Here is a 144179-nt window from a genome sequence, read left to right as displayed (position 1 = left end):
CAAGCCATGTAATGTTGATTACAATTTCATTAACCACCTCAGGTGCTAACACTCTGCTGTGCATAGGAATGGTTATTTCTTACCATTCTTTTACATGTGAACATATATGGAACTATACCGTTTTCCAGGTCAACAAGTTGAAGTCCAAACAACTTTTTTTCTCTCTGAATCCCATTTCTTGCATGTTAGACATAGTCTTGTATCTTTTACTGCAGTCCTCCACTTCTCCAGTGCACACTCCATCAGTTTACACCTTAGCTGCACTTTGAAGCATATTTCCTGGAAGAATTAGGTGTAATCTCAAGCACTGTTTATGTCTGAAATTCTCGATAGCCTCATATATTACTCACTATGTTAAGTAGCATGCAGATTAGAGACAGAAACTGGCACTTACTGGCAAATGAGCTGATGGTCCAAGTAGTGCCTAGGTGAACAGGATGCCCAGGGAGGTGGTTGAGTCACCTCCTCTGTAGGATTTTTAAAGGACTGGTGGATGAGGTGCTGAGGGGCATGGTTTAGTGTTTGATAGGAATGATTGGACTTGATGATCTTTTGGGTCTTTTCCAACCTAGTGATTCTGTGATTCTGTTATTCACAGGAAACAGGTCCGCATCTTTCTGGTCCTCTAGTTGCTGTCCAGGTCTGTAGTGGGCGTCAGCTTCTTGAAGTTAATATTTAAGTAATGCCTAGAGGCACAGTCTGGAATTAAGAGTCTCTTTAGTAAAGAAATCTACAGTCAATAGGAAAAGCCTATCCCTGTAACAAGTGCTTGTAATCTAAATCATCAAGATAGCCAAAGGGAAACAAAACAAAGTGAAATCACTTGCCCAAGACCATAAAGCTGGTTAATGGAAGAGTTCAGAATAATACTTGGTTCTCTTGAGAGTTGAACATGTCCTTCATTGTTCATTGTGCCATGTTAGAGCATCTCCTTGTGGTTCTTGATGGGATGCATGTGCCAGAAAAAAAACAGTCCTTGAGCTTTCTTGAGTGCATAGAGACTTCATAAACCTCACCTTTCCCAAGAAAGAAGAAAATAAACTGGGGATCTTCTTTCAGCATCCTTTCTTTATGTTTTCTCACTGTTTTTAGAAACCAATAAAGGGCCTAGGCATTTAAATACATGTACTAATCAAACTACCTCTTTGTTGCTTCCCTGAATTTCAGTAGTAGTCTTCAGCAGACTGAGTTTTCTGAATTTGCTTTAGAAATACTTTATGCAGACACTTGGCTTTTCTGCAATTTAGAGAGAGAGCTTTCAACATCCCTTTGAAATGCTTGCAGCCTTACATGAGAGATTGGTGCTCTGTGGTCTAGTTTATGCTTCATTTTATTGTGTTTATGCCTGGGTTTATTTACATTTAATTGTGTTGTGAAGTTGACAGTCACAGTGAATCTTTTGCTCTGACATGGAAAGGACAAAAATATTCCTGATATTTTTTTTCTTCTCTATGCTATCCTAAAACTTGGGCCTTGTCTCTTAACATTGGTTAGGACAGTTCAAAAAAGCCCTTGGAAAAGAAATAGATGCACAGGTATATGCCTTAACAGGCATTCAGGCACATGGTCAAAATAAGTCTCTTGCCATCTTGTTTTGCTCCTGGTCATTCAATAATCTCAAAATCAGCATTTTGCCAGGAGAAGCTGTCTTCACTGTATCAATGTCTTCACATACATATGTGAGTATGCTGATTAAACAATGTAGCTTTACTATCAAACCTTTTCCCATCTGAAAAGGTCCTCACTTCTGCTCTTGTACTTGATCTATCAATGACATTGAGATTGCAGAGTAGCAATAGCAGTGAGAAGAGTCACATTTTAGGCAATATGTTTACCTCCAATAAGCCTTATACTGATTTGCTGCTCTTTAAAAAGAAATGGTGAATGGTAAAGCACATTTTTCTTTAGCTTTTATTTTTCAAGGTGATTTCTGATTCTAGGAATTAGCATCTCTCAACTACACTAACATTCATATGAAAATTCTGATTTGTTAATTGAATATTTTCATATGAATAAGTAGGTTTTGAAAAAAATGTAAACCCCAGGTTTTTTTTAAAAGTCTTTTCAGTTTTCTGTGTTGATATTTTGTGGCTTAAAAATACACATGAAATATACTGTTGAAATCTTAGTGTGAATTTTAAAATTTAAAAAGGTTTAACCTTGTTAAAAGGAGTTATAACTGGAACTAACACATATTCAGGATTTCCGGTTAGCTTCATTCTCTTCCTCCAAGTGCATGTGAGTTTTCTTAACTGCACTTTAAGAAGATTTTCAAAACCTTGAAATATGTTCAAACCTTGAGTTTGAAAAACTTTGGTATTCAGTTCTATCCCACTTTTTGCTGCTTTTCAGAAAAACAGAATATTTGAGAGAGAATCTGATGATCCCACATTCTTACACCTTTCCCTATATCCTAATTAAAGTGTGTCCAGTGCTCTGGAGGTTCATCTTCAGCAAACTGCATGCTTATTTTGAAACTGCTGTAGAAACTTGGAGGAAAATCCTGTGCATCTCCCTTAAAAGACATGGTGGGCAATGCAAGAAATCAACTATAATGAATTTATAATTGCAATATTATTTTTGATGATAATGACAGCAATGCACACAATAATAATACTTACAACACACATTCCTAAATCTAAATTAAAAACATGCATGTAGAAAGATTATCTTCTACTTTCATTGAAGGTCTGAGTCTCTTATTTTTTTCTGCAGCAGGAATTTTGGTCTAAACTCTAGCTCAGACTATAAGGGAAAAAGAAGGCAAGTTATTCTGGCAATTTGTTCCTTGAAAGAAATTCTTCAGGGGAAGCATCCCTGGCACTGAACTCATTAATATCTCTGACAGTTACCAGAGAGCAATTGGAAAAATCCACAGGCAATGTGTTACTTACTCTTGCTAATAGCTGTACTGGTGACCATTTTTATTCAGTATTAGACTGAAGGAGGAGTCTGGGGACCCCAGACTCAGCATATTTGCAATTTCAAATTAGTCAGTGTGGCACAGCAAGGTAAATCCAAGAAACAGAAATGATAACTTCTCTTGAGTTGCAGGCACACTTCCTCATAGATTCTTTACTTCTTCTTTTTTTTTTTAGTATTTTTTAATTTAGTGCTTTGTTTCCCTGGGATATATTACTTCTGTTTCAGATGAAGCCTGCTCATCAGCTTGCTTAACTTTGGATCAGGGACTTTTTGTTGCTATAAAGAGAACAGATACCACATTTTTCCTTCCTCTTGCTTGCAGAAAATGGAATTAAAGTCTCAATCCAAGGCACACATCAGTTAGGAAAACTGTAGGGAGCAGAATGGAGAAAAGGTTGAAATGATGCAGCTAAGTCTTAGGAAGCCGTGGATCATCTAAATGCATCCTCTGGACCATTGGTGTTCACCATTACTACTGAGAACTGCAGGAAAACTCATACTGCTCCCAACACACTGAGTGCTAAATAACTCCTAGATTCCATGTGAGAATGCAATCAAAAATCCAGGCCAAAGGCTTTCCTAAGCAAAGTAGCAAATAGGGATAATGTGCAGAGAATTCACAGCTGACTCCAGCAAAGATGAATTGCACAGTGACATGGCTATACTTGGATCAGCCACTTTCTCTTCCTTAAACTGGGGTACTGATGAGGATTGTGCAAGCGCACAGACACAGGTGGGAACACTTACTACAAGGTATTAAAATTTAGGCCTCCTGTTCTGTACCAAATGTAATAATACCCTGCTACCTTGCCACGGTGATAGATTTTTAGAAGCAGCTTATTTTCTGTAGCAAATTTTTTTCTCAGCCTTGTCTAACACATGGTATATTGTACCACTTTACCAGTACTTGTTCTGAGGCTTTCCAGCATTTTTCATTCTGCTTCTTTCCCTTCTTGTAAAGTGTAATTTCAGTATTGGTAAGTGTCTCACTGACTGCTTACAACTTCAGATTTTTCCTTTGGTAGTGATTATACAAATATTTAAACAAAAGAAAGGGTTCTATCACCATAATCTCTTTAAAACAAATTAAATTTTCTTAATTTCCCTTGGAGATGATTACCTACACTAGAGTCATGCAGTAGTAGAGTATGTGTATATGTATTTTACAGAATTTGTATTCTAACTCAATTTTAAACCTTTTATCTGGAATTAAGCCTTTTCCAGGTACAGAATGCACCATTAGAACTGCCTGGAAAGTTAAACTTGGTCTCTGCAAGACCTGGACTTTTGAGTGGAGAAGGGATTGGTCTTAACCATGTGTTAGCAGGTGTGTATGGAGTATTTTCATTATAGGATTGGGAATGATAACACGTGGTTTCAAAATATCCAATTTGGAAGGGCAGTGGGGGCATCTATATGGAATAAGATTGGTGGAAGTGAAACTGTAGCATACATGGTGGTTAGCAACTAATCTGGTCAGTGCAAATCAGTAGTGGTGCAGAAGAGAAAGTCTGGCGTACTTTTGGCATGAGGCTTTAAAAGGAATGCTGAGTATTATGGGCAAGAAAAGTAATTTATCAAGTAATATGTGCTAATATGGGACTGGATGACTTCTTATGAAGGAAGTATTCCCTGAATTACAAGAATATGTTGGTTAAGTTCACATCTCACCTCCAAAAGATTGATTGAAGAAAAGGAGGGTGAGTTCTTCATTCACTGAAAAATTGTGGCAATCAGAAGTCCCCAGTGGCTGGAGGATGGGTAACATTGTGCCCATTTTTAAAAAGGTCAGAAAAGATGACCTTGAGAACTACCAACCTGTCAGCCTCACCTCTGTGCCTGGGAAGATCATGGAACAGATCCTCCTAGAAGCCATGCCAAAGCACACGGAGGACATGGAGGTGATTAGTGGCAGCCAGCACGGCTTCACCAGGGGGATTTCTTGTGTGATGAACTTAGTGGCTTTCTGTAATGGGGTAACCGCGGCAGTTGACACGGGTAAACTGACAGATGTGATTGATCTAGAGTTCTGTAAAACCTTTGACCTAGTCCCCACAACATCCTCCTCCCTAAATTGGAGAGATATGGATTTGATGAGTGAACAGTATGGTGGATAAGAAACTGGTTGGATGGTCGTATTTAAAGAGTAGTGGTCAACGGCTTGAATCCCAGATAGAGATCTGTGAAAAGTGGTGTCCTTCAAGGGTCCGCATTGGGACCAGTGCTGTTTGACATCTTTATCAATTATATTGACAGTGAGACTGAGTGCACCCTCAGCAAGGTTGCAGATGACACCAAGCTGAGTGGTGCAATTGCCACACCGGAAGGATGGGATGTCATCCAGAGAGACCTGGACAGACCAGAGAAGCGGGGCTTTGTGAACCTCATGAGGTTCAACAAGGCCAGGTGCAAGATCCTGCACCTGGGTTGGGGCAATCCCTGTTTTCAGTATACAGTGAGGCATGATGTGACTGGGACCTGCCCTGAAATGAAGGACTTGGGGATACTGGTCGATGAGAAGTTTGACATGAGCTGGCAATGTGCACTCACAGCCCAGAAGGCCAAACCGTATCCTGGGCTGCATCAAAAGAAGCATGGGCAGCAGATCAAGAGAAGTGATTCTGCCTGTCTGTTCCTCTCTTGTGAGACCTTATCTGGAGTAATGTGTCCAGTTCTGGAATCATCAACATAAGAAGGATATGGAACTGTTGGAGTGGGTCCAGGAGAGGACTACAAAGATGATCAGAGGGCTGGAGCACCTTCCATGTGAGGATAGGCTGAGAGAGTTGAGGTTGTTCAGCCAGGAGAAAAGAAGGCTCCGAGGAGATCTTATAGCGACCTTCCAGTACCTGAAAGGGGCCTGCAAGAAAGCTGGAAAGGGACTATTCATAAAGGCTTGTGGTGATAGGACAAGAGGGAATGGGTATAAACTGGAGAGGGGCAGATTTAGACTAGACATTGTGAAGAATTTCTTCACCATGAGAGTGGTGAGACACTGGAACAGGTTGCTCAGGGAAGTTGTGGACACCCCATCCCTGGAAGTGTTCAAGGCCAGGTTGGATGGGGCCTTGGCAGTGGGATATCCCTGCCCATGGCAGGGGTGTTGGAACTAGATGATCTTTAAGGTCCCTTCCAACCCAAACTATTCTATGATTCTATGATTCCATGATTCGGTTGTATGTTAAAATTTTGCCTGTGTATTTCTTTGAATTGTTGTCTTAGACTGTTTCTGACTAGGTATTTTCTAACAGTGACCTTGAACCCAGGAGACTGAGGTTTTGTAGTTGCAATCCTTATACTCTGCACAATTAAAACCCAGCTAATATTACTCATTTTTTTGAACTTAAATATTGTGGAAGCAATGACTTTAGAGAAAAATAACATAAACTGGAACTCTGGGTATAGTGGATTTGGATCCTTCTAACTCCACACAGTATATATGGAGCAGTTAGGGAGCCAATTCCTAATTTCACAGATGAAGAGATTTAGATACCAGCAAGCACTTTTAATTTAGACCAGTGGGAGTTTCATGTATGCCTAAGGGCTTTATTTGCATGGTTGCAGTAAGCCTACCAATAACTTTGAAGAGCCAGGTGCTGATTTGTTTCTTGTTTGGAATGATCTTACCATGGTAAGAGTAAAAACCATCAGTGACACTAACTAATAATTTATTTTGCCTACAAATTGATGAATTCTACACTGAATTTTTGACAAAAGGCATAAAACTATTACCTATTAAAAGAGCATCCCAATACATGAGTATATGTTCCATAGCACGATGTTCTGAGTTAATTTTCATTCCCTAGCTCAGAGCTGTTTCAATATAGTGCCTGAATACCCACACAGTTTTCCTCCTTCATATTTATCCTCTGCTTACCCTAGAGGATAGGACTGAATTGGTGACAGAATTACAGCACTTCTATGTGTCCTCTGGGGACTGAACTATGAACAACTCACTGCTTTGAGAAATCTTTACAGCTGTGAGTCAGAGATGACCTTTTCCAAGACAGGCTGAAGGCTCCAGCAAGGGCGTGAAGCTAACCTTGAATTGTGAACTAAACTTCTTCACTTCGATCTCTTGTGACACTTCTCACCAGCATGTAGACCTACTTGTGATATGCTGTGACAATCAAGTTTCATGCAACTTTGAAGCAAATATGATACATAGTCACCTGATAAGCTTTGTTTTTTTCCTGTAATAAACCTCCTATGACAAACATGTACAGAGAGTTAAAAGATTCATGCCCCTACTGAGCCAAACTCCAGGGAGAGTAGGAGTTCCCCAGGCAAACCTCATGTGTTTGAGCAAAAATATGGTAACAAAGAACACACAAGCAGAGCACATCCTTATAAGTTGTTGTGTTTGGTCTTCCTTGTTCTGTACATGAAGAGATGCACTTGGAACAGAGTGGAGGTGGCTGCTATGAAGAATTTTCAGGGCTGACTCCATCTCATGATCCCTATGGAGGGTTCATCATAAGACTGTAAAATCTGTCACTAATGCAGGCTGCACAGTGAACTGATGCAATAGTAGAACTGCTTCACAGTCTTTCACCACTAGCAGAGAGAAAGAACTTCACCACGTGCATATGATGTGAAAAAGGAGAGGTCTGCTTTTTATTGCTTGTCATGATATACAGTCTTAGTTATATGAGAAGGGCCTTGGGCAGGTGATGCTCTTCAATCACACACTGTGACTGTATTAAATGTTAGAATTTCTTAAGCAGAGGAATATTTCAAATAGGATTATTGTAATTTTTCTGTTAGGAACAAAAAAGATATGTCACTTCTATCTTTGAACTATTTCCTCAAGGAAAGAATATCAATATTTATCCTCAGAGTATTTCTTTCAGAAGCTGCAGAAGCAGAAGTTAAATATGCTAGGGTCTGTACTGAAGAAGCCATTTTGCATTCTGCAGCATGCAGCCGTTTCTGTGAAGTTCAGGAACTAAACTGTGTATCCCTGTGGAGCCATTAAGTAATGCCTCTCTATTAATTATTGTTATTATTGAGTAGAATGTCCATGATTATTTTTTTTAAATGTCCCATTTTTGAATAACTCTTCTAATTAGATAGGTACATGATTCTATACATATAAACCCTAAACTGTGGTTTATGTGTGTACGACACAATGGTCTTTCACAATGGATACCAACATAAAAATCTACTCACCTGGACAACTGTGTCCTGTTTGGTCATCTCACTTCAACAAAAGGTTGAATTAGTTGGAAATAGTCCAGATGAGAGAAGTAAGAGTGGCCCTAAGCTGGTGGTTGTTGTTGATAAAAACAAACGCACACACCCCACATCACACACACACACATACACACACAAACCAAAAAAACCCAAACACACCACAAAATAAAACTTGCTTTAAGAGGACAGGTTGAACAAATCTGTGATATTTTTAATTAATCTATAGAACAGAAAAAGACATCTGTTTTAAAATATATGAAGAAGAAGAAAAGAAGGATCTATTTATGTCTTCCTGATGAGTATGACAAGAAGCCATAGGCTTACATTCCAGCATGAAGAATTCAGATTAGGGAGCAGAAGAGTTTCCAGTCAGGAAAAAACGTTACTACATGGGAAGGGCGTGACTTTGCCATCACTTGAAAGAGAGAGACATCTGTCAGGAACAGAGTAAATCATTTAACATGGGGGCAGACTGATAATCTCAGTGACCCTTTGTGACATCTTTCAGTCTGATTATGTGACATAGAATTGTAAATCTATGACAACATAAGCCTGATGTACCCAGCATATGTTAACCGCACAAGCATAATTTTATGTGCTTGTGTTTGAACCTACATCGTACAGAAATATCTGAGCTTCATCCCACTTCACACTGAACATCTTTCATAACTGAAACCTACAATGATTAGATCCACCCTCTACACCCAAACCAAGCCACAAGACACCACTCTTTTCATAATTCAAAAGTACTCGAGTTTGCCATTCTATGTGTATTGATTAGATCATAGACCTTAACCTGTAATACAGTTTCTTATCTGTGGAAGCTGTATTTTAAGTCTAATTCTTAAGAATAATTTCTTTTCTTTGTGTCTTACTATTGCTTTAAGTCTTTTATTGCATGACTTGGGAGCCAATGAATCATTAAGCAAAGATAATATTTTGCAGGAATTTAATGGAGTTGAAAAAACTAAAGGTTTATTCCCTTAACTGGTCTATCCCACTCGCTCTCTTCAATACAACATCTTGAACACAATGCCAAAAATAAACTTCTCAAAGTACTAAATGAAGAAACCAAAAATTGAATTGTACATTTATACCCACAACACTAAATGCTAATATAGTGTCCTGGTTATCAAAAGCACTTGCAAGAATTTGGCAAGCTAATATTAGGCATTGCAATATGAAAGCATTTTTGTAAAGATTTCTTTAATGTTAGCAGAAGCAGTTTAAGATTATATATTTATTCAAGCACTACAGAAGATATTTCTAATGTTGCTTGTCCAGAATACTATCTTATTAACTTTCTGTGTAGAGATGGAAAAGAATACAGACATTGAAAAGAATGAATTTCAGATATGCAGCAGTCTTTAAGAAAGAAAATGCAGGTTCTGGCTGTGGGGCTTCTTAAGAAAGGGTCATAATATTCACCCTGTTTCTATATCTGCTCTTTTCCATCCTGAAGCTGTCATTAATGATGATCAGGAGGTGGAGGAGACCAATAGTAAATCCTCTTTACCGATGGTAAAGTTTTATCCTTGTAGGAAATAAGTTCTTTCTAGAACTGATGCAGCGGAGTCTGAAAATTGTTTTTGTAAAGATACTTCTATACTATAACAGCTACTTTTAACATTGGGATTTACATAGGATAACATAAAAAAAATCCAAGTTTTATTTGATTTTCAAAGTTTACTGAAAAAGCAGACAGGCAAAAAACAGGGAAGCAAAATGTAAATTATCAGCAGCTTTTTAATTAACCATAAGACAAAGCTGAAGAAAAATATCTCTTTTAGTACTTCCAAATGTGGAATTACATTAAAATAATTTTTATACCAAATTTAACTCATATTTATAATGTTGATTAGGACAGTATAATCTTTATTTTGTTAATTTATTAAAAACTTTGGTTTATTGAAGCGTTCACTTAAAATCTTTATTTGCTAATGAGAAAGAAATTCTAGGCAAAAGAATGAGAATCTAAGTGATAAGCCAAAGAGGCATGAAATCTACTCATTGGAAGTTTGCTATTTCTGCTTGGTGGACAATTCCTTCTTTCTCCAGAGAAACTGGTTAACCAAACTGACATAGCAATTTTCTGACTGGCTAACTGAGGACACCTTACATTTTTGAGGACAGCATGACATTTTGATGCTCATTAGTTTTAAATGTCATCTGGAAAGAAATTGCCTAACATTTGGCACTTACAAACATTTGAGAGTTATTGCCAGTGAACACTTCTTGATTATTTTTCATGTCTTTTTCACTCTTGTTTAATTAATTTATAATTACGACATTATGAAGAGGTTCTCTGTATAAGTATGCAACAAGTAATAAATGAGGACCACCTTATTTCTTCCACGTGTTGTCTAAGAGAAGGTTTGAATCTGTATAAAACATTACAGCTTACTTATGAGTTGTCCTCATAGTCCTTGGGACTTGTCAGAACGCTGCTCCGGTATCTGCTAGAAGGAGAGTAAACTTCACCTCCTCCTATATCAGAGATTAGGACCTGGACCAGTGCAGTGCTTGCTTAGTTTTAGATCCTGAATAGATGATTTACTTGACTACTATATGATCAAAATGAGGGTCAGTTTGGGTTTTTTTTTACCTTATTGCATGTTTTATGGGCCATGTTCAATAGCAAAAGACATAAATGCGCTCATGCGTTTTGACTTCGACTAGGATGAGTGATGTGTTCAGGACGATAGCTGTTTCCTAAGGAGTGGACAGACAATGATACTTAACCCTATGCTTTGGTAGGTAATCCCCTGAAGTACTGTTCAGTGGAGCTGGATGGAGGCTTGCCACAGAGTAAGTTCAGATTCCAAACCTTCTGAAAATTAGGTGGCTGCTTTAATAAAAGTCACACCAAGTGTGTGCATAGTGTGCTGGAGAGGCCCTCAAGGAGAACATAGTCAGTGACAGCACAATCTGTCCTTTCAAAACACCCTCTCTAGCTCATGTCTTGCTACAATAGATATTTTTTTGTATGTTCTCTATTGTTCCTTTCTTCCAATGATTTCTCTCTTCATTGTTATATCAGGTTAATGAGCCTTCTACCTTTGAGCTGTTTACACTGCAGTGGGTCTGAAGTACCTGGTATTGACATCCTTTGTAATGGTCTACAAATAGAAAATAAAATCCATATGTTACAAATGCAGATTGTTCTTGCAGCTTCTCTGAAACTGAACATTCCTGTTCTTTGCTACATTTATTATAAAAAGCTATAGGCTTTCCTGGGATGATATGAGGCAGCACAGAGAGAATATAAAGGGCAAATAAAGAGTGGTAGAGGAGGCAAGAAACTGAAATTCTCTTCCCCAAACTGGCCATTGACTTGTTCTGTGTCATGGGTCTTACAGTCTTGCTACCTATGAGTTGTATGCTTTGTGTTCTTAGATTGTACTATTGCATGTATAAAATACTTGACAGAAGAGAGTCTTCCAAGAAGCACTGTAACCCAGAGAATCCTCAAAATATGCAGTATTAAAAGATTTTGTAGATTTATTGTATGATATTGCTGTTTCAAGCTAGGTGAAAGCTAGCCATTTGGATTCTTTGGAGGGATTTTGTTTATGCTTGTATACTTCTGCAAATAAACCACATAGCCACACATCTCTATATGCACAAATACTGAAAGGTCAGTTTAATTCAGCTAGGATGGATATACACTTTTTATTTCTCTGTGGGTTTTTTTGGTTTTATTTTATATGAGTATACTTCTAAGTTATTTACTCCTTATAGCACTTGGAGTGGTGAAAACATTTCTGTGAACTGTCTCACTACATGTTATCAATGCTCAGAATCAGAGAAAGAGGGTAGCTGGCTGATTCCCTCATTAATTTAGATTCAGGGTTTGTTTAGTCAGCTGACAAAAAAAACTTACTGTTCATGTCGGCTTAGCTCTATGTAGGAAAGTATCAAGACTCTGAATGAAGAAAATGCTTGAATTTATTTAAGAAACGTTAATGGTCTTGCATTAGTTTTTAAGTCATGCTTTCTGACTTTTCCCCCCTACAACATGGTGTATGGTGTGTTATCACAGTAGTTCACTATACCCCTCAAGCCAGAATATGATTTGTTTTCTCTGAAATTTTACAGCTGACCGTGTTCAGTTTATTACTACAATATTCCTTTAAGAAATCCATAATAAAACCATAAGCCTGAAATAATTTTGCAATTACAGTTTAAAGCTTAAGGGCTAACATATATGTTAAGCTCAGAGTAAAAAATAGCCTTCAAAGATGTGTGTTGCTATCATGGCTCTGGTTGGGGAGGCTGCTTTTACATCTTTGGAGGACCTTCAGCTTATTTCAAATCATAAAGCTAGGAAAATATCAGTGTGAGGAAATTCAGTTCTTAGAAATGATCCATATTCTGCCATTACCTCAAGCTTTTTAAAAAAATCTTTGTCTCTATCAGATTTTCAGGGGAAAAGGTAAATATTTAAATGAAACACACTATAATATGGAATATTTATATTACTATAATAGATCTTAAATAATAGCTCAACTGCAAGACAATACCTGAATTAATGTTATCCACATAAACCTAATTGGTTCCTGTTTTTTTTCTAGATATTCCTTAGTACATAGCTATAATGATATCGGCTGCAAAATGTTTTCCAGAAGACTTTCAAAAAATATATGGTGTTCACTGAAAGAACAACCATTCTGTTTTGTATCCTCATAAAATGCATATCTCTTGCCTCTTTTTACTGTATAGTGCATAAATCCTGCATCCTCACAGGTGTTCCAACAACTCATATCACTAACATCAGGGATAGCAGCAAATGTGTCTTCCCTATGATACCAAGTTCTTCTTAACAGAAGATTTCAGTCACGCAAATGTCAGAAGAGATCAGTCCTTTTGGGTATCACTTTGAAAATACTACTTTCCCAAATACATTCCTGACTTCTAGTCCTAAATTTCTCTAGAGAACATTCTCATTATCCTTTAACTTAAGCTGCAAATTTTCAGTGCTTCTGCAGATCAGACATCCCAAGTTATTTGAAGCTGGAAAACCAGCTGCAAGTAATACGAAATCTATTGACAGGTGTCAGTGGGCTAGTTTAAATTATCTGGCAAGGATTTTGTAAGCAGAAAAGGATTTAGCAGTGTGCAGCTGCCCAGGTCATATGACTGTGCAATTTCTGCAATAAACTAAACAAAAATATTGCAAACATCAAACTTCATGCTTCTCACCTCCCATTAATGTGTAAGGCACTGTTTACACCTTTTACTGAAATGGCCCTTGAGTGGAAGTGTTTGGAGCTGGAATAAACAATTACATGTGACCTTGCCCATTCTCACATATATTCCTTTTCTTCAGGGACACAACATTCAAAATGCTCTATGATACCAAAGAGTCAAATACCACTTCTTGTAGGTTCTTAGTTTTACATCCTTTTATTTGTACATTTTTATTGTATGTAAGCAAATCAATTGAGAATAAGAATGATAGTAGTGAATAGGCCTCATTCCAAATCTAACATTTATGGCAACATTTCTTTAATACTTCAGTAAAATGTATGCTGTGAAAAGCATGCACTATGAATTTCTTTACTAGTAGGTTTATTGCACCTGTATATGGCTTCCTGCTTATAAAAAAATCTCCTGAGACATGCTACCTATGTTAAACCATTTTCAGATTAATCCAAAAAAAGTCAAAATATTGTTAGGGTAAATATTATCAGCAGTGATGGACTACTGCAGTGAAGTGATTCATTATTTCACTTCCAGTACTTAGGAACTTTGCTGATAGAAGGACATTCTGAATGGCCTTGCTAACACCTGACTTCTAAGCTGGTGAAAGTTGTGTTTTCAAGTATGCAAAAACCACAGTTCCCTGTAGAAATAAAGATGCCACTGAATGGATAAAATTTTGGAAATAATGCCTTCATATGGGACAAAAGAGTTTTAAAGTTTGCTCAAAAATCAGCAGGGTTTTGTAATTAAATAGTTAGCATAGTTTTCATAATGAAGTGATTCTGAATCTTAAACATTAACTTCTTGGGATTTGTAAACTCTTAGAGGGCAAAATGTAAGGACAGAATTTGCAAAGGGGAATTACACATTCAATTTCTATTAACTAATCCTTTAGGCAGAATTGAAAATCTCAGCTTTACATTGTAAAAGCCACTGAGGAATCATCTAGTTAACGGATTCTGAGACAAAGGGGACGGGTGCCACTCAGTTTCATTTTACAAAGAATATATTGGAAAAGAGAAACAAGACTGGGTGCTTCTACACACAAAATGCACTATGTTAACTGGGGATGTTATCTTCCTGTTTTCTTTCCTTTATGTCTTAAGGTTTTATTTTTCACATCACGGTCTGCAGCAGTAGGAAGAGAAGAACACTCTCTTTTCTCTGCTCTCACAACAGTTAGCTGACTATCTTGAGTTGTCCCTCTGTCCTGGAAGCTGTGGAGGAGAAGAATTGTCTTCATTTTCTAGCTGCTTTTGTGTACCCCTGTGGAAGAGAAGAAATGCTAGTCACAGAGGTAATGCGTCTTTGCAATTCAGATATAAAGAGCTAAAGGTAAGGATACTGACAGTTGTTAGGAGTAAATGAAGTTCATGCTTTTAAACTCTATCTTGTACAAGTCTGAATTATTTCACCCCTACCTTACAGATAGAAGTATTTGATCTTAAAATCAAATCAAATAAAAAATGTAGGCACCTGGGAAACTTTGTGCTGTTAGGAAACCAAGCATGATCTAAACTTTGGACTTTGGTAGTGATGAAGTAAGTCAATGTTGTGTGAATCTTTTTAAGGCTTTATCTCTGAGTTTTTGTAAGAACATTACCATGTAAGTGACATAACCCTTGAAGGTACCTTAAGGCTGTCCTGGAATCCGTGTAGTAAATAGGTACAACAAATCTTTACAGTAACGTGTGCCAGAAATAGAATATCTGAGTGAGTAGGAGAATGGATGCTTTCATCTTAGCATATTTGAAGTTATGCCACATATGGAAATTTCTTGCAGTCTTTAGTGGAAAACTCATGCTTAGTTCAAAGGAAATATTTTAAAAATAAATATTTAAATATACTCAGATATTCATGTTTAAATTCAGTAGGCCTCAGATTGACCTGAGATTACAAGTTGATCTGCTCAGGATGTAGTTTAAAAAAGAATAAAGAAAAACAAAAGCAAGCATATTTTGATTATCTTTTCTGTCATACTTTTCACATTTATTTACTAAAGCTGAATTGCAGGAAAGAGATTGGAGAGATATGCACTGAGAAAGTCTTAAAGAAGATGAAAGAGGAGTTGTCATGCACGAATAGAAGAGGCAGAGCAAGAAATACTGACATTCAGTGTTGATTGGTAGTGAGAGACAAAGGCAAAAATGTGCAGAATTAACAACAGAGAAGCATAATGATGATATGAGATGAGAATATTTAACATTATCATTTTAATCTTATCTGGAAACCTTCTCATAGACAAATGCAATTGCACAAACATATGTGCATCAAATGATGTGCATCCAGGTCAAAAATGTGCATCCAGGTCAACAAGGCAGCAGAGCCATCAGGAATTTAACCATGTGAGAGTCCCAAGATCCACTCTCACACTGCCAATGTGGCAACCTAAAGGCCTTGACAAGTAGCCTGATACTGCTGGAAGATGAGGACCTTCCACGGTTGGCACTTAACTCTTGAGAGGGCAGTAATAATATTCAGACATTGTTTCAATGACTGAATTACATCTTGCTTCAATAGTTGAATTTAAATTGTCCTATGCTCCTACAGCTGTTTGAGGAGTTAATTTTGTTTTGACATGTGTTGTGTAGTACATTCTGATCTAATAAGAACATCGCTTTTTCTCTGAGAAAACTGATACTGACATAACTGCATCCCAGCTCCATCACACAATATTTTAATTAAGACTGAATTAATTTTGGAAGGAAAAAGGGCAAAGGCTTGATTTTTAATATAATTATAATAACAAGTGTTCATTAATCATAGACATAACATCTGATAAAGCATTATGAGTTATGAGACAGTAGAAAACATATTATAACTTCCCAAGTACAGGTTCTCAATGTAGTGTCAGCATTCCCCTTTTGCCTATTTGGAAATACTATTTTTGTACTAAGTATAATAATCTATTCTTACATAACCTATGTGATAATTTACTTCAGGGAACTAGTGTATTAGATGCCTTTTCATCAGACTCCTTCCAATCCATAAAAAAAGAACCCAGAATTTAATGCATGAAACTTATTGAAAAATATCACTCAAAGACTTCAGACTTTTCCTAAGTGTTTGTAGAGAAGCAATGTGGACTCAAGGCGCACTGTGAGAACTTCCAACTACTACAGTAAAATAAGAAATAGCAAAACTAAGCATGATAAATCAAGTGATAGTCTGTTTCTAGCTTACCTGATAAATGATACTCAAGTGGAGTTTAGAGTGAGGAACAGGCCAGGAATAAGAGAGACAATGAAATATTTGTTCTTTCTTGTGAGACTCATTCTAGTCATAAAACTATTGATGTTTGATAGTTTAACTCTGCTGTCCTTGCCCAATATAAATCTACAAAGACTACGAGGCATGATAGAGATAAGTATACTTTACAGAGCTGTAAAAATACCTTCTGTGTGTGTAAAAAGGAGTACATTTCTCTCAAGAATATTAACTGAATTAAAGGTTTCCTCCTAGATTTTCAATCCTCTCTGTATCTCTAGCTTCCTATCTGCAGGTACCTCACTTCCTGCCTCACATTCTTGCTACATTAGTCATATATAGAAGTACTAACTGGAGAATTTGCTGGCATCTATACTGGAATGTTATAAGAGGTATAAATGGCCAGAGATTATGAGATAGTCTTTCAAGATAATCCCTATTGTCTAAGAGTTGTTGATATGTAGAAGATGCTAGCAGTGATGCTCAGATCTCTTTCCTCTGATCTTTATGGGAAGACATACATATCACGGAATTAAAGGGAGACTGAACCGAGAAGAAATAAAAGCTTGCACTAAGTCTTAACTTTCAACATTTTCTTTTATGATATATCCAAAACAGGATTGCTACCTTCCTCCACGGTATGTCCTCTGGAGAGTCTGAAATTGCACTCAGATGCAAAACCTAAATTAATAGAAATGTTGTGAAGAGAGCATGCTTTAGTATAAACATAAGGTGAATTTTGTACTGGATATGTCATGTAGTTTTCTAAAGACAAGGGGAAAACATAATTTTAATTAGGCGGAAGACTTTTTGTCCAGCTATAACAATCTATATCATGCAAAACCCAGATTATGCAAAGCCCTCTTCTATGGTAATTCTTATCAGAAGAATTTCTGACATAGTCATTAGAGGAAATTTTTTTGAGTCTTACCAATAATAATAACAATAAAAAATAGATTAAGAAATCAAATAATGTTATGGAGAACTGGTTTACCACTCTCCAGGATGCTGACCTTGTAATATTCAGGCAATAATTCTTCAAACTCACTCACACCCCGAAGTGACAGTATTTGCAGATGGCAATAGCTATGAAGGACATTTCACAAATGTGCACCTTTAACCTAGGCAGCTTTCTGCATGTCCCAGAGTCACCACCTGTAAAAATGAATAGGGTTTCCTATGTTTCATTTTCAAAATGTGGGTGTGTTAGCTACAGGTAAGTCTATGCAAACCAAACTCCAGATTCTGCCGTTATAAATAATTTTTGGTGGTTTGTTGGGTTTTGGGGTGTTTATTTGGTTTGGTTTTTTGGGTCTTTTTTGCACTACTCCAGTTTGTGAGGATACACATATGAGAGATTCCCACCATAGAAACTACTTCAGTTTTTAAACAAGGTAGGGTTATGTGGGAAAATAGTTTATTTATTTTATTCCAACAGAGAAAGAGGTAGAGACTTCTGTTTTTTTTCTTCAGCTGTGCTTTTTGCTGTATTAAAACCGGGAAGCAGCTAAGTGTTCACAGTCCGTATTACCAGTTTATTGAGCATGGAGCTCCCGTAGCATCTGTATTGTACAGAACTTATGATCTGGCTGAGGTGCTTAATAGCACACAGGAACCTTAATATTACAAAATGGTTTGGAGAACTCTTGGCTCTTTGTGCAGGTCTGTTTTTGTTTTTTCCCAGGAAGAACATGAATATGATAGGTGAAATGATGAAAAAGGGAAGATGGAAATCCTCAACATAAGAAGGATATAAGACTGTTGGAATGCGTCCAGAGGAGGACCACAAAGATGATCAAAGGACTGGAGCACCTCTGCTATGAGGACAAGCTGAGTTGGTGTTGTTCATCCTGGAGAAGAGAAGGCTCCAGGGAAACCATATAGCAGGCTTCCAGTACTTGAAGGGGGCTACAGGAAAACTGGGAAATAGCTCTTTACAAGGACGTGTAGTGATAGGACTAGGGGGAATGGCTTTAAATTGGAAGGGGGAAGATTTAGATCAGACATTAAGTAGAAATTATTCATGATGAGGGTGGTGAGGCACTGGAAAAGGTTGCCCAGGAAAGTTGTGGATGCCCCATCCCTGGAGGTGTTACAAGCCAGGCTGGATGAGGCTCTGAGCAGCCTGGTCTAGTTGGAGGTGTCCCTGCCCCTGTCAGGGGAGTTGGGATTAGATGATCTTTAAGGTCCCTTCCAACCAAAACCATTCTATGATTCTACGATAATATTCAAACCATTCAGTGTTCGCTCCACAGAACATGATATTGCATTTTCTATCTACTGAGATATATATTTCTTTCCACTAGAGTCAAGTGAAGTTTTGCATTCAACTATAGCAATTCCCAGTTTCAACTCAGGAGTGCAGCTGTCATTTTGCATACAGAAAAAAACCCAGCCTGATTGGTTTGTTTTGTTGGGTTTTGTTTGTTTGTTTGGTTGGTTTCTTTTAAGGTTTCTTGTCTTCTTTCAAAGAGTTACTTTCCTTTCTTTAACTTACTTTCTCATGAATAAGAAGTCCAAACTATTCAATCAAATACTGTTGTAATGAATGCTTGAGTTTTACAGTGCCAGCTTTTGTACTAAATTATTCAGATAAAAATAAACATGGGCAGTTAAGAAACGAATGTGATGAACTAGACTGAAAAAAGAATTCATGAAAACCTCTGCAAATATTTGTAGGTAAATCTAACTATAAGGATTAAGTGAAAGAAGAAGAGATAGTTTTATTTAAAGAAAAGGGCAAATTAAAGTAAATATTCTTCCTCATGTTTGCTTCGCAGATACATCTATAGTAGCTGTTCACGTAGGGAGTTTGATAAGGATTTCTTTATTCCATATTCCTGATGTCTTCATGGTCATTCCATAGGTGGCCAAAATTACTCAGAGGCCTTTACCTGAAGGCCGTTTTTAATATGGGTTATTTTATTAAATAACTGCACCCTAAGAAAATTCAAAGAAGTTACCACAGGGAAGGGAAATTCCTGTGTCATCTCATTAACACATGGATGCTCTGTCCTGTTGCCCATGTATAAATGTGCAGTGCTGTTTTAGATGACCTCATTTTTAATGGTGATTTAGTCCAGCTACTCTCTGAATGTTGCCTGGGCACCAAGTGGGTCTCTAGGTCACAAGTGGGTGTTTGGCCTGTGCGAGAGACACCAACAAATAAGATATTCAGGCTCTGGACTCTGTGTTGCCATTGACATTCTTGCTTCCTGTCCAGTCAAGTGTTACAAGAATACTACATAAAGTCAGCATCCCCCAAGAGGCATCTACAGCTGGCAATTTTCACGTCCACAGATGCTGTCATGCAGCTATGCTGCTGTTAGATACCCAAACGCAGGGGATATCACAGCTCCCCAGGGAATGCAAACAGTCCCTATGACACCTGGGCTTTAGATGCAAAGTCTGCTCCTGTGCCTGCAGAGCAAATGGTCACAATAGGCATTTTTGATGAAGGAACTCAGATGTAAATAGAGGGCTCTACATGGAGAAAAGAAAGGCATCTTCCTGTGGATATCCATGTTTGATTAACTGGATGGAAACTGATAGTTCTTATGCAAGTAGCTGTGTTAGATTCTCTGTTTTTCAAGTTCTGGAAGGTAGAACGTGGTTCAGTGAGCTGAGCAAGAACTAAGTAACTCATGAAGAACAGCTAGTTGTTTTGAATTAGGCTGAGAAAACTGCAAGAGCAGCACCAGTTGCAAGTAAAAGGATTCTTCTTAGTGAAGTATTCAGGAAAAATCAGTACAGTGCTAACCATTTCAGACAGGGCAAGCCAAAATATTAGGTCTTTTTTTCCTGACATACAGCTTCTTTCCAATTTTGTTCCTGTAAAAATATTGCAGGATGCTGAAGAGAGTATGATTTGTGACTTCTTGTCACATCATATAGATGCTTCTAAGCCAGAAATGTAGGTACCCTGTAGTTTTTCATTTAACTGCTAGTGTGATTTGTAAGCATGTAGTGGCTCACAGTGGTCATGAACTGGAGTTCTGCGATGCTGTACAAATACAGGACAAATAGATCCAGCTCCAAGGAGCTTCCTAAACTTTGCAGTATTTCCAGATAGAGTGCTTCCTGCAAAGCCAAAAATCTCACTGCCGTTGTTACTGTTCTTTTAGACCAGCACTGTGTACAAAATATGTTTCATTGCTTATCAATATCAAAGAAAAGCAAGATATGTATATAATTTATATATAACTCAGTCACATAAATAATTTCAAGGCACACCCAGTATTTCATTGTGTCTGATGTTTTTGATTTAAAAAAGGGACATTTCTATTCTCTTTTATCTGAACTCAGAGAAGCACAGTAGAGAAATATGTGCAGGAATTAGCTTTTATTTATTTAATTTCGTTTGTGACAGATTCATTGTTTGCTTTTGCAAGGCTTCGAACCACCCACTGAACAACATGAATATTCAGGTGTTGTCAGCAGCTGCAGTTAGTTTTATTTTTCTCAAGAACTCTAGGACATGCAATGAAAATTAATTCATTTTTGTATGCAGTGGATGTACATGAGGTGTTCCCTGATGATATTATTTTGGGAACTCTTTGGAAAAGAGTGAAAAAGTCATGGTTACCCAAAAACCTCATCAGCCCAGAAAAAAAAAAAGGAACTATAAAAACCCCATAAACTAAAGATCTTTATGTTCAGACATAAAAGTATGTACTTCTGTAGAAAGACATTTAGGAATGTGTACACTTGAATAACTTTATTCATACAGGCAAGCACAGTTAACTCAGCAGGATGCAGGAGTTAAGTTACTTGGGTATGATTTCAGAACAGGACTCCAGTCTTCAGTGACTAAGTATTTAGGTATGGAAGGGTTGGTTTGTGGTTACCCAGAGAAAGAAGTTAGGGCATAAGCAAAGGATTCTGGATTAATTTGTGAATGTTTCAGACTTTTCATGGAATTTGTGCCATTTATTCTCTTGACTGTGGTTCCAGAGACCTAAGGTATGCCTATGCACAATGATCATTTTATAGTCAGGATGACAATGGTGATTGTATTTAAAAATTTGGGTCTGTGGGTTCTGTGCTAAAAGAAAGTCATAGCAGCAACATGGACATTTGAGGATGACTTGGAGTAAATCTCCAATTAGGTGTAGTTTGATTAATGGGAAGACACTGCTCGATGTGCTTGAGAATGCTGTAGTGCTCTGAGACATCCCGGAGTTACTGGCACAGGAAGAGAACAGGCTGCTATCCAGACTTAAGAAAACAGTCAATTCAGATTCCTAAATAACTTACTATTTGCTGTAACAGCAGATTTGATTTGTACAAGTGTTGATCAAAGTTTTTTTTTAAAAGGCTACTGTTTAATACGTGCATGGATAAGAACCTGCCTTGACTGTAAGTTTGGTCAATGTGAATATTCCCTTATATGTCCATGTCTCATCCTCCGAAGAGCACCACTGTCCTCTAACTTGTCAGGGTTGAAGAAGATTCTTGCTCTTTGGTATAAAATAGTTAAGACCAGAAAGCAGAAGTTTTTATGTATTTAAGATTTCAGAACACAGTCTGTTATGCAAGATATTCTGATTTTGGTTACTTCTAACTTCCTGAAACACAAATGTTTTGGGCCTGACATTTTCCATCCTTGGCATGAGTTTATTGAAAATTTGATTACAATACAGGGAATCTTTTAAGGAGTTTTAAATTAGAGAGCAGTGTCTATTTTTAGTAATAGTCTAATCATATCCTCATGGTAAACAAGAATCAGTGCAAGCAGACACTGCTAGTAACCAGCAAGACTTTTCCAATGTTAGAATATAACACAGATGCTGATTGTAGGGGGCACCTTTTCTCCTTGTTTGTGATCTAAAGCAATGAGACACTAATAAACACTTAAAGTCTGTCTTCGTTCTTCCCTTACAGGAAGATGTAGTTGCCAAAACATTCTTATTTAAGTTACTTGTATTTAGTTTGTTTTCAATTAACAATAATAATAGAAAGTCATAACAAAATGCAAGATATAGAGGTACAGCCCCCTGTTTTCCTGAGGAGTCTTCCCTAAAATCTGCATTAGGTAGGCATTTCCCAAGCAGCACCACATTACCCAGAATATTATCAGCCGTTCAGTTATAAACGATTCATTTTATATGTGGTTATAACAAAGAAAAGATATTTTGCCTTTTGAGCCTCTGCAGAGTAAAACTGATACTCCTGGGCTCCGAGAACCAGAAAAACTTTCCTCTCCAAAAGGAGTCAAGTAAATTTTTCCTGAGCTGGACTAGTCAGTGTTCAGCACAATCATTGAGGAAAACTTGTCTATTTTTTTTTATATTGGGCAGAAATGCTCCAAATGTGCCTCAAACAAGAGCAAAGCACAAAAACAAAAAGTAAATAAACCATGACCCTAATATCAAAACCACTTCTACAATGAAATGCTCGCTGCTGTAAATTAGTAATATACTGCTGCTCATAGGAAGAGAAAGAACATGATCTTAATGTTTCTACAGGTTCCTCACTTTGCAAAGTTTTCCAAAGGCAGATATAAGTATTTTGGCTGGTTTTTTACCTCTCTGATGAATAATATAATATTGTTTGTCTGTCCGTCCATCCGTCTGTCCGTCCGTCCATCCATCCGTCTGTCTGTCTGTCTGTCTGTCTGTCTGTCTGTCTATCTATCTATCTATCTATCTATCTACTTTAGCAAGGAAAGAGGGATTACATGAGAAATCCAATTTCATTAACTTGCATGAAATAAGTAGCCCAAGTAAAATATTGGGGTAAAACAAGAGGACAACCTTCTTACTGATGCAACCTCAGCCAGCTTTGTCTTTCTGCTCTTTCTGACTTTCGTACTTATTCATTGTTCTTCAGGGTTTGGGCCTCTCACAACCTTTTCTGGCTGTCTTTTAAGCTGTGAAATATGAGGATAAAGGTAATCTGACAGTGAAAAACCTCCCATTTTTTGTTTTACAAAACTCTAGAAACACCTATGCTAGTTTTGCCGCTGTAGAATAATTGCATTTCTGCAATGTTTAGTTTTCACTCACTCTTTTCATACTAGAGCTTTCATGGCTTTCATAAATTTATGAGAAGTTACATTATAGTAAAAATTCATTTCAAATTCCAGTGAGCTCTTAACTCTTATGGAGGTAAAAGGGGAAGTAAAAAGGAAGAAATTTGGAGCAATAAAACTATATGATGTTTGCAAACAAGGAAGAAAAATGTCTTAAGCGATGCATGTTACTGAGGAAAGTTAATGACCCAGGAACAACTGAATGTCATCCAGATCTTCGTCCCAGACTACTTCTGTCTCTGTTCTTTCCTCTTCATCCAAATTGTTTCTGGGGAAATGTTAATGTTATGCTGTTTCTTCTCTCATATCAATCAAACATGTAAATCTTTTTCACCTGTTTATTGGTCTGCATAGAGAACGGATCTAGTTTCAGCCTGGACCACAACAGCATTTAATAATGTAAAAAAAAATATTTAATTTTTATTTGAACAAACTTTTTTTTGAATGGGGAAGTTAAACACTTTTTCATCTTGAAGTGTGTTTCACTTGCATAGACAAGTTGTCTTGTTTTTCCAAGAGAAACCTGGAATACTCCTTTCGGAGCCAGATAGTTTTTACTGAATAACCTGTGGAACTCCTCTTGGTCTTGAAACCTGGTGAGGTTTGCCATGGGTCTATGACCAGGGTCAAGCCTGTTCCAATGTTTGTGGTTCTAGGGCAGTCCAGCAGGAATCTAGAAACAACTCATCTGGCACCTGAATTGCATTTGTGGGGACTGCTATGAATCTCAGATCTTCTGAAGGACCTTCAGAGCTGTTTTACTTGAAAAGTTCAAGGCATCTGTGGGTGTACTTCCTTCTCTTGTAGAACTCCTTTCCTCAAGAATTAATTTCAATAATGATGATGCTGGGAGAGAGGCAAATAAGGTTTCATTTAAAATAAAGATTTGGTCCTTCTGTTGCCAACTCTTTGTTTAATCTCTACTTAGAATATGAGATATTTATGCCAAAGGGTCTTTTTTATACTTCTACACAGACATTTTGGGTGTGCCCAGAAATTCTTGTTATATGATTATTCTAACGCTTGCCTTACCTACTTCTACAGACCAGAGTTTTTTTAATAGTTGATTCTGTAATGTCCTGAAAGCACTTCCTGTTTCTTGTTGTTCCAAGTACTTTGCAGCTCAACCTCATATGAATTGCACATAGAGCAATTCTTATCAGAGTTTATTTCTTAATTACATTATCTTCATGGGAAATGGGCTAGTACTCCCACAGCTGAAAATAAACTTTGCTATTATTGTTCATTTATAGATGGATATTGACATGTCTCCATAGTATATTGGCATAAATATATCATTTCCTTTACTATGACATTTTATGTATTTCTTTCATAGGCATCTGAACACAGTACATTTTTTCAATATTTTCATTACTCTCTATTTTATTGTGTTGTGGGGAATAAAGAGAAAAGTTGGTTTTGTAAACATTAAATAAGCTGAATCTTGATCTGTGGACCACCTTGAGACAGAATGAGTCTCTCTTATTTGTCTAACGCAGCTTTGTGTTGTCTCACTCCTTAAAACTAAACATTTATCACATAAATTATTCCTATTTGTGGTACAGCATATGTGACAACTCCAAAATTACTTTTCCTGTTGCCTTTAAAAGTCATTCAGGAGACTTATTTGCAATCTGTCATCTAACATTAATATCATGCCCAAGTTTGTACGGTCTTTGATAAGTCAATATTATGTTTTCAGTCTGGATTGTGCTTTAACTTACATAACCTGCATGTATTAGCATGAGTACAAAAGAATCTTGATTATTAGATAGATATTAAACACTGTCTCCTTCTATTTCCCTATATTTTTCCCACCTCTTTAAATGTGTTCCTTTTCTATTGATGGAAGAAAGTAAGAGGAAAATAATATAGCAGCCTCTGAAAGTCTGTATGCTCTTTATTGGAAATGATGCATCTTTTCCTTAAAAGAGAAAGGAATGAAGTTCTCAGTGTCCCCTCTTTTAAGATTGTTTAGCACACTCATGTTAGCTAGATCGCATCTCTTGAACTTTAGGGAAGAATATGTTTCATTTAGTTTGAAAACATGTGTTTTTCTTTTCTCAGTTAGAGGGCTTCATTTAAACACACTGATCACGTCTTGCTCTTTCCCCAGGCTTCTTATGAGGCTATAAGTAAGGCAGATGTCTTGTACTAACAGGTGAAGATGCTCTTCTGGACTGGTTCCATAATCTGATTCAGTGTTTTTCTTCTTTAAAACACCTGAAGTTGAGGTGTAGAAATCATAAGATTCAGCCACTTACAGAAGGCTCGGAAGGAACATTTTCTTACATGTACAGTGAAATGTATTCAACACCATCTCTGAAAAATGCCGCCCACTGTTTTGCAATGTTTCTTACTCTATTGAGAACAGAGTGACTTTTCCATTTTATGCCACTTTACATGTTCTTAGATAGCAAAGTCTATAATTTTTTTGGTTTTTAAGGTTCAGTAGCAAATTCCTAGACCCTGCCAGGTGCTTGGTCTCTGTCCTTCCTTTTTAATTCTTTCTTCTAAAGGCCTAAATAAGGGGTGGTATGAGAGGTATTGCCAGAAGTTAAACCCTTTCCAACACAGCTTTGAAAATCATAAGACATGCAAAGTTTCCCACTGTGTGAATGCCCAATAAATCCATAGATAATAAAAATATGTTGGTAGTTATGAATAAATAACTGGCAGAATCAATGATCATAGATTCATAGAATGGTTTGGATTGGGAGGGACCTTAAAAATCAGCCACTCCCAATGCCCCTGAGAGGGGCAGGGAAACCTCCCACTAAACCAGACTGCTCAATGTCCCATCCAATCTGGCCTTGAACACTTCCAGAGAGGGGGCATCCACAACTTCCCTGGGCAACCTGTTCCAGTGCCTCACCACCCTCATCGTGAATAATTTCTTCTTAATGTCTAATCTAAATCTTCCCTCTTCCAATTTAAAGCCATTAACCCTCATCCCATTACTACATGCCCTAGTAAAAAGTCCCTCCCCAGCTTTCTTGTAGGCTCCCTTCAGGTACTGGAAGGTCTCTATAAGGTCTCCCCAGAGTCTTCTCTTCTCCAGGCTGAACAACCCAAACTCTCTCAGCTTATCCTCATAGCGGAGGTGCTCCAGCCCTCTCATCATCTTTGTAGCTCTTCTCTGGACTTGTTTGAATAGTTCCATATTGTTCTTATGTTGGAGATTCCCAAACTGGACACGATACTCCAGGTGGGGTCTCACAAGAGCAGAGGAGAGAATCATAGAATCATAGAATAACCAGGTTGGAAGAGACCCACCGGATCATCGAGTCCAACCATTCCTATCAATCATTAAACCATACCCCTCAGCGCCTCGTCCACCCGTGCCTTAAACACCTCCAGGGAAGGTGACTTAACCACCTCCCTGGGCAGCCTGTTCCAGTGCCCAACGACCCTTTCTGTGAAATTTTTTTTCCTAATGTTCAGCCTAAACCTCCCCTGGCAAAGTTTGAGGCCATTCCCTCTCGTCCTGTCCCCTGTCACTTGGGAGAAGAAGAATCACTTCCCTTGATCTCCTAACCATACTTCATTTGATTCAGCCCAGGATATGGCTGGGAAATAAAAAAGAAACAAGAGATCTAGAGTTTCCTAGACATCACCTTTTTAGCACATGAAAATAATAATATCCTATAAAGAACACTGGATACTCTTACTACTTTCTATAAAAGCTTGACACAAAATAAGCTTGTAAAGCTAAAGCCAGAAAATACATACAAATTATCCTTCTGATATGAATGTATGGATTATATTCCTGAAATTACAGCATTTGAAAGTATAACACTTATGATTCTAATTTAACAATTACACTTTTATACTAAAAAAAACATGTGTGTTAAAAGGAATATAGATATTAGACAAAATGATGTATCTAAGGAATCTGTAGAAACTTTGGACATTCTATATTCTCCTATAAGTTAAAGTTATTCTGTAGATGAAAATTCATGGTAATTGTACCTCGGCTGTTCATTAGGGAGTGCAAGGGATAAAAGTTTAGCTCCTGCTGCATGCCATATAGGAGTAAAATCTATAGACATTTGCTTCTAGTCCACGTTTATTTTGCTCTTTTCCCACTTCTGGAAATATAAAAAATAACTGGCAACATTTAGTGAATTTTTGCACTAAACAATTTTTCCTTTAGGGTGACAGAAATTTATTTTCCTTATCTTCACATATTAACACTGTGAGTGCATTCTTTTTTCCTTTTGATGGGAGATATTTAGTGAAACCAGCATTGTGGGACAAGAAGGTACTGCCTTCAGGGAGTGTGAAGGAGAAAATTTTTGTTCAGACAGTTTTCCTTTATTTTTGAAGGAAAGAACCTGAATCAATTATCAATAATGAAAAAGGGACAGGAATTGTACTGTTCAGATGGAAAACAATATAGAAACACATCAACTGAAATTGGGTAAAATGTCTATAAACAAGAGAAAAAAAGCTCATCTAAATATGAAGTTTACTTATTTTGCTGAGTTGGATTATGATGATGGTATGTATATCTATTTCTTATGAGTACACTGAGACTTCCATTGGTGAATGCAAAATTTTTCCTGTTGGACAAATCCTTGATAAAGCACCTGCAACACTCCCACCTTACTATTCTGAATAGTTAAATGGGACTGTAATGGAATGTGGACCTTTTCTAAACCTTCTTGCACAGGCTGGCTTTTACTCATCATATCTGCCAACTCAGATGCCAAATATAGCACAGCACAGTGTACGATTCACAAGGGACAGATACATCAGGAAATACCATTATTTTCTGCCTTACTGCAGTTAGTGCCTAGACACAATTAACAGTTAGATGAAGGTATTTGGACTTTAGATGATTTCTCACATTTAGTCAATAATAAAATCCTCATAAATTTGATAGCGGCAAGAATTTCACTCACTGTTTTTTGGTAACTGTTTTTCATTATTTCATTTTGGGTTTTTTTTCTGTTTTGTTTTATTTTTGTTGTTTTTATTATACGCAAGAGAGAGGGTTAATTTGAAGATAACTTTTCTTGATGACTTTTCAATATCATGCCAGGAAATCAGACAGGTTGAAAGTTTCTGCCAAATGGTCATGACAAAATGGCCCAGGAAAGCAGGACTACACAGGATAAAATGGCAGAGAAGACTCATGATGTACAGGTGATGCATGTAAGTGTTGAGTTTATAGCAAACAACAGTGCAGCTAAATGCTTAAGATAGAATTAAATTACATTCAATGGATAAAAATACGATCATCATCAGTGCAGAAGAGACTCAAGCGGATGTTGAGAGAAGTGAGAATCATACTTTGTAACAAATAGCTGCAAAGAATATGACTCATATACTTGATAATGGAAATAACAATTATAGTATAGCATACAACAATAAGGGAATGAGTCATAAACCACTTGAATCAGAGTAAAGAAACATAATTCACAGTTTCATGATGGAGAGAAATTCAATGACTGAGACTTCTGAAAAAGAAACCAAAAAATCCCCTGAGTTGTGAAAATTGTGAAGCAACAAAAATTCTGGCACTTATTTTATAGCTCTGAGTTCTGTCTCTGCCACCCTAAGTTAGTGGTCATGGTGTGCCAAATTTCTCTGAATTTGCATTTTTTCTTACTGAGAAAAGAAGGGAGGATTTATGCATGCTGTGTAAGTCATGAGCAAGAGCACTGAAATGTCGTTGCAATGGTTAAACTGGTATTTCAAAGAATAGACAAGATGCATCTGACTGAATTTTGCTCAGCTCAATGGAGCATAGAAAACAGAATTGCTGTGTGAGCCCCAAGTCCTCTCCAAAGTTCTCTAGCTCCTTCACTCCAGATGCAAAGCTGGTAATCGTGTAGTGAGTGACACTTCGCAGAAAGTAACCAAAGATCCTGTGCCCTGTTTCAGAGAAGTGGGTGGTGCTGACAGGTATTCAGACCCCCATATACAATACAACTCTCCTTTTCTCTTGACTTTCAGATTTCTGTACATTAGGAAAAAACACTAAAATCCACATATTTTGTGTGTGTGTGTGTGGAGAAGAAAAGTAATGCAACTTTTGTTACATGGAGCCCAAGGAATGGCTAAATAGTTCCTATCATACTGTACAGTTCTGGAATGTCTATATTCCTTTCAGCAGAAATTTCCTTTGTGTGAACATCCATAGTATCTGAAGATGATTTTACTTGCTTTTTACCTGTTTCTTTATTATAAAATATTATCATCACCCCAGGACTATTGGAGAGAAGAGAGGAGGTGCTCCACAACTAAAATGGTAATTGATAAATTGTTATTTCTTCTCTGTTGATATTTTCTTGCTTTCGGGTTGATTCTCACTGTGTTGATAGCATTTTATGGAATCAAACCAGATGAAGTTAATGCAAATCAGTTTTCTTATTGCTATAGGAATGAAAAACAGTGTGGAACCTGGGAAAATGAAGCACATCATTTTTAATTTCACAAAGCATCATTTGCAGTTCAGAGAAAGCTAGGGGAAACATTTTCAAACAAAGCCAGTGTAAAAGAACATCATGCAATTTTCTTCAAGTTACTTTTGACAAAATAGTAGATAAGCAATGTTAAACACGATGGTGGTTTTTTTTTTTCCAAATAAAGTATAAGATTCTTTATTAGGTTTTAGAAAAGAATACAGGAATGAAAATGACTTTAAGGAGGAGAAGAAAATTTACTATAAAAATAAAGTTCTTCTTTAAGTATAGGTCTCACACATATTTTGAAATCCTGTGTACTTTCCTTTAATATTGCCATTATAGATTCTGCTCTGTTGATTGTACTGAACTGCCTGCAAAACACAGGATGTAAATTCTATTGGAAATAAATGTGGTAGGTTGAAGCCTCAAGAATGATATAGGATATCAAATTATGTGTTCATTTTGTTCAGAATCAGATAGTAAATGATTGTAGTATAAGCTGGAAAAAAAATGCCAATCAAACAGAAAACACTAATGAAGTTTGCTCTTACAAGGGAGAGAAAGTGATATTGAAAATTCCTATTGCTGACATGGGCTTCAGTGCTCACACACACACTACAGAAAATATAAAGAAACAGTGTGGATTTCTCAGCATCTGCAGCTCTACTCAAAAGATTTTACTAAGGAAAAATCAACAAAACTTCTTTAGTTGGTCCTTTGGAACAGTCCATAATCTCAGCAAAGTATCTGATGGTGAAAATGGGAACTGCAAATCTGTTTATTTCACCCCATACAAAAATTCCCCCTCAACATGTACACACCAGTAGAGCCGGCTGAGATCATCAGACTATACTGTCAATACTGTAATGAACTTCTTTTGTCACCCTTCAAATATAAAAAGGAATCTCAAGAATAAAAGCAAGTTTGAAGAACATGTTATGCAAGTCTTAACATCTAGGGAAGAGCCTAGTAACTAGGCCACCTGGCTTAGCTGACTAGAAACTATCATAGAATAATTTCCTATGAAAGAATTCTTTCCATGAAAGAATTTCTAACAGAAAACAGATTTTTCCATACCTGTCATTTAGTCAGTGTGCTGTGAATGACACCAAATTACATGGAACTGCAAAGAGGATGGAGTTAATGGAGGAAGTACAGCTGAATTAATAAGGAATGCAAGTATGAGTGGGAGGTAGTTTCTAGGCACAGCTGGAAGCCTAAGACACATCTTGTTTTTACTAATTGGATGAAAAATAGATCATTCATGCATGCCCCATGCTGGTTTTCAAAACACTTGTACTGAAGGCCAATTTACCTTTGTGGACTAATCAGGAAAAGAGTTTGCAGAAAATTCCCTTCAGAACGCAGCTCAGAGAAAGAGAGAGAGAAGCAGATCCTCAGTGCATGTAAAAAGCAAAGTACTTGTAGTCAGTGAAACTCTGCTAGGGAATCTGGTTGCTAAAATTAACTCTCATTTCTGCCTATCCTGATTACCAGCTTTCCACTGTAAGCCGGACTGCTTTCCTATAAGAACTGAGGACACTCTTGGGAGGCTGAGCATTATTGGTCGTAACATTTAGGGTGGGCTCAACAAGAGTTTGCATGAGGTGCTTGAATGTCTTAGTAGATATTTTAGGCTTTATCTTTACAGGCACTGTAGGAAATATAATACCAACTAGCTGAAAGTTTTATTTGAAATTGCTTGCAGGTGTGGTAAGGTCCCTTATGTTTGCTTTGGTGCCTCTCCTGTTCACATAGAAGGACTAACAACAATTCATTACCATCTTAACTGATCCAAACTGAGAATGTCACCCTATGCCACCAGACTAGTCACCTCTGTGGAGCTCTTTCTACCAGAACATAGAGATAATGACTGTGTTAGGTCAGGGCAAACAATACTGTTTAGGCTAAATGTCTGGCTCAAAAAAGAGCCATCAGGCTTCCTTGAGGAGAAAGAAGAGAGGAAAGCTGTGTCTTATGACAGGTAGCACGGAAACAGTGATAGTGGTTCTGCAGCTGCCTTTTGTTGAGGAAAGGCAGGCTTTGTCCTACAGAAGGAGGCTTTTGAGCGGTTGGAAGGAAGCAGCTCCTTAACAAAGTTTGTACAATAGCCCTTGTTCTTCAAGACAGTTTCCAGGGAGCTCATGATGAAAGCCAAGTGGACTTTGACCCACAATCATGTGGGCTCTGACCTTTTCTCTTTTGGTCCTCATTTTCAAGAGAAATACCCTGTAGAGTTTGATTCTGTATCTGGACTTGAGCAGCAGTCTGATTTACCAGGAAAGGATCCATCATGTCCCCAAACACCACCATCATGGCACTGCCTTCCAGGTAAGAGGATGCATCCCTTAAATAGAGTTCTTCAGATGTATTGTCTTTGCTCAAATTCCCTTCATTGCCTGGCAGACAATAGGTACCATTGTCAATATGGAGAGAGAAAGAAGCTATGAAGACAACTGTTTCATACTTTTCCAGAAAATGCCAGTATTCTGACAGCTAGTAAATTAGGAAGTACCTCAAAGTCCTTCTCTAGTTTTTACAACTTTACAGTTAAAACTTAAATTAGACATTTGTTGATGTACAAGTAGTATAAGAGGGATAAACAAGAGAAATAGAAAGCGTTTGGTTTTTTCCACTGGTTTTCTTTTTTTTCCATTTTATAATGATATATATCAGTGATCACTCTGCAGAACCCAAATGTTTCCCTATGTATTGGCAAGACTAATTCAAACAGATGTTGTGAGTTTCCCCTAGCTGGTTTCCACCTAGCTGATGAATCCTGATCCATACCAACATCCATGCTCCCATACAAGTTCTCTCCTAGATGACAGAGCACCTAGATGAAATGGACAATGCGCAGGTACGGTGGCAACAACTCAAGAGGTTAGATTGAGAAATATCTTCTAAAGACTTTCACTTATTTGATTGGATGAGTTTTCATTAATGCCTCTTCAAACTGTTCCTTTGATAATACCATCGCAGGTTTTTGAGTGGGAATCACCATTCACAAAAAAAGAAAAAGAATTATTAGTGTTGTGAGTTTCATCTTGACTCATGAAAGGTTTCAATACCAATGTTTATGTCAAAAACACTGGACAAGCAATGCACTGTGCTTCCTTACAGTGGAACCTTAAGGAGGGATAAGTCAGTGAGAAATTCTACTGAGTATAATGGAGATAATAATCTATAGCTAACACTTTCAAAGCAATTTTGTCTGTTGTACATCTTCAAATCTACATAAAGTATGAAAGAAAACACCCAAAGATTACTCTAGTTTCTGTCTCATGACAAAGAGCAGAACTTGATGATAAATCCTCTATCAAAATGAATTCTCAGCACAAGATAAGTTCTCTGTATAACTCGCAATACTTTGATTTTATCAACATTTTATTGTCTTATCCATTTTTTTTCATCAAAAATATTTTCCTCACATAAAAAAAGACTGCAAATCCTCGGTGAAAGCCTAAAAAGAGATGAGGAAGTATTTATTTTTAATTAATGTTGTAAAACATAACCAATGTGGCTGGAAAATGCACATTAGAAGCAATTAGACAGTGTTATCCAAAAATTCATTTCTCAGCACTCTTGGTGACACAGCTAGAAGAATCCAGAAGAAATGCTTGGTTAGTCATGCTTGAACATGAAAATCAGAGCTCATGGATAAATATCTATGAATTCAACCTTTACAGATAACTGTATTTAGAACTATATCCCAAAATTATTTTTATTCCTGTGTTTCTTTATTATGTAATAATTCATAAATGCATTTTAGAAAGAGTGAGTGGGGGTTTTGTTTGTTTACTTACAATATTTAGAAACAAAAAGGTTGCAAAACTTACTATTAAAAGAAATTATACATAAAGGGGTTTATGTGCATAATACCCATCTAGCTCTAAAAAATGCTACTGTTACTGGTAGGAACGTTTGTGTGCATGTTTGTGTATGTGCACGAAGCAATCAGTGTGCTTCTAAAATCAATACTAGTAAAGAAGGACCCAAAAATAACAGACTATATCAAAGATAGTTTTCAAAATGCTGTCTGTTGTCACTAAATTCAGTTAAGTTTTCAAGAAGAAGCTGTGGTCTTTGTTAGAATGGCTAGCCATCACGAATGTAACCTTGCTGTGGAAAACTGAATTCCCTATGAGACAAACCTGTTCGCTTTACTTCCATGGATTTTTTAATTAACTTTCATTGACGGTTTCTGCGGTGAGCAACTCGTTACATAGATACATAAGCAACCTCCGCAGCCTCTACTGGGATGGAGGCATGATGCACACCTAGCATTGGAAAGTAGGTGCAGCATCTTCTAATGTGTTTTCTGGCCTGGGACTATCAACGGATCATGCTGCTTTTTGTGAGATGTATTCAAAGAGAATTCACCAGTGAGGTAGCAAGGGCCAACAGCATATTGATTTAATTCATTACGCTAAACAAATCTGTATTGTGGCACCCACAATGAAAGTATGGTCACCTTACATCTTAATTTCTCATAATTTTATGTTGTAAAAAATGATCTTTCAGGAGCTATTTTCATGAGTGGAGTGATGCACTTCACTTGTAAAAAACAGTTATATGTTTATTGATATAAAACTGTGATTTAACAAAGTTTGACACAGGTTTAACAAGATTTGATGACAAGGTACATTTGATTATTCAATGCATAGAGGACAAGGTCAGACAAAACAATCAGGGAGAATGTCCCTGTGAATCATGAGGTTCAGAAAGGACCCACTTGCTTTCTCATCTCCTCAAAGAGGAATCTAGTTCAGTTGGATCCAATCCAAGTCCCAGACTTGTGCAACTGTTTATGTCTAAAGGATTATATGTGCAGAATAAGTCTAAGATATAATCTTAGTGAATCTTCAAAGCTTAGCCAGATATTAGTCACTTACTGAGTATCTGTTGCAGCAAGGAATCTCTTGACTTTAAGGATTAACCTTGAGAGGCATCCCTACTCAAGAGAAAACCCTGACACACAGCCTGCTGCCACACAGGAGAGCTCACAGGCTCTGAGCTGCTTACTATTTAAGGAGTAATGTGATTGACTCAGTCATATTTGCATATCAACGGTAGATGCTAATTTCTTTCAAATTTGGCTTGAGTTGGCACCTTGGCCAGGTGGGCACATTTTCATAGATTAGCCCTTAGCTATTGTGTATTGTCTGTCTCCCCTGAATCCACCTGGAGCTGGATGCAGCCATCATGACCACCACTGATGGTCATTGCTTCAGAAGGGTTGCAGGAAAAGGTCAAGTTAGGGCAGCAGGAGAAGCACACTATCACAGCTATGCAGACAATTTTCTCCCTTGACATAGATAAAGAATTTCTTATTCACTGTCTTTTCTGGCCATATCCCTCCTGCCTGGAGTGGGACTCCTCTCACATGGAAAATAAAAATCTTAAGAATTTGATTCCAAGAAGTCATTGTTCCTTAGAGCAAATGAAAGATAATGATATACCGCAAAACTACTTCTTGTGTGTTTTTATATTCTCTGGTCAGGTTCCCCACTGAATTCTTCTACCCTTTCTGATATTTTTAGAAAAGGAAATAAAATGACACATAATCAAGAAGCATCTTTCAATAGAAAGTATATTTCATTAATTAACGGATTAATCCAAGAGGTAAGAGGAATTTATTCTTGTGGATAATTCTGTTCAAACATCTTCTTTTTTATTCTCCAAAAGCAATATATGCCTTTCTTCCATTGTTACATATAAGATGCGACAACTTTTTTGGCATCTAATATATTTCTTCTGTTGCTTTACCTTTAAATTGCCCAATATTACATTAAAATTTGTTGATCCTTCTCTGAGTCTATCTAGACTGTCATTTATGTATTAAATGAGCTAAAATAAGCCAAACCTATTAAGATTTTATAGAGATGTCATTTTTTGTCAAATTCCTTTTTCTACTGAAATAACAGACTCAGTGTTGCCAAGTTTCTTGGCAAAGGGAATTAAATTCATCAAAGCCCATACTAAGTCTTTTAATTGTCGGACCTCTGTTCTATATAGACAAGTTAACAGTTTAGAAATACTTTTATCTTTTTGAGTAAGATGTTTTCAAACATGAACAGCATGGCTATTTCTTCTGGCAGAGGATCAACAAACTTCTTCAAAAGCATCAAATCAAAACACTCTGTTGAAGCTTTTGAATTTCTGTTCTGACACAGTTCAGACAAATAGGAACATTCAACATTCAAAACCATTTTAGAATTCAATATGACACTTGTTGCTCATGTGTACAACATTTCTATAATAGATATCCTCTCAAATACAAGCTCTTTCAAAGTTTTTGGACTTGTTTGATTTCAGAGAAGACTTAATAATTCAGTGTGGGGAATTTCTTCCATCTTCCATTTCTTTTTTATCTCCTGTACAAAAGGATGTGAGATAAGACATACAAGACAGTATTGTGAAAAAGATTTTTTCTCCTCAAATGTTTTTATAAATATAACGCTATTGAATTTTACCAAGCAAACCAAGTATGAACCATAAATATTCTATTAACATCTCTTCCCCAGGTGTATGGGCTAAGAAAAAAAAAAGTATTATATTTCAGAGTAGAACAGGTGCAAGTAATGACAGACTGCAAAATGCAGCATAATCTTCTAAACATCCATTCTTTTAATATTTTGTCCATAAATGGGGATAGAAGGTGTTCAGAAATGCTGAGAAAAACATTCCTCTCTAGCTACATTGAGGTTTGGATGCCTGGCAGTTCTCCAGAATCCTAGGCTAATGCAGTCCCTTCACTTTACCGCATGCCTTATTCTCACAGTTGCCTATACTTTATACACACATAATATTTTGCATTTGATATTTCCCACTACTTTAAGATTTAGTATGTGCTTCAAGGACAAGGCCTCTTTCTCTCCCTACTTCAATCAATTTTTAATTTTTGTTTTTGAGACCCGTGCATGGTTTTGAGATGCCTGCCCTCAGAGGGTCGTTTGGAGCACTGGATTTCCATGGATGTGGATGGTAGGAATTCTCTCAGTCCCAATCCAGCCACACGTGAGAAAGACTCCTGTCACATGGCTAGTTTGAATCTCCCCTGAGATGTCCTCACCTCTTTCTCTTGTCCATGGAAAGAATTTGGGTACTTCTTTTACAAAAGCTGTTCTCTCCTCCCACTTGGATATAAACCAAAAGGTGGTTGAATTGACAGAAAAAATGTCTGCATCAACATCAAGTATATCCCAAAGTGCTTAATTACTACCTGAAATTAGTCAGATAAATTTGTTAACTCCTTCTTATTATCTATGTGCATATTTTAAAACCCTTAAAAGCCTAGGCAAAGATTTCAAATCCTTACTTGAGATAGTAGTGATGAGTCATCATGGTGAGTATTGATAAAACAATGAAAGCTTTTCTACAAATATAATCTCTTAACATTCATAGACTTTTGAAAACTGTAGCTTAAAATCTACCTGGATCCCTGTTCTCCACTAATAGATTAGAAATTAGATCAGGGTGAGATTGGAATGTGACATTAAAGAAAGTAGAGACTATGGAGATGAGATTACTCTATCACACTTCTGATTGAAGAAAAGAAGGTTAAGAAATACAGGCTGAAATGTTGGTCCATTCCATGAATGGAAGGGAGCAACCTTTGGTAGCAGCTTTACCTCTGGATCCATTAGGCTTCCTCCCCTGTCCTCAGCAAGGTGCTTTCACCATCAACCCTGCCATGTCTACCACCTTTGCAAAAGTATTCCAGATTCCTATTTTTTTGAACTGAGTATTTTTGTTACCTTCAAGGGGTGGTGGGAAGAAATCAGTGATATCTATGAGACTATAAGATGACATGGAAATAAACACAAGAAAGAATAAAATATTTATTACGTATGCACACAAACAATTCACTCAAAATGAGTGTCAGGGGCAACAAATACCTGGGGAATGTTTCTGTACATTCAGGAAATAGGAAATAACAATGTTTCTAGAAATTACTTTTGGAAATTCTGGCATATGATTTGTAATAAGTTACAGCTTTTTAATTGTTTGATCAAGACAACAGTTTTAATACTGCTTCACAGATTTATACCCTGTTCTTTCACACTGAGAATAAGAAAAACTTCTTGTAATCCAAACAGAAAACTGAAATGTTAAAATCCTTATTCACAAGTGTTTGGACAAAAGTTGTTTTTTTTAAAAAAACACATACAACAATACTGATTTCTAGGATTAATTTTCCTTTCCTCCTGTTTTATGAATCTATTTCAAAAGCTTAAAAATGATACATTATTTCAAATGGCAGAGTTTAGGATGTCATCATTTGAGGTAGCTACTGTCCCCCAAAAAGCTTGTAATTCATAGATCAGATCCTCCTATGCACAAGAAACTGGTGTTTTGATTCAAACTTTGTCCTTTAGAGGATCTTGAAAAAGCAGCCATCTCTGCTTAAGCAGCCACATAAAAATATATATTCTAGATTTCTAGAAATAAATAGGAAAAACAGCGAAGTAACCGCTAAAGGACAAGGCCTGCTAAATAAAAACAAACAAACAAACAAACAAACAAACAAAGAAAGTCCCCTTTAATGGTCATATTTCTCTATGTAAACCTAAAACCCACATATTTCCTTTTCAAGGAAAGAACAAACTATTCTATTTTATTGTGCTCCTGCGTTGTTTCAGTTGCCATAGCCATTCAGTGTCTTCATGCATCTTGGCTTATTCTCTGTGTTAATTTTTTTTCTAAGTCTCTGCCCTCTCAATAGATGGTAAAAATTGACTCATTTACCATTCCAATAAATTAGCCAATTAAACTGAACACTTTCAGGATACTAAATGGAGAATACTTCCTTATAGATATCAAGTAGGATTTTTAGAACTATATGGGCTGTGTCCAGACAACTTAAGGAGTTAAATATGTCTGTTTCGTGGGAGCTGGCAGGAATCTGCATCAGGATGAGTTTTACACATGTGCTTTTGTCAAGGTACATCAACTTGGTTTCCATGGGAATGAAACTCAAGGGGTTGGGCCTGAAAGGAGTCATGGAGGGCTCCGGATAGGTCCCTGATTGATACTAACAGAGAGCGGGATTGAAGAAGGTGCCAGAGACTCCTGTTCTTCCATGGAACAGGCAAAGCTTTAGACAGAATAAAATACCTGTACTGGTGGTGCAGACCAATAGTCTGGGCTGTGGCTGTCTAATGTCAGGGTCACCTGAGACCTAAGGGTGACATTGTATGTGCATTTAAAATTTCCCATGCACCCGAAGGTTTGTTTCTTTACAGCTGCAGAAGCATCTAAGCTTCACAAGACTGAGCAGCTTGCGCCTGTCTTTCTTACCAAAGCCCAGCTTTCAGAAATTATGATATCTGCATAAATTCTGGTTTTACAATGCAACGCATCAAACATCTTCTACCAGGGTTACAGCCTTCAGCACCTCACCCCTCCCTATTAATGTATTTAACTTACCATGATTAAATAATTGCAGAATTCTTATTTTGATCTGTCCAAAGTCTTTTAGGAATTTGAGTCTCATACCAATATGTCACAGTTTAGCCCCACTTGGCCAAATTCAGCAGCTAAAACCGTGCAGCTGAGCTTCCAAAATCCCTTCCCCTCACACACCCCATAGGGAGAGGAGAGAGGGAAATGAGAGGAAAAAAAGATTTATGGTTTGGAAACTAAAATTACAGATTTAATGAAATTATATCTATAATAATAATGAAAACAGTTAGAAATGAATAAAATATATACAAATATATAAGATCACATCCTCAACCCACCCCTCAATGACTATACATCACCACAAGCACTGCAGAGCAGACACAAGGGAATGGATCCACGGCTAGGTGGGAGCTGGACCTGAGCGCTGGAGTCAAGAATGCACAGATCTGGGGTCAGGAGCAACCAGACAGATGAGATCCTCACTGGATGTCAGCCATCACAGAAGAGAACAAGACCCTTGTGATCTTTCAATTTTATACTGAGTATGAAGTATATGGGTTGGAATACTCCGCTGGTCAGTTTAGGGTTACCTGCCCTATTCACCTCTCCTCCCAGATGTGACTCCTTTCCTGCCAGCCTGATGGCCTTGGTTAAGTATAAGCATTGGCCTTTTTGCATACCAATGCCCTGTATTATCACTTTAGAGAAGAACACTGTCTCAAAAACATGCAGTTAGTTTTCAGAGAATGAAGTTACTTAGAGCAAGTGAGTTGGTCACAAAACTGACCTCAAACTACAACACAATATCCACAGGAATTTTATTGTTGCTTCACTGCTCCTAACATTCTTATTCTATAGAGTTAATGCTAGCAGGAATATAAGAGAAAGAATTAAAAGATAATCATATTTGCCCATTTTCAAAATTAAAAATATCTGACTAAATTATCGTTGAACTAGGAAAGTCTTATTTAATTCAGTGTGAAATTCACCAAAAATAAATTTGTTCCTTCTGTCAAAGAAATAACAAGAGTCTCTTTTGTAAATGCTCTATGATGAACAGGAACTGGCCTTTTAATCTTAGTGAACAATTTGGAATATTCAGATACACTTGGGGTTTCATTCCCGGGGAAGGAAAGAGCTATTTCTTACCTCTTCTTGAAAGGGAGGACAGGTAAAAAGCAGTAGTCCTACTTGTTTATTTTTGGAACTGAAGATGCAAGTGCACAGTTTCTATAGATACCACTGGGTAATCCAGCAAATATGTAGGCTGCTTTGTATAGAGTTCAAACACGAGACTGGCCAACCTGTTCAGGAGAGCTGCAAATCTGCCTTTTATACTACCTTTATTATTCAAGCTTTGGGCAGTACATTTTCCAATAAGAAGTTTTCAGATGTTTATTCCAAAAGAAGCCAACTATACTCCCCAAATTAATTTATTCTACAGATTTCATTATACTGAAATGTATCACCATCCCCTGCTTCAAAATGAACAGAAGATTTAAAGAAATTTCATAACTGCTTCTGAATGCCCATGTTTGAAAGAGATTATAGAAAGGATACTTTATATTGTTATTGTTGGACTAGAGAACAAGTCTTACAAGGAGTGCTTGAGGCAACTGGGGTTGTTATGTCTAGAGAAGAGGAGGCCGAGGGTACACCTTATTGCTCTCTACAACTACCTAAAAGGAGGTTGTAGAGAGGAGGGTGATGGCATCTTCTCCCAAGGGACAGGGGACAGGAAAAAGGGGAATAACCTCAAGCTCTGCCAAGGAAGATTTAGGCTAGGCATCAGAAAAAAAAATTCACAGAAAGGGTCATTGGGCACTGGAACAGGCTGCCCAGGGAGGTGACAGGTGGACGAGGTGCTGAGGGACATGGTTTAGTGTTTGATAGGAATGGTTGGACTCGATGATCCAAGAGGTCTTTTCCAACCTAGTGATTCTGTGACTCTGTGATTCTGTGATATTGATTAAAGTGTTTTCTTTCTTCTCCATAATGCCACTATGCCACCTTTAAAGTCTAAGTTGGTGACGTATGGAAACTGGATGACTCTGGGAAACATAAGTGAGGTGACTGAAATCTAACTCCCCCTGGGCTTGAAGTATTTCTGTGCTGATTGCAGAACAAGCCCATGCTCCATTTCTGCTCTATTCCTATTGTGCAATGTGAAAGCCACCATACAAGAATGAGCTATAACAATGCAAGAAACAACTTCTGAGCTGCTACTCAGGCATTTTTTATTAAGACACAAGCTCCTAGCAAAAACTGAATTTGTAGACCTGGGAAAGGTGAAGTCTACAGGCAGTTACACTCAGTGCTGGGACATGCAACATTGTAAGGATACCAAGCTTGTTTTGTCATTTTCAGTTTTCTCTGCATACACATTGAAAATGTATCTCCCAGCCCTGTAGAAACTATTAGATTTGAGAATTGGTCCAGACACCTGCCATCATTAACAACAGTAACCACAGAAAAGAAAATATTGGCAAATATCAATTTCTAAGTTTTGCAGTTGGAGTTTACTCAATAGTGCATGAAAAAGCAGCTGAGTCCTCCATTAATTCATTTATCTTAGAGGTGCAGTAACAAACGGTTTTTTTGCCAATATAGCTAGCATTTATCGTAGTTAAAGGGCACTTCAAGAAGCAGAAATGGTACATTGTCAGGTACAAGCATGTCATTTTAACTAGACACTTTTTAATATGTAAACTCATTCTAAAAGCTGACAAAATTCAACTTAGAAAGAACTACATAAAGCAAAAAATAAGGAGGAATCAATAGCATTTTTTAAAGCCACCATGTTAGTTTTGATGTTACTCATTTCTAAAACTTAGAGTATTACTTGGTATTCCAATTTTAAAAAAAGAATTTGTATTTATCCTGCTAAATCAGGCTGGCAGGATTCACTTTTTCACTTCAAGATTGATTAGCTAATTGATTTCCATTGCCTTTGTCTTCCATCTTTCTAGTTGCTTTGGAACATTTCTGCACAAATTTATCTTTGATATAAATACATTGGCCTTCAGCCAAATTATCTCACAGATTTCTATTGGATCTTTTAATTTAAATAAGTCTGTAAACAGTCAGAAATGGTACAAGACACCTCCAAGGACAAATCAGATTCTGTGGTCAAAAAAAGTGATGATTCAATAGAGAGTTATCTCTCTTCCATGACAGATTTGAAAAGCTCCTCAGTAATTTTTTGACTGAATAATATATTCCTTAAATAATTTATTAGATTCTGTCTTATTTTCAAAGGATGAAGGATATCTACATAGTAATTTGAGCTCATCCACAAAGAAAAGCAACAGTTTTCTACACTTATGAACCCTTGAATGTGATATAAGATACAGACTAATTTCTCTACGTTTCAACCTGGGCTGAGTATCCTAGGGATCTGAAATCAATGCAAATTAGATCAGTGCTAAGAGATAATTCTGTAGCAAAGAAATGGCCCTGGGAATATATCCTGAATTGGAAATGGCAGTAGAAGGTCTTGTGGTAACCACGAAATACTTCCTTTTGAACTTTCTACTCATTTAGTGCAAAATGGCTGAACAGTAGGCCTGTTCCCTTGTTTAATTGCTAAACGGCATGTTAGCAGTGATTATAGTGGTGTATGTAAACACATACCTTAATTTGTACAGATAAAATGTTTGGCTACCACGGAAAGGTTTTTATTGTGGATCAGGACAATAAAGCTGACTCACCTGTATCTGTGACCTTTCCAAGCTTGTTAATTGTACAGGAGTTAACATCCTATTCAGTGTCTGACAACCAGGGAGTCAAGGCTGACAGCTACCATCCCTTCTTTGTAGTGCCTAAGGCTAGGATTTGTCTCTGGTTTCATTTATTAGTTATATAACCCACATGCTATTTTTAAACTATTGAAGAAAGAAAAGAAATAAGCCAATATAGAGAAAAAGAAATCCCCAGCTGGGAATTACCCACCAGGTACCTACAGCCAGTAGACTGATCTACATATGCATGTATTAATTTTCATTTAAAATGTTCATGCCAGTGAAAACTGAGCCAACAAAATCTCTTAGGGTTATGTAACAATGATAAATGTACTGCAACACTTCCAGGCAAGCATGAGGCCCCTGAGATTTATGGGTTGTTTGTCTCTTTTTTTTTTTTCTTTTTAACTTCTTAACTAGGAAAGCTCAGCTGCAGTATAGCATCTGTATTTTGCAATGTGATCTTATGTTTTAGTCTGGATGGCCTGAGCTCTTCTCAAGTCATAAGTTCAATCTGAATGTTAGGTAATATCAGCCACCACCTGCTTCCCAGTTTATTGTCTTACATTAGTAAAGAGTGAGGAAAACAGCACATGGAATGCCATAAGCTGTGTGACAGCTGTGTGACCATTACTATGGTATTACCCCAGGCCACTTTGTGGGGGAGCAGTGAGGGTGACATCATGGGACATGGAGGTGTGAAGCCGAGTTATTATAAATAATAGCAAGGCAAATCAGGCAAAGCATGGGTGGGGATGTTCCATACACGTGCTCCTCTGGCTGCTCCTGTGCTGCAGGCAGGGAAAGCAGTCCCCTTTGCCCTGAGCTTGCTGTCAGCAGAGTACAGACCACAACCTCAACGAGGGCACCCCCATTTCCTCCATACACAGGCAGCTTTATTCTTTGGTGTTGTGAGACATGCCATGACATCATTTTGAAACCACCACACTGGCAGCCCACAGCTCTATTCCCCACCAAAGCACGGCAAAGACACAGGTAGCAGTCTGGAGAAGAAAGGGGAAAAAAAGCAGTAAAATGAATGGGATAATGAAGGGGAAAACCTTGTGGAGCAATGTCTACTTTTCATAGGTGAATTAAGTTTTCTTCAAACCAGTGCAGCTGACGGGTGTCATTCTCCTGTAGATTAGAGAATGGGCTCAGTCTTTCAGCAGGTACTGCAGCTCTGCTCTTCTGTCAGGGTGGAAATGTAGCCCTTTATTGATCACACTTACCAACCCACCAGTGACAGCAAAAACAGTTATTCTATGTGGAAACTGAGAAGATTCTTGCCTTGTGAAAGTTTTGTACAAGTAAACATAAATGCAGTTAGGTTTTGTTCCTTAAAATGAAACTTTAGAGATTATTTACACTTAGTTTGCCAGCTGTTTATCAGTTCTCTGGCTGAAGATACCATAGGGAATACATAAATCAGGTTACCCAGGTTAGTTTCTTTGTTTTCTGTAAGAAAAAAAAAAAAATTATATAAGACAAAGATGGAACCAGCAGAGAATGTCACCGTACCTTAAAACTGCCTGTCACAGCAAGATACAGGTGAAAACCAGAAACATTTCAGCTTTGTCAGCAGAAGAACCTATGCATTATCTGTTACTGAAACTAACATTTTTTTACTCTAACTAATGATTAAACAAAGGTGACAGCAGTAATAGAGCACTAGCAGCTGAAAACTAAAAATGTAGCTTCTGCAAAACTCTCAGTCTCAATCATCAATATAGATATAGCTGTTTTCAGAGAAGAACATAGCACTTCAGCATGATGAAAATGTGAATCAGATTTTCAGGTTCAATTGCTTCATTATTTTGCTTTCTTTTCATCGCTTCTACATATAGATTGTTGCTTAGATTTACACTCAGGCATTCTGGTGTGTTCAATGTAATACCAGTGCTTTCAAATTGACAAATGGGTTTTCTGCATACTTTCATACAGTAAGTTAACTATCCTGCTGCAGGCCTTATTGAAATAATCTCTTTTAGTTTGCTTTACTTTGATTTACTTTGTCATATTGAACAAAAGACTGAATTATCTAAGCTGCTAAAACTCCCACAGGCATATCAGTGTGATCAGACAGTTTACTTCTGTATAGATATTGATTAGATAGCGATATAGGTATAAATACAGATATAAATATAAATATAGACATATAGTCATATAGTTATAAATATAGATACTTAGATACATTTAGCCCACACAAACTTCCAAACTGGGTTTTCATGACAATTTATCAAACATTAATTATTTTCAGTGCAATCAATTATGAGCACAATTTTTGTATCATTTTTGCCCAAATATTGTGCTGCTGTGAAATATCACCAGAGCGCTTTCCACATAAAACTTGTTTCTCTCATGGGAAGATTTTGCTCTTTCCTACCTCTGCCAAACATACAAATAAGACTCATTGGCGTGTTCTGTTCAATTCCTGCCCTGTCTTCTCTGTTCAATAAAGGGGCAGCCAAACTGAAATTGTCAATAGTTGAAAGTCTATGTGCAGCTGTAATTATGATGTATTGATTCTCTTATCTAATATTTCAATATGTCTCATTTTTCCTTAAAGCACTAAAATACACATTCAAAAGTTCTTTTGAATACACAACTAAAATGAAGACATTTTGAAATAGAAGGAATCCACTCCAGTTGAACAACTGTTTCTTATTGTAGACAACATGAACAAGAAAAAGCTTAACTTGAGCTTATATCCTGTACTTGGAAAGAATTAATGTAATTTAATTCATCTCCAATAAATAGCTTGGCTAGTTATTTTGATTCACTAACTATTGTACCTGAAATATACTATGGTGATTGGCCATATGTTGTGACAAGTATTTGGCAGCCCATCTGTGCCAGGACCTGCAGCTCAGTCAGGCAAATTTAATGTTACGTAATAAGTTGTTTCTAGTTAATTTAGATGGTTTTTCATGTAATTGCCTTCAAGTCTAAACACTGTGTGCCATATGTGGACAAAAAAATATTTTTAATAAACCCTCAAATCCTAGCACATCTTCTTTAAATAAAAGTCTGTGAAAGTGGTGGTCTTTCAGGGAAAGGCAACATGACAACATGGCTCAAAGCCATATTGTAATGGCATTGCCTACTTTGAGGTAGAAATCTTTCGCAATTTCAATCTGTAGAATTATCAGTCTGATATGTATGACAAGGTAATTTGCATAATTTTGTAGTGATGTTGCTTACAGATTCTTTTTTTAAAGAAATAAAAGGCTTCTTATAAAATACCTTGTTCCATGAGAAGGAAAGCAGCCAACTCGGCAAGCAGCACCCGTATGAAATGAACATAGCAGAGCACTGGCAGCCTTCACACCTGCATTACAGTTGCTTGAAATCTGTATACTTTTAATAGCCTGGGCTTGTGGGTAAAACAGAATATGATTCAAAATGCAAATGACATCTACAAGAAAACTTTTCTGTTTGTGAAAGAATTTGAAAGAAAAATAATGCACAGGCAAATACATGAAACGAGCTTCAGGGTGACTGCCGCCTTCTTGCTTTTGTTTGCACTGTTTTCCAACAGTGTTTATGTTGTTTTGCTGTGGTCACCTCTGCTGTGAGGGCAGAAGAGAGAAGCTGAATCACAGCAAACATACAATGCACTTTGGAGAAGCAAACCAGTGAGGAAGCTCATTCATAGCAAAAAGTATGAATCGAGGACAGAAAGAAAACAAACAGTAGTTATGATAAGGCACTATAGAAATCCCACATAGTGAAAATATTTGAGATTTCTGCTCACACTTTCTGGTTTTGGTTCAGCTTCATAAGAAAAAATTCCCCTGAGAAAAAATAACAATTTTGACAGGAATAAAAGGTGAAAAATAAGCTGAAATCCATCCTCTACTGAATAATTTAGATAAGGATTTTAAGCAGGCCATATTTATATATTTTAGGTACTGCAGAACAAACATAATCAGTGAAGCAGTTTATCTATAGTTTTCAGGTATTATAAGTGCCTCACATTGTTCAGTATAGTTCAACTTAGAGAGCAGGAAAACTCCGCATAATAATTCCATTCTTCCACCAACTCCACCACTGAAGAATACAAGGGACTCCTTCAGAAATTTCATAGCCATATTTTAAAATGGCTGCTACCTTGTGCTCGTCTCAGAGTTTGCAGACATGCAAATAATTTAAGTTTTGTATAAATTACTGAATGAGAAAATGTTTATAACATATCTTACTACTGAGGGTCACGTAAATGTTGTGAATTGGAAGACGTGACACATTTAAACATGCATGCAGATGTTTTTGTAGGCGTTCATGAACAACTGTGAGGCAAGACTCAACAACTTTTTGCTTTAATCTCCAACTGCAACCTCTCTTCCCACTCCCCTCAAGTGGATGGACTGCAAGATGGAGACTGGAGGAGCAGTCCCTCCTAGTGTAAGAAATGAGGTTCATGACCACCTAAGGAACCAGAACATATATAAGTCTATGGAACCTGATGAGATGAATCCCAGAACCCTGAGAGAATTAGCTAATGCACTTGCCAAGCCACTATCCATGTTTAAAAAGTCATGGCAGTCAGGTGAATTCCCCGATGACTAGAAAAACATCACATCCATGTTTAAAACAGTAGAAAGGATAACCCCAGGAATTACCAACCTGTTAGCCTTGCCTCTGTGACAGGAAAGATCATTCAACAGGTCTTCCTAGAACCTATGCTAAGGGAACTACAGGAGAGGGAAGTGACTTGAGACAAATAGTATGGCTTCTCCAAGGGCAAGTCCTGCCTGACTGACCTATGATAACTTCTTCTATGATGGAATGACTATATCAGTGCATAATGGAAGAGTTACCTATGATGTCTGCCTGCACTACTGTAATGCTACTGAGATGGTCCCCCACAACATCCTTCTCTCTAAATTGGAGAGACATGGATTTGATGGGTGGACTGTTCAGTGGACCAGGAATTAGTTAGATGGTCACATCCAGATGGTAGTGGTCAATGTCCCCATAGAGACTGGTGACAAGTGGTAACCCTCATAGGTTTGCATTCGAACTAGTACAGTTTAATATCTTCATATATGATATAGTGGGATCAAGCACAGATAAGACCAAGCTGAGTTGGTTTATATGACTGAGAGGTGAGATGCCAAAGGGCCATCCAGGCCTTTTTGAATTCTGCCTCCTTCCATTTCTTGTAGCATGGAGGAGCACTGTAGCATTGCATACTTTCTTGCATACAATCATACACTTCAAAAGCCTTGATAAAAATCTCAGCAGGATCACACAGAGGAGGAGATGCTGTCTTTCCTAAGTATTGATATAAGAAGGTTGGAGAATATAATTCTTTACACTGTAAAGCCTTTGCAAGTGCTGACTTTCATATATCTCAGCTTTCTGTAGCTGTATGTGGATTTGCAGTGCTCTACAAATAACAATAGAATATAACTGCAAATATTTACCTTAATTTTGCATCCACCTGGCATTAAGGGCACTATGACATACCTAGATATTAATTCCAAGCTCTGGTGTCTTAAATTAGAATTTGCCAGCTGCAGTGCATTAGAAAACCCCAATAAAATGTATATATAATTCCAGAAATAGGAAGATAGTGTATATATGTTTTAAACCAAAGTGAGCTGTAGCTTGTATATAAGGCAACATATTATTTATGTTGAGGATCATTTTAAGCTCAGTTTTTATAGTTTTTTAATTTTTTTTATATTGTCCTTCATTTATTTCTTTCTTTATTTAGAATGGTTATATTTTTGCTGTCCTTAGGATTAGTTGTTAAGTTGACAAAGTTTCTACAACTGATTGTTGTAGAAGGAAGGAGGACTGAGCTTCAGCTTCCTCAAGAAGCAAGAATTACAAACATTTCTTCCAGTTTGGGTTGCGGGCCTTATCAATACTTTAAAAATACATACATTTTCTCCACTGTCTATTGGCCACGCTAAAAAAATATGCTTTGCATATCTGGAAAAAGTAAGCTAAACTATTGAATTTTCATTGTCTCCTTTGTTATCATGAAAATGTGAAGATGGATCTGTATTTGATAAATCCTACCTCATTAAAATATGATTTTTTTTCCAATCAGTGTGGTAAAATCTGATGGCATCTTTCCTTTTTTCAGTAATTCATCTGACCTTGTGAGCGTACCATGTCCTGCACTTGTTTGAACTATTCTCTGCTTGTGTTTTCTCATCCACTAGGTCAAAGATAAACTGATATCTATCTGCAGGCCGTGTGATCAGAATAGGCTATAAAAAGATAATACAGATATATTTTAAAGAGAAAAAATATTTTTCAAAGACAAATAAAATAAAAAGATGTCTCCTATTCATAGCATAGTCTTAGACTCTGATCTCTGAATCTAGAAAGAATTTCAGTTCTTCAGATTTTCCCTTTGCTTGACCTATATCCCTTGAGCTCTCAAAAGGCACTATCTAAGCTTCTCTTTAAGCGCTCTCACACAGCTTGTCTCTCTCCTTCCCTCGCATGTAGCAAAGATGTGCACTGCACACCTTCTACCATTCCCTCAGCTCCTGCTCACCTGCTCGAATTGCTCAAAGATCTAAATGGTTGAGGCAAGAGTAACTGTCTATTCTGGCTTTCCTGAATGGGAATTGTCCTCGTCAAATTTCTTGCGGCACTTCCTTGTTGTCTGGGCAACAGATAACTATTAATTTAAAATAATTGTATGAATTAGGCAGCTTGTTGTACTCAGTGGAGCTGAGAATTTAGGGTCAAATTATCCATGGAAATAGCTCTCAGTAGACCTACATTAGGAGAGAATTTGTCTTTTGATTTTCAGGTAATGTGATGTTTCTGTGAACTTTATAATTAAAGAGGATGCAAACTTGTTAGTAAATCACTCTGTTGACAAAGTTACTGTACAACTGCTAATGACTTCATCTCTCTTACCTCTTGTTGAAGAGCACTAATGTCTTTTATTTTTCATACCGTAAAAAAGAGCTCCATGAAACTGTCTCATGGTTATAGACTGCGACTTAATAACTTTGAGTACACGTAGAGCTAACTTGCATCCTTTAACATAATATTCAGCAAGCTTCTGGTGCAAATTGCATTCTTCGTAGCTGGATTTTTAGGGATGTGTTGCAGTAAAGCATTAGGCAAGCTATTGAAATTATGGTCATGCCTTTGTGATAAATTTGGCATGGCAGGATATGAAAACTCATATGAGAGATTAATACTGTATTTTTTGTGGCCTGTTCTTTCCTTTCTCCTAGGAGAGCTTGATCTTTCATTTTCAGGACATGTTTTTTTTTTGTAAAACACGTAAATATTGAGGGAACACAATGTACTTGAAATACTAATTGCAGTTGTTTATTCAGGTACCAACACTTCCTCCACATTAGCAGCTGCTTAAATACCTTTGTGACTATGGATTTAGAATCCATATTAATCCAGTTACTCAGAATCAGTCTCAAAATAATTTGGTATTGACAGTCCCCTAAAACAAAACAAATTACCATTAAAATTAGTGAAGCTCTGTAGGGGAAATGAGCAATGGAGACACTATTACAAATTACAAGCCAATTGTAAGTGGATTTGTGACTTTTCTTCAAGTTTTTAAAATGAGTTCTTTTAAGGTTTTTTAATCATTCCTTCCCACTGCCTGGAACTTGCATGTTCGACTTAAATGTTGTAGGATAACCCACTATGATATTTATCCTGTAACATTTTTCTGTATGTCTGCAGTTGCTCCTTGTGCTGAGGTGCTTGGAACTGATGTGGTTTGGCAACAATGAAACTGAAAGAAGGGAGGAGGATTGGAATGTGCCATTAAATCCTCAGATTGTGCACAATGTGTAAGATACTTCCAGCATAAATCAATTGAATGTGGGAACCTATGGTGATCATGAAATCTCTTTTCCTTCCAAATCCATTCTTTAGCATAGAAGAACCTTCTTAAATTATGTACAAATGACCCCTTCTGGACCACACTTGGCATGGCACTGCCACATGCAGAATAGTTGTGCCAAACCTACTACACTTAAACAGTTCCCCTTCACACTGGCATGTATTAAAATGGGGAGCAAAAGAACCCTTAAGTTTACTCACAGCTAAAATAAAATCAAACTGTATTACTGAAAGTAGTTCTCTTGTGGATTAGTCCCAGGTAGCTTTTTTTCCACCAATGCCTTTCTGTGAAACGCATTTCTTGGCTTACCCACACACCATCTGCCTTGTGTTATAGTTGTCTTGTGATTATGGAGTTCAAACTTACATGCTGACTGGGCAAAAAAGGAAAACAAAGGAGTTTTAAAATTGGTGTGAGTTACTCTGTGCCCAATGTACTTCTAGTCTGGACACAACATTATTATTTATTGGGCCAGTTGCTTATACTATTTTTAATTGTCATAATGGAATGGAGTAATATAGGCATTTCAAGAACTTTCAATCAAACCTGCCCTTGCTTTTACATAATGAGATAAGAACATACTTTTTCTTTTGTCATAACTATTGCAGCTTCAGAAGCTGGCAAGATTTTAACCCTGAGAAGAAATTAAAACTTATATGGGCATTAAGGAGAAAAAAAGAATTTGGTCAAGAGAGTTTGCATATTAGTGCATGAACCACACAGCTCAGTTATAATTTGTTAAACCATTCTTTCAATGGCAACTTGCTAGTGATACGAATTACTGATGATAATTTGAAATTATAATGTATCATGCCTTTCTTCACAGGATATCAAACTGGTCTGTGCTTTACGTCATGAAATGCAATTGCTGACGTGTCCAGAAACCCAACCATATCCTGAGCTGCACCTAACACAGTGCGACCAGCACGTCAATGGAGGTGATTCTCCCCCTCTACTCTGCTATCATGAGACCTCACCTGGAGTACTTTGCTCAGTTCTGGAGTCCTCAGCACGTGAAGGACATGAATACGTTAGAGGAAGTCCAGAAGAGGACCACAAAGATGATAAGGACTACTTCTAATAAATATTTGATCATCATTTATGCTGTATTTTGTTTGTAAGGTATCTCCTGAAGTTCTTATATCAAAGAAGTACTCTCTATTTAAGATCTACCGTGTGAAAGAAACCATTTTTTAAAGAAAAGCAAGTTCATATGTCAGCTATAAGGAGCATTTTGAGGCTCTTGTTTGGGAAGTATTTCACAGATTAGTTGTTCATAGTATTCAGAGAAGAACATGTGCTAACACATGAGTTCAGGTATGACATTTCTACTGGAAACAGGCAACTGTCCAATAGAATAATTTAGATTAAATTCTTAATAATCTTCAGTTTTGATTTTGAAAACAGGAAAAAATCACAGATCACTTCCAGATTTCTCTTTAAATTGCCATTAAACACATAGTAAATAGTCCATGTTAAGGTGTTCTTTGCTCATCAAAGCATTCAAGGTAATTTGGTAATTGAAACTTGGCAAACATACTCTGATGCACACCAGCACTGTTTCTATTTTTTTCTTAAACAACAGTTTCAGTGTGCTCTAAACTTTTCTAAGCACACCAGAATATCCTGCAAGAACAGTAAAAGCAAGTATCATTATAAATTGTATTTGCATTTGAGAAGATCCATACTTATAGAATTATCGAAAAACATTTTTGTTGGTAATGAATTAATGATGACAAATATTTCAGTCTGTTTCTTCAAATTTATTGCTTAAAAACCAAATAACCATAAAATGGAGCACAGTGCTAGAAAATATCTGGCACTACTTTCTTTACCAAAGCTATTATTTCCCATCTTCCCTTGTAGTTCATCTTTAGAGGACAAGAACAAAACACAGAAAGGCTTTTAAGGCTTATACAGAAACCAAGGAAACCTAGTTATTTCTTCAGGATATCCTCTTCTAACAACTCGTGGGCAACTAATGTTAAGGAAAGCTTTATTGTTTGCCAATGGAAAACACTCACTGATAATACTCATTCTAAATGGTAGTTCTCCTATGTCCGTCCTTTTTTATGTCAATTATTCTGCCATGCTTTCTGCTTTATTTTAGAACACCTCAGTATCTATGTCTATCCCACTTAGCTCACAAGGGCATGTCAGGGTAGCACAGTTGTCATTATGCTGGACTATGTCTGTGTTGAGGCAAAAGTGTAGCATGGCTCTGGTTTCAGCACAGTGCTCTGAAAATAGGACCATTTTGAAGTATCTGACCTACAATGTAAATATAGATTAAAAGTCACATAGACCAGTTTGAAGTAGACTTTATTGAGAATGAGCTTATTTAAAGAAAGATCACTGTGAAAATCTTGGTTTTCATTGAACACAGCTTTATTTTTATTATTCTAAAGCATTGGAACAGGCTGCCTAGGGAAGTGGTGGAGTCACCATCCATAGAGGTGTTCAAAAAACATGTAGATGTGGCACTTAGAGACATAGTTAGGCATGTCACTTAGGTATGGTGGCGGTGGGCTGATTGTTGGACTTGATGATCTCAGAGATCTTTTCCAACCTTAATGATTCTATGATTTTCACTCAATTAATTTTCTTTTCTTCAAAACAAATAAACTTCTGGATATATTTTCCATGCAAGTGAATATATTTTGTCTCAAGTTGGTTTTGGGTTTTTTTTCAGAAACATTGGTGCAAAACCTGAAATTATTTGTTACTTCTTGAGCTTTTCAAACCATTTTTATCTTAAGATTTTTTTTAATATTCTTTTCATTATTTACACTCCCATTTTGTTTTTAACTCACTGAAATAGGTTATCCTTATCTTGGTGTGATTTCTTTGTAATGTTAGTTAGAGATAGTACTTTTAAAAAAAAAAAAGCTTGCAAGTTTTTATTCAATTATCTTTCTGCCCCAGATAACTTATTATTTTACAGTAAATGAATAACTCAATCACTGATTGCAAATGTATTGCAATAGTTACATTTTTTCATGAGAATATGAACATTACTATCAAAAATTTATTTTGACTGTATTTATGCCTTATGTTTAAATTGTCTTTCTTTTTCTTTTTATGATCCCTCCCTAGAAAATATAAAGCTTGTTTTTAAATCTGAGTGGAAAGTTACATTTTCATGCTCTTCTAAAAGGATTGATCTATATGTTCAGATATTCTTTCCAGATATGAAAAGAAGGGATGGAATTTAACCATAGTTCCAATTTCTTGATGTTTTTATCAGTCTTTTTGAGAACCCTAAAATGAATGTAAAGACTAACTGAACTTGTAAATATTCTCCTTAATGTCCCAGAGACTACATATCTACCTAATGTACTATATAAATCAAAATAGTTGGAAAAACATAACAGATTTAGTAAAAATTCATGCTGGAGTATTTGTATCAGACGGTATACATAAACGGTTATGAAACTTCGGAGATTAAGAAGAGCAAATTTTGCATTAAAGTCTATAGCTTTGTGGAAACACATGATCAAAAAATTTAGTTTTCAGAATTGTTTCAAATTATAGCGACTAAGTATTGCAAGAAGCCTTAGTATCATATGGCTCTTAATGTTATCACTTTTAGGAAAAAAACCAGCTTACTATGCTTCTAAGGCACCAAGTACAGAAGACCTTTACTAGATCATTTAACATATTCTCCATTGACCTTCAGAAATTTTTCTGCAAGACAGTAAAAAGACATTTTTAGAAATTCTGAATATTTTATGTCTCTCTTCATTTCATACATTTATAGTCCTTAATTATATTCCCCACATTAAATCATTCCTGTTCCTCTCTGTCTATAAATAGTAAAGTTAGTTACACCTAAACCATGAGACCCATGAGTGCTTCTCATGTCCTGAGTGCAGGTAAGTGCTTTAGCTGCATCCCACCTTGTCTCAGAATGATATCTGGGCAAAATTTATCCTCTCTTCACGTCATCTTTTCTGATCAAGTGTGCAGACCAGAAGGGAGCCATGTCCAATCTGGACATATACTAATGTCCTTTTTAGCTGTCAGCTACCAATCGTTACCTACTTACCTGACATGAAATTTTCCATCTCCAAGACGTTTTCACAGTCTCAAGCCTGCCCCAACACAGTTTTGCATTTTATATTTCTAGTTGTAAGTAAACTGCTCCAGTCATTGTGGCACCAGAACTGTAGTTAGCAGGACTATTTTAATGCATGTTTATGTAAGTGTGTTTTACAAAAGAGCCATGAAATGTACTGGCCAAGGGTCTTTTGCCTAACTACTCAGCAAACTAATTTAACATCAGTCGTAAGCTGGTGCCAATGTGAACATTGATTCCTTTACAATAACTGGCTTCCACTTAGTTTTCAAAGAAAATGTTTCTAATATTTGTCAGTTCCTTGTGTCATTTCATTGTCTAGATGGTTGTTTAATTTTCAATACCAAGGACACAAAAGTCCTTATTTAATTTTTTTTGTTTCTCTCCAAATATTACATGTTCTATCAAAATAGTTGGATTTTTATTTCTATGAATTTACTGTGGTAGTAAAGAAAAGTTTTAATTTTTTGTTTCATAAAAAACTGTAATGCAGTATTGCTTTTGTCAGCCATGCAATACGACCACAGAATAGTTGTAATAGTAAAATGTTACGCTTCATGATTTTTACTCTGCTTGGAGAAATATGGGCTGATGGTTGGACTGGATGATCTTAGATATCTTTTCCAACCTTAATGTTTCTATGATTCTGTGATATTTTCAGTGGAATTTAATGAACGACCAGAAAGCCACATGTCCATATGTCTGTGTAAGTCACAATTGAAAGAGATATCTACAGTCTGACTCACACTCCATTGTAACTTGTCATTACAAATTAAAATGAATCTTGATTTACATTTTCTTCTGCTTAAGCAACATACGCTTAGTGACTGAAAAAGCAGCTGGAAAAGTGAAGTGTTAAAGAATTTTCCTTTTTGTTCAACACAGCCTTTTGGATGGCAGCAAATGCAGCTACCTAACAGAGCACTTTGTGGGGATTTAAGTAATTTAACCATAAATTCCCTTTCTCACTCTGAAAAATATATTAAGTGCATGTAACCAGGAAAAAAAAATTCTTGATCACATACATGACCTATTGTACATCGAATACCTTATGGTTTCTTTTCTGACAGCTCCTTTTTTTAGTGTGCACTTGGTTCTATGTGCTGTTAGCAAAATAAGGAATGTATTTAAGAATCATCCAGCTTACTTCTTTTAAGAAAGTAAAAGCATACTGAATGTCAGAAATTGATGCATAATATGTGGAGCTTAGTTAAATATTTCTTTGTTTCTGTGTAGTGCTATATAATCTAAATCTCTGGGCAGCCCACAAGAAAACAGTGAAAGTTTTAGAAGGCATAATCAGCATTTCTTGCATTAAATATGAAATAAGACCAGTACTCAGTTTACATGATATGTTCTTCATTCAGAAACCCAGACAGTGATATTTGCATAACTCTTCTATCATAGCTGTCTATTAAGTTCTGTCATTATTATCCCTTCTTCTTTTTGAATAATCAGAGTAGTATAGGGAATGGAATTTATTGCATTACCTACCCTTTGCAATGAGAAATATTGTATAAAAACTAGTCAAATTTTGTCAAATTAAAGCTGAAGCTAAATCAAAATAGATTGTTCTAAAGACAAAAGCTTGTGGTAATGTTATTTCTTGATCTCTAGACCAAGCCACAGAATAGATTTCTTTCCTGTCAGCCTGGGAGGCTCACAGCTTCTGCCTGCCTTAAATCTACAGAGGATTCACACTGGGAAGCTGAAGACTGATCTCATAGCTCTATTCCTAGTAATACTATGGGCTCAGTACAGGAAAAGCCACATTTATTGTGTATCTGAAGCTGTCAAATATGTGTTGAAGAATTTGGATCACATTTCTGATATATAAGTTTCATTCAAAATTTGTTGAGCTTTTTTGTAAAGCTCTGACAGTTGGCAGCACGAGCACCCTAGTAGGGAGGGTATGTTAGAGAAGGGGTGTCGCTGATGTATGGAATTTATTCCTGCTTTCTTAGGTTCTTATGTCACCGTCACAGTATAGCATACTATGACAGTGTTACAGTATAGCATACTAACACAGCAATGAAATTGAACAAGAAAAAAACATTATTGTGACTTTCGATCAAATTAAAATGAAACATATTTACTACTGAACCATGCAGCCCCTGAAATAATGGCCTCAGTCATCATTACAGGTACAATTCTGCCTTTGCCTAACAGTAACATGCAACTAAAGTTACCCCATTGCATCAGGCTGCTGCCTGTTTCCCTCATCCATGTCACACCCCCACACACTGTGTGTACATTGGCACACCTGCTTCATGCTTCTTACAACTTAAGCATTTCAGTGTGAATTGCACCTCTTAAATCTCAAAGATGTATCAATTTCTTTCACATCAAACAGTATTTATTTCGTGCCTTACCACACATTGTGAGTTGGAAGGCAAAAGAGGATGAAAAGGAATGAGTAGAGTCAACATACGTGAAGAAGCAATAGATAATACGATTCATATAAGAAACCTGAAAAACTTTTAAGGCCAAAAATTTGTGTGAGATCAGGCATGAGTGTTAGCCATTCAAAGCTGAATCTCAGGGGGTCCAGAAAAGAAGAATATAAGCATTTTCTTTGGCTGTAATTTACATACTCTTAATTTTTTTTTTTTTTTGGTTCCCTCTTTCTTTTCAGTGGCACAATTATTTCTCACAATTGGCCTATGAGTTAGACCTTTTGACACAGTTGGATTCTGAGAGTCATATCAGAGGTATTGTGAAATGAAATGTAATTACATGTTAGTAAGTGGGTGTAAGCCTAAGGGAGTCTGACTGATGGTAAATGAGTAATTGAGCTTATGAAAGCTGGAGCAAGTATGATGTGCGTTTACAATATTCCAAAAAGAGATATTACAACCTTCAGTCCCTTCTGTCCTTTGCTTGGCAGGATACTTTGGTTGGTTTGTTTAGTGAAATATGTTTAGTTCTGAAATCTGAACATGAAAACATATTTCTTTGGCAAAAGCACAATACATTTGATGGGCAGAACTTCAAAAAATGTGAACACAGATTGGAACCCAATGTTTTTTCTTTTAGGTTAAGGAAAAAAAATTCTCCTAGAGAGTACACAAAATGGAATGAAAAGGAGGGGAAAAGAAGTATGAAAAATGTGGAATGGTTTTGATGAGGTGACATTCAAGGTCTGGAAAGTCTTGAGACGTGTGTTAACTGCTTTATTACACGATAAATAAAACAACTAGAAGAATTACATTGGAGATGAAGTGTTTTCTACATTGAAAGAATTTTATACTTCCACCATTCTGGATCCCTCCATAGTAGAGCATAATCCTGGGAAAGGATAGATGTATTACAGTACAAGACATATTTTAGTCATTGTATTTTTTTACACAGTAGATCCTTTGATTGGTCTAGTTACAGTATTACATTAAGTACATACATCTATACATATGTTAATAATCTAAAAGGTATTAATTTCAGCTGTTATCAAAGGAGACAATAATTATGACATTCATAATGAACAAAGAAAGTCAGATCAAAATATGATTTATGAGTTTTAGAACGGTTTTGGAATTTATGAGGTATTCCAAAAAGAATGAAAACAGATACTGCTTTAATCTAGCTGAGGAACCATTGCATTCAGGAGGCCTCACTGCAGAATATGTTTACAGAAAAAAAACCACATTAGTTAAGGGATTCTTTTCTATTTTTGTCAAAAAAGACACTTTCCAATGGGTCAGAAACTTTAGGGCTATGATTATCTGCAATACAAACTGAATTAACAATTTTAATATTTTCCTGTTTGTTATTAACTGTGACAAGATAATCAAACAAAAAGATAATTACACAACATTTTCACTTATGGTTTATTTTTGTCCTAGGTTTGCTGATTAGGTTCCCAGCAATTAGGATGGAAATACTCCTTTACTCCATGCTCCTTAGGCTGCTAGAATAAGTTGCATGCCAGGCAAGCAAATTTCATACACAAAATGTTGGAATTGTTAGATTTGTGATATATATATAAATTAAGTATAAAATTTGCAGAGTTAAAATGGAAATTCATAACCATATTGGAAAGTAGATGTGTTCACAAATTCAAGTAGATATTTTCGGGTATAGACAGATATTTGTGTGCATCAAACTGGTGTAAACATACACAGCAAATCATAAATCATATGAGAATATGCAGGTAAGCTTTCAGCTACCTATTAGGTATTTAGGAAGTAGTAATGTCAAAAAAGATAAAGACAACTATATCCCAGCATTCAGTTGAACTCAGCTGGAACTCAGAGCATAACATATCGAATGTAAATGGGTGCTCCCCTCCCATGATAGGCATAAACAAGCCAAGAATCCATGAGGTAAAATATATGATTGATGTATACTGCATAGGCAACAAATACTTACATTTATTTTCTAGCTAATTAGTGACCATGTAGTGATATCTATTGGAAAGCAACATTCTGTGTTTAGGAAGCTGTAGCTAGCATCTTTGGATCCCAGCTGTTGGGTAGGCAGTTTTTACAGTTTATCTAGCTGTACACTGCCTTCCTGCTTGTCATACTAGCTCATTAAAGAAAACTTAAGCGGTGAATTTGGTGTTGGTCTGAGTTTGTGGTTAGAGATATCAGGAATCCTCAGCTAATAGGAATGACAAACTGTTTAGGAAAAGCAAGCAGCTAATTATCCATAGTTTGAATCATAATGTCAAAGACTCCATAAGAATTTTGAGGTGATACTAAGAATAGAAATAATAACTTTGACTTCAGTGGGGCCAAGACTGTACACTGTAACGCTATGTAGTTGCAACCTGTAATACTAGTTTTGAGTGGACTTTGGCTGCTTCTGCATTCCTAGGATGTAACATTCTCAAACTATTTATTTCAACTGTATATAATGCTTGTTGACAGAAACAAAAATTACTGTATAGAACAGTAGCTATAGTTTTAATCATAGATTTATCTTTTGGATTGAGTTTAGTGTTTACCAGCTAATTTCAGGTTCTTTTAGAAGACAGTGAAATGTTATTACCTTTATCAATCTCTTGTACTTCCATCAGTGATTACTCTGTAACTCATTTGGTGATTCATTTTCACTGTTATTTTTCATCACCTTTCTTTGAATTTTACTTTTTGTGTTACAGCGGAGTGTTAAGGCAAAGTAATCATAAGATAAAATAAAGACTTTTCTCTCCTGTCTTCTTTCAGTTAAGATTAAATAATCTATGTTGACTGACAGAATGGATTTTTTATTGAGTGCAATGTGCTTTTTCTTGAGAATTCTTTTAAACCCAGAATAGTTTTATGTTATCAAATGATGTCAACTGCAAGTAAGCTTCAGAACTTTGCAACAAAAGGAATGAAATTTAATGAGTTTACTCTCACAAAATATATAAAATTTTTCAATAGGTTCCAGACTATGCACGTTTTGAGCCAATATACTCCTCCTCTAAATACCCCCTAGATTTTAAATGTGCAGTCTTCTAAATCTATGTTCCCAAATGAGGAACACTTTGCCTGCATAAATACATTTGAGTCATCAAAGTAATTTCCTACTGTACATTCATGTGAAATATGTTAACCATTTCAGTACTTTCTGAAATTTTAAAAAAAAAAATCCTAATTTGAATAATACATCAGCAAAAAAGTTTTCCTGGAAACGTAAATCACTCAAAGTAGAAAGAAAAAAAAACCTCATTGATTTATTACAGATCCACTTTTACAGCCAGATCCTTCGCTGAAGGATAGTAAGGAATCTCTGTAAAGTTTCATCAGTTTAAAACAGCAGTGGATTGTGTCTATACCTGAAAATTTGAACAGAAGACTTGAGCTAGCAATATCTAAAGTCTGAATATAGGCTTAATGACACATATGCACAGTACTTCAACATCCAGCTAAACAGCTACCAGAGCTCTGCTTTCACACCAGCTGGATGGTATCTGCTGCCATTCAAATGTAGTCTTTCTCTTCCTCTCTCTTGAAACAATTATTTTGTTACTCGGTGTAGAAAGGACACTTCATCTAGACTGAATAAAATGCTTCAGAACAGTCTACAAGGAGTGGCCTTGATGCTCTTATAGGACACAAAAATCCCTAGAAAGACCTTGATAGGCTCAAGTGTAACTGTAGGACTCTGGGTGAGGGTGAATGGCACAGTGTTCTAGGTGATAAGGATGACAGCAAGTCTGCAGATGACATGACATTTGGAAGTGTAGGTCTACTGTTCAGTGAGACCTTGAAAAGCTGGAACAGTGAGCCAGCAGAAAATGAATGCAGTCCATCAAAGGCAATGTAAAGTTACTTGCATTAACTCAAGATGGACACTACAGGCTGAGGACCAATGAGTTGTGAAGCAGTTTTTGAAAAAAAACCAAGACCTGAAGGCTTTTCTTGGTAGGCAAGTTGAACAGGAATTAGCAGTGTACCATTTTGGTGGAGGCAGCAAACAGTATTCTGGTGTGCACTAGGAAAAGTATAGCCAGCAGGTCAAAGGAAGTGATTATTCCACCTCCTCAGCACTTGTGAGGGCATGTTTGGAGTATTATAGTCAGTTTCAAGCACCTAGTACCCTACAGACATAGACTAGTTGGAGAGAGTCTAGCAGAGGATGACCACAGTGGTGAAGGGGCCGGAACTCATGACATACAATAAGATCTTGTTCATCCTAGACAAGAAAAACCTAACAGGATTTGTGAGTGTTTAACTGCTGTCTTCATGACATAGGAGGGATTAAATGCTGTCTCTTCTCCGAGATGCACAGTAGAAAGACAAGAGGCACAGCCACAGTTTGCAGCAAAGGGAATTCCAACTAGATATGAAGGAAAAAAATTCTGCAATGGAAAAGGTACAATAATGTAATGGGTTTCCCTGTCGTCTGCGAACTTCTGAAGAAATACATTGTCTCCACTGTGAAGCTTATATTGTTAGCTCTCCTGCTTATGGAAATTAGATGGAGGCGAGAAGAGATTCTGCTTAAAGGGACTGAGTGTTTGTATAATTTCCCTGGTCCTGTACTCAGTTCAAAAATCAGTCTTAATCAGAAGACTCTCTTACAGATGTTACACACACATTTCTGTGATTCAGCAAAACAATGCATTCTCTTCTGAGACTGCAGAAAGGACATCCATTATGCATTCTAAATGCAATATAAGTACTACATATGAGCAATAGTTTCTAAAAAGAAGTCAGTTGACTACATTGCAAATAGTGGTATCAATATGGTTATATGCAGTATTTAGCAACATCAATGAATGTTACTTAAAAGAGCACCGGTACAACAGCAACATATCATGGAGATATGCAAGAGGAAAAAAAATAAAAGGCATTATTATAGGTAAAAAGAGTAGGGTATAAATATTTTTCAATTTTTGGAAAAAAATTTTGAAATCCATTCTAGAGTTCACCTCTTGCAGAGATAATCTTAGACTTTAAAGTGGAAGCATGATTCTACAGCTTTTTAACCTTACTTTTTCAGATTCAGTGGAATATAATACAGAAATAAGGCAATTGAAGATGATAGTAAAAATAAATCATGGAGAAAAGTCAGAAATGAATAGCGCTAGAAAAGACGAAAATGAGTATCAAATTGGAAGAGGGGACATGGATAACAGAACTGTGAAGCATGTAAGGACATGGCTTTTCATTGAGCAGTCAGTCAAATGATACACAGCACAGTAATTGGAGGCTGTAGAGGATTTTAGCTATTTAAATATTCCCTAGAAAATAATACTATTGACCAAAAAGTGTCACCAACAGGTTCCTATGATCCACTGATTACAATCTTCTTGATAAAGAAGATATAATTAAATAAGTTCTATATAAATAAATGCCTTATTTGAAGGAAAAAAAATCATTTGAGAAGAAAATAAAAAGGACACATTCCCTGGCTTTAGGAATCATGGAAGATCTGTAAAATATTTTTTAAGTAAAATCGAAGGAGCAAAATTAGGCTACTAGACTGTAGGAAGATAGAGCCCACTAAACTTAGAGAACTGATAAAGAAAATTGAGAGGCAGGTCTCAGGAAATAGGGGTTTAATAAAACTTGATATTTCTTTGAAGAATCATCAACAATGGCACAAGTACAATCTTTCCCACTGGTGAGAAAAGACCAGAACAGTACTAAGAGAACAATTTGACTCTGAAATTATCACTGACCTCAAGTGCAAGAACAAAGCCTGCAAGAAGTAAAAACTTGATCAGACTATTAAAAGACAAATAAAACTAAAGGCTAGGTAAACAAAGACAAAACTAGACAAGCCATGGCAACGGAAGATATTTGATTGTTCAAGGATATTGCAAGTGAAAATAAGTAGCTATGCAAATGTTGTAGGAGTCAAGGAAAACCATTGCTCCAGTGTCTGTAGAGGAGAAAGCTATCAGTAGATGATACCAAGAAAATCACACTGTTCAGTGCTATTTTTCTCAGTTTTGCAGAAAAATACAGAACACAGTCATGTGGCTATGAAAACTGCTACCGCTGGGAAGATTCCATACAGGAATGGCAAACAAAGAGGAAAAAGAAAATGCAGACAAAATCCATGTTTTAGATTGCCAGGGTCTGAATACACTCTCTCTGAATGCTAAAAGAGGAGGATGAAGGATTCTTAGATCTCCTAACGTCTGCTCAGATTCTGTTCTGCAGAACAGCTTCTTACTTTCTTGTTCTTCATGTAGTTGATTTATATGTAGAATTTCCAACTTATTCTATTGTACTGCATTTTAAGTTCCATTCATCCTAAAAAGGGGGTAATGATTTACAAAAAGGGCTGATCGCTTATGAACATAATGCCTATTTTAAAAAAGGCGAGGAAAAGATAAGAGGACTGAGGTAATTACAGATTGGGTGTTCAGCTTAATTCCTAGAAAACAGACAAGAACAAACTATAAGCACCTAAAAGAAGTCAACTTAGATGAGTAACAGCTAACACGGACTTGTCAAGAACAATTTGTGCTGAACAAATCTCATTTTATTCTTAAAGAATGTACCAGAGTTGTAAAAAAAAGGAAAAATAACTTGACTTTAGTAAGTTTTTTGCCTATCATGCTCCCACATGACATTCTCTTAAGTATCTAAGGAAGCTTTGAGCAGTAATAAGGCAGTACAGAAAATCTCATCTCAAATATATAAACGCTTGGAAAACTACTGAGAAGTGTTAATGATTTACAGTGAAAATGAATGTGTAAATAATTGTCTTAATCATAGTACACCTTTGATTCCATTACCACCAGTATTTTCATTAATAAAGCCACAAGACAGAGAGTTCATTCATTTTACAGAATACATCATGCTGCTATTAGGAAGAATGGGGAGAAAAACTGTCTGGACAAAAACTAAAAACCATTTTAAACTGGAAAGGAACTGAAGATCAGAAATACAAGTGGATAATTGTACATTTAAATTGGAGTAATTAACTATGTAAACAGAGACTATGGAACCAGATAAACCTTTTCTTGCCATTTGTCCAGAAACACTTGCAAATTTTTAAGGAAACATTATTCTGTAAAGTACTAGGTTATACTACTAATGGCAAATGATGATAAAAGTTCAGTAGCAAGGATCTTTCAAAGAACCTGTCAATATCTTCTGTGTGTAGAAGCAAAAAAAACCAAAAGTGTAAAATCCCACTAGTTTGCCCTCACTGCTTCACAAGATCTTAGAAAAGGTTCTGAGGAAAGATCAATGAAGCATGTAGTGATAAGAGGAGAATGGGGTAAAATGCAACAAAGCTTTGTTGCAGGTAGATTATGTCAGACCAAATTAAATGAATTTGAACTTATTGAACTTAATATATAGGTGGGCTACCTGTGAAAGTATCTGATATGGTCATCCAGGAGAACATATTATTTCAGATGAAGCACATGAGAAATGTAAGACGGATACAGGTTGCCCTGCATTCTGTTCATTATACTGGCAAGGAATTATCAGCCCCTTAATTCTCCCTCACCAAGAAACCCCCAAAAAAATATAAATGCTGACACTGTAGGTATTTGTTAAGAACAGAAATTTTTCTTCTGTCCTGTTTCTTTTTTTTAAAAAAAAATAAAAGAATATGGTCACAAAGTTTGAAAATACATTTTGTAAAGTTTATAACAGGATGGATGTTAAGGATGTCACCAACTAATTCAGGAGTAGCATTTTAGAAACCAGATAAACAGTAGAATAAAATTTTGTTAATTGTGGTTGAGTTTACAAGAAGTTAAAGTTACAGGTGTTCTTATATAATAGGGCCAAGACTTTTTTTGAAATAAATTTCCAAGTGCTGTAGGTAAAATTAAATAAATATCATACATGTTAGCTGGGCATATCCAATAGTCACAGTTCTGAATATTTTGTCTTGGCTGGTTTCATAGTGTTTGAATACAATTTATAGCTTAGTTTTAATTTTTGTTCAGAAAATAAGATCTTACTGAAGCCAATCAAATGTTTAGAATTAATGTACTGTCAAGTGGAATATAAATCCCTTAATTAGCACTTCAAAAAACATTAACATATTTTACCACATTTCACAGATTAAAGCAAATAAAAAATTGTGTCATGCGCATCTTGCACAGGTTGCAAGTAAAAACGCTGCAACATATCCCTCCAGACAGAGATTATAGAAAAGAAAAACTGAAGAAAAATGAAGACTGTAATTTTATCACAGTCCATTATTCAGCTCATTTACACTTTTTCTGATATTAGAATGCTAGAAGCAAGCCTGGACAAGCTACCTGATCATTATTGATTATCCTATTTATGCCTTTCTTTTGATTAGTTGTGTTCTTCGTAGTAGTAACTGATCTCGTCACATTTGAACTCTGAAATCTACTGCAATAACTGAACAATATTACTGGTTTCTGTTGCCATACCAGTGGAAATTTTCAGGAATCATGTGAAATCATATAAAATTTTAGTTTTGATGAAAGTGTGTGATGTAAATGAACAGCTTATCAAATACAGAATGAATTCATCATCCTTTGCTTCCCTTTATTCCCTGTGTTGAGATCTCCAAAGATGTTTTAAATCCAAAGATGTTTTAACATGTCCAAAGGTGTTTTAAAACTTCAAATCTGCTGTGCCTCTGGAGACTCAAATCAATTGTTTTCCCTGGATGGGTTAGTCAATTTGTTCTCTACAGCCTGTTCAGATCCTAAACTGAGCCCCATGAACACAAGGCTCTGCCATTGCTTTCTTTGCACTTCTTCACCGCATGGGCACCATGCTGAGAAGTTGCTTCAAAACTTCCTTTGATTCCAAAGCTCTGCATACATTGCTGCTGTCTTGTATATATTAAATAGCTCCATTTTCAAGTTTCCTTTTCTTCAGTCTTTTCCATCAACTTTTTCAGTTCGCAGATAGCTCTTTGCTTTAACCTGGAATAGCCCTCCACTCCGACCACCTCAATTACCTGTTTGTTAGACTTTGATCTTGCTTAATGCTTATTAATTTTTTAAGAGCCAGTACATATATAATCTATCTAAATTATAAAAGGGACCTCATAATTTTCAAATAAAATAGGAAAAAGACAAGCTGAAACCATCATCACCTGTTTTATCCCTAGTTTTGTTTTTTTAGTTCATTTGTTTAGGCAGTATTACACCAGTTTAGATTTGTGCTCACATCTGTATAGCACATATATTTCCAGATAAAGCATGAATTACTACAGGTCACTTGACAAATAGCAGTTACAGGAAGAATAATGCAGAGAATCAAGCTGTCCTAAAGCAGAGATACTCTTCAGCACAATTCCTAGGTCACTGTTGTTACCATATAGAGTGCAACCCATTATGACTCTTGCGCTCTTGAAAGTGACCTGATTGTCAGGACAAAGTCCCCTTGAATTTCTTTTTACATTTAGGAAAAAAACCCCAATCATATTATATTTCAACTTTGAATATGTTTCTTAAAGAAAAGTGCTAACACATCTAAAAGACATTTCTTTTCTTACTGTTTGCTAAGACAGTCGTTAAGACCCATTAATGGATGGAAAACTACCATATCTTCATGAAGACTTTAATTCACTTTCATACCATGACCGGAAAATCTGCAATCTACAATTATATTATATTTGTCACAAAGTCCAAATGACATACATTCAAAAAAATAAACATGATTCAATAGCTGTTTTCTCAGTACTGCTTATATTAGAAGGGCTTTGTGCTATGGCATCAGCTTCAGACCACGTCCATCCCCCAATAACTGAATTTTAAAACTGAAATTCCCAGGGACTGAGGTTAACAAAGAGCAAGTATTATGCATGAATATTTTTCTAGTCATACTTAATATGCATTATTGTTATGGGTAGAATGTATAGTATAATATTTTCATTTTTTAAATATTCAAATTCATAATGAGCTGTAGAAAATGTATCCCCTTGTGCCACTAATACTCTAATTCCCATTGACACAGTGGACCTCTACAATCATATCCACTTTTAAATACTCAGACAAAGATGATAGATTTATGCAGGTCAGTCTGTTTGTGCCTGGAATAAAAATCTGTAACCACTTGCTTTAGTGGATTAAGAAAGATGGAAAGACCACATGCCACAAAGACTAGGCAAGTATCTTTGGTACAACTCTGTTAACCTCTCAAACTCCTTAGCTTTTCTGCCTTTTAAAGCAATATGAGAGGGCATGTAATTTTTAAGTAAATATCTTAATTCACATCTCTTCCTGCTCCCTGCTGTTCTTCAGATTTAAAAGCCAATACCTCACAACATTTCACATCTATATCATCACATAAAATCACATAGATCCTTCCCAAAATTCCTAATGCAACTTTTACTTTTCTAAATTGCTGGTCTAGGTAGAGACTTCCTGTCCTACTGTTCAAATCTGACAGATTTGAGAAAAAAAAAAAAAAAAAGACTTTTCCTGCTCTCTGCCTGTATAACCATGTAGTCATTTTGACAAGTACACTATTGTCGAATATTTCTGCAAAAGCTATATTGAGCTCTCAATCCTTTCTCTTCTCTTGAGTGATATTTGGGTTTCTACGAAAAAAGCACAATCATTCTTTAAGATTCTTCTTCAAAATTGTTTGTCTCAGAGGAGCTGATAGTTTTGAAGATGTAATAGCCCTTCTGTATCCCACCTAATTATGTTTAGGAAAATTGAACACTGTGTTGCATATATTTTGCCCTGGTTTTTCTGACAGCACAGTAAACCCTATGTACTCAGTGTTCCTAGGGTCATGCAGGAACAGGAAATATTAAGTGATGGTTTCAAAAGTACCTTGGCAGAAAGGTTTTCCCTAGCAGTGATAACATTTTAATTGAAATTTGAAAGGGCATTTTTGTTTTTCAGGTGTCATTGTTTGTTTGCCACTAGCTTGCCAGGGACTTTTTTTATTTTCATTTAGTATTGTATATGGTGGAAACAAAGTAAGTACAACTTGAACGTTCCTGACATGATAAATTCTATTTCATGACATGAAAGTCTATCTTTTCAGACAGGCCGTTAGCCAGTGCTCTTTGTACTCTCTTGCAATGTTTCCTGAAAATGCACTCAAGTAACTCTAATAATGGTTCCATGCTACACACAGCATTAATCAAATGTTTTGAAACGTGAAATGGAAACAAGGCGATTCCAAAATAGGGAAGATATTGTACGGTTCCAAACCTTAAGTAGAACCTTTCTGTCCCCTGAATGATTTTCAAGCAGTTTAATTTTTATCATGGGATGAGTTCAATGTAGATCAATAGGAATACCTACACTACTAGGAAGATCTGGATTTGGCCCTATATAGAAATTCCTTGATAAAAAAGCAAAAGGCTTTGTTGCAACATTAGTAATGAACTTCAAATGACCTTGCAACTGTACAAGCAAATTTTTAATAAGGAGCTTACCTTAAACGTGTCTACTAGTTAAAATACATGAAAGAATTGGTACAGTAGTAGAAAAGAGTTTGAGAGCATAAATGTAGAAAGCTTTAATGGTGTTAAGGCTTAATGATGCAACCTCTGATCATTTCAATGAATATTTACCCATGAAAATCCCTCCACAGTGACATGTGGAACTCTTTCTGTTATGTAGCAATAATAAATTCAGAGAGCACCATGCAGGGTGCATGTCAGATGAAGGAAATAAAATTGACAATAAAATATTGAATGATACAGGCCTTAATATTTCCAGGTCACTGCATAGTTCCTCTAGAGATTACCTGCTTGTTTCTGTATGTTACTGCACTGTGATATGTAAGCATAACTTGAATGCCTGGCAACAGGTGTACCAATTGCACGATAGAGTCTTAATGGTATATTGCTAAAGCTATTATTATAATGAGAAAAAAATTACTTTCCTTAATATTAGGGTGAATTAAAGAAGAAACATTCAGGCACTTTCCACCTGTAGTTAAGCTATTAAATTAATATTTAGCCACTTAAAACCTAATACCTTAATTTTTAAAAATTCTGAGTACTGGTTTCTCTGTGAATATCACTGAGATTACTAAATGATTGACAGCTCTGGAAATCATGCCCTCAAATACTTACATGAACGAGGACTGCACAAGCTTCCTAGGTCTACATGCAAGATATAAAGATAAGTCTGTGTGATACCTGAAGCTCGTGACTAAGCTTGAGCTCAGAGTCTCATGATGAGAGCATTTCAGTACCACGCTGTAGTTACATGCAGGTTTGGGTGATACTGGAGAAGGTCTGAGCTAATGGCACCACCAGGTCATGCTCTGCATGGGAACAATGACTCTCCAATGACTTGTCCTAGCCAAGTCTCCCCAGCCTCCCAAAAACTATTTGTCTTGCGGTGACATCATGTGGTTACCACCAGGCAGGTCCTTCTACAGCATTTTAAAGCAAGAGAGGGTGGCCTCTGCAGGCTGCCATAGTGCTGTCAGTGCAGCTGAATTGAGAGTGGGTCAGTGTTTACTTCAGTCTGCTCCTTGAATCAGGCAATTTATGACTGTATTGGCACAGCCTCACAGTTAATTTAAGCTCCTGCATGTGGAACATCACTCTTCAGCTTAACTCATGACTCAGTATCTGAGGTTGGCCAGGGTGAGAGAGGCGTATCACATTCTTAGAAGTAAATCTGGTTTAAATAATTTCCCTTAGTGGTATGGGTTTATGTTACTCCACTAGTATAAACTTAGAGGCTGACAAACTGAATAACATTTTCAGCTTTTTGTGCATACAAATCATGGATGTCACCTGAGGGATACTGAATCAGATTTAATCATGTCTGTTTTAAGCAGGGGAAGTTATTCCTCTGTTGGTATGCCTAAAACATCCAGCTACAGTCCCTTTAAATCCTTTAAATACATCAGTGAAAAGTACTTATGTAATCCTCCAAGCAGAAGGAAAAAATTATATACTCTGTTTATAACACACTAAGTAGGCAGATGTCCCCAAAGTAGATTCCACTTCAATGAAAGATTTTGTGATAGCAATTAGAAAGCATATGCCATTTTGCCTTGACATCCTGTTACCAAATGCTGATGAATGTTTATGATCATAAATGAAATATGTAAAGTAGCACTGAAAATAATCTTTCAAATTAAAATTGTTAAAATATATACTGTGCAGAATGTCTACCAGGTGTTCTGCAATGCAGGCTCTCAGGGATGCATTTCTTTGGGGCTTTGTGAAGTACAGTAACAGATTGCCACCTCAAGTACAGAGATGCATCCACTTCCATAATTATGTTTTGAAGACTAACACCAACAGTAGATGCCCAGCAAAGTTACAGTAAAATGTATTGAGAGGTATAGTGGAGTTTGATAGCAAAGCTGTGTTTCTGTTACGGTAAATAAATAGATTTTGAAGAAAAAACTCTCAATGAGATTTGGATTCAGGCATACTTTGCTGTGCCCACAGCCACCTTTATCCCTGATTATTCAAATTGGTGCTGATGCTGCAGCTTCCTTCCTGCTCCTGTTGCAATTGGAAACCCCAGGGACCTGAGAGTGCTCAGAGAATACAATCGGTGACCATATCTGATCCTGACGTCAGCATGGGACAGCTATTTGACATGTACTGAAACCCAGGAGCTGGGGATGTGCTTCAGTTTTACCACTCAGATGGCAAAACTAACAATAAGTCTGTCATTAAACTGCTGATCTTCCCAAAAATGGAATGGTACTAATGTATATGCTGCATCTTTGTGTCCCTGCCCATGGCAGGGGGTCAGAACTAGATGATCTTTAAGGTTAAACTGTATCGACTAATGATGACAATATTATTGCAATATTTTTGTTTGCTTACTAAGCCCTAGAACTCATATTTTAAGACCAAAAATGTTTATCAGAATGCCTAGTCTAATGCATTGCATAACACGGAAGATGAAATTTCAGAGCTTTTCCCCTTCACTGAGACCAATAACTAGTGTTTTCAGAAGGGCTGAGATTCTAAGTCTAAAGAGAGTCAAAGACAGAAAAAACATCTTTCTTGTTCCGATGTTTATTCATATTCAGTCATAAGAATAGTAATGCTATTTCAGTCTCAGAATGTTTCATTAAACTCCCAGCCATCTTTGGTGTTGTCTTCAAACAGTACAGAATTAATGCTTTATCCAGCAAAACTAATTATATAGTATCGTCAACTCATGGTCTTAATTATAATATTCTAAATAGACGGAGCTCATAAAGCTAAATTTTCTTTAGCCCTCAAAATGTTCTTATGGCTTTTTCATGCACCATTTCCATTTCATTCATTTCAATTCCAGCTTTTTGAAATACATGTATACCAGAAGTGGTCTCCATACTTTAATATCTCTTCAAACAATGCTGAATTCAGAGATTCATCTTTTATCACATCCATTTTTAAATCAACATTGCTCCTTTCTTCTGCTTCTGTCACTGCTAACACATACTAGTTCAAACATGATTTCTCACTTTTGAGAAATCAATTGACTAATTATTAATACATTTGTCTGAATTTTTATTGGTCTTGTACTGTGATTTTTTAAATTAATATGTCATGGAGAAGTAAGCTAAATTTACTAAATAGCATGAAGTTGATGTTAAAAAAACTCCTGTCCTTTAACATCTTTTATTAAAATATTTCTTTATCAACTTCTCAGTTATTTCACTTGGGATTGCTACCATTATAAACAATTTATATAATCAACTCTGTAAGCCCACATTAGATATTGGCAATGGGAAAAGAATTTTCACTCTGTTGTGAATTCTGGCAAGCATTTCTCTTCCCTTGCTCCCTTGCTACCTTTCTCTCATCTTCCCTTCTTTCCATCCTCCTCAATTCAGAACAAAATTTTAGAAGGTATTGAAAATAAAGGTTTCATAATTGTTAATTCTCAAAATCTCAAATATACTGTGTAAAGCAAAGACACTATGTAAGAAATTAGAAAACATTCATGTAACCCAAAAACCATTTTGGTTTTGATGAATCACACCAAGTGATCCGATGATGAGTAATTCCTCACCTTTACCAGAGTAAAGCATAAATTCTCACTTCTTTCAAAATACTCAAATGTTCACTGAACTAATTCTTCTTTTCATTATTGCTATGTATTTTATCACATCTATCTTATAATGAGGATATGTAAACTGAGGGATTTATTACACCTGTAATATACTTGAACACAGAGATCATGACAGAAAAATGTACTCTTGATACATTTGTTTCCTTTTCTATTTTCCAAATCTATTTTGTTCTCATTTATATGTATCTTTCTGCTCCTTCTTCCAAACATTCACATTCCCTGTACTTGCTTTGCTGTTACTCCTCTCTTTTTCCCTTTCCTTCACCAAACTGCTGTTAAACCTGTTTGCTCCAAATTATTTTTTCTCCTGCTTCTTCTTAGTTATTTTAGATTTTCCCTGGTATTCACCAAAATACCTAATGAAACAAGATGTTTCTACACAAGTTGTTCTCTTTACTGCTGACTTGAATAGGCCAATTCTGTCAAGAGAGCAGGAAAGATTTTCTTTCCATGGAGGAAAGTCTACTGGTGTCTGCTAACAGAATCTAGACCAATGACAAGATACAAATAACTGACATTAGGCTACTCTAAGCTCAATGACTCCCACTAGTCAGTATTTCCTACAATTACAAAGACAAGAAAGGTATCTTTCTAGTCAGAAAAAACAACTAGAATATCCTTAACTGGTAAAATAAGAAAATATGAAACATAGAATCCTACTTGAAGTTTGAAATGGATATCATCACCCAGTCTATTCAGCACTTAAATAAATAATTTTTAAGCAGCTGAAAAATGAAAAAAGTTTATTTAATTGATAAACTCTGCTGTAACGCAGGCTTAGATTTTTTTATTTTTTTTTTAGTTCTGTTCAGCTAATAAAGACTTTGGAGAATCACAGAATGCTTCCAGCTAGCAAAACATAAATTAGATACTAATTCACTATCCACTCTTGTATCCTATAATTTCTGGACTAGCATTATTGTGCTTATAAATTACTTTCCTAGTAAGTTACATACAAAGGGGTAATATACAATGCTTGCCAGTAAATTTCCACAATTAACCCACAGTTAGTAGCCAATGAACAATGAGTTACTTCTTCATATTTTTGAAGTGTTAAGTCTTTGAAGCTACATTGGTAGGCAATGAAAGGAAGAGTTTTACAGTTTCCTGAAAAAAACAATCATGTTGAGGAATTCAAATCCAAATAGCATAAAAGTGCTTCCTTGCTTTCCTCTATACTCTACCTTTCTGGATCCTGCCTGACTGTGAACAGAATACTGAATGCCTTGACTCTTTCATTCCTGTTAATGCAAACCTACTTACTCTTTATCTAGATAATGTGAATCATCCTATAAGCAACTCTGATGGAAGACAAGAGTATTTGCTGATTGAGAGTAGTGGACTGATGGGAGGTCAACCTTTGCTAAGTTGCTTCCTAATGCATTTGCTGTCTTCTCTTAATTTGAATGTGTATCTTTTGGGAGTAATAAAACTTCCCCCTCACATGCAGTTACACAGCAGCACTTTATATGGACCTGGTTGGCTTTGCACTACTTGTGTGCTCTCCCAAATTGACCTTGCTCTAGTGGCCACTGATGCTTCATGGCAGTGTTGTTGGAAGAACATAAGGCATTATGTTGCAGAAGTGCCAAGTACCTCAGTATGAGACAAAGAGGGAAAGCCACTAAGAGAGGGAAGGCTCTTTGGGACATAATTTCACCACTGAGAAGCCTCCTTAGTCTCTAAGACCAGACATTTTGCAAGCTTTAAGATCTGCAATGGAGGGAGTAAGGCATTATGATAATTCTGTAGAGTCGGGTCATTTAAGACCACTTGTTCATGCTCTTTCTCTATGCTGTTAGAAGTGTGATACATGTAGCCATACCACCCAAGGAGCTCTTAGTCATCCAGGTTTCTTAGTCATATGATGGTGGTCCAGCCAGATCCTAGTCTTAGGAAGTTTTAACTTCTTAGCTCCCTCTGTAGAGTGGTCTTTAATAGTGACGATACTCTTAAAGATTTAAAGGACATTTGTCCCCTGACAGTATAGTACAGCCAGTATTACAGGTTGACCAGTAATATGACCTAAAACATGCATTTTCAATCCGCGTATTTTCTTTCAAACAGGTAATAAAGTAGCACCTGCATTACTTTCTGTCAGTGAAAGAAGATGCTGTCTTAAACAGAACTTTGTCAGTGAGAAGTTAGAACTACATAAAAAACTTGGACTAATGTCAGCACAAGTAGAATAGTATCAGTGGAAAAAAACCTTTTCCATTATTTAGGTTTTTTTGAAACTAATTTCCTATCTTGTCTCATTCTTTGTAACAATGCCCTGGCAAACAGCATTTTTTAATCCAAAATCTGTCAATCATCTACCAAGTGGAACAAAATTCAAAGGCTATTAAGTTGCAAAACAAAATAATAAAAAACAAAACTTGGAAGATTTAAAGATATACCTCTGCAAATCGATGTTAAAATAAACCCCCAAAACAAAAAACAAACCACAGAGGATATTGTCTAACAACTCTTACATATAAAGAAATCCTGTGAAATGCTGAGCCAAATATTGCTAAGACTTCTACTATAATTTATTTACCTTTAGGACACTGTTTTTCCACTAATCTAGAAAAAAAAATTGTCTTATTTTATAAATGTTGGCTCCTTGTATTAATATGCTAGTGGACCTCTTCCCACTGCCTTTTTTCCTGTTTCCCTGGAGTCAATATATTTTGTCAAAATCTTTTGTGAGTGAATGGCTAGAAACTACATAGAAGACTGTCACTGGTCACAAAACTAGGAACAGGCAAATATTTTTGGGTGTGATCAAAAAACAAGTACCTACGTATTCAGACGTACAATCCAGTGAATTAACGAATTATTATACTGAAGGCAGAGTACATGTTGGCTCAGTTTCGGGAGAAGTATAGAAAGCGTGTATATTGGACACCACTGCAGTAATTTGGTCAACAAAAGCCACTATTTAACACTAATTTTGTTTCATAAAACAGCTAGGGAGGAAAGCAAAAAGACAGAGGAGAATAACAGTGACTGTAATGCATTACTTGAGAATTTCTGCAACCAACATCCTTCACCCTCCAGCCCCACTTCCAGCCTGGACAAACAGACCTCCCTAACTCCCATCTGAAGAGTATGCGCTGCTTTAATATCTGTATCTGTTTTCCCACATCCTGCAGGGCTGGAAATTCTCCTGTTGCTCCTAAATCGGAATCAGCATGGCAACTTTCACAGAGGTGCACATTGGAGCTGGCTGCCAGAAGAAGACAGTCACATAATACAATCTGAGAGGATTAATAGTTTTCACTTTCTCCACCCTGAGACAGATAGATAGACACACAGAAGGTAAAAGTCTAGTAAAACTGCTTAAAAGTGAATGATACTGCAAACATTTAAAATATTTTACAAGGGTGAGAAGTGACTTATATTCACCCTCCTCGTTGGTCTTAGTGTTTAAAACCAATTACTTGCATCAAGGATATGAAGTTGAGAAAGTAAGGTGACAGCAATATCAGCTGTGTGTCAGCTTACTGCCAGCTAAATCCAATCTCTGTATCAATCCAGTAAAGCTGGATGTAGACCAGGACTCCCTTTCTCTGATGATGCAGTGCAGAAAACACTCAGACAGATTTTAGAGAATGACATGTTGATTTTCCCAGAGCAACTGCAAGGAAATCAGTCTGAAAGGTCAGAATGGAGACTGTTTGGGCATGGAGATGAAGAGTGATTTAAATACAGATAAGACATGGGAGAAACTAGAGGGACCAGCTGACTCACCATAATATTTGGAAGGACAGTATTAAGCACACCGTTGTTTAGAACGGCCTCTTCTCCCAAGTGACAGGGGACAGGACAAGAGGGAATGGCCTCAAGCTCCACCAGGGGAGGTTTAGGCTAGACATTAGGAAAAAATTCTTTACAGAAAGGGTCATTGGGCACTGGAACAGGCTGCCCAGGGAGGTGGTTAAGTCACCTTCCCTGGAGGTGTTTAAGGCACGGGTGGACGAGGTGCTGAGGGATATGGTTTAGTGTTTGATAGGAACGGCTGGACTCGATGATCCGGTGGGTCTTTTCCAACCTGGTTATTCTGTGATTCTGTGAATAAGAAAATAAGCTGTGAAATCCTTATCGCAGCAGAAATTTTTTAAGTTTTGTATGAAGCTTCCTTTCCTCATGTTATGATGCAAAAAGGGTAAGTATTCTTCTGAGCTTAAACCACACATTTGTATTGCATTCATTGGCTCTTTACTTCTCCAGCAATAATTTTGTTAGTTCTTTGGCCGTGACTGCTATCTTCATGCTACCAGAAATATTGTTCATCTGGATGCCAGTGGAGTCATAACAAACCTACGGTATCTTCCAGGACTTTTCAGGAGAGTGAAAGAGAAAATTTTGGCATTATTATAACTTATATAGGGGCTATTTCTTTTTTCTCCTCAGAAATTACTTATTAATGCAAATGTTTACCTATACGGTATCTTAGATTTCAAACTTCAAATTCTACTTAGCTTCATTAAAAAAACATGTATATTTAATTTTCACACAGAAACCCAGCCCCCAGAATGCTTCTGCTAGACAGCAGTGTTTTGGGGGATGAGCACAGGTGCATCTACCATCCACTCTGGTGGTATTTTATCATTCAGAAGACTCAGCTTGCAATGCTAATATACAACAGCTGGATCTCAACAGTCACCCATGGAGACATATCTGTGATTCTACCTCATGTCAAGGATAATGAGAAAATAGTTCAAGAAAAACATTTTCAGAATAAGTGAATCTTCTTGCTTTAGCTCACCCTGATTCTTCTGTTTACTCTCAGAAGCAATTTCCACATCTTGGTACACATTCAAGTCACACAAAAGGCGAGGGCTTCACATATTTTATTAAAAAAAAAACCCCAAAACCAGAAGTCTGACTAACTCTCTGTAGCTGAGCTGAAATATGGAGTTTGGGTAATATCAGCCTAAGCACAGCATGGTTAGTTTAGAGTTTACCAGACTGATTAAAGCTTACCATGGCTATTCTACTATTATGTCCTTTAAAAAAGCATCTTTTCAGTTCTTGCTGATACTCTTTCATTGACTTCATGAGCACATCTTGTGCAGCAATGATATTTTACAAAAACAGTGAAAATGTGAATTTCAGAATCTACATTATGGAGAGCTACATTCTTTACTTACAGCCCCACAGGCATTGCTACATCGTTTAATTTTTTTGTCGGGTAGAAAGATGTAGAGGTTAGTTCTGTGCTTCTTACTCTTGATAATGCACTACATGAAGTTGAAAAGTAATTCTAAGGAAGAGAATTCAGACAGAAAAGAAATAGGCATAAGTGCTGGCCTGAAATTTATGTGAAATTCAAACTAAAACCCATAACCTTACTGTCTGCAAATATTCTTTATTTTCAGCAGAAGTTCAGAAAGATGTAGGCATATCAGTAGACCTAACTAGAACCTGAAATTTTGGTTCACCAGAAATTCTGACATTTCAGTTTACTTCCTTTCCAAGTCCAGCTTCCCATTTTGAAAAGATAAAAAATAAAAAGCTGCATCAAAATAAATCCTTTTCTATTATCTATAGCTAAACTTTTTCCTACAAGTTTTTAGCAACTAAGCTGAAAGACTTCTTTGTTCTCCATGTTTCCTTTGCAGTGTTTTATCAGTAAAAGACAAAAGAATAACTGTAGGCACTTCTCCACTTCTTGAACAGTTTTACAATCCTTTGAGAAATTGTTCAGGAATGGATTTCTCATTCAAGCTAGATTTTGACCCAAAGCAGCAAATCACACCATCAGCCAGGAAAAGAAAGGTTCCAGGGGTATTTCATAGTAGCACGTTTCCCACAGGGTGTGTTACCAGCTGCAAAGTCTTGCTCTTTCAGGTGGGACCAAACCCCAGGCAGAGGGACAAGCCCTGGCACAGCATACAACTCTGTCATACTCTAGCACTTCTCTCAGTCCAAAATTTTGCTCATCAAACAGATATGGAAGCCATAGGCAGACTTTTTCCTGCAAATATGTGATGTGTTGGTACCACAGTGGATGAAGAGTAGAGGTAATGGGAATGGGAATCTGAGAGATTACAGACTGAAAAACTTGCACTGGTGATATGAATTCTAAAAAATCTGCATAGTGCTTCCGTGGTGCCCATTAAGTTCATCAGCTTTCATTACTTTTGTTTACTCCCAAGTTGTAATTATTACGCTACTAACCTTTGCCTGCAACAAATTACAGACTCTTCCTGCATGCATCAGCTCAGCTGATCAGTGCAGGCAGCAGGGACCATACAGAGAAAGTATCTGCCACAGACAAGGCTTCATGGAGTGATTTTTTCACACATTTATGCTCCCATGTTCATACAACTGAATAGCAGCACAATTAAAATTGTAGCTGAATAGCAATGTCTAAGCATCCTGCTGGAACAATGAAAGTAAAATTTACCCACTTTGTGTTAGCTCAGTGAAACCAAGTAAACAATTCATGTTGGGGGAGGGAAACTTAGTGGGAGATCTGCCAAAGTCAGAACTGGATGGAGGGCATCATGCTGCCATTTTTGCCTTTGGCAGTCTTGCTCATTGTACTTCAGCACATTAAAAATTTCTTGCCTCTCATCAAAAACATTAGATATTTGTGCAGATTTTATTTCCAATTGCTACGGATTATATCTTCCTAAACCGCAATTCTCAAAAAGTCTCAAGTGAAACATTCCTACTGAAGGCTATTTAATTTTCTCTAACACAAACCTGGAGCAATCTGTCATGCCTTTAGCTCTTATTTTCCCTCCCTCTCTCTGACTGTAAGTGTTTAAACCAAACTCAAGATTGATACATGGACAGCACTTCTGCCAGTAGCTAGTCCCAGAACTCTGCACACTAGCTTCTCTGTATGCACACTTTTACCTTCAGGATGGCTTTCCAATGCTAAAGAAAGCGCAGACCCTCAATGAGCAATTTTTATTATCCTTACATTAAACTTCCTATTTCTTTTTGCTTGTAAATAGTATCTTGCTTGCAGATGCCATTTGCCATTTTCCTCTACAAATACCTGTGGGGTTTTCAATATTATTTTTTTATATTTACTTTAATTTGCACAGTGCCACTTCCTGGCAATTGCAAGCAAAAAAAGGTGATAGCTTGTATGGTGAGACCCCTAACCCATTTCTGAATTGGAATTGATCTTCCTGTTTTATTTTGATTGTAGTGAGTAAAGCATCTGTCTCCAGAGTACCTTGCTTCCACCTACCACTCTAAACTTAAAGCTGCTCTGTTCAAGTGGAATAAATATGCTAGAAACTTGTAAAAAAATGTTCCATCATACAAGGAAGAATAAATATAAAAAACTCAATGTCTTCTGATCTATATATTTACTGATATGTTTATCTTTGTCTCACATCTTCTAGTACAGTTATAGTGGAAGGAGTGAGAACAGAAGCTTCAGAAAAGTCCTGAATATCTTTGGTTTTGCTTTTGATACACATCCTTTCTCCAAATCCCTGTCTTGGAAAGGCTTGAAATTCATTGGAAACACTCTGTTCACTTCACCTATGAACAGAGTTTACTAAGTGTCTGATAGGGAATATATACTTTTAGGTATACACTTTCAGCACCTCCATGGAAATACTCTGTAGATCTATCTTGCCTAAGTTTATCAGAGTTAAACCCAAATATGAACCACAGAATGTCACACTGCTATAAAGAGTAAGTACAATGATGCAATTGCTTACAGTTCAATGCAGGCATAGGCCTGGCTTTCTCCTAGGGGTCATCCAGGATGAACAAGGTGCCAGCTGTAAATGATATACTAGTGTCTGAACATCTCATCATGAGCAGGAACATAATAACCACAAAGTAATGTACAAATACATATTAGAGAAACAATGCAAAGTTTCTAACAGGTCTGTTCTAATTATCTAGACAGATTGGTAGCTATTTCTTTTAGCCTAATTTGTATGATAATGTATTGTAATTACTCTAATTAATGTAATAAGTTGGATACTTCCATAGGATAGGCAAAATTGTGTATTATATCAGTTTCCCATATCAATTCCAAAGTCAATTCCTTCAGTTATGAAGCTAGTAGAGAGATATGGCCATCATTTTAAGGAAAAAAACTATATTTTAGACATGCTAGATTATGTTGGTGAGGTTTTTTTTTAATCATTTCCTTAACAAATGGTCCCATTATATCGTTAGTGCAGTATTGAATACATTACACTACTGAGGAATGATAACTGAATTGTGTAATTTCTGCATTGGTTTTTTGTGTTTGCTTTTTGTGTTTGCTTTTACGTCCTGGTTGCTGGAAAAATCACAATGTATTTTGGAAGGGCCAAAAGGAACTTAAATAGCACAAGATACGCAATTTGATGTTTGTTAACATTGGCTATACTTTGTGGTTATAGCAGCATTAGTATCCAATGATTGATGCACAGTGATTGCTAATTGCTGTAATTAAACGAATGTCATTCAGCATTGAGGAGTTGTTTATTTGACATATATACATGCACACACAGATTCAAATGCACACATAGAAATCCCTTAACCAAGAGAAATCAGCATAAGTGGGGAAAATGCTACTTTATGTTTCTTCAAAGAAAAGCAATGTTGCTTTCTCCTTTGTTTGCTGAAAAGGGAAGACTCCACCTGCTCTGAGACTACCTGTGTAATAGTGTTAAAACCTTAAAAGCTTAAGTGTACTTAAGTAAAAGTTAAACGCTCAAGTGTACTTGAGCTTCCATCAGCAGCCCCTAATTTAAAGCATTTTCAGGGTCCCTAGCAATGCTGAGGTACACTAACTACCCAGCTTAATGGGGAATATGACATCTAGGCATTCTGTCTGCTTGAACGTAACTGTTGCAAACACACATATGAGCAGTGACAAATTTTTACTCTAGATTACAAACTGATAACTGGGATAACAGCTGCTTTTCAGTCTAGGAAATGGAAGTGAAATCTTATGTAAGTAATGTAAAATTGCTAATATCACTGGTATCACAAGTCAAATGTATTAATAATATTGAGAAGGTCTTCTCTTACTTATTTATTTACTTTCAAGAGTTTAGATGTTTGAAACAGGTCCTGAAATTAAATGTATCTTTGGTTGCTAAAAGCAGAGTTTTACAGATTCTGCAGAAAAGATTTAGCCAATTTGCTATTTTTTTCCCTCTACTTTTTCTAAGTATATGCTACTTTCGCATTGGCTCTCTGCAAACATTCAAGAACTAGCAGGAATATTTATAGAATATTTTTATTATTTCTGGTTGTTACTGGACCTGTTGCTTTGTAGCAGCATGAGAAGCTCTCTTATGCATTCAGGGACCAAAATCCATTCCATGTGAACACTCTTCAGTATTGTGCCCCAAAGTCTTAAGATCCCATCCTTAAGCAAGCTCTTGGTGTCTGGTCTATAAAGTTCACAACATTGTCTTCTTCCCCCCATATACCTAAATCATGCTGTCAAGTGTCAGAGACAGACCTTTATATTGATTGATACCAAAAGGGCCAGCAGCCACCACTGAGATGCAACGACTGATCAGTTACAATGTGTGCAATGCAGGCATGCACTGACTCTGAATAGAATCAGTAAGACAACTACACAACAAGTAATACTAACCACTTGCTTAGATGCAGACAAGCACAAGAGAAGCAGAGCAGATATGTTGGACGAGGTGGGGCCTTCCCAAAACAGACCTTGGTAACTCTGGGAAAAGATGCCTAGACCTCTGAACAGCACCATCTGGCTTATCCGGCAGCTTCTTTCTTTCTTGGTGTCAGCATCAGATTACCTGCGCTACCCCTCTGCACCAAATAAGCTCATATAAAACCTGCTGCGGCAGACCAGAGCTAATTAGTTTGGACCTTGTTTGGCTTGTTTTCAACCACTGCACAGAGCAAACATCTGATCTCAGTTTAGTGGCAAACTGGCAAGAGTTTTTTCTCTTTCTTCCTTGGCCAAAATCAGAAAGAAAACGGCATATTTAGTATAGAAAAAAGCATTTGACACTCTATAAATTTTACATTTCTTATTATTATCGATTTTGAAAGATTAAAATAAAGAGACTTTCTGCTCTTCTGTATTCTCTGACATAACTAAGCACTTGGGTGGGAGACAAAACTCTTTAAACACTACTTAGCAAGGCTTTTCAATTATTTAGTATATAAACATATCAGTAAATTGCTCCCACTTATTAATTAGTTCAAAATACATGGTGAGGGGGATGACAGCCTCACAAAATACAAAATATGCCAATCATTACAGAGTGTCACTTGGACTCTAAGTACTTTGTTATTTGAAGATGCTGTAAATCAGCAGAATCAATTTCATTCTACAGCTGGAAAACAACCATTAATCCACTAAATACATTTGCAACATCATAATTACCCTATGCCATCCCTGGTGATCATCTTATCCACAATATATGCCAACAAGTTATTGCTCCAGGGTGCACACTCAGATGTAAGATTTTAAAGCTATTTTCCATTTTTCCCCTTTTGCCAAGAGATGAAATTAAAGAAATCATTGTTCTTTAATTTCTTCAGCTACTAGCAACAGAGATGGATGAAGGATATTCCTAGCAGTATTGCATATATATACATATAGACACTTAGCAGTGTCATTTTATATGACTGCATCAGTTTCCTGGATTTTGAATTCTTTAATTCCAACCCTTATATCTAGGTCATCTTTCAAAATAAAATGTAGTTGCATAGTAAGAACAGCATACAAAGTTTTACCTGATATATTGAACATTAGTATTTCTAAACACTTTAGTTTATACAATATAACCTCATTAGCACACCTGGAAAGAAGCACAGAGACAATGGCTATTGAGGGGGAAAATACAGATGTGTGTGTGTGTGTGTGTATTCTCAGTATCAGATCTTGGATCCTGCTCAGCTAGAGAGTCGAGGTGGATGAGGCCATTGTGCTGTCTGTGTTCACATGAGTACTGTGTGTGTTTGTCTGCCTTCTATGTGTCCATCTGTGTATATGCGTATATAAATGTTGCTTGTGTGTCAACTGTGTGCACGTGCTTACTCCAAACATATCGTCAGCCTTGCAAAAGATTGACTGACGGGGCATGGAGCTGCAGCAGCCTTCCTTCCCTCAAGCTATTGGATCCAGCATGATATACTTTCCCCTACCAAAATTGTCATAAAAATATTGCCTGCTTGATCCAAAGTACAAAATTGTTCAAGGCAAGAAGTGTCTGAATGTATACAAATTGACAATTCAGGGTGGGTTTTTTTTTCACTTTTCAGAGACTAATTTAATAACACAAGTTTAAATCAGGAGTGTAACTCTATACTTAATCTCAGTTGCTAAAGAATAATATGGGAGGAGGGGTTATGTTTACTATAAATGAAAATGTATGTCTAAACTGCAAGTACTTCTACTGAGGTATGGTAGAAGTATCTTGAACATGGTACTTCATTTCAGAGGAAACTGTTAATTCAGTCTAACAGTTTAGCTACATAAGACACTGTTATCCATTTTGTTCTACATCCTATATTAAGGATTCTCATCTGCTGTAAGGATTCTGATCTGCTCATCTGCTGTAAAGTCTTTTTATCCTGTTATTTTCTTTGGCAATGTGACATTTCAGACTGAGTGGATCAGAATGTCAGTAGACATAATCATCGCAGACTCATCATTTTTACATTTTCCAGAATAAGATCTAACCCATTCACATTTTTTTCTATTTTTTTAAAGAAGTTAGCTGCAAAGAATGGGAATGCATTAAAAATACATGAAAATAATTTGAAATAATATAGAAGAACTGTATGTTATCTAGCATGAAGCCCTGGTGTGCTCATGCTTGAGCAATCAGGTGGAATATTGCAGCCTACATGTCACAGTACCATAACATGATAAGTTATCCATCCATACCATGATGCTCAGCAGGATCCTTATATTCATTGAGTAAATCAACATTCACAAAGAGTGCAGTGCCATAAGGGATATATGCAAAGTGCGAAGATGTTGCTGAGGATTTGATGAAACACCCTCCACAGGTGTTTCAGCAATTTTGCCTTGGACTAGCAGGCTCCTGTAGATGAAAGACCCAGCAATGGCTAGGTGCTGCTTTTGTTTATCTTGTCCAAAAGGAATCCAGCTTGTGATCTTCTATACTGTTCCATGATGTGATCTGAAATTTGACAAACAAGGAGGCTAAGATGATATTAAAAACCTCACTTCTAAACTTAAACAGTGCTGTAAATTAATCCACTATTTTCTTTGATGCTGTTCAACAGATCTGTCTTCCCTATATCTTGCTTAATAAAGAGTGACATTTTGCATCTATAAAAAGAAGGTTGATTGTTGGGTTTTTTTTTCAGGTTTCATGTGAGCACCACTGTCTGAAGGATAATCACATAGTTAGGATAGTAATGTTATAAAGTGCCAACTTAAGTGTCTCTCCTGGTCTCTCAACTTTGAAGACTAAATTCTTAGAAATTTTTAGAATACCTAACCACTGGGTGTCAGAACAACTAGGGTGCTTTAAATTGAATACCAGAGCTGCCAACAATCTGCAAACTGTTAAAGTGGAAACCTTCATCTGTTAACTATGTAGGTTCCAATGATATTTCTAAAATATTTCTCTGTTTTTAAAAATTACAAATCCAGATAAAATCTTCTCTAGCAAAGTACAGCCCTTCATGTAATATTTTACAATATTATAATATTTATAATATTTTGCTTAATGCAATTGTATTTGTCTACTTATGCAAAGAGAAAGAGAGAGGGAGATGGACAGATAGTCTTGTAAATAAAGACACAGATTCAATCTTGATTGGTACTGAAGTAAATGTGAAGAAAATTTAGTGAAGACAGCATGATCACTCTTGTCTGAAACCTGTGGAAATGAGGGCAAAATGTGACCCTCAGAATCAAAAAATAAAAAACAAATCAAACACTATAGGAACTATTGTACTTCAGAGATAAGTAATGTTCTTAAAATCAATTAACAGTTCTTGAATGCAATATAGCTTGAATGCAGTATAGCTATGAGTTCTGCTATCTGGTGAACTGGTAAACTGCCAGGTTAAACACTAGTCACTCAGTAATGCTTTACATAAACCAATGTTGAGGTGTAGGACCATCACAAAATTTCGTGTTTACTAACAGACCTGGAGAAAACTTCATCATATTGCTAGCAGTAAGATGTGCATGATTATTGACAGCCTGAGAGAAATATAGATTTATTTGATACTGTATGTATACAGAATAATTTAAGAAAATTCTACATTTCTATGTCAAAAATGTGCATATTTGACTGGATCCATATCCTTTACTTCTGTTACATTAGTAGCTTATGAAGGCCTGGATTCTGCGCACACTTACATTTACGCTTAATTTTACTTCTGTAAATAACACTATTAACAACACATACCGCAAATTTACAAGCTGCAATAATATTATATAAAGTAAATAATAGCTCATAGTCCAATATCTATATGTATATATGTGTATATATCAAGTAATAAACTAATACCGGAAAAACTATTGTAATAAACAAAACACAAAAAAATATGTTCTTTTAAATACTGTAATCATACCAGAAAAATCCAGAACAGCACATTATTTTCTTCTAATTGCATAAGTGCAAAAGTTGTAACAAAACAACAGATGCTAGGCATCATTAGAGAAGTGAATCTTTGATTTGTTTTCATAGCTGTTCTGACATTTAGGCTGGGGGATTTAGGAGGATACTCCAAGGCAAACGTTTTCATCATCATCTGACTCATTTTTGCCTGAAGGAAATACCAATTAAAAGAAAAAAAAAAGGTAAATAAGGAGCATCAGAGGATTATTGTTAGTCACAATTTCCTCTGGAGATACTGCTTTGTTTATCATGAAATGTCTGAACATAAACTTTCACTAAGTATTACACACTTTCTTACACTCAAGACCCACATTTAGCTTGAATTGCCCATGTTTGTGACTGTGCACAAAGGTTCACACAGTCCTTAAAAATGATCTCACTTGTCTAATACTGCCTTTAGGGTAAATTACATGTTCACTGGAAGACAGTAGCAACTAACAGCAGAAGCCAGCAAAGAAAATGTGCAAAATAACCCCTCACAACTCACTAGAAAAATGTCATTGAGTTCAATTACCCTGCTTAGAAATATAAGCACATCATGGTTCCTGCATGAAGTGATGAATATAGCATGTGATTAGTACTGAATGCGACGGCACGCACTGCCAAGGCAAAAGTGTTCAACTTTTATAATATATTTGTTAGAAGATTTTGAGAAAATGCAGTGGACTCTGTTCTGATGGCCCCAACTGAGGATCAGAACGAGCTCTTATTAACCTTCCAGGTTACACTTTGATTTTTTATTAATTGCCAGTGATGAATCTTCAATAACTCATTTTCTTATTTCTCTTGCTTTCACTGGAGCATAACAGAAGGAGTTTTGAAGTAATGGTAGCCAGTTTCAACTATTCACCTTCTTTCTCTGAAGTTGCTAGATCAGTTTACCAAAGAGTATGAAGTAGAAAATTTTCTTTGAAGTTGGATTTGAAGAGATAACGATTTCATACTAAATGGTGGACATTTCTCAAATATAGCTGTGTAGTGTAAATCAGTTCTGAGTGAGAAAAGTACTTATAACCCCTCACAAATATGTAAGTTAAAAGTTAGAAATCTTCCACCTTTTAGAGGAAAAAAGATCTGAAATGGTTTTTCTATACAAACTGAAGTCAGAGGTCTGTCCAAATCTAGCTCACTAACTGTGTTTAACAGTTAAGACATAACAGTTTCTATATGACCAGGCGCTCATTCTTGGCTGACTGCAGCATGAACATGGTTTGAATCTTCAGATCTCTGAAGTGTTAACATAATGATTCAAGAAATATAAAATTTAGTCTCTGAGATGAAGAAACTGCTTCATTTAGCAACCAACAGGGAGTCTTCAAGTGGAGCAGTGGATGTGATTATTAATAGATCAGCTGTATTTAATTTTTTAATTAATGTCAGTGCTTTTGTAAGCATTAAAAAATCAGGAAATTCCAAGAATAAAGTTGTCCTGGGGTCTTGAGTAAAAAGGCTACAGAATACTTGCTAAAGACAGCAGTAAAGAAAGGTTTGTACATATACCATGTACAAGTTGAGAGATGAAAGGATCAGAATGTCATCACACACTTGATAATTTGATTTATTGGTGTGTAGTGCAAAGCTGACAGTCAGTGAACAGAACCTGCTTCCTATAGGGTTATGCTGGATAATGCTTAGTTTCAAGTGCCATTAGGTAACTGGTGATGCTAGCATTTAAAATCTAGTTTCAGGTTTAAGACACTAGAAGCTGCATTATGTGGAGCCATAAGAACTGCAGTAAAAGCCAACAACAAGGAGAGCAATTATTTTATGTATATCTTAAACTCATAAAGTGACTGGAATATTTTTTGGGAGAAGAGCTAGAGGAACATGATTTGTGATTAATTCTTTGATATGCACTAGGAAAAGCCTAGCAACAGCATAAATAGTTTTTTTCCTGCATAAGCAAGAAAACTTATTTTTAGAAGTGGACCCACCATGTCTTCCCACATCAGCTTGAAACTATTTCCTCCTACCAGATTCCTGCTTTGTCTTAATCTTATGATCTTTTGGGATCCTGCAACAAGCTGAGATCTTCTACCTTTGCTGCCTCATTTTCAGTGGATCTGAGAGCATGAACCTATGCATGTTCTAGTTTTGATCACTGTTTAGCATGCTTTTGAAGCAAATCCCCCAGCTGAGCCAACTTACTATGCTTCAGTTCATAGTGTTGAGCTGCCTCAGGGTGTCTGAACTGGATTCCTCTCTGTAAAACCTACACAGTAAATATGCTCCAGGAGCTCACCCAATGCACTCCAATTGCAAATGGGCATTCAGCTTCTGGAGCCAGGCTAGAGTTACCTCATAAAACAAAATAAAACAAACCAAAAAAACGTTATGCATATATACCGTGAATGTCAGATTTTCCAGCACAAGTAATTTTACTGAACCAAAATGCTCCCATTTATTTGTACTGCTACACACGCTTACACAGTGCAAGTCAAACAGTAAACACATGGAGCCACACTGGGTCGCGGCTGCCTGTTCTGTTCCTTGGCAATCTCTGGGGTACCAGCTGGGGAGCCAGCTACAAGGAATTGGCATGTAAGAGTTGTGTGTGTCCCCCACCCCCGCCATCCTGATGAGGTAACTAGACATGCAGGATACAAGGTTTGAGGGGATGATAAGGTGGACATTCGCAAAGTTATCTGGTTGTGCCCCAGGAAGAAATTCAGAGATGCAAAGCATCTCTGTGAGAAGCTAGGATACAAGATTTTGGGGAATGATCAAGTTTCACTGGCAACAGCAGTTTGAAATGTTTAGATTTTGTAAATCTGCAAATGGGAGTTCAGCAGTCTAGGCATCCCATAGAAAAGGACACCATGTGTGTGATAGACTGAGTGACAAATTACTTTAAAAACAAATGAGAGAACCTGGTCCATAAAAATTGTGAACTGCAGTAAACTGCATTAAATCATGCAGTCTAAACTCCTCAATGATAAAGATCACACGAGGAGATTGAGGCATGGACTCCAGTCTGATGGACAGAACACCCTTTATTAGGCTTAATGGCTTCTTTATATATGTTAATTAGTAAAGCATTCACCATTTATTTTATAATGATTGGTTTTTGTTACTTGTCCACCCTTAAACTACACATACATTGGCTAAAACTAATCGTTCACTGGCCTTGACATATTCTGTTTTTCTATCTCGTTCTGCTTCTTCATCCTGTTTTTCTATTTCTCAGCTCTGTCTTTCCTGTTCCTCCTTATTACTTTGTTTCTCATCTTCTCACAGCCAAGGTCCTTTAATGTCAGTGTCCACTTGTTTGTGTCCTTTGGCCTGTAAGAATTTCTCTATTTCTTTGTGTCCTTCAGCCTGTAAGAATTCCTCAACAATCGCATTCTTCCTTTGGGCATGAACTTGCTCCAGCATGGGTTCCTCCGCAGGCTGCAGGTGAATATCTGCTCCACCGTGGACCTCCATGAGCTGCAGGGGAGAGCCTGCCTCACCATGGTCTCACCACAGGCCACAGGAACCTCTACTCTGGCACCTGGAGCACCTCTTCCTCTCCTTCTTCACTGACTTTCGCGTCTGCAGAGCTGTTTCTCTCACATATTCTTGCCACGCAAATCCAACACACGTGTGTGTAAAATATTGGCCAATTTTCTTTCCTGCTTACTTTAAGATCATAACAAGTAAGTATGTGGTCACTACAACTTTTAAGAGTCCATATTGGCAGGAATTTCTCCTTGTAGTTAAGACTGAATATGCAGTAAGGGCTATTTCACATCCTTTGGGAATTTTGACTATACCTCTCTGCATAGACATGCCTTCAGTCTCTTCCTTGGGGAACTGAAGCAGGATCAAAGCTACAGAGACATACAGGCTCCCTGAGCTTTCTTCCTCTTGTGGATCTGCAGGAATCGGATCTCTTAGCTCTTTATTCAGAATTTGGATTCATTCATCTTTTCCACATGAAGACCTTTCAAAAATGGAACGGAAATTAAATCAGTGTTCACATTTCTGTGAAATAAATAAAAATTAAATAAGCCAGACTTCAAATGCTGTTATCCCTCTCTTAAAATGAAGGGGACAATCTATGAATGAATTCTATTCAAGGTATAAAGTAATAAATATATTGCAAGATCCAAACAGACAAGTAATCTAAAAATTAACAAAAGAAATTATCTTTCATGGGTTTGTTGTGGTTTTTTCCCTCTCAATTAACATGTTTTGTCAAGAAATTTGCCGTAAAACTTCAAAGGGAATTCTGGATCACATAAAGATATATAGAATTCTTTACCTGAAAAAGACAGGGTTAACTTACAGAATGAAAACTGGTAGCATTTGACCAAAATGAATGGAGTTTTGCAGTAAAGGTCATCTACCGAACTGTAGATAGCTGAGGGCAGAAACTCTTTGAACTCTGTCTGAAGAGGTCTAAGAAGGAATCATAACTTTAAATCTCTGTTTCTAGCATTCAAAATCTAACCTACAGGCAGTAATAACAATTGATTTCTGCAAGTTTTTCAGAAATGTATCATTTGAGAGTGCAAGAAGCGTTTGAGTTCTGAGTCTCCAAAGTTGTACAAGATATATTGTTTAAAAATGACTTCAGAAACCGACTATTCCTCTAAAAAAAATTATTATTTTATTGTTATTATTAAAGAACTTAAGAGTCATGCAGGAAAAAAGTATGAATGTAATCTGTTCTAATGCTCTTTTGGAGCACCTAGAGGTTTTCTTATTCACATTCTTATTTGAATATAGTGAAATTTGAATTTTACTCTCCAGATAATTTTTAAGATACAACCTCTTTCATTATTGATTTGATATTTGCTTGGTTTTCAGTTGTTTACAGTTATGAAAAGGAACTACACATTTTCCAGCGTAATGAATCTCTGAAATAGTATGATGACAGTGGTGGAAATGTAGTCAGTTTGATTCCTCATTGATGAGCGTTTTGTGTAGTCATTTAAAAAGTCAGTTCAAATTGCATGTAATCATTATAATTTGGATTTGGTAGAACTTTATGCCTGTTTGTGTAGCTATAAGTAGCTTCACAACCTGCTAGCCAGAGAAGAAGTGAGTTCATTGTCTTTGATAGAGTCACTAATTTCTTGCTTTTATATGCATATCATTTGATTCTCCTTCAAACCAGCATCGGAGATAGTTTCTCTTTGTTTTTAAGGGTATTTTTGGTAGCTATTTCTCAGATAAATAACTGGGGGAGGGAAGGGGGTTGGAGCGGTGGGGCAGAGGAAATTAATCCCTCAGAATGAATGTTGTTTTAGAATTTTCCAGGCTGCTGTTGGGGGGCAGCTTGCAGGTATAGCTCTATCAATGCTGAAGTGATAGCCATTAAGGCAAATGACCTCTAAAGCAGTGAGAGAGGGAATAACTTTCACTTTTATTGGGCCCTGAATTTCTGGAAACACCTTTAAGCTGTTTTTCCCTCCAAGCAAATCCTCATGATGATTCTTGTAGTTCTGCAACATCTTACTCTACAAGGGACACACTTACTATAAAACACATTTTGAGGCATTCATTCAACTATGTGACCTCACATGCCAGCTAAAGTGAAGATCTACAAAACGGATAAAGTCTCACTTTACATGTGATAATGTGGTTTGGTGGGTTTTGGCATTTTGACTTACTGAATCATCTCGCTGTCTTGTTGATTTTCTGTGGGAACACCCTTGCACTCACATCTCTGTCTTGACCAGGCTTACTGCATGCAATCTTAAACTTACCTGAATCACAAGGTCAGCACAATCTATTGCAGCTCATGCCTTTTACCAACATATATCTTTGGCTGGCAAACGTGGCAGTGCTTACCCATGCTGGGCACACGTGCTATGCCACCTTCAGCAGCAATGCAGGGACATCAAGGTGACTATGCACAGACCAAAGAGTTGACGCTAACACCCTCGTGCACATTTCAAACATGTTTTATTTCAGACTGGCCATACTTTAGTCCCTTAGACTGAATAACTGCAGCTGGAGAAGATTAGATGTATTCCTTGAGCATATGTAAGTTCATTTAAAAGAAATCCAGTGCCTTGAGACCACTCCACAACATGAAACAAATATCTTTCCAGTAAGTGGGGACATTTGGGAGATTCACTGCAAAAACATGTGCCTAACCACACTGAAGTGCTAACATAGTGACAACTACAATACAGTACAGTACACATGCTCCAGGGCTTCACTATATAAGCTCATGGCCCCAACAGCTGCAGTGTAACAATCCCCCAAACAAGCAAGGTTCAAGAAATAGGGTACCTTACCCACCTGAGGATATGATTACAAGCCCTGTGTGCCAGAGACTATAATTCAGTTTCATCTGTTCTACTGTTTGTCCTGAACTAATGACTACAACTTTCAGACTCTTCAGTCTTGCCACTTCTCAAAAATCAAAGAGAGCCTTCTTTTGGAAACTTAATACCCCCTGCCACTGTCTTTTTTAATTTTTTTTTTTTAAGGTGGAATATTTTCTGTGAGGAAAGACTTGCAATAATGAAAGTATAAAATGTAATTCTACTTTGACCAACATTAAAAAATTACAAGTTAAACCTCTGGAGACTGGATTAAAATTCAGCTGATTAAATAATAATTGTGGGGGTGGAATAGCAGAGGTGTCACTGAACTTATTGTAATTAATTCCATAGAGTTCATGTTATGAACTTTTCCTTACTGCTCTCAGAGCTAAAAATAAGGAAATCTGGAAAACTCATGCAGTATAAGTCTCTCAGCAGTTGGGGATTTTATTGGAAAATAACAAATACCATTACTTTCATTATTAATTTTTGAAAGATTTCATGTCACTGATGACCTTATTATTACCACTGATTAATTTCTTAGTCCATTTTTTAGAATAATGGTGAAGGCACAAAACAATTAACACTGTAATTTTAGTGTTTCTCTAATCTTACCACACATGGCTTTTAAACCTTCAGCTACTTGAGATGTCAAACTCTAGATGTTAAATTTCAGGTGAAAATCAATAACTACTTTTTATTTATATGAGGAAAATTGCACTTTATCTATAAAGTTGATTTGTGGTTTTGGAAGCTTCATAAAAAGAGAAAAAGAGGGCAACCTGCTGTGGTTAAGGGGTATGAATTATATGAAAATCAATGCTTGAACATTGTTGTGCTAGTGTTGCTACATGACTTAAACACAGCACATAGATAAGTATTTTCAAGTTACTTAGGAAGAAATCACAGAAAATAATTTACTACTGCTGCTTTTCAAATCCTTTGGAACCATAGTGAAAAACTTTACTGATTTGAAATATTTGATTTCAGGTAATTCAGTAGACCATAATCCTCTTTCCATCTTGCACAATACTATCTTGATATATTTTAACATCTTCACATAGACATCCATATTTATCCATCATAAATGGTGATTTATCAGACAGTTTTCTTTCATTATCTTTAAGCATTTGATTCCAAGGTAACAGTGGCTACTGAGCTGAAAGAATATCTCTTCGTTCATCGTGTAATGTTGAGGCTCTGGAGCGAGTCCAGAGAAGAGCAACAAAGCTGGTGAAGGGGCTGGAGAACAGGTCATACAAGAGCAGCTGAGAGAGCTGGGGCTGTTTAGCCTGGAGAAGAGGAGGCTGAGGGGAGACCTCATTGCTCTCTATAACTACCTGAAAGGAGGTTGTAGAGAGGAGGGCGCTGGCCCCTTCTCCCAAGTGACAGGGGACAGGACAAGAGGGAATGGCCTCAAGCTCCACCAGGGGAGATTTAGGCTGGACATTAGGAAAAAATTCTTCACAGAAAGGGTCATTGGGAACTGGAACAGGCTGCCCAGGGAGGTGGTTGAGTCACCTTCCCTGGAGGTGTTTAAGGCACGGGTGGACGAGGTGCTAAGGGGCATGGCTTAGTGTTTGATAGGAATGGTTGGACTCGATGATCTGGTGGGTCTCTTCCAACCTGGTGATTCTATGATTCTATGATTCTATGATTCCTTCCAAAGACTTTGCCATGAAAATTTATCCTGGAATCACTGGTGTCTGGACAAATAAGAATATAAATCACAATTAAGATTTTGCCTATCTCTCATCTGAGCATGAAACAGCTCATTCCTATGGCTGGCTGAGAACCAAATAGCATAGATTTTGAATCCAATCTTTCTAAAATCATGACTGTAAAAATGAAGAGTAATAAATAATAACAGCAATAGCAACAACAGTAAATGTGACACAGGTCAGCCCATATTATTATCTTTTCTTTATTCCCCTTTGCCACCAAGAAACAAGTACTGCAACATCAGCTAAACTAGATCACCTAACATGGCTTCTGGAAACCTTACTTTTAGCTCTTAATTCCATGACGTACATTTGGGATCTTAGCTGAATTGACCGACATAGCTTTTTCCCCTCAAATATGGTATGCTATTATGGGATGCAGAACAATAGAATCTCTTCTTTCTGAGTCACCACCAGTAATAAATAGGTGTATATTAGCTTTTATCTTTCAGGTCATCATAGCTGTCCAACTCTTAAATGCTCAAAACTGTATTGAGTTCTAACATTTCCTTTTCATTTCATGGCAACTGATTGAGGAGGTACCTTGTCTTCAAATAATAATCCAAACTGAGGGAGATGTTATTTCTTTTTAAGTTTTTCTTTTCAGTGCTATTTCTTGGTTTGTATGGAAGCTTTCTAAGTTAAGATTTTATCTTCTTGTCTAGCTGTCTCTCAGTTACATCAAGACTTCTAGAAGTTACTTTCATGTCATTGCTAAGCCTCCAAGTCTCATTTTAATTCCCTTTAACTAGTAGAGAGTGGTGCCAGCACTACCACAATTGTTTGCTCAAGTTATCCACACATTATAAAAAATTCCAATTTTGTGCAGCGTCCCAGTTTAGCACATCCTAGTTAGGTCAGCAGCTAAACTTAGGACAGCTGTATTCCCAGTTCCCCCCACCACGGAAAGGGGAAAGTGAAATGAGAGAAAGATAGACTTATGGTATGGAAACTAAAACTAAGACAGTTTCAATGGAACAATAATACTAAAAAGGAAAATAATAATATGGAAATAATAAAATATACACAAGGTTCCCAAAACAATTCAAACCTCCCAAACGATTATACATGACCATTGATGCTGCAGAGCAGGGATGAGAAAGTCATGGACTGGACTCAGTGTCAGGCAGGAGCTGGACTCAGGAGCTGGAGCCAGGACCTGGATTCAGGAACACACAAATGGTTTCAAGGGCAAACAGACAGATGAGGTCCTCCTTGAATGTTGCCCATCAAAGAGGTTTTGACCTTAAGCTTTTATAGGGTGCATGACATGTATGGCATGGAATACTGCATTTGTCAGGTCTGGATCACCTGTCCTGCCCACCCCTGTCAGCAAGTGTGAACCTCTTTGTCACCAAATCTAAGGCAGTCTTGATTCACACAGGAATAAGTGTGAGCCATGGCCTCTCTACATACCAGTGCTTTGTTACCTTGGTGATTACTACCAGGCTTATCACTTCTAGAGGCAGCCACTCTATGAAAAACTGTGTTGGTAACTTTAAGAAACAGAAGTTACTCAGACTTAGATAGAAAGTTAAGAAAATTGGTTCTGGTTTAGCCCCAAACAGACCATGCAGGTATGACTGAGTTTCTTGCCTAGTGCTCAGTCGCACTAATTTAAGTGGAGAGCTCAAATTACATCAATATTGGTTGATGGTAGCAACAATAACCATTGTCCATGGCTTGTGATGTTTTTGGCAATCTGTGTTCTGATTACTAACATCTATTCAACTTGACAGAAACAGAACTTCTACAATGCTGCATTAAAAATAATTTCCTGGGAAGAAGAATCAAGCCCAAAATTAACATTAACATTTTTAGAAATACTGCCTCCTGTGAGATCTGTACAAGGGATTTAAAACAAAATTTTTGATGATTTCCTCCAGTTTCTTTTAAATTATCCAGAATGTTGTCAATGCTCTTCATCAAAACTAAACATTTTAAGTCTTGATTCAGAACTACATGGCTACAGGAAATGGAGATTAAAATCTTAGTTTTCAGAGAACTCACTGGAGTTAGCCAGGATGTAAATACCTACGTATGTGAGTGGGTTAATGGCACCCTGACTATCGCAGTCTGATGTCCACAGAGAGTAAATAGTTTAAGCATTATTTGTTTGCACAAAGGAACAAAAACCAATAGTCAGTGCTAGTGGGAAGCAGAATTTTAATTATAATTTTAAAATTTTACATGTGAAATAATTAACATTAGTTTACTAAACTTAGGAATTCTTTTAAAGCATTTTAATTGGTGGTTCATGTCCAGGTTCGGGCAATGAATTAGGAAAAGCAGGAATTGCAGAGCTACTGTGGGTTAGAACATTCTGCCATATGCTTGTGCGGGTATTGCAGTAGACAGCCTGATTATAATGAGACATCAATTTAAAACATTAACATACACATTTTCAAACATATTTATGGAAATGTAGCTGAGTCCTAGAGGTATTTATAACAATATTCATGCCCTTTTTCTTGTCTTTTCCCTCCAAGCCTGGTTTTCAAAGTCTGGCCTTTGGCATAAGACACCAAACAGACATTCTTGGCAACTCAGAAGAGAATCTATGGGGCTACAAGGAGCAGACCTGCCCAGGGCCCTCAGAAACAACAGACTGGAAAACACCTGTGCCCTGCCACGGGAGAAGTGAGGAAACGCTCCAGCAGAAATGCAGCAACAAGTCCTGCTGGCCCCTCCCCACCTGCCCCTCCACCCCGGGATCCAGGATTTCAAAGGGGAAGGGCTGAAAACTCCCCTAATCTTCCTAAAATACAAACCAGTAGCTCCCTCTTATCCAAAATCCTGTCTTACATCTCCCAGGCAAGAAGACTCTATCATTCTGCTTGTCCAGAAGCAACAGTTCTCACCACCCCAGGCTGGTGATGCAGCTGGACCTGCAGTCAATGCGATGTGCTGAGGGCGACAGCAGAGCTCTCTGCATGGCTTACACTGCAGATACCATGAGTTGAGCATCACATGGGCTGCACTTGGGTTGTTCTGTTTGGAACACTATGACCTGAGATGTCCAGACACCTGGGGGGAAGGGGAGAGGTATGGCAGTTTTAAATTCATAGATTAACAGTGAAAAGACGTCAAAATATTGATAAAAAACATATTCATGAAGTATTCAACTATATCCATTCTCTTGAAGTCCGATGGAAAGACATGTTCTTCTCCCCTCTAAAAATATTGGAGGTGTTCCAGTTTTCTTGATGGGTGCTGGTTTTGCTTTACATTTTGTTCATGAGGCTTCTCAACATTTTCTTCGAAGCTTCACACGTATGAAAAGATCTCTTTAACTCATGCAGCTATTGAGAAGGAAACCTGCAACTATGTGAAAACAAACCTGGCTATTTCTCAATTAATCAGCAATCTAAAACAATAGCTGTGGGAAGCATAAATCACTAGAATTAATTCCATGTAAGTTCTGAAGTCTAATGACGGTTTGTGTAATTAAAGCACTGACTTGCCAATGCTTTGGTCAGAGCACACTCTGTCAGCTAGAGTTAGTATGCAAATGGTTGGAGTCACAGCTAGTAAAGGGGCTTACAGAAGAGAAGCACCATTTCCCACTCCTCTCTACATTGACCTATCTTCAGATGCTGCATTCTGTCATCTAAAACTGCAAGTTTTACATTTTTTTATTCCTGCAGTCAGTATATTCTTCCTTTGTTGCCCATAGTTCTGAAGAGTATTTCTGATGCGAAATCAGAATAGACATGCTGTTGTTTCAGGTGGCTTATTTCCCATCTTGCCACCCCACAGCTTCACCAGACCTTATGCAGCAATGAGGCATTCACACCAGGAGCCACAGGCTCCAACTTGCTCTTTTTTCCTGCAAATAGCCTCCACTCATTTATTTTCACCAAATCTGTGATGTGTGCGAGGAGCTGGACTTCATTCCACTCTGGGCTGAGTTTAAAAGCTCACTCATATAGGCATCAATGGATCCTAAAACCAAACACAGCACTTTTCCTTTAAACCATATTATCAATTTAGTCTGGTTTGACCATTTTTTGTACAGTGATAGGGGATATGTTTTGCAGGGTTGTTTACCTAGCTAAGTCAGGGCTTTTTTGGTAGAGCTTCACAAAAGCATCAGGGAAATGGAGTAATCCATCATGGATGGTCTTAAAGCAGCAAGCTTACTTAATTTCTCTCTTACTTAATTTCTCTTAATTTCTTAATTTGAACTTAATGCTTTCTACAACTTCAGGCCGAGTTTGCATCAAAGCCATCAGAAAAAACCCAAATATGCATGGTTTTGTCAAAAATGCCTGTTTCCCTTTTCATCTTTGTGATGTTTCAGGACATTTTTAGAAGAAAACAGAAGGAGCTTGTTGTTCATCAGAGAGAAAGAAGTCAGCTGGGAGGACTCAAATGGTTCATTCTTCCATAAAGCTTCTCAAAATGCTTTACTCCATCTAGTCATCTTGGGCTTGAAGCAGGAGTTGTTTCATGACCTAGAATCATCCCTTCTGCTTTAAATAATAACAATAATAAATTAATCAGGATCACGTTAGAAGTATCATCAAGGATGACTTCAGCATGAATTTAACCTCCCTTGATCATAGTTGCCTTCTCTTCTTACTTCCAAAATAAATCACACGGAGCTGGCTTTTCATTTTTTTCATTGCCTGAATACTCAGGTACTTCATCAGCTCATGTCTATAAAATCCTTCACCTGGTTTCAATCTGCACCCTCCAAGGCTGTCTGGTTATAGGTTTGTTTTTTCAAAAAATTCATTAATATGATATATTGTACTGCCATATCTCTATCATCTCTATCCATTTTTTATTGCGTATATCTCATATTTGAATTTATCATTGGATAATAATGAATAGTGTAAATAAGCAACAGCCTAAATAAATTAATAATTAAATCCATCTTGGCTTTTGTTTTTGTCCAGACTTGAACTAAAGCTCCAGTCCTGCAACTTGATGTGAGGTCAGTGTGGGTCCAGAGAGGGCCACCCACACAGCTCGAACTGCAGACCTATAGCCACAGATTGTTTACATTTTCCTGAAGAATCTAAAACAGCGACCAGAAAGGCAAGAAGCGTGTCTGAATAATATACAGCTGGTGCCAGTGGATCAATACTCACAAATGCGGAACACTGCCCGGAAAATTCGGAAGTGGGCTGACGGCGTACAACCCAGAGTGGTGGTACAAGTCATGCACAAGATGTGGTTGCAAATCCCCAAAAAGCTTTGAACTCCTAGCTGAGAGATGCACTTACTGAATGGGAGAACCTCCTCAGAAAAAATATCCTAAACAGTGTTTTTCTGCACTTCAGAAATAAAACCCCTGTCACTCCTCCCGGAGTGTGTCCCACTCACACAAAACAAAATCATCTGTGTACGTGATGGTTGTTTTCCTCCTATTTAGAAGACAAACGGCAGGGAATTCGAGGAATCTTTGGTGTAAAGGCCAACTTCACTGCTTTGTCTGCCTTAAACGTGTGTTGTCTGAGAGCCTCGCCTCTGGCTCCTCGTTCCCTGGGCAGGAGGTGCACGAGTAAGCACCGCTGCCCCCATCCCTGCTCAGGGTCCAGCAGCGGCCGGTGCTGCCCCCACCCTCCTCACACCTATCTGACTGTCCTGGCCCGACCCTCCTGGAGGGCAAGACCAGCCCACAAGTGCTGAGGGGGCACGGACTGACCTTACAAAAGAATTTACGAGGAGCCACGTGGTGTGTGTTCCCATCACTCCTATCGGGCCGGACTGGAAGAAGCGGCTTTTGGAGCGACCACGCGCTCCTGGGGAACTGCAGCTGCTCATTGAAGTGGTGACTCTTCCTTTTTCTCTTCTCTACTCCCCCCTCCATATATGTATAGAATTCTGCCCTCCCTATACGTACAGAATTTGCCTTACAGTGTTTTCTTGACTGGCATCACTGTGTGTCAGGTCAAACCTTGGCTGTGCTCAGGGATCAGATTGCAATCAGATGAGATTGAAATCTGTTTTCCCGCAAGCTTAGGAAGTCGTACTCCGTGTCTCACCTGTGCACCCGAGTTTTTTGGTCTGTTTATTTAGCCAAATAAATTTTCCTTTCTCCTTTCACACTGCGAGTGACCTTGTTAGCCGCCAGATTGCCACACAGATAAAAGAACCATCTTCTTCATCTGTGCAGGTTGGAAGAAGGCTCAGTCAGGAGTGTGTCGCTCATGGATGGGGCATGGCCGGGACACGAGTTTGTAGCTTGTAAATCAGGGTATGAGAATTAATTTTGCTGCAGCTGGTGTGTATGTTTAATTATCTCATCATATAAATCTGTCTTGTAAGATGTAGCTGTTTTAGGTCAGGAGATAACCTGAAGGGAGATTCCAGACATGATTGGATAATCTAAAAAAGAATAAACATTCTTTGAGGATTTACACAGTTCTTTGTCTGAAACTAGTATATATGCTTACTGCTTTTGTAAGCTGTTATGCGTTTTTGTTTTTTTTAGAAGGGCATCATATTCAGCGCTGAATTGTAAAATAAAAACATTGTCTTTGTTTAGAAGACTTTGTAATTTTTCAGTATGTTGCCAGTGAATAAGTGTTTTTCACAATTTGAGGGCTTGTCCAGGATAAGTAATCCTGTCTCTGCAGGACAGGACAGTGGGAGCGGAGAGGCATGCCCTACTGATCTTAGCAGTCTCCAATCTACTGTCCTGCCCTGTGAGGAGCAGCGAGCCTTATCCAGGCGAAGGACTCTTGAAGCAAAGAAGGGGAGAGGGAAATTTAATAGATTACCAGATCTGAATTCTGTGTGGCAGCTGAGAAATCCTATACACAAGCCCCAGGTAAGAAAAGTGACTGTTGAGAATTATCTGGGCAGCTGGGAACAGTGTCCAGCAGGCTGGTAGAAAAAAGTAGAAAACTGGCCGTTGGAGGAGCACTAATTGTGTCTACCCCTCATGTAGGCAGGATGATTTTGAGACAAAAGTCTGGCAGATGACAGACTTGACTCTAGAATTTTAAATAAAAAGCCACCCTAATGGAGAAAGATAATTTGATCATATAGATAAAAGCCTCAACCTCTCCCAGTATCTGTATGGAGAAACTGCAGAAGAAATGCCAGAATATAACTGTTTAGACATCACAGAGTATCAGACTGAAGTACAAGAGGACCTGAGAGAGAAACCTTTATCTGAAGGTGAGAGAATCTTTATAGATGGGTCATCATGATGCCTAAATGGAAAATGTCACAGTGAGTATGCAATAATAGATGGCACACAAAATAGTGTAGTAGACTCCTTGACATTTGGTTAGCCCAAATATGTGAGCTATATGCCCTTAAACGAGCCCTGAAATTATGAGGAGAGAATAATGGAACAATATACACAATCTCTAGTTATGCCATCAGAGTGGTCCATGCCTTTGAGAAAATATGGAAAGGATGGGTATTGGTTACCTCCAGGGGAAAGGAACTGGTGCATGAAGAGTTAATACTAGACGCCCTAAGTAAGCCAGAGGAGATTGCAATAGTGCATGTAACTGGACATCGGAAGGAGAATACTTTAGAAGCTAGGGAATAGACTAGGTGGTGAGCAGGCAAAAGAAGCAGCACTGAAGGAGGTGAATGTTACAATGTGAATTTTGATACCTGGTAAACAAACGCCAATGAAATTGCCAGTATTTGCAGAAGGAAAGGAGAAATCTCTTCAAAAGATGAAATGTGTAAAAACGCAGGAAGGTAAGTGGGTCCTGCCAGATGGGAGAAAAATGTTAAACCAAGTGGTCACCAGGGAAATATTATCCAGGATACATTCAGAAACTCATTGGGGAGCTCAAGCTCTGTGTGACCAATTTTTAAGAATACATGGCTGCTTGGGAGTGCATACAGTAGCTAAAGAAGTAACGGATCACTGTCAAGTTTGCCAGAAAATTTAACAAGAAGATGATGAGGAAAAATCTCAAGGGAGGATGAGCATTTGCTCTTAGACCAATTCAAAGTGTACAAGTGGATTATAGGGAACTCCCAAAGATACAAAGGTGGAAATATATACTAGTAACAGTAGACCACCTCACTCATTGGGTGGAAGTCTTTCCCACTACCACAGCAACTGCTTCTAATGTTGGAAAGGTTTTGTTAGAACGAATAGCTCCGTGGTACGGAGTGGTAGAAAGAATAGACTGATAAGGAAACAGATTTTTCTTCTAAGGTACTGCAATTGATATGTGCAGCCTTGGAAATACAATGGGACTTCTTGGCATCCTCAAAGCTCTGGTGGGGTCCAAAGGATGAATACAACCCTCAAAGCACGCATTACCAGGCTAATGATAGGAACCAAACCATGGACCAAGTGTCTGTCTTTAGCTTTACTACGAATTAGAATCACCCCAAGGAAAGACTTGGAGATGTCTCCATACGAAATGTTGTTCAGCCTTCAATATTTAGGGAGAGAAGAGGGTGTACCAATCCTTGAAATCAGTGATATGTACCTTAAAAGCTATTTGCATGGAATAACTCAGTCTCTTGCAGATTTAAGAAAGTGTGGTTTTCTACCCCAAACAACACCCCTGGACGTCAGCCTACATCAGATACAACTTGGAGACTGGGTCCTAGCCAAATCCTGGAAGGAGAACACTGGAGCCCCGACATGGGAAGAACCCTTCCTGGTACTTCTGACAACAGAAGCATCCATAAGGACTAAAGAGAAGGGGTGCATTCATGTCACTAAAGTGAAGGGACCAGTGACCCTGCCTTCCAGAGAGTGGACTGTGAAACCAGGAGGTGATCCTTTGAAGCTAACATTTAGGTGATAAGTAAGAATAAGCCAAGAGCAAGCAAAATTTTTTTGTGAAATCTGTAAGGATAGTTACCTGTGTTGTTGTTTCTTGTGGTTAGGTATATAATAAGGGACTAGGAAAACTAAATAACCACAAGGGAGACTGGTGGTACTGTGGAGTGTGTTGGAAATGGCAGCCCTTTGAAAATCTAAAAGGTGATTTCAAGTGTATGATTTGCACTAAGCCAAGGGCAAGACTGGATTACCCTTTATATTTACCACCAAGAAGAATCTAAAACTCTGCTGTTGGCTGCAATCCAATAGGTGTTGAGTGACTGAGATATATGCTGTACCAGACTTTGGCTTATGATGGCCACTTGGACTCTCCTACTTGGGGTTATGCTCACCTCCAGTTGTACCCCAGGTTCTCCAAATGAATGTTCTAAATGTTACCAACGTTTACATGTTAGGGGGGCTTCCAGTCTTAGTTACTACACTCACATAAATAGGTATTGTTATGACTCACAAAGCTTAACCACATGTAACTTGGGGAAAATAAAATTGTGGGTAGGAAGAAATTTGGGAAAAGGAGGAGTAAGACTGGGAATAGGGTGTCCTAAGGGGGAAGAATGAATATGTTTCACCAAGGAAGGACATTGGGGCATATCGGACAGTGGGGGAATCCAAGATCAATACAAAGAACAGTTAGCAAAGAATGTTACATGGCAGTTAGCAAACTCTGTCCTGTCAGGGAAACAGACACTAACTGACTAGCAAACTCTCTCCAGTTGGGGAAGTCAAAAGATAGTAAGCGATTATATAATGAAGTCAGAGTGGAATTGCAAAAGCAACTAGGATTCCTCACCTTGGGAAAGAATTTATTTGTAGATCTGGCTGAAAGAATAGCCAAAGAACTAAATGTGTGTGGTTGTTGGGTGTGTGGAGGTCCTTTAACAAGTGAAGAACGGCCCTGGAAAGGAACCAGTCTGGATCCTCTCCAAATACTGAAATGGAGTTCTTCACTTACTTCAGAAGAAAGTATGAGACCACTCAGGTGGGTCCTCAGTTCTGAAGTAATTGGTATGGAATGCATAATTTGTATAGGATATGGAGAGTGGGTAGGAAAGACCCCCTGTAAACGAGTGTATACCCACTATGGCACTCATGGGACCTGGTGGCCTGAAAAACCCCTATGGTATTTGTCCAAAGATAATAACAATTGTACTGAGGCCACTGAGGAAGGAGTTTTTAATTGAACTGGTAATAACCCCATTCCAGGGGTTACTAAGGATCCTGAAGTTTTGGAAAAACCCAGGAAACACTTCTAAGAACTGGTGGAGAGCTCCTGATGGGTTATTCTGGATTTGTGGTAAAAGAGACTATTCGAAGCTACCTGGTAATTGGGAAGGGAGCTGTACATTAGGGATAATTCAACCAGGATTTTTTATGTTGCCCCTGGAGGAGGGGGATGAGTTAGGAATTCTCTTGTTTGAGAACTTAAAAGAGGGAAAAATGGTCAGAAATTGGAGGAACCCAAACCTGGGGAGGAGACGAATGGCTCCCAGAAAGAATTATCCACATGTATGGACCAGCCAGTTGGGCACAAGATGGAAGTTGGAGCTATCAAACACCTATTTACATGTTGAATAGAATAATTAGGTTACAGGCAGTAGTAGGATTAATTACTAATCAGAAAGCAGCCGGCCTCCAATAGTTGGCCAAACAGCAAACACAGATGAGAGGGGCAATATATCAGAGCAGACTGGCTTTAAATTATTTATTGGCAGAAGAAGGGGGTATGTGTGGAAAATGGAACACTTCTGATTGTTGCCTTAAAATAGATTATAATGGCCAAGTGGTAATGAATCATGCAACTGAAATTCAAAAAATTGCATGTGTCCCAGTGCAGAAATAGAAATCTATGTTAGGCTCTGGGTGGTGGGATAATCTCCTAAGGGTAGCTTGTTGGAAGAAAGTAGGCTTCTTTTTATTAGGTGCACTCACTGGGTTATTCTTCTTACCATGCCTTGTACCATGTTTTCTAAGACTGATTTCCAGTGTTGTTGAAGGAATGCAGCTAACCAGTATGCCAACAAATCCACGGATGGCAGCCTTAAGCTGGAGTGAGACGGCCCAGAAAATTATGATGTTAAAGAAAAGAGATTAAAAGAAAGAAGAACAAGATGAGAAATTACAACAAATATTGTGTAAATTAAAATAAAGTTATGGGCTTCAACAAAAATGTAATAAGTAAAAAGGGGTGAATTAATTGATAAGTTTTGCTGCAGCTGGTTTCTGTGTTTAATAATATCATTCTATAAATCTGTCTTCTAAGATGTAGCTGTTTTGGTCAGGAGATAACCTGAAGGGAGTCTCCAGACATGGTTGGATAATCTAAAAAAGAATGAACATTCTTTGAGGATTTACACAGTTCTTTGTCTGAAACTAGTATATATACCCACTGCTTTTGTAAAATGTTATGCCTTTTTTTTAGAAGGGCATCGGATTCAGTGCTGCATTGTAAAATAAAAGTATTAATGTCTTTGCTTTGAAGACTTTATTCTTTTTCAATATGTTACCAATGAATAAGTGTTTCTCACAAAGGCGTGACACTTGGAGTCAGGGTGGGGATGTTCTGTTCACTGCAGCTTCCTCAGCAGTGACCTACCCACCAGCACGACCTTGTCTTGTTCAATGCCTTTGAAATGGCCATGCTTTTACTCAGAAACTGCTTGTGCTGTAAAATGTGGCTTCACTTTTGACACTGTAGAGAAGCAGCATGGCAATGTCACTGTAGGTAGAAAAGAACTGTACTTCAGGTTAAGCATATGAATGTGCAGGTCGCCACGTAGATGGCCAAGCTCCCTTTACAGTCGTCAGGAAGCTGGGGTTCAGTTCAGCTCCTCCTGACTGCAGACCCCTAGTGCTCAAACTTGCATTACACCATCAATATCTACAGTGCCATAACACTCAGAAACTAGATTGGCATTCAGCTGCCCTAATAGTATCAGAAGCTTATATGTTTGCATCTAAATTAAACCTATAGCCCACCTGCAGGCAGCCCCCACTACACCTAAAACTAAATCTAGCTTCTTGGCTGAGCTTCCTTTATCTGTCTATGAGCATCCAGAGCCTTTTGAAATGCCTGCAGTGCATCCACATGGATCAGACAAATGTGCCAAGCAGAATGTCCTTGGGCATCTCACACAGCACTTGACCCCTGTGTTTGAGCATCTGAATCCCACCAGTAAGCTCTAAAGCTCCAGCATGGATTTGGAAAGTGAAACATGCAGTTCTTGCAGATCTCCTGGTACACAGTCTTGGTGCACAAGATGCCTGTGACATACTAAGTGTGCTGAATTCGTTGTTTATTGTTTATGAAGAAATTTGGGATCCGTCTGGGCGACAACACTACACATCTATAAAGCCATTATCTCCAGTGTTTCCTATGAAAATCTTGATATTTACCACCCAGTGAGATTTACCTAAAGTATAGCATTTGTAGTGTAACCTGACACCTAGAATAGGAAAAGTCAATTTAACAGCCTGAAGCCATAAATGTTAAAATGTGAGTTTTCAGTTACACAGAAATCTTGATCTCTTTCTAGAAAGATGTGAAAAGGACATAGTGTGAACATCATAGATTTCTGTGATACTTGTTACTTAGATTCACTTGTTCTTTCTTACGGAACAGTAAGCATCTTTTGGAAGCAATTTCTCTTTCGCTTTATAAGAACTGACCAGCAAACTAGAATCTTTGTGTCTAAAAGCTACTGATATTTTTTATTTGTTTTTTCTTGGAACATGTGCCTATTTGCTGTCTATTTGAGACTGGGATGGTATGAAAGGAGATCATGTCAAGTATTATAAGATTTGTCAACTTGACAATGGTGGATATTATATTACAACTTGAGCACAATTTGAAACTCTTCAGCAGCTTGTTCAGCATTATTCAGGTAATTTTTCAGATAACACACGACACACTGAAGTATTCTAAAACAAAAGTGTTTGCTGCTGAGCTGAGGTATGCGTAAGACACCCTAAAGAGTAATTTGAACTGTCTCTTGCTTGTTATAATGCGTTGTCCATTATCTCTTTCCCATTACTGTTACAAATGGCTTTGAGTGCTGTTTACAGTGTAGAGTGGCAGAGCTTTTAGAAGCTAGCATTCTACTGAGGTAAAAGTTTTGCCTGTTCTCCCTCTTCTGAACACACAGAACTGCTTGATTTGACTGACACATCTCAAATCATTAATTCCCTGTGCATAAGCAAGTGCTAATGTAACATTTTGCAGTGACATATTGCTAGTAAAGCAAATAGGGAATTGCATCGTGGAGTTCAGTCACCTTAAGAGTGACCTAAAGGTTTGCATATACTACCTTAATAATAATAATAATCTGTGTGGGATTACAAGATGGAAAGTGAAAATGTGGGACACTGTGACCCGCAAGAAAAAATGTGCAAAAATCAAACTGTTTTGAAAAATACCTTTGGAAACAGGTTTTTGACTTTGAAATTCTTTAATCTTCAACTTTCACTCTTAACTGATGGCAAAAGAAAAATGAAAATCCATGTTTCCTTGGAAGATTTCAGTTTTGACAAATTACCACTGTCTTAATAAAAGTTAAGGCTGACATAGTAATATATTAATTATACCAAGGAGCCTTTTCTGCAAGCTAACAAAAAACCCCTTACCTTCAGTATCCAAAAACCAGTGTTTGCAAATGAACATTTATGCATCACTGAGAGGCAAGTCACCTTCCATCTTTCTCAGTGCATGCATCACTTTGGATTATAAGTGTGGGTTTTTTTAATAATTTCCTCTCCTCTAGAGAAAGATGATGGTTTGTGTTTTAACTGTGATTGCTATGAATAATATTCCGTAAACTGTTGAATAGGCTAAAGATGCATAGGAAGTTGCATGTGATTCATTATTTCTGGAACAGAAGCTTGATAGAAGTGTTTCCTTGAAGTGCTTTGGATGGATCTTTTAAGGCCCTTTTGGCAGAAAGAAACATTTCAAGTGGAGATTTTGAAGCTAAAAGATCAGAATGGTATGAAATATTAGTCTATATCACCTAAATGCAGACCTAAATGCAGTAACCCACAGGGAAACTTCCTTTCATTTGCACATGCTGGTATGAGAGCTTAGAGCATTACATTTCATTAATTGCACTGGATTTTTTGGAGGTGACTGCACAATTGCTAGGTATTAAAAGAGGAATGACGCTGAACTTGTAAGGCAAACCAGAAATTAATCTGATAAACAGACATTTTTTTCCCTCATGTGTTCTGGCATTGATGGGTCAGTCCCTGAAAATGCTTTCATCAACTGTCCCAGTTTAAAAATAATGGCAAGTATCAGCAAGCTGATGTTGTCAAGGTAGCTTTCCCATACATCCCATTCTTTAAGTCTGTTTTGAAATTTGTTTCTGCAGCAAAACCCCACAAGTCAATATAGAGACAAGGGACAATAGAGACAAGACTTGCCCTGCCCAGCTGACCCCCTATTTTAAAGTCCAGAAATACTGACTTTTTCCAAATCCACTGACATTGTTTTCTGCACACTTGCCAGCTTTATTTACTGCTCCCCTCTCTATGGGCCTCATTCTTTTAATGACTATAAAACAATAGCAATTTAAAATTTACATAAATCTTAGTACAGCCATAGCATTGAAACACGATTTAGTGGCTATTTAGGAGAAAATAGGCACAATTTAAAAATCTGTAAATGCAAATTGCATTTTGTGTGCCCTCTTTAAAATGACCAGTTCAAATAAAAAAATGCTATATGTTGTTTCTTTATGTCAGAATCATTTGGTGGAGCAGTGTGGCTACTCTTTTTGTTGCGATGACAAAAAAATTACGTACAATCAAAATAACCAGTGGGGTCTCCTGGGTTCTTACAGCTGTTTTCCATTGCAAGACTACAGCAAGGAGAGTGGCAGCTAGCCTGTGAAATTTATAGAATTTATAAAATAGAAATATATAGAAATGTATAGTATTTCACAGAAAATTTGGCCTGCTGCAAAGAAAACTACCTGTGTTTTATATTAACATCATCAGATGACTGTGGTTTCATTTTCTTGGTCTCCATCCTGAATGCATGCAAGAGTTTTGAGTTGATGTTAATACTTAGTGGGTCAACTTTATGTACCATTGATCTTAAACTGTTACAATAAGCTAAAGTAGCAAATGTAGTTTAAAAAAAGAAATCAGCTATAAGAAATAAAATGCCAAGTGTCAGTGCCAAATATATGTCAGAAATGCTTAAGTTTCTTAAAGTAATGTATAGTAAAAATATGTTAACAGCCCTGAAGCATTACGAAATTGGAACAGATTAACACAGTAAAAATTAATCTAAAATGCATTAAGTAATAACTAATTACATATGGGAGGAATTCAGAGGGTGGTCTCTGCTAATTTTCTGTTAGAAAGAAAAATACTAAAGCACAACAAGGAAATTTAACAATTTAAACTGAAATCTGGGCTGAGAGGGTAAGTTAACATTTTTGTTTGATTTTTTTTTAACTGGAGAAAGTCATAAAAGTATTTTTAGCCTGCTGAAAACATGTAATGATAGTAGAACACATCCTGGGATTTTTATTAAGGCAATGCAAACACACAATACACAGTTAAACCTGTTAATACACCAGGTAAAATACTATTTTATTAATAGCAGTGAAGACACCTTAGTGCTGTGTCTCTAGGGTTTCATTCCTGGTTCATATAATTTGTGGCATCTCTGCAAAGTGGCTGCCACTGATGGCACTCTGTGGTCCAGAGCCTCAATGGCTCCAGATAGCGCATGCTTTTTTTACCCATCAGAAGAGATTATGGGCACCCTGCTTGAAATCAGGAGGTGAAACCACATCCTTCCCAGATTATACAAGAGTGCCACTAAAGCAAAGTGCTGCTTCAGCTCTGATTTGAAGGACTAAGTGAAAGTAAGACCTCAAGAGCCCTCCTCAAGCCTCCTAAGGTAGCAGCTGTAGCAACTCAAGACATTATTCCACCACTGGTAGAGATCACAGCACTGGGAATTGAGCTGGCAGAAGAAAATCAAGTGAAATCCAAACCTGCACTGCACACTTCTGGTTAATATGTGCCTCAAGCTCCCCTCAGACGGTGTTGTGTATCACTGTTGGGGTGTGCCCTGCAAAGTGAAGGATGACACAGGCAGTGGCTGCCCCACCACTCCTCCCCTGTCCTTGGCTAGGTGAGGTGGAAGCTGGAACCTCACCACTTGCACAAAACTCAGCTCACTTAATGCTCTGGCAGGTTGCTAAAGCTCATGATGAAGTTATTTTGGATTAACCAATTCCCATGCAACAGCTGAGTACTGGTAATTGTTTATATGCTTTTAACAAAGACAAACCATGTTACCCTATTTTTATTACATCATAATTTATAGAAACTAGATTTGAGCTAGAGTCTTCATGTGCTTTGCAGGCCTTCAAGTATTCTCCTGCTTAAGTGCAGAGGAGGAGTTTTTGCCCTCTGTGTTTCATTCCTGAAATCATTTAGCTTTGTTCCGCTTTATCAGCAGCTCCTTGTCTAGAGATCATAGGTCCCATTCAAAGTAATTTCAGCCCTGGCTCTGGTGCAGGGTTCTGGCAAGTCTGAGCAAAGGACAACCAGAACGCACCAGGAAAGTGATGTTCCCCAAAAAACTGTTATCATATGTGATTCATTTTTTTCTTTCCAGTCTTCCTTCTTCCCCCTGCAATCATCTTAGTGAAGCCTCAACTTTTGTGAGACCCCCTTGGGTAATGAAGGCTGAAAAATGATGCAACTTGTCCTTTTCAGTGCTGACTGCAAGTAGAGAACAAAGTGAAGTGGACAGGAACCACCTCGTTTTCAATCAGAAACTGCTGGGCTTCTGGGTATGAGGAGGGGAAGGAAAAAGATGTGTTTTGGTTTGGAAACACTCCATTGTTTCTAGAATGAAATCAATTCAGAATTTGTTTCTTTGGAAATATTCTTAGAGTATTTTCTTCCTCTCACTCTGAACAAAACCAAAATGTTAAAATCTTTTGTTAATGGGAAGTTCTGCGTTTAGCCCATCTTGTTATCCAAATCTGTGACTGAAGCTGTGATGGTGTCTGTAGCAATTACTTGTTAGCAAGGGAATGCACCCTGTTTAAAAGCATTATGGTTTAGTGCCCAGAGTAATTACACGCTCTTGCCATGAAATGAGAATGAATGATATAAAAGTTTAAAATACTGTCTTCCAATTGGTAACAAATAAAACATCATAAACTAAATTCATAAACACTCAGAAGTTCAACAGTTAACAGTTAACAAAAGTTAAATGCAATGTATCACTTTTACAGAAAGAGTTAAATGCAGTACTCCCCAGTTTCTGTACTAAAGAGGATAAAGTGTTTATCATTAATCCAGCAAGAATAAATGGCTGGTTTAGGATAAGAAATGGAATTCAGTAGTTTCTGTTCAACTCTTTATTTTTGAGATGAAATTGGACACCATGAAAATAATATTTTTGGTAATTATTTTCTCTGATTTTTAGGGCATTTGGAGAAAACATGGGAAGGGAACACCGCCAAAACACAAAAGTGTATTGTGTGAGGATTTTCTTTCCTTGCTTTGCTCTTCTTATCCATCTGTGGATGTTAGCAATTAGAGTATTATGAAATATGTTGGTTTAGTATCCCTTCTACTACTCTGAACATAACTTATCTAATATACGGTACTTCGTTTATTGCATGTTATTGGGTTGATCAACATGTAGGTATCATAATGTAATGAAATGCAAAAGTTCCTGAAAATTTTAATTCATTAATAAATTGATATGAGATTAAACAGTTAGAAAGTTTATTCATTGTTTTTTTCCTCATCTGACACATAAGACAGACTTTTCAAGTCCATAGTTATATGCATGTGCATGTGTCTTTCCTTACATGTGAATGGTAATGAATTCAAAGCCTAGTATTGCTACTTTCATCAGCACATTTCTTCAGCAGGACAAATAGGAGAACAAGCAGAAAATTATATACAGTTTTCTACTTCACACTTGTTAGCATACTAATGATGTGAAGCCGTCGGAGCTACCAGCATCTCAACTTGCTAACGATTTCTTGTACCTGAGCTTGGATGAAAGGGATAAGTAGACAAGCTGAAACTCCAGTTTCCAAGGAGACGACATTAGAAACATGTAAGAAATATTTAAGTAGGTACAACGTGTCTCCAAGAACTGGAAATGGTTTTTTTCCTCTCACAGTGACATGTATAAATTGTGCCAAAAGGGAATCTGTGTCCTGCGGACTCTATTCTGAAAATGAGGTCTTGTGAGTTAACGTGGCTTGTGAGCCACGCAGCTTGCATGGAGGAATGACAAGTTCCCTGGATTCTAGTGTTATGTTTCTGATGGTTATCAGTCATAGGCACTGAGAAGAAGTATGTTCTGTGCATACTTATCTATCTGACTAGCTCTCTGACTAACTATCTATGTATTCATTTTGCTGGTTTTGTTTATGGCCACAAGAAAGCTTGCCTTCTTCACTTATGTTAACCTATGCAAGGCATTCTGTGCTAAGTTATACTGTGTATGAAAATAGAACCAAATTGTAGAGGGATGCTGGAAAAACACTGACAATGCTTGAGGAAAACAGCAAGTCCCTTAGGATTCTTTTTTCTCAACTCAAGATGTTGCATAGAAGGAGTTTTGTCAGAGTACTAGATCCTAGATCCTGCTTTTCCATTCCAATGTTGTTATCATCTGTTTAGTGCTAGCCTGCTTTACAACTATGTTGCAAAATACATAGTCTGTAATGCAAACTTTCTGAACTGCCTGCCACACAAAAGTTTTTTCAATTTTTGCCATGCTTGAGGGAGACACAAAGAGGGTCAGAGCAAGTTTCTTTCAAATTATCCAGTGAATGTAAAAAAAAAAAAAATAGTGAGGGACTGACTTGCATAAGTCACTTCTAAGCATCTGCATCAGTGAGTTATGCACCTTTGTGAATTAGGTCCTTGTTCTCACAGAGTTTGGTTCATATAAGCAGTTCTGCTGTAGTCACTTTCCTAATATTTAAATATTTCAAGAAGTAAATAGATAAAATCTGTCTCCACTAGCATCTTCCAGAGATTTTTTTCATTTTTGATCTTGGATACAGAAAACAAAGCTCTGACAGTAGCCAAAAAAAAAAAAAAGCTGAATAGAAGATGTCTCAAATCAAAGAAAATCTTAGTGCAGAAACAAGAAAAAAGACTCTATACCCTTAAAGACTGATCATTTCACAGAGCAAAACTCCCAAAGCAAACATCCACTTCTTAATTACCACCCCTCTATGAGAGGAAGTACCTGCTTTTTCAGCAGATATTTTATTTGAAAGATTCATTACAGCAATTGAAACAAATTTAATTTTAAAACCTTCAGAACATAAGGACAGATGGGGTGGCATTCAAAGAACATTGCAATTAATAGGTGTAAGAGAGTCAATTTTAGTGAAGGGCAAGATTAAATAGGTCTACAATAGGTACTTGGTTTGACATGTTTGTTTTCTCAGAGTTGACTTGAAATGGAAGACTAGTTCTACAAAGAAAGCAAACAACAAAAAGAAGACCTTAAAACGGGAGTTGCTGGAGCTCAGCTGCTCATGAATGAGAGCTTTAACTGTAAAATCCTAGCTAGAACATCTGTGATTTCTCGCCAGAGAATAGTCCTAATTTTTCCTTAAACATCTCTTTGTACTATGCAGGGATCATAAAAGAAGTTTTATCAGGGCTTATAATGAGGAAATGTTGCATGATGTCTTATCCAGCAAGCATAAATCTTTTTATCCCTTTTAAACATAATAAATCAATATGGAAAATACTGTCCTAATCACAGGGTCACTGATGGTGGGATTCAGTTTGCAAATGAGTCATCTAAACTCAGGTGTCTATCTTTAAATGTCCATATATGCAGTAGGTATTCTTTTCTGTCTTCCCTGTGGTCAATGTAGATCAAAGACTTAATTTAGCTGCTCACCTGCAGGATTTTTACCCTAATTTGAGAGGCCTTTCCCTTCAGCTGCTGCTGTTGCAAAACAACAATTCCAAAACACTAAGAAACTTGGACTGGTCAAAAGCCTATATGAAAGCAACAACAACCACAACAACACTATAGAAGGATATACCAAAGGTTAAGGAAATGGCAAATGCTGGTAAGTTACAATTTAAGGCACGTATAAGACTGATGAAGGAAGCCAAGAGACAACAATTACCAGTAATGAACAAGGTTAAGGCTCCAAGTAACTTGAAACATGAATATTGCAGTCAGGAAGAGGGCTATAGCTAAATCCTGATGAAAAAAATTGCCAAAGGTAACTAAACTAAGTATAACAATGTGACAGTTAGTTCTTTATATTTAGAAGAATGTAGGAAGACACATTCACTGCATTTGATGACAGAATTTACCAGTTTTGACAAAGGAGGATGTGAGGGAAAGTATGTTGAAAAAAATATTTTCAAACCACTGAGCCCAAAACACTTCCAAATCAGAGCAATAAATAAACTGGTTGCATTAGCCGCACCAAGAATGGCGTCAATATTTGGCAAACCTTGGAAAAATACAAAAGGATTAGAAGACTAGAATGGAAACAATTACACAAAAAAGAAGTTTTCTGGTAGTGATGAAATAATTATGCTTGAGCTCTATAAATAAAGAAGCAGAAAATAAAACTCTACTGGATAGGTTAGTGGAATTTTGGTCATGTCTGATGAAATACTTTTCTTCCTCTTCATGAGATTACATGTTTGAATAATAAAGATGAACATGCTGGCATTGCACTTGGATTTCTCCAAGACATTTGCCATAAGGACATGCAGCATACGTTATCAAGTAGGCTATGGTTTAGTTGGGGAATAAAATGATGATTTAGGTGTTTTCTAGTCAAGCTTGTATATTGCAAAGGCTGATTTTTTTTATAAAGATGAAGGCAAAATATTATTATAAAGTGATCAAAATTGCCTTGCTAAATGGTCTCAATTCACTAATACCTCTTTTCATTAATTCAGAGGAGAGGTAATAGTTCAGAGCTTCGATTATAAAGATAGTATCAGCAGGAGGGAAATTCAGTCTTTGAAAATAAAGATCTGAGGAAAATTTTATAGCAACATTTATGACTAGCAGAAGATAAATCCTTTAATGTCAAAAATATTTCTATGATCTTTTGGTATAGAAGAGGGTAGAAGAATAAGTAGATCTTTAGATCATTAGCAAAATACACCTTATATGCCTACTTTATACACAGATATGGTAGAAGAAATTTCAAGGAATTCTAACAAATTATCTAGGAGGTAGAATTTTTATTTTTTTTTTAATCATATTCATATACAAGCTTGTAGATTACTTGTTCTCTGTGCTTTGAAAGGCACTTAAACATGGAAGAAACACAGATTACTGAAAGTCTTTTCTGTCTTGTTTAAAAATGCATAAAATGAAAAAAAATTGCTAAAGACTGAAGTAAAATAAGTGCAGTTCTAATAATAGATGCAGTTTCCTGACAGTGACAACAACTACCATAGAATCACGGAATCATAGAATCACAGAATCATAGAGTAGTTTGACTTGGAAGAGACCTTTAAAGGCCATCTAGACCACCTCCCATGCACTGAGCAGGGACAAGTAGACCTCATTGCTTAGATCCCTGCCCAACATAACTTTGAATGTTTCCAAGGTTGTGTCATCAACCATCTCTCTAGTCAATCTGTTCCAGTGTTTCACCGCCCTCATTGTGAAAAAATGTCTTCCATATATCTTGACTAAATCTACCTGCTTTTATTTTAAAACTATTACCCCTTGTCCTATCACAACAGGCCCTGCTAAAAAGTTTGTCCCTTTCTTTCTTATAAGCCCCCTTTAAGTACTGAAAGGCTGACAGGTCAGTAGTTCCTGGGGTCCTCCTTTCTACCCTTTTTAAACATGGATATGATGCTTTCCCTTTTCCAGTTACTAGGGACTTCACCTGACTGCCATGACTTACCAAATATCATAGAAAGTGACTTGGCAACTACATCAACCATTTCACTCAGGACTCTGGGATTCATCACATCAGATTCCATCTTATCAGGTTCCATAGACTTATTTATGTTCTTATTCCTCAGGTGGTCATGAAGCTGATCTCTTACACCAGGAAAGACTTTGGTCCCCCAGACTCCATCTTGCAGTCTGTCCACTTGAGGTTTGTGGGAAGAGAGGTTACCTGTGAAGGCAGAGGTTGAGGCAAAAAAGTTATTGAGTACCTCAGCTTTCTCCTCATCTGCTGTTATCACTTTGCCAGGTGTGTTCATTGAGAGGTATACTTTCTTTGACCTTCCTTCTGTGGCTGACCTTCTTATTACTCATTGCTTCCCTTTGCAAGTTCAGCTCAAGTCACACCTTGGCCTTCCTGACCCCATCCCTACATCACCGACAGTATCTCTATACGCTTCCTAGGATACCTGTCTTTGCTTCCACTGTCTCTACATTTTCTTCTTGCCTTTTACTCTAAACAGCAGGTCTCAACTCAGCTATACCAGGCTTCCTGTGGTATGGTGATAAGGAAAGATTTATCCACCTTAAAGTGATTTCCTTTAAAGTGAAATTTGTTATTGGTAACAAAAATCTGCTTTAACACAGTTTTACAAAGGAATATGAGTGCTTCTGTGTGTGTGGTTTAAATTGGATAAATATGGAGATGGCAGCAAACCTCAAATTTGTGAGTTTTAGAATCTTTCTGTTTGTTTCTTTCCCCTTTGGGTCATAGGAAGAAGAAAATTCCCTGTATTCTCCATACACTAATAGTCATTGAATTTCCTGATTAGGGCGTTACTGTAAGTGAATCTCAACTTTCAGGACTTCAACTGATCAGTTTTAATAATTAATTTGCATTCTTCTCCTGGTGCACAGCTGAATTTACATGGTACTATTCCTTTTCTTTTTTTTTCATTCTGTTGAACATCAAAAATAGTTTGACTGTAGTTGGTGATGAACAGGAAACAGTGATGCCATGTATGTGTCCTGTTCATGTACTCAAGGTGTCACATTCAGGATTGTAGGCTTACTTTTTTTCCCTACCCATTCAGCTATTGAATAGGACATAGTTCATGTCCCAGGATTATCAAAGCGGTTATTTGTCACTGCAGAAATTAAGAAAGTGACATCTTATTCACTCCTGTTCCCTGTCAAACAGCAGTTAGGTCACCTGAGGACTGGTACAATTTGCTTTTAAGTACATTTGCTTCTCCATAACAGGATCTCTGTGAAATTTCATATCCTGTGAAAAATCAGAACAAATTATCTAATCAATGTTTGTGTCCTTCACTTTTGTCCACCTCCCCTTCCCCCATCGAAAAAGATAGAGCTGTAAAAAGTGACATATCTGATATAAGAATTATTTGCATGTAGGATATTTAATTATTTGTTTGCTTTACAACAGTGCTTGAACGGCCGCGGCAGACACTTTCCAGTATTACTGTTTATAGGTTTTACTATATGTAGAAAAGATGTGCAGTACCAAAACATTTTTCATTCTTTCTGATAACAAAGGCGTAATAAGATCCAGTGACTGTCACTTAAAGAAGTGTGTCATTTTCAGTCTTGAAATTAAGATGGAGTTCCTAGCAGTGAGGTTTGGTAAACATTGAACTAACTTACCAAGAGAGGTAGTAGGCTCATCAAAATTTGCTATTTTCTGAAAATGAGATTAGATGTGTTCCTAAATGACATCATATTTAATATGATCTTCTGGAGAGAGTCTGTGGTCAAGGGCTGTCTCCTCTGTCCCTGGTGTCTGTGAGGTTTTTGCATTCATTTTTCCCCTTCAAAGACATGTGAAGGCGTAGGGGGAGAGAGTGGAACAACTGACAGCATTGTCAACTCTTCCTCGTCTCTGTGAAGAGATGAGTACATTGCAAACATGTTTATGACTGATTACTGGTATGATCTTAAGATCCCACTATGCCAGGTATCACTTAAATAGATGGTAAGACGTTCTCCTACAGAGCTTGGAATTTAAATGGACAGGCAAAGCCTTGGGAGGAGAGTTACAGTGGAGGGCTATAAGTGCAATTTAAAAGCCAACAATTATTGTTTGCGAGGTTTTGTATTTCACTTAGAAATGCTGTAAGGAGGGATTTGCTAAGGCAGGGAAACATAAGACCGGGCTTGATCACATAAATAAAAAAGGGGAAGAGACTGTAAGGAGGGAGCTAGACCAAACAAGTACGGGAGACTTTTCTGAGTGAATGCTGCATAAGGTGGGATGAGGGCCGACTTGCAATGTCCAGTGTCTCCAGCTTGATTTGCTTAAGCTTCCATCTGCCTGCATTAAATAAGTTTCCTTCTGAGGTCATACAGGCGGTACTGATAGGGCCTTGAACTCCTGAAGTGGGTAAAACTCCCTGGTGTGAGGAAGGGTGGTTTGATCCTCATCAGCTCAATACTTGCTTTTTCTGGCCAAAAGTTAGGCTTGAACAGGTTTTGCTAATAGTTGTCCCTACTCTTTGAATTGGAAAAATTGCTAAGTTCTGCAGACATATTGCTTGCTACGGCTAATGACTTGGCTTATTCAGTCCCATGAACTGTGCTCATGGCTTCTTAGCTTTGTTTGTAGCAGATTCTCTGGAAACTGTGTTGCCATGGAAATGTGATTTGCTAGTTTCTTCCAAGAGTGTGTACTCAGGGAGAGCTAGTGAGCTGCAACTTACTTTCTAACTAACAAACAGGCTTCCAAACAGTATAGATGAAGCTACAAAAAAGTCTCTAATTATTTGTACGAAATCAGCATGATTGAAGTAAGCGACTGAAGTCATGATGATCAGTTTCTAGACCATGACTGGACTTCTCTGCATCACTTGGACATCAAGCAGGAATTGGAAGTCCCTGTTCCCTTTTGAAGATAATTATGTAACTACAGAAGTAGCACAGGCTCATTGTTCAGAGCCTGGGTCTTTTTTTCACCTCTGCAGCAAACAAGCCATTGTAAGGAATCTTGTGTCTGAACACAGTCAGGGATATTCAAGCATGAACTAAATGACAAATACTGATGAGGTTTTCTTTCAGTTCTCACGTAGAACATCCTTTCAGGTTAGTGACAAAGCAAAAGGTTTTATCCTGTTAGTGTTTTGAATATCAGACCTCTGTTCATAAATTATCATCTTGACAGATGATGGTACCAAAAGCTTATCTGAACTGGGAGATGTAAATGAGAAGTTAACGTGATTGTAGGCATTGAGCCTACAATAAGGCACGCTGTCAAGCATAAGAATAAAAATGAAACAATGGTGGGAATTTGGTAATGATTTTTTTTCCTCTGTCTTCTGTAAGAGGAGAGTGACATCTTGAATGTGCCATTCATAAGAGACAGAACATGGATTAGAAGTACTTTTTACTTAGAAAGGATTCTATAGTCTATACATAAAGCCAAGGCCAAAACAGAGTTAGAAAACTGTTTTTTCTCAGCTACAGATGATACAGACTGGAAAATCTCTGTGATAAAATAAGGTGTTAACTGGAACTCTCCTTGGACAGTTTTAGAGAACAGATCAGATTTTGGGCAAAGTGGTGCTGTGTAACTATCCCTGGTCCTCTGAGTGAAAAAGAAAGAGACACCATGTCATCACAATTATAGATTTTATTTGTTAATATGTTTGCAAAATGTACATATATGACAAAGTTATATTTCCATTAAGATATTGTGGATCTGCAAGCACAGAGGAGTCAGCGTAGCAGGTGTCAATAAACAAAGTAGTTTTTCATCCCAACAATTTTTCATTGCCAGATGGTTCAAGGACTGTGCATAGTAGGTTCAGTAAGAAATACCAGTGCAAGGGGTAGATTTAATTCCTACTGTGTGTCTCAAAGAAGCAACAGAAACTCCAGGGAAGGACATGGGGTAGTAAAACCAAGGTAGCATAACCTTAGTCATCAACATAACTTTAAAAAAACCCACACACTTAAAAACACACCACAAAACTCTTAACAAGGAATAAAACTTTTGCCCAAAGCCTTCACCAGGCAGAGGCTTTAATTATAAGCCAGAAAGTTTCTTCTGACTGTAGATTTCTCCTGATCTTCAGAAAACTAGACTTGTGAAAGGACTGTATTTTTATGAAGGAAATGTCTGGCTTTTGCTTCTGAAAGAAACAGCCTGCAAGACATCCTCCTTGAAGTCATCCCAATTACTAAGATTCAAAGCTCTAATTGTTTGAGTGAAACCCTGCACTAGTTCTATGTCAAAATCAGAGCAACTATAAAGATTCAGAGCTTCAGAAATGTCAGTGAACTTGCCTACTTTACCCTGTCAGAGAAACTGGTCTGCTCAGCCAAACATAGGCAGTGCCTTAAGAGATGGTAAAATTTAATTCGGAATGTAGACCGATGTTGCTTATTCAATTTTATCTGATTTTTTTCCCACCTGTTTCTGAGGCCAGAACATTATCAAGTTTCATAACTTCTGCCTCTCAAGGGAAAAGATGAACTTTCACTCAGAGACAGTGAAAAAGTTCTAATAGAAAATACCTTAAGGTGACAGATATAGCTTCCCAAGTGGAGTAGTGGATGTCACATTATTCTGTAACAGAACAGAGATAATTCTTGCACTGGTCCCAACTTTCCTATTCCTGAGGCTGCCAGCTTGTGCTACTATATTACTTAGGAACCATATGAAATGACAAGGATGTAAAAGAGCAGACTGTGTTGACTCAAAATGATTCTGAGGCTGAGGAAATTCCTCAGTCAGCTGCAGGGTCCAAAGGCCAATAGGAAGGATGCAAGAGGGATATGAAAGATGACTTGCTTTCTAGGGATTCCCCGGCATACAAAAAGTAGATTACAGTTGACATTTCTACACTTTTCTCCAAGTCCATTTGCAATAAATATTTAAAAGTAAGGAAAAAAGAAATCAAAAAACAAGCCCTGAAGGAAAGAGATGGATTCATAATTCATCATAGGACTATATCTTGCACATACAAGATGTGTGCCCTGAATGTGAATTGACAGTAATATCTTGCCAAATATAACACATAGTTGTACTAGAGTGATTCTGAAAAGCACTTTGTGCCAAGTTTAGAAGAAAAGCTTTATTTATTTTAATAGTTAGTAAAAATCGCTTTGTTCATTTTTCTCCTTATTTTCTTCCTGAGTTTGCATCTTTTTTTTTTTTTCCTTTCTCTTGACAAAGACATCAGAATGTTCTTAAACTAGTCTGAGTAACCTGTCCTATGGAAAATTATTTTTTTTTAAAATAGTTCACTGTTAAGTGAAACGATTGTACAACATCAGATTGAAACAATACTTCTTCAAACATTTATTATTTTATAAGACAGTCTCTCTTCCACTTCCTGGAGTATTTATTTCTTTCTAGATGTCTGGAAAGAGGATTTTTGTTTTCTTACTGAAGGGATTGTTCTTTGCACTATGAGAATGAATTACTCTCAGATACCACCTTTCAAATTAGAAATAATTTCTGTGACTTTTTCCTTAAGTAAGTAGAGTATCTAATGTAATCTGTCATGTAATCTAAACCATCAAAATCAATAAGTGCAAAAAGACTCTGAGATAGTGTTTGGAGCCACGTACAGTGATGATAATGCATTCAGATTGGACAACACCATTTCAGACAAGATAAATAAAAGGTTTTGTATTAGCGATCACTGTAGAAAAAACTGGGGAGATCCCCATGCTAGAATATTTTGGGAGTTAAGAGGTGGGGATCAATGAAGGATCAACCTGAAACTGAAGTCACAGTACCACTAGGAGTTAATAATAAGCAGGAGAAGAAAAAAAACAAATGTCCAGCATTGGATGGTATTCACCCACAAGTCCCAACAATACTCAAGCACAAAATAGTGCAACTTTAGATGTATCCTGTATCTCATTGAACTTCTAGCATCTGCAGTCTTGAAAATAGCAAATGTGGGGACAGTCTTTAAAAAGAATCATTTCAGGGAGACCTAGTGAAGCAGAGACCTAGTGAACCACTGACCTGTAAACCTGCCGTTAATTAATAAAGTGTATATTGACACTGAATTAGCTGAGACTTGAATAAATGGAAGGTACTTGAGAAGAATCAATATGATTTTCACAAAGTGAAGTCCTGTCTTACAAACCTCTTTGAGTTCTTTTAATGATTTGAAATATTTGTGCATAAAGATAATATTGTCGCCATACTCTGCTTGGAGTTTCAAAAGGCTTTCCACAAGGTCTCATGCAAAACGCTTGTTGAGTAACTAAACAACAGAAAAGACAGGTCTTAACATGGGTAAATAAGTGGTTAAAAGACAGAAGAGAAGGTAGAAACAAATCATTAAATCTCTCAAACGGGGAAGTGGCCAGTGGTATTCCACAGAGACTGGGACTTGTAATATTCAACATAGTCATAAGTGACCTGGAAAATATAGTGGGCAGCGAGGTGACCATATCTGCACACAGTAAAAGAATTCAAAGATCTGAAGGACTGAATAACAGAGCAAGAAATAAAATAAAATAAAATAAAATAAAATAAAATAAAATAAAATAAAATAAAATAAAATAAAATAAAATAAAATAAAATAAAATAAAATAAAATAAAATAAAATAAAATAAAAGTTAGTTCTTTTGGGATAAATGCAAAGTAATATATGCAGAGAAAAACATAGCTTCACACGTAAAATGATAGGGCTTGTGTTGACTGTTGCCATTGGAGTAAGTCTCTGTATTTGTGATAGATGAAAATATCAGCTCACTGCTTGTTAGGAATGGAAAAAATTAATCATATATTTAAAGTTATGTGGAAAAAAATAAAGAAATACAAAAGAGCATCATTATGCCACTGTATAAAATCACAGATTGTGCACACTCTAGTTAATGTGCATAGTCCTGATGTCCTCAAAAATGATGCAGAAAAGCTGGCAAAGTTTCAGAAAAAAAAAATTATGATAAGGAATTAATTCCTTAGAAGGACTAGGAGATTACTTTGGAAGACAAAAATCATGCCTGATGTAGATAGAGACTGTAGGCAATGATTGACTGCTCACTGTTTTAAGAATTAGGTGCCATCAAATGAAGCCAAAGAAGCCACACTCAGAATGAGCAAGAGGTGCTTCTTCACACTGAGGGTGGTAGACCTGTGAGACAACTTGCCAGGAGGATTTTGGAGGCAGAACGTTTACATACAGAGTAGACTGGACAAGCATCTTGACAGGAGATCCAGTAAATGCAACTAAATAAACATACTGCATCAGACTGAAAAATCTGTGACATCATAATATGCAGAATCTAGGAAAGAATTAAGGGGAAGGTATCAAAGATGTTCTTAACCTGGCATCCACTTGCAGGCACCATAGGAAACAAAATACTGACACTTGATCTGAAATGCATGACTGTACGTGTTCACACACATCACTAATATGGAGATAATTTAGATGGGGGCAAGGTTAGACAGAGCTTGCAGCTATCAGCAGAACTGTACCTCAGATTTTTGTCTCTCAAGTCAAGAGAATACATTGACATGCTTTGGATAATGGTTGATGTATAAGACTGTAACAAGATCTGGCTGGAAACATTGGATAGTTTTGGAAGTCCTCATTGTTATGTAGTTTCATGTTTCCACCTGGCTGAAGACATTCAACTATGACAGGCTGATCTCATCTCAGCTATCTGTAGCAATCTGGAAGTGTTAATTTGAACTGTCACCCAGAGTCTCAGGGTGAGAAACAGGCATCCCAGAGTGTGAGTTACTCCATCTTAAACTAGGTGTTGAACAACTCATAGGAAAGGGAATTTCTTGTTAAGTTAAAAACAAAAAAAACTAAACCAAAAAAACCCAAAAAAACCCCACAAACCAAAAAAACCACCCAAACCAAAACATACAAAACCCCCCAAAACCAGAAAACAACAAATACCCTAAACAAACTACTTTTCTATACTTCTCTAGCTAATGGTAATTCTGATTCAAGTCAGGTAATTAGCATAGATCATGTGAAGGAAACAACAAAATCAGAAGATTATCTGGCTTCTAAGAATTTGGTCACCTGGCTTGAAAAGTGCTCTTTATCTCTGTGCATGTATATCAGGCACCTAAATACAATAACAGCCACAGGAAAGATGTTTTTGATGTATTTAGCTAACAATAGCTAGCCAATAATGAAGTCCTATTGTGTTGTTTTCTACAAATGTTTACAATTTGACAAAGATCTTAAAATCTAAACTTGATTTTCAATACATTTGAAAATGAGATTTAGGTAAATGAACACTGTATTTCTTCACACATTTAAGTCCCAGTAAACCTGAACCAAATAAGCAAAGTGTGGCTTTGACCTGTGGCTTAAGATGATTTCAGGGATATAGCAAAAGATGAGAATGTAAACTCAGTGATCCCAGTAATTTTATTGCTCACAAATAATAACATTTATAGTGCACTGTATTTATACTAAACATCAATGTCACTGTAGTTAAATATTTGTAATCTCTTCCTTTACACAATAAGCACTCCTTTTGAGGGGTTACAATCCATTTTTGCATTTTTATCTCAGTTTACACCCAATGATTTAGCAGAGAAGACAGGTGCTCTCACATGCTGCTTGCCTTTTCATTTATTTGTAAGCCTTAAGTGCAGTATCAGTTTAAGAGTATATGATTACCTTGGATGCGTTACATCAGCAAGGAAAGTGAACAGATGCTTACAGTGAAGCAGAGACTATTGCTCTTGTTTAAAGCCTTTTTAGTGAAACTTTTCTTCACTTATCTTTTGAGATTATTAGTTTTTCACCAAATTAAATAAATGTTTCACCATTGTTTGTAAAAGTTTCAGTACAGCTGTTACTAAAACTCTGAAGCACCATTGCAGTTCTCACTGGTCAGGTTTGTAAGTTTATTCAAATAAGGACTAGAATGTGACAACAATAGCCGCAGCAGTAGCTGTTAGTAGCAATAATAATACAATATTATTATTTTACCACTGCTATATGATCTAAGAGGCTGAATGGGATTTTTTAACTTATTTTTACACAAGTCACAATGATCTTTTTACCTCTGCAGTTAGATTTCTCTGTGTTAATTTCTTTTAAAATTTCTTTTTCAAACATCTGTTACTTTTGTTGCTTATGACTTGTCAGACTGAATCACCTTCAAATGCACGAAAGTAATATGATGTTGCTTTTGCTTTGGATGGGGACTATGACTTTTCTAATGTTGCTTCTTGAAAGAAAGGAATAGAAACTATGCAACTGATGTGCCTTCATATGGAGGTATTTGTTTTTCTGTGATTTTTTTTTTCTGATAAATTATTTTCATATTGGAATATTTCTATCTGAAATACAGTTCCTTTTGTTACAGATAGAATCCCAGTACTAGGTATCTGGTAGTATGTCATTAGAACTTAACTATAAGCTTAATTATCTAGAAGAGGAGTCAGATACCTAAACACAGACTTAATAAGGCATTAGATACCTTGAAGTATCCCACTTAAGTTCCAGGTACAAATTTAGGATACTGGTATCTCACAACATGTGTACTGCTGCTGTGCAGATGTCTGCTACACACTAAAAAAATCTTACACTGCACTAGATGCCCAGATAACCATGTGAGCTATTTCCCAGCATTTGATGAAACATGTTGTAGTGGCATGAGATACAAACATGAAACCTTTTGCTGAGCCAGTGAAGAACCACCACTTGGCAAGTTACTACTGTCTTATTTTCATGTAGCAATCCTGAAGCAAAGGTAACAGTCAAAAAAGCAACTTTCACAGAAGCTACCTGACTCATCTGCCAGGCTATTAAGAGAAGAGTGTAAAAACTTTAATATGTTTTTTTCTGTAGATGTAAAATTTTTTTAAATTTATTTCAGACAACATGAAATTCAGTGCTTGGTCCCCAAATGGTCAATAGGCCAAGAAAAGCACTTAGTCTAAAAATAGGTGTTTTTGCATTTAAATCTCAAGGAGCTTCACTGGAATTTGTGGATTTGCAAGGTCTTAGCAGTCAATGCTTTCATAGATTTTTATGAGATATTAGTACAGATATCACAGATAACAGAACAAATCAATTGAGAACAGAAAGCAATTATCAAAACACTAATGAAAAAATCTCTAGTCCTGTTTATGTAAGACTTAATTATGAATATTTATGCAAGTAACATCAAATACAAATTGAAAGAGACTTAAGTCCTACAGATGTAAAGTTAACAGCAAAGGCCTGCAGGATCCAGCTCTGCTGAGCAGATACATTCTCTTTTTAAAAATTCAGTAACTAAACCTGACACATGGAAAATCCACGTGACTCAACATTTGCTCAGAAAAGAGAACCACACATGGCAGCTAGTTTCCCAGGCAACTGTGAATCTCTGGGAATATATCCTAAAGGATGATTTTTTTCAAAGTCTTTTTCAGTAGCAAACTATTGTTATGTAACAGTAAGTTACAGTGAGCTTTTCTGTTTGGGCTGAATTAAATAATTTCTGCAATCTCTTTCCAAATGTTTCCCAAATTAACTAAGCAGGAATGAGTTCCTTATGGGACTCACAGTACCAAATATAGGGCTATGTTTTGCATTAGTGCTGAAAGCAGTGTTGATAAAACAAGGAAGCTTTCCTTACTGCTGAGCAGTTCCTACTTTCTGCTCTCACACTAGCATGTCAGCTAGTAGACTGGGGATGCACAAGAAGCTGGGAGGAGTCATGGCTGAGACCACTGACAACAACTAACCAAAGGGATATTCTGTACCATATGATGTCATGCCCAGAATATAAATCTAGGGGAAGAAGAAGGAAGGAGGGGGGGTGGGGCGGGGAATGACAACACACACACACAACATTCGTAGTGATGATGTTTGTCTTCATAGAATGTTTTGAATTGGAAGGGACCATGAAGGTCATCTAGTCCAAGCCCCCATCAGCAACTAGATAAGGGTACTCAGAGCCCCATCCATCTTTGCCTTGAATATTTCCAGGGACGGGGTATCTACACCTCTCTGGGCAACCTCTTCCAGTGTTTCACCACCCTCAGTGAAAAAATTTCTTCCCAATATCTAGTCTAATATCTACTCTATGTACAGGCCCCGCTAAGAAGTTTTCCCCCATCTTTCTTATAAGGCCATTTTTAAGTACTGAAAGGTTGCAATAAGGTCTCCTCTGAGCCTTCTCTTCTCCAAGCTGATCAGACCCAGCTCTCTCAGCCTCTCTTCATGGGGGAGGTTTTTCATGCATTTTAGAGGCCCTCTTTTGGACTGACTCCAACAGGTCTACGTCCCTCATGTGCTGAGGGCTGCAGAGCTGGGTGCCGTATTCCAGGTGTGGTCTCACCACAGCAGAGCAAAGGGGCAGAATCACCTCCTTCCACCTGCTGTCAATGATTCTTTTGATGCAGCCCAGGATACAGTTGGTCTTCTGGGCTACAAGTGCACATTGTTGTCTCATGTCCAGCTTCTCATCCACCAGGACCCCCAAGTCCTTCTCTCAATCTCTTGACCTGTAACAATACTGAGGGTTGCCCCAAGCCAGCTGCAGGACCTCGCACTTTGACTTCTTGAACCTCATAAGGTTTTCACAAGCCCACTTCTCCAGCTTATCAAGGTCCCTCTGGATTGCATCCCATCCCTTAGTGGTGTTCACTTCACTTCACTGCTCAGCTTGGTGTCATTCACAAATTTGCTGAGGAGGCACTTGATCTCATCTGTTATCCCAACCATATTTCCCAAGTAACTATTCCACGTGATGCAGCCTTGCTTTCCTGGAGATGCTTGAACACTTGCCAGCCACCAATGGGAAGTAGAGAATTAATTCCTTGGTTTACTTTATTTTCATGTGTGGTGACAAAGACTTAGTCATGCTTCTGTTGGAATCCAGTTTAGAAGACCCTCTAAGAATATTTTGTCTCACAGTTCCAGAGTGACTATTTTTTTTTGAAAGGAAAATATAAAAAAATACTGAAAAAAAAATCACTGAAAGAAACACTCATTGCTGCTTAAGCACAGGGAGGAAGGTGCTCTGACTGATGAGTCTTTGTCCTTTTTAAGTTTGCTTTTCTTGGCAAAATTTTTCTTGAGGGCTGTCCTGTTGTTGACAAAAAGCAATGTCTATGAATCAGTTCTCTGAAAACTTTGGGTAGAGATAGAGGTATACACACACACACATACATAAACACTGCTTTATGCCCGCTGTGTAGTTCATGGGTAGTGAATCTGACTTGACCCCAGAAGACCCGACCACCAACAACCTGCGATCTCTGATCTGTCCCATATATCTGGGAAGACTCATTCTAGACAAGAAGTTAAGTAGAAATGGAATTTAAGTTATTGACCCAGAAAAAGAAAGTGTCTGATGAAAACACTCATTTTGTGGGTTTACTGTGTTGGGCAGGCACCACACAATCACTTGCTCGCTTCCCTATCCCACCTGCCGTGGGAAGTAGGAAAAGGAAAGGAATATTAAAAAGAATGGAACTTGAGAGGGTCAATATAAAACTATCAGAAAAAGAAAAGTAGTATTAATTGTTTAATAAGTGGAGGGTAAGTGGAAGAATAGAGAAGAAAATAAAACAAGTTATGCAAAGGCTGTCATGGGTAGCCAGTCCCTGAGCAGAAGATGGCTAGCTCTTTAAAATTCCATCTCTTCCTTTTTATTGCTGACCATCATGTTAAAGGGTATGGAATACCCTTTAGCTGGTTCAGGTTATCTGCCTAATTGCATACCTTCACAGACTATTGTGTGTGCCCTAGTCTCTTCACTGTAGGGACAGAGTGAGAAACAGAGGCCTTGATGCTGTGCAAATGCTGTTCAGCAAAAGCTAGTGTTATCAGCACTGTTCTTCTCAAAAATCTAAACCATAGCACCATAGAAGCTGCTATGAAGAAAACTATCCTAGCCAGTCCTGCTACAACTGAATTGCTTATTGATGGGTAGAGGCTTTATTTAAGCAAAAAATAATATAATGTATCTTCCTGCCAGCATATCTGTATGTCTGTTCCTGTAAAGCACGTGAGCTGTTCTCCATTTGAGTAGTTCATAAGCAGCTGGATTGGGTTTGGTTTTTTCCAAGTTGGCAGGACATATCTATGTATTTTTAAATGAGGTTTGGATTCATTATTTTTTGCCTTAGCTTTTCACAGGCAATACCTGTACAAGCATGACTGGAAAGAATGCTCACAGAAAATTTGATTAAGTACACCTTACTCCAGAGAAAAAAATAGGTTATTTTTCCATTACTGATTATTTCTTTTATTTTTGAGATGACTCCAGTCAAAGGAATAGAAGTTAATAAAATAGTTACAATTCTGAGTACTCAACATAAATGCTTGCAAGCTAGCAATGGGACAATAATCCCCCTCATGGACCATTTCTAGAATAGCTGTAAAGAATTCATGCATCTGAAAAATGAAAAAAAATTGGTGGATTTTAGAGGGATAAATTAATATTTTCATGGTGGCATATATCTTCTACATAGAATTCTCACAAGACTACCAATAGAAGTCTCATGATACAATAAAGTTTAAGGATAGCTGCTTTCTTTTCCATTAAAATAGAACAAACAAAATAAATGATAGAAGATGTTTTATTTTCCACTTAAAGGCATTCTCATTTTACAGATTGACTGCAGATTGATTACACCATAAGCAGTGTCATGTTTTTAAAGATTGAATCATGGCTCCTTGTTCTCCAATACATCTGACCTAATAATACAGTGAAGAATTTTTTATGTGAAACAACTTAATGTTTTCTGTGTTGACAAAGATATGTCTGAAGAGAAGATACTTACATGGATTTTCTTCAAGGAAATGTATTTCTGAAGTAGATCTATAAATTATCTAGTAATCCTTTTATTTACTTTCTTATATTTTAATTTTTCATTAAATGTTTGGTAGCATTTTTGTATTAAAATAGCGATTCTTCCATTCAGGTTGCTATATTTTTCAGTCAAAGAGTGTTAAAGTGCCCAGAAATTAAAAATGGCAGAAATAACTGGACCTGGGTCTTCCCTGGCACCCATTTAACCACACAGAGAATTAGACCACAGGGAATGGCTGCTGCTGTTAAAGTGGATTAAGATGTTGTTCTTCCCTACATTTCTCACAAGTTTTCTGTTGACAGTAACAGATGAGACTGAGCTGAGTCTGGAATGCTTTGTGTGTGTTGTCTACTCAGTTCACTCAGTTTAATCTGGATTTTCTCTGAACACTGTTTCAGATATGCAGAAGTTGGATGGCAGCAAACAGCGGAATGCCACTGATATCTTGAACTGATACAGGTGTTTATGCATCAGTTGTCTGATGATGCCATTTCACTTCTCTTTCTCCTGATCAGTGAGTTCAAGACACAGACTTTATGTCTCCATCCACACTGAACAATCAAGGTTGCAGTATGCACAGATGGGATGTGTAGGGATTAAATTATATTCCTAGCAAGGTCAAGGGAAACCATTTCACCACTGACCTCCATCAAGCCAGGAAAGATGAAGGTGTCATGCTTCTTGAAACCTATTCCCTCTCCTGCCCTTCCTTTTTCTCCCCCTGACTCTTTATTTTTTACTTCTTTCTTTTTAATCAGAAAAAGAAGAGATTAAAGACTGAACTTTCTCAGGATTAAGAATAAATTATTCATAGTTTGGTGAGTAAAAGTATTGTATAGTATCGCTATTTCTTAATAAAAGTTTGTTATATTTCCCAAGTAGAACTGGATTTCCATTTTGTATTTGATCTTCTAGGGAGAACAGAATATAATGCATATTCGTATATATATTTACACACACACACATGGATATATAAAGGGTTCTTTGAGGCTTGTTTCAGATTTGTTGGTCATTGCTTCTTTGGTTCTACTTTTTCAATAGATAGTTGGGTTGTGTTTTTGTCATTTACCGAGATGTAAAGCAAAGTTTATGTCTAAGTTGCCAGTAGAAATTTTATTAATGTACTTTCACTTCTCTGGTGGTGTTTACAGAAGTGACATCATGGTGACAGTCAAAGGAAGAGGCACACTGGTGTTTACATACCTCCTTACCATGTTGTCCCAACCATAAATAGGTCAGGCTTTGCTTCAAGAACAAGTTAGGTTACTTCTACACACTTATTTGATCAGAGGACCATTTCAAAATCTTTCCACTTTGATCTTTACATGTTTTGTTCTGATTTCCAGTGTAATTAATCTACAGACAGCTTGATATCGGATTGTTTTTCTCTGTATAAAAGAGGTCTTTCATTTTAAATTATGTAACTGCAGCTTTTGTCTTCTTCATCTTTTTAGTGTAAATGCCAGCTTTAATTATGTTACATAAGATAATCCAGACTTGGATTTTAGGGCACATGTACATCTGTGGCTGCTGGAGGTATAGTAAACCCTGAAAATGAGTATGTAGGCAGCAAGGTCTCCAGAAAGTTATGAGGGCACCAATCAAATCAGTTCTGGAGACTGTGCAACTCCATTTTCATAGCACTATATCCCTGCACTTTGGTGCAGCACTGTTAGACAAGTACCTGTTTTAGAGCGTACACGGGTAAATGTAAGCCATTCTATATGAGCTTGTCACTGGAATGTCTACCGACGTGAAAATTTTAACAATACCTTATTTTTTTTCCATGTAGGCATCTTAAAATTCTTCTTGCAGAACAGCTTTTCCATTTCTCATATCACTGTCATGGGCCTTTTCAACATCTAACCTAACTTGGACTCAACTTTCCTGAATTTCAGTGATGGCAAAGGATAGTGTATGCCATTTAAGGACTCGCTACTGTAACATGCAGTTTAAGTAGGGAGTTTTTTGTTCCTTTTAATATTGTATTTCCAAGAAGAGCAGGTAGCTGTATGAAATAGCTTAACTTTGAGAGTTTAATTTACTACATAACTGTGGTAGATTAGTCATGTTTCATAAAAGCAGAGCTATTGCAATGACATTTAAAGAAAAAAATATGGTGAGTGGTAAGCGAGGGGCTTTTGTATCTTATTTTGGCCTTCTCTGATGAGTGCATAAGAAGTCTGACAGCCTTCAAATATGAAATGCAACAAGACTACAGAATTGCATTACAAATTATTATGTCTGATACATGAAAAAAAACAAAGTTTCAGCTTCTGATGAAAAAGATGTTTTTGATTTCTTCTTGCAGGGATATAAAGTCCTTTTTAACAGGCATTTTTTCTATTTCAGCTCTCCTCAGGGACAGAGTATTTTTTCCGTAGATATGTAGTATATAAATAAATTTTGGTAGGCAGATCTGAGATGGAAAATTTAAAAAATCATATTTTAAAAACCACTTGTTTCAAATGTTGATTAATTGTGAAATAAAAATAAAATTATTAAAGAACACAATAACACTTTCCTGAAATGTAAATTATCACTGAACTTTAATACAAACTAAATTTGATGGCAACTGAATAATTGTAAGATAATCAAATTTCACATGAATGATAGATTTCTCAAGAGTTTGTTAATGTACAGGATAAGGTCAAAAGTTGTTTAAGCAAGTGGTTCATTATTAGAGTCAAGCAGATGAGTAGATCAATCTTAAACGTGGATTTCAAGCCATAGTCAGATTTCAAGCCAGAGTAAGATTAGGGAGCACATGTTTTCTGTAAAATCCTTTCAATATCAAAACATGATTAGTAACTCACAAAAAACAAACATTGCTGTGGTGAGGCCCTGGCTACACCAGCTCTTCTACTTGCATAGACACTGTAAACTTCCTATCAAGTGCAGAGGTCGTTAATAATCTCTAAGATACTTCTCTTCTCTAAGATACTACCCTGCATTACTCTTTCTGAGTCATCCTTTGGGCTATGATTTTGTTACCTGTAAAGAGTCAAGGCTATTATGATCAGATGGTTGTCATAATGCTCTGCAGTAAGGGTTGTTATCAGATGTGCAGATAGGCTTTTCAACACAAGGTATGCTTTGATCTTATATCCAAGAAAGATAAAATGGTTTCTAATTCAGATATGACATTTTAAAGTGCTTGGCAAAACTAACTGTATTTCACCTTTGCAATACAGCTTTTTCCATGCAACAAATAAGCATAAGGAAAAAGAAACATACCAAACTTATTGTTATTTTTATCTAAACAGGTACCAGTTTTGCTTAAACACTGAAACTTGCATTGAGACTTGTATTTATGTTCTCATCTGACATAGGTTAATCACTCAACTTTCATTATGCATATTCATTTCATAGAATCATAGAATCATAGAATCATAGAATCATAGAATCATTTATGTTGCAAAAGACTCTTATGATCATGGGGTCCAACCATAAACGTAACACAGCTAAGTCCACCACTAAACCATGTCCCGAAGTGTCGCGTCTACATGTCTTTTAAATACCTCCAGGAATGGTGACTCAACCACACCTTTGGGCAACCTGCTTGACAACCCTTTTGGTGAAGAAATTTTTTGTGATATCCAGTCTAAACCTCCCCTGGTGCAATTTGAGGACATTTTCTCTCAATCTACCAGTTGTTACCTGGGAAAAGAGACCAACGTCCACCTCACTATAACCTCCTTTCAGGTAGTTGTAGAGAGTGATAATTGCTCACCTCACCCTCCTCTTCTCCAGACTAAACAACCCCAGTTCCCTCAGCCACTTCTCATAAGGCTTGTTCTCCAGCCACCTCACCAGCTTCATTGCACTTTTCTGGACACAGTCCAGCACCTCAGTGTTCCTCTTGTAGTGAGGGGCTCATAACTGAACACAGCATTCAAGCTGTGGCCTCACCAGTGCAGGGGCACAATAACTTCCTTACTCCTACTGGGCATATCATTTTTGATACAAGCCAGGATGCTGTTGGCCTGGCTGACTCATGTTTAGCCAGCTATTGACCAGCATCTCCATGTCCTTTTCCGCCAGGCAGCTTTCCAACCACTCTTCCCCAAGCTTGTAGTGTTTCATCGTGGTGTGTCCTTGTTAAACCTCATACAATTTACCTGGGCCCATCTATACAATCTGTCCAAATCCCTTTGTAGAGCTTTCCTACCCTCAAGCAGATCAACACTCCCACACAATTTTCTGTCATCTGTAAGTTTTCTGAGGGTCTACTCAATCTCCTTGTCCAGATCATTATCTAGGATATTTCCTTCTGAAGAAACCATCAGCATGACTGTTTATCACTTATACACCGCTGACTAATGAAAGGATACTGCATCTTTTGAAAACATTTTCTTCAATTAGCTGGCAGCAGGAATTGTTTAGAAGAACCCATAACGGAGGTCTCATTGGCTGCAGGTGAAGGAACACATGCTAGTAATGACCAAACAGTTTCCATTAACTGTTAACACAAATACGGTATTCACTTCAGACACACTAGACACAAAAGAAAAAAGTTCTCAATTCAAATATAAAAATAAAAATTCAGAAAGATACTACTGAGAGATGAATTTGCAAATTATGTCATTTATCCTTCAAAAGTGATCTCACTTGTGACACATTAGTAACATACAGCGACTCTTCTGTGTTATGGGAATGGTCTCTTAATTAGTTTTGCCATTAAAACTCATTTAAAACCATTTTTTTCTTTAAATTTCTTAATTATTCCAATGGCACATTCAGATACCTCCAGATGGCTTGAAGCAGGATAAACAGCACTGAGAAACTTCCCTAATAGAATCCTACTCTGATTGCTATTATGATTCATACAATATTCTGTTTCTCTATATTAATGTAAATGTAATTAAGTAAAACAACACAATAAATTCCTTTGGTGCTTTTTGCTTTTGGAAGAAGTATCTTCAGCTGCAAAGATGTGCAGTCAGAAAAATCAGGAATATCAATGTCTGAATAAGGAATGAAATTTCTACAGGAAGATTTTGAAATGGGCTTCCAATAAATACAGGTGGCTTGATTACTTATTGCTGTGTTCACATTGAAACCTTAAAACTTATATGATCATGATTTTCTTTCAAAAAAAGTATTCAGCTAACTTGCCCAATTACAATTGTATTGACATATTGAGCCATATCCTGTTAGGCCCATTAGTGTCAAGAACTTCTCAACACGAACCTTAAGAAAGCTGCAATTTCATTTCTATAACATGAATAATACAGATGAAAACTGTCAGGACCATGCAGTTGAGACACCACATGTTGCCATAAGGAAAAAAATAACCAAACCACTAAATGCTTATTTTTAGGAAAACAGAATTGAGTGTCTCACCATTCTCCTGCTGAGTGAGCATTCCATGTTTCTCTATTCACATCTCGAAGTATTTTGGTTTAACTAGGACTGTTTCGGAGAACTTCTGTAGAATTGGGAATCTATTGAAAATCTAAGCTTCTGCTAAGCAGATGGACTGACCTGGTCATCAGTCTTTGATATGTACGCAGATACTTTGACTGAGCGGACCAACATGAGGTAGATCTAAACTGGCACATGCTTTGTTAACTGAAGTGTCTGAAGTGTCTTTCTCAGAGGAGGAAAACACAGACCAAAATCTGAAAATGTGTCATATTTTAAAAATTTCAGTCTGGGCAATTTCAATAAACCAGCATCATTTTTTTTTTGCCTGAGCTCAGATAAGACTTGTGAAGACAGGTGAAGAAGACTTCAGCAACTAAGAAGCTCATACAATGATGTGTTTGGGAGGAGCTTCTAAGAAATTACCACTTGAGGAAAAAGAGGCAGTGGAAGGAAACACACCAAAAAAGCCAAGAGATTGATGCCTTTTTTGATCTAATTCCCAACCTAACTAGCACTTTGTATTAAGAACTTTGTATTAATTAATCCTGCACATTATCTAACTCCCATTACATATTCATCAACTTCACCGGAGCTCTAGCACCTCAGGCTTGGAAAAATTCTATTTACAACTACTATCAATACACACCTAACTCTCAGGTTTTTAAACAAACAGTGCTCAGCTGACATTCTTGAGCAACCTCCTTCTCAGTTTGAACAAATACTTATTGTTTTGTGACTATATAATTCTGCATCTCATTTTCCAAGTGTTTTTCTCTCTCTTCTTGATACATACATTGAAGTTTGAGCTTAGATGCACACCTACAAATTGGTTCATTGAAGAATTTGCCTAAGTATTGCACGTGGAATGACACAAAACTCAGGGGCTATATCCAAGGGATCTGATTTTCATGAGTCCTTATATATAATGTTAAGCATGAAAGGAATCTCTCAAATGCCTGAGAAGGATCACAGCACGTGACAAGCATGACAGGGAAAGGGTTTAACTGAATTTTAGTAACTTACAAGAGTTAAAGGGAAAAACAGAGAAGTAGACTACACTGTTTCATTAGAAATATCTTACTAAAGTTCAAAATGGTTTTATGTTGTCCTTGTAATAATGTTCTATTGTCCTTTTAGTGTGTTAAAAAGTTACGGAACATACACACAGAGAAGCTTGCACAGATGTTACATAAAATTAGTTTGATTATGAAAAGAGGTTAAAACCATACGTTTATAAGCAGAAATTATTTACACATAGTGAAAGGAAAGTAAGAATTATTTTAAAAAAGGTCATTTACATTACTAGAAATAAAGGAAGCTGTATGTACTGAGTGAAGTAATTTTATTGAAAAATGACAAGCCTGTAAAAAAGTGGTATGTGAGTTTTGGGTCAAATATGTTGTAAAGATGATATTGTTAATATCGGTTGTCCCGATCCAATATCGGGGAGGGTTCTTAAATGATCCCAAGATACCAAGATTAAGACACAAACGAGGTCAGATGCCTTACAATCTTGTGAGCTTTATTTTAACAACTGACAACAGCGACAGGACAGAGAGGAAAAGAAAAGAAAAGAAAAGAAAAGTTAGAATCCCTAAGCAAGAAGACGGTAGAGATGCAGCTACTTACAACCACCACGAATCCAGCGATGTCCCGTTGGATCAGTCTTGGTGCAGGTGATGATGAAGACACAGCCATGGAGTGACGATGACGTTCCAGGCTCCAGGAAGACTGGGGAAGGCACACACAGGAACACACACAAGGTCGAGTCCATGAGCAACAAAGAAGCTGAGCACCCCGAGTCCACCGAGCAATGAAGAATCAAGAGGCTCTGAGCCCACCGAGCAATGAAGAAGTCGAGCACCCCGAGCCCACCGAGCAACGAAGAATCAAGAGACTCTGAGCCCACCGAGCAATGAAGAAGTCAAGCACCCTGAGCCCACCGAGTAACGAAGAAGCCAGAGGCTCCCCCATTTATCGCCCCAGTCCATGATTTCCCCGAACAGTCCACCCATTTTCAGGAAGGCATTGTCATGCCCAGGTGCAACTTGATAAGCACGCTTCGGGTGGATGTCATGGTTTTTCCATTGGGGACAGTTTGGCAGCGCTTACGAGATCAGCTCTTCATTGCAATAAAGATCCCTTACGAGATCGTGGGGGGATTGGCAGCGATGTTGAGCCAAAGCCGTTCAATGGTAACAGTCCCTTACATCAGTGCAATTATTTTAAGTAGCACAAATATTCCATTATCTACATATTACTTAGCTGTGTAGGGCACAGACACTTTCAAGGATCTAATAAATAAATAAATAAATAAATAGGAAAAACTACAATAGAAGTCTTTTCAAAAAGTAGAAGAATGGAGATAGACGTGACAGTTCTTAGTAGTTTTAACAACCAGTTGAAATAAAACTGTTGATGTAGAAAAAGAACCATATCAAACAGAAAAAAAGAAAGTCAAAAAGAAATGCCATTAATCACGGTTAGGAATTTTTCTCTTTTTTTATGGCATGTAGTTTCTTTACAGCCTGTGGGGCCAAAGCTACATTTTCAGAATTTCAGTATAATAGTAATATCTTTTTCAGCTAAAAAGAAAAAAGAGGGCAAAAACTAATCATTGGTGGAAGGCACAGAACATAGTGTGCATGGTGTGCAGTCAACACCTGCCTGATTGCCTACACAATTAAGATCATTCTGACCATCTCAAAACTCAAAGCAGAGTCATGCTGTGATCTTCTCCGGTGGGTCAGGAAGCCCTAGAGTAACCTGCAGGCAAAGACCTCTCTTTTCCATACTGTCTGTTTCAAAACATTCAGTAATTCATCTAAGGCCTACCACATTGATAGGGAGAGAAATATAACTCAAAGTATGAATCACTGATAGATGGCATTCCTCTAAGAAGTTTTCGGTATGACTTATACAGAAAGCTTTAGAATAAAATGACTGGGCATTTCAAAGGTGGGGAGGGTGTGTGTTTTTATTAGTTCACGTTCAGACTTCAGGATTTTATGTGTTTGCTACCACACAAAGAGTGGATCTTATACAAAAGCCTCAAGCTCTGATTCACATCTACTTATTCCACTTTCTCAACTGATTGTTTAGTGTTTTGGGTTTTTTTTTTTAACAAAGACTACCAGTTGATATTCTTTTTTCTTTAAGGGCTACTGAGACACAAACATTTCGTCAGGATTACTGGCAAGTTAGAACAAGCACCTGAATTCTGGAACACTTTATGTCTTACAAGATACTGATGTCAGCAAAGCAACACTGAAAAATTTACTCCATTCATGTATAATTTAACATTCTACTAGCCTTTCTTAAGCCATCCAGAATCACAAAGAACAGAAAATTTGCTGGGATAGCAGGGAATAAAAAATGGCCCCTCACCTCTCTGAAACAGAACTTTACACATGAGAAAAAGGCCAACAGGGTAACAAGTACTTGAACTAAACATGTGGCAACCCATTCACCCTTTTTTTCTGGCAATGCCACTGTCAGCCTCCTAACTTCTAAATATATCAAATCTGCTGCAAAGCAGAAGAGCTCAGCCACCCGAAAAGTCTAGAAACCTGTAAGAAGGGTAGATTACAATTTTTGAGAAAAAAGGGGGTGTCAATGCATAGAAAATTATCTGGGCTTGTTTGAAAACTAAAAATATTACCTGAATCTGATTTTTTTTTTTTTCAGGAATTCTAGTTCAGGTGTTACGGCAAGGCACCAACAAGAAACTATTGCAGCTTAGTTAACCAGCTAAACTATGCCAGTCATTCCTCAGCTTCTAGAATGCTCATCATAAACAACTATTAGAAAGGACACCTAATTAATAAAAGATAATTCTGACAGTCAGTTACTGATGTAACTGTGGAGGCCAAGGTTTGTTAACCAGTTTGTGTCCCCAAACCATATTATGCTAGTGAAGTAGATCAAAGAGGACAGATGCCCCTGGGTTTTATCTTTTTTCAGGGTTTTTTTCCCCTTTAGTTATTTTAAACATGTAAATACTACAGACTTCAAAAGCTCTACTTAAAGAGGCCTGGTGGGGAGGGATCACGAACAAAATAATAGTAAGTTCGGGGTTATTTTTAAGGTAGCTTTTGGAAACCATTACCTTGCATTTGCTGTTCTGACATGTGTTTCCATGGAAGCAGGACTAGACATGGACATAGCCACTAGCAGATGTGGCAATTTCAGCTGCCAGTTTCTGGTTCTCAGTTCTGTTTCCATGACAACCAGCACTGGAGCTCTGAAAAGGAGGTGAGGTATTTAAAACATTACAGTACTCTTAATAAATATCTGCTTACTCTGTATACATGCCATAGACTCCATACTTCTCCAATTACAATGCTGCTCAAAGTCGCAGTGAAAATACATCTTGATATCAGCTACTACTGTTTCCCTGGACAGATATCAAGGAGAAAGAATAGATTGTTTCTAAAAGCTATTTTCATCCTAATGTCTGAGAGGAGGAGGGAGGGTTCTCTTCTTTCAGAATTATAATGGGGATATACAAAGATACTGTGCTAAATATGTGCTATTGTTTCTTAAGGAAAATATAATCTCTTTCTATATTTGGTGTCATTTTGCTATAAAATTGAAATAAAACCCTCTTGAAAGAGGGCCTGATGAATCTGGTGGCCTTCTACAACGAAGCTACAGAATTGGTGGATAAGGGAAGAGTAACTGACATCATCTACCTGGTGCTTTGCAAAGCATTTGACTCTGCCCCCCACAAAATTCTGGTCAATAAATTGTAGAGAGATGGATTTGATGGATGGGCCACTCAATGGATAAGGAACTGGCTGTGTGGTTGCATTCGAAGAGTTATGGTCAATAGCTCAATGTCCAAGTGGAGACCGGTAAGAAGTGCACTCTTCAGGGATCGAGATTAGGACTGGTGCTGTTTAATATCTTTGTCATAGTCATGGACAGCAAAACTGAGGGTACCCTCAGCAAGTGTGCCAATGACACCAAACTGTGTGATGCAGACACACTGAAGGGAAAGGATGCCATCCAGAGAGACCTTACTGGCTTGAGAAGTGGGCCTGTGCTATCCTCATGAAGTTCAACAAGGGCAAGGTCCTGCACCTGGCTCATGGCAATCCCAACCACAGATACAGGCTGGGCAGTGAATGAATTGAAAATAGCCTTGAAGAGAAGGACTTAGGGATGCCGGTGGATGAAGAAATCAACATGAGCTGACAATGTTTGCTTGTGGCCCAGAAAGTCAATTGTATTCCGAGTTGCATCAAAAGAAGTGTAAGCAGCAGGTCGAAGGAGGTAATTCTGTCCTTCTACTCTACTTTGTGAGTCCTCATCTGAAGTACTGCATTCAGTTCTGGAGCCTTCAGCAAAGCAGGGACATGGACTGGTTAGAGGAGGTCAAGAGGAGGACCACAAAGATGATCAGAGGGATGAATACTCCCTTATGAAGTTTGGATGAGGCTTTGAGCAAGCTGATCTAGTGTTAGGTGTCCCAGCCCATGGCAAGTGATTTGCAACTAGATGATCTATGAGGTCCCTTCCAACCCAAATCATTCTATGAATCTGTGTTTCTGTGACTGAGAGCATGTCAAACTGAAAGCCAAACAACTGAAGAACACAATATTCAGGGCCCACAGAAATGTTGGGATGACTTGCCTCCTTCCTGTGCTAAGTATCTCATGCTTTTTGTCTAGCTACATACATCTTTGGTCTTGTGAATAGGGAGGTACAGGCAATACACATCCTTCTCTATCTGCAGTCTTTGGGGAATGTGTATAGAGTTATCAGCTCCCATGCCAGCAGGTACATGGTAAAACAGACAGCTGTAAGCTGGTAATCAGCTCATTCTAACCCAGCCTGCAGTTTGAGTCTGTTCCCCTCCCTTATACAAAGCACTTGATCTAGACAGAATCCCAAAAGGAGGATGAAAAGCCAAATATGCTTATCTTGTTAGGAAGAAAAGCTTTAGTAGGACACCCTATGGGAATAAATGGAGGTGGATTTGTGTGTGTAAATTGCTGTATGAAAGCAGTAATCCATGTTGTGCAGAGGTGGTGGTGTCCTGTTTTGGAAAACTGAAAACCAAAAGGGTACATACTGTTCCTGGCATAGCTTGCTGGAAAAGGAAAAAGAAGAACTGTGGTGTTGAATAAATGTCACTAAGCCTACAATATTGTAGAAACAGCATGATCTCTACTACATACTGCATATGTCAAGATAAAATGCTAGAGATTTGGTCTCAGTGAGGCAGTAGAGAATAAGTAGACAACTAATAAAGTTGAAATAAAAAGCCTAAAAGCAAATATTAAAACCAGATTATCAAAAGGCAGCATAAAATTTGGCACTAGTGTTTAGAGCAAAACAATGTCTATGCTCCTTTGCCTATCAAAGGTTCCCAGTTATCATAATATAAGAATGACCCAGGATAACATAATTAAAAGAAGTTTGTCCAAGGTCTCTTACAGTGTGAAAACTTCATTTTCAGACTTTATAAATCAAACCTACCGGTGGCTCTTGCATAATGAAAACCAATCAGATAGATCCAAAACTTAATGAACTCATGAACTCTTTAATTCAATCTATTATAGATATACACAAAATATTCAATGGTCTTTTAAGAAACTCATTACATGTTAACAAAGGCGTTTTTGAAGGGAATTCTGTGATCAGTTAGTAAAAATGCTTGGTTTCTTGGGAAACCACAGACAGAAATGCAAAACATAAAATATATTCAAAGAAATTGACATATACAAACAAAACTGATGTTAAGAATGAACATCCCTCATTCCCACTTAAAAAGTGCTCTTAGTGCTATTATTAGCTGTCTGACTCAAGTTCACACCAACTCAGAAACATAAAAGCATTGAAAATGTTATCAATGTTATTAATGTTTAGAACATATTACTTGATTTGTCCAAGAAATAACAATTATTGTGCTTTTAAACATCTGTATAAATGACCATCTTGCCCATAGTCAGTCTGTCATATCCCAGTTTAAAGTGAGCTCCTTGGAATCACCAACACAGCATTAGAGTGACACAAATCACTTAGGAGGAGGGTATAAACAATATCTTACCTAAAAAGGTGAATGATCTGAAACACTGGGTACAAGCAGTCAATGATCAATATGGCAATAGAGCACCAACAAGAAACCACAACTGTCAATGTTACCGCAACGATGCACAACTTAGAAAACATTGATAACACATAAAAGAGAGCCTGATGCCTCCCACAGCCCAGCCTGCTGCAGCCGCACTTGTTACAAGGGAAAAAGGAAAAGAGAATGAGGAGAGAGAGAGAAAAGAGATAGTTCATAAGAGAGGTAGAAGGGATGAAAGATAGTCACCATCTTCAAAGTTCCACATGTTGTAGCCTGTGTTTCATTGTCCTGAGGGTCTGAGAAGATGGCAGGTGTCCATGAGGTCATAGGTGTATGCCTATGTACACAGGTGTTATTAGAACTCTGTCCCTGCCCCTCACCTGGGTAACAAGTGGAGACATGCCCTTCAGAATGCCTGATTCTGTAACTTTCCCCTCAGGGTGGTTGGCAGGGAGGGGCAGGGTCACATCTCACAACCACCTGCTTTGAGGCTTTTTAATCCACACCATGCTGGGTACATACGCTGCCTCTGCCACATATTTTAGTAGCCATCATTCAGTTTGAATCCCCATGGAGACTGCCACACCCTTGAAATATTCCAACATAAACTGAATAAGGATATGGAAAACCAAACATGACTCTTTTTTTCTTTATGGTATTTTTTACTTAGAAGAAATAGTTTTTAAGGTCATCAGCTCAAAATGCAACAGCTTTCCATCATAGAGAGAAATTTTGTGATAGTTAAGGAAGAATTATCTGGAGAGGAAAAATCAGGTTAAATTTAGCACTAGCTTTACAGAGAATGAAAAAAATTGCAGGTAAGGACCTAGATCCATACATGTAAAAAGACTGCAGAGAAGCCAGAACTACGTTGAATAACACCCTGTTAGAAAGAGGTTTAGAAACTTCACTAATGCAAAAGCTGAGAATCCTTGTATTGACAAGTGCAGAAGGGGAATAAGTCCATATAGAAAAGGACCAAATACCCTTATTCTTGGAATGACATTCCTGACCTTGCCTTCAGGCATAAGTAGGCTGAAAGCAAGCCTTAGAGTACACTGTGGGGAAGGCATTGTTGAGTATACCAAGCAATGAAAGCACTTGCTATTGAGGATGCGGTTGTAAGGGGTGAAGATAAGGTTACTTGGGAAGGTTATTGATGATTAGAAATGTAGAGCATCACTTCACTACAGAACAGATAGATCTGTGTTACAGGAGACACACTATGTCGTCATGAACAGCTTTACAACTTCGATGGAAATCCAGCAACACATCAAGCAGTTTTATAACTGCAACCATAAAGAACAGTTCTAGCTCCGCTGTTTTCCAGGTCTCAAAACATGACTATCAAAAAAAGTGTCCCACAGGCTAAACCCAAGATAAGCTATATATGCCACTTAGCTAAACTGTTTGTATAGCATCAGACAGAAATCTCAGAAGCCTGAAGTGTTGGAATGTGTCACATCTGCCTCTAGAGGCATGTCCTTGGATAGCACATGAGAAAGAGTGAAGCTTGCAGATACTGTAATGATCAGTACCTGCTCTGAGCCAGACAGAGGGGAGATTGCAGCAGCTCAAGAGTTCCATATTTGACACGTGAACTAGGTCAGAGTAGAAGAACTTGCTTCTACTTATAAGAAGTCTATTCATAGTAGATCATTTCTCCAGCTTCTGAAAGGTACACTATGGGAGAAAGGTTCAAAGCAGTGAAAAGAATGTCGGCAAGAATTTCTCTCTGTAAGAGAGAGGAAAGTGGTAACATAGATCATAAAGACTAATAGCACAAAGAAATGAAATTAAACAGATTAATTCTTCTGGCCATGTTGGATCACTTCAGCATATTCTTCACTGTGCTAGGTAGCAAGAAACAAGTGCCAATACGCAGGAGAACAATGCTTCTGTTCCCCATAACTTCTTTGCAGCCTAGAGAAATTGTATAAAAGTAATTTAGAGCAGTCAGGTTGCCAATGCTAACACAGATCTGTGACCAAATCACAAAGTAGTTACATGAGAAAAATTCAAGGCAGAAAACCAGCTGATCACAGGTCACAGAAAATAATTACAGGTGATTGCAAGTTGCAAAATAGAGTAGATGGACTCTTACATGCATTTTAAGTTAACTATGCTCCACAGCACATGATCAAGAAAGGTGGAGGTCAGAGGGAAAATCTCAAAATAAAAATAAAAATAATATTCTCAAAATAAAAAAAAGTAGAAATGTAGGGAAAAGGCATGAAAATCATACAAAATGTTCAGGCACA

Source organism: Phaenicophaeus curvirostris, chromosome 4 (genome assembly GCF_032191515.1).
Source record: "Phaenicophaeus curvirostris isolate KB17595 chromosome 4, BPBGC_Pcur_1.0, whole genome shotgun sequence".
Lineage (NCBI taxonomy): Eukaryota > Metazoa > Chordata > Aves > Cuculiformes > Cuculidae > Phaenicophaeus > Phaenicophaeus curvirostris.
This window is presented reverse-complemented; position numbering follows the sequence as displayed.